This window comes from Camelus bactrianus, chromosome 16 (genome assembly GCF_048773025.1).
Source record: "Camelus bactrianus isolate YW-2024 breed Bactrian camel chromosome 16, ASM4877302v1, whole genome shotgun sequence".
NCBI lineage: Eukaryota > Metazoa > Chordata > Mammalia > Artiodactyla > Camelidae > Camelus > Camelus bactrianus.
Window position 1 is genome coordinate 59,081,036 of NC_133554.1, and position 132,800 is coordinate 59,213,835.

A 132,800-nucleotide genomic window follows, 5' to 3' on the forward strand; every position below is an offset into this window, starting at 1 on the left:
CACTTGGCTGGCCAAGCAGCCCCCAAGCCGGCCTCCTCCCTGCCAGGGGTTTGTGAGCACCCTGGCTTCTCCTTGTGATGTTGATTTATTTTTGGCTGCCTCCACCAGCCAGAGTCTGCCTGTTTCCGCTGTGGCCCTCACCGGCGTGGTGCTGCTGACAGGCAGCCCAGGAGGCAGCGTTCGTGGCTGCAAGTAACAGAAAAATGGCCGCAAACTGGCTTACGCTATAAGGACGCTGACGATCTCCCAGGAGTGGAATTCGCAGGCGGGGGTGGTGGGGAACCAGGCAGGACACCACCGCCGGCTCAGCAGCATCACCAGGGTCCTTGGCTCTTTCCTCCTCGAGGAACCACTCTCCTGGGACAGCTCTGACCTCAGGCTGCTGCCTTCGGGCACAAGATGGCTGCTGCTGCTCCAGGCTTCACATCCAGAGTGGACAAAGCCCAAAGGAAAGAGAGGCACTGACTCTTCTGTGTCTTCATAGGAGTAAGGAAAGCCTTCCGTAAATGCCCTCGCTCTCCTTCTCGCTCGCACACCCACACTCAACCAGTCCTGCTGGGACGGCAGGGTCCGCACCCTCTGCTGCCACTAACCAGGACTCCATGAGCCTCTCCAGCCTCAAGGTCGCAGCCCCAGGAGCAGATGGTGTGTTAGACGGAACCCCTGGGCCACAACCGTCTGTAGGGGGTGTGTTTGGGGCGATGCTGGGGACACCAACAGAGTTGGCCTCGGAGATAGGGTGGAGGTGTGCAGCCACAGCCTAGGCCCCCCCAGGCCCTACAGGGGCGCTCCCTCACCCTCGGGGTCTGCTTCAGCGTCGCCTCCTCCATGAGGCCATCCCTGGTCCAAGCCCACAGCATCCACAGGCGTCAGACACACCCTTTCTGTTGTCCACTGCTCCCAGTGGACCAGCGCTGGGAGGGCCCGGATCGCTGTCTGTCTTGTTACGGCGGATGGCAGGCCCAGGGCAACAGATGCTTACTTTGTCCAGTGTGGCTGATGGGATGGTGGGGTTGGCGGTGGGAAGGCTGGGCCACCTTCTTGGGCTCTGAGTGGTGATCCATGTAAGAGCGGAGACAGACCCCAGCCTGGGGGGTGTGGGGTGGGAGGGAGCAGCCTTTGGCGACTGGTGAAGAGTGACAGGTCCTGCCCTCTCCAGTCTGGCCCTGCCTGCTTTCCACCCTCCCTTCCCCAGGGCAGGGCAGGAGAGGCCGAGCCCCGACCCTCAGGCCCTGATGGGGTTCTGTCCCACTCCCTGCTGGAGCCCAGCCTCGGGGGTGCTCTGTGATCTGCCATGTCGCTTGGGGTGGCTGATTGCCGTAGAAGAGGGACACAGAGTATGGGAAGGTGCTGGGGAGGCTCCGCTGCCTGCCTGGGGCCCCTCCCTGGTCGTGGATGCCCTCCTTGGCCCCGTCCCAGGGGTCCCAGGCAGAGCTCCAAGTGGCCTTGCCTTCCCTCAGCACTCCTGGGAGACCACGCACATGAGTCGGGGGCTGGGGAGGGGACAGGGGCCACACTGGGAAAGGACAGGGACTCCGCTGTGTGCATCCAGTGGCTTAGGGGGTAGTTATAAATAGAGACTGGTGTAAGTTCTGGGTCGAGAGTGCAGAAACAAGCAGATTACCTAGTGATTAGCAGAGACCAAGGATTTGCCGGCACGGAAGGTCCGGCTTCTGGGGCCGTGGTAGGCGCTGGACACATGCCTTTAGGGCACCGTGTGTTGGGGTCCACAATGTGACCCCATGGCCCTGTGGCAGAGCTCCTGGAGTCCCTGAGAAGTGTCTTCCAAGTGTCTTCTCAAGTCCAGAGGGTTCCAGATAAGACACCGCTGACTTCACAGTGGCCCCAAGGGCATGCCTCCCCATCCCTCTGCTCCCCACCCGACTCAGGGTGAGGTGCGACGGCTTCCCATCTCCTCCCTCCAGGGGTCAATGTCTCAGCCAACCAAGACGAAGAACTGGATCATGAGACCTTCCTGATGCAAATCGACCAGGAGACGAAGAAGTGCAGCTTCTACGCCAGAACTGGCGGCTACTGGACCCTGGTCACCCACGGGGGGATCCAGGCCACAGCCACACAAGTGTGAGTGCAGCACCCCACCTCTCCCACCACCTGCACCTCCACCACCACCTCCTCCAGAATCGCCCCCACGCCCACCACCTGCACCACATCACCATCACCACCTCCATCCCCACTACCACCTGCATCACCATCCACCACCATGGGGCCCACTGTAGCAGCCCAGCCAGGGCCAAACGCCCACTGAGGGGGGGGTACTGGACTGGAGGAGGATGGGGAGGCCCACCTGAGCTCCCACGTCCTGCTCCTCTGAGGGGACCCTGCCTGCCCCTTCCAGCTCAGCCAACACCATGTTTGAGACGGAGTGGCGGGGTCGGCGAGTGGCCCTCAAGGCCAGTAATGGGCGCTACGTGTGCATGAAGAAGAATGGGCAGCTGGCCGCCATCAGCGACTTTGTGGGTGAGCACTCCTCAGCTGCCCTGGGGGGCCGGGGCTGGGCCCTCTGCCCAGGGACAGTGGCAGCTCAGAGACCTTGTGTCCATCCAGGATCCGCCCTGCCCCGAGCTGCGGCCACCCTGGCCGTTCCTGATAGTTGCTCCTCGTGTAGGGAGCAGTTAGAGCCCAGAGCCCCTCACCTCTGCTGCACCTTTGGGGAACTGGGGGCTCCACGGCTGCAGGGCCCCCGCCAAGGTCACGTAAGGCAGTGGCAGATGCAGGCACACAGACGGGGCGGCGAGTCCGGGCCGGAGCTCTTGGGCGGGGTGAGCCCCGTTTGCGGCCCGCCCCCCCCCCCCGGGCCGGCCCCTCAGCCCCGGTCTTATCACCAGGTGAGGACGAGGAGTTCACCCTCAAGCTCATCAACCGGCCCATCCTCGTGCTGCGCGGCCTGGATGGCTTCGTCTGCCACCGGCGCGGCTCCAACCAGCTGGACACCAACCGCTCGGTCTACGACGTCTTCCACCTGAGCTTCAGCGACGGAGCCTACCAGATCCGAGGTGCGGGCGGCCGGGCGGGCTGGGGGCGCGCGGGGCGGGACGCGGGACGCGGGGCGGGGGGCCGCGCGGTGGGGAGCGCGCGCCCCGCCGACCCCGCGCGCATCCCCGCCCGCAGGCCGCGGCGGCGGGTTCTGGCACACGGGCAGCCACGGCAGCGTGTGCAGCGACGGCGAGCGCGCCGAGGACTTCCTGTTCGAGTTCCGCGAGCGCGGCCGCCTGGCCATCCGCGCCCGGAGCGGCAAGTACCTGCGCGGCGGCGCCTCGGGGCTGCTGCGCGCGGACGCGGACGCGCCGGCCGGGGTCGCGCTCTGGGAGTACTGAGCCCCGCCCGCCCCCATTAAAGCGAGTCTGCGACGCGGCGGCTCGCGCGTCGGTGTCCGTGGCGCCGCTCCGGTGGGGAGGGGGGCGCGCCGAGGGCCTGCACCACCCGCCGCAGGCTCGGCTCGGGTGCTGCGGCGCGGCCCTCCCTCGTCCCTCCGCCCTGGGGCTCATGCGATGCTCGCTCGGCCCCGCCACCCCTGGTGCCTAGAAAATCCAAGGGCCGCTTGCCTCGGAGGAGAGTCCAGCGGACTGAGCGTCCCGCAGTCCCATCCTGGACAGCCAGTCCTGGTGTCTTCTTGCCCCACCCCGCCCGCGGGCTGTCGCTCCTTGGCACACAGCTCCTCCCCAAGCCCAGGGAAAAGGACTCCCCCACCAACGCAGCAGGACGGGGTGCGCCGTGGGGCGCCTGGCCCCCGCCCCCTACCCAAACCCCGCAAGTCAGGCGGGTTGGAGGGTACATCACTGCTCCCCTCCCCAGGGGCAGGGTCTTAGGGGATCCTGGAAGCACCTGATGGAGAAGTGACACCCACCCTTCCCAAACAGGGCTGTGTGCGGCCAGCCACGAGGAGAGGGCCCTTCTCAGCCTCTGCACGGGCCTGCTGCCACCCGGCCCCACCCCAGCTTAGGAAGGGTGGATGACCGGGTCAAGGTCCATGGTCCATCCACGTGTCTCCCCAAACCAGCCGGCACCCAAAACCCCCAGCCTGCGAGGACCCCTACCCAGGCCAACACCTCCTGGATGGCCTGGGTGACCTGAGTAGAGGTGGGGTGGGAGGTGTGTCCCCTGGGACTGGCCTGGACCTAGAAGACCAGGGTGATGCAGGAGCCGGGAGTAGGGCAAGACTGAGGATAGATGACCTCACCAGACCTTCCCCTGGGCCCCACAGCCCCTCCCACACCCTGGGCAGCCTTCTCCCTTGCCTGGGGCCTGAAGCCCCCTCCAGTGAGTCTGGCCAGTGCGGGCACTTTGCAAAAGGAGGGCAGTAGGGAGGCAGGTGCAGAGCAGGCTCCAGGAGACGGGACACACACGGCCAGGGAGGACAGGAAGGGATCATGAGGTGTCCTGGGAAGGGAGGACCAGCTAGGACCCATCCTCAGTCTCCCCAGGGTCCTCCTGGCTGACTCCCAGCCTCGCCAACCTTAGGGACAGAGGAGGGCCAGGACCCACATCGGCCAGCCAGTTCAAGGTATGGTTCCACTGACCTGGAGTGCACAACATGGGAGCCCAGGGGCCAGGTGGGAATGGGCAGCTGGCCTGAGCTGTGGCCTGTGCTGCCCCCTGGTGGCACCTGGGGCAGGAGGGTTGGGGGCCCACCTGGGGCGGCACTCTTGGCCTGAAAGTTGCGGGCACAACCAGAAGTGCAGCGCTCAGGTGCTCTCAGGGCTCCCCGACTCCACGGGGCACTGAAGAGGGGTTTCTGTTTGCTGAGCTTCGCCAGTGCACTTGGCCTCAGACACTCAGCAGAGCCCCCAGAGCCCGGGGCAGCAGCTGGAGAGAGAGGCAGGGAAGAGTACTCGGGGGGCTCCAGGAGTGGGGTTGGTGTGGCAGTAGGCTGCCCTGGCCCCTGGGATGGAGAGCAGGGCCTCCGTGCAGAGGATGGGCGGTGCAGAGGCCACCAGACTTGGCAGGGGTGCAGAGCTAGGGGCGGGGGGCACCAGCAATCCAGGTGGAAACTGCCATCTGACCGAGGTGGGGAGGGTAAAAAGCAGCCAAGGCCACGGCATTGCAACAGAAAGGGTCACTTTTTGAGGCAGGGTGCCTCGCAGGCCCTGCACACACAGGAGAGCACCGTGTCAAGTCCAGGGAGTCACCCTCCCCAAAAGCACCGGGGCCAAGGGGGGTGGCTGCCCGCCCTGAGGGACCCTTGGAAACAGTGCACAGTGCTGGATGCTGGGTGTGGCCCCAGCTGGAGGCACCAGTTGTTGAGTGTTTTGGTCTTAGGGTACCTGCAGGGAACACCCCCACCCCATCTTTGTGCTTTGGTCACAGGGAGCACCTCCCACCCGGTGACCCCAGCAGCCGCAGAGAAGCAGGGCCGAGGCGCCCAGTCAGGCGGTAGGCAGGTGCTGGACAAGAGGTCTGTGGGTGGGCTGTGGTGCCACCAAGAGGGGCAGCCCTGGGCTCTGGGCGTGGCGGTGGGAATGTGACACCACTGACCCAGATGCGCCCGAGTCTCAAACCAGAAGCCCCTCTCCCTGGCCGCACAAGCCGCACGGGCAAGAGTGCTCCTGCTCAGGGGTCTGGACCCGGAGTCAGAATGCAGGGACATCGCTGATCCAGCCCCAGTGTTCTGGGTAGGGGGTGCCCGGCAGTGTTGAGGCTGAGTGCGGAGGCCGTGGTGGCTGCGGGAGGAGAGAGGAGTGATGCAGGGGGGATGAGCAGGCCCAGCGGGGTCACAGACCGCCTTGCTGCCCAAACACAATCGCTGTGCCACCACCACCTCTGAGCGCACCCACCCACCCAGGGGGCGCCAGGTGGCCGTCTGCGGGGCAGGCTGAACTCGGCTGCGCAGTGGCCAACCTTCCCTGGCTGCAACCAGGCCCACAGAGCCTTCTGGGTCAGGACCCAGAAGTAGTCGGGTTTTCTCCGTAAAACCACGAAGGCACTGAGCTGCCAGAGGGCGGGGTGGGGGCCCACCTGGTGTCACAGCAGGAGGAGGCTGGGGCTGCGGAGCTGTCGGTACACCTGCAGGAGACGCTGGGCAGTGGCACAGGAGCTGGCCTCGTCCTCCGTGCACAGCCGGTCACGCAGGGTCTGCACCTCCCGCAGCAGCGTCTACAGGTGGGGGGGCGGCAGCGGCTAGGCCCCCACCTTCTCAGTGGGCATGTCAGCGGGTCCCTCTGGGGGACACCGCCAGGCACAGGTCCCACTCGGGACATGGTAGCTGACCCAGGAAAGACACTTGCCTGTGACCCTAATGTGGGGGACATACCTCCTGCCCCCAGGAGTGTCCTTGCCAAGGGGGGGCAGGTTGGAGGGGTGGGGCCATGCCCGCTGTCCCTGTCCCCGCCCCCACTCCCTCCCTGGCAAGAAGAGCCTAGACCAACTCTTGGCTGTCAGGACTGGGAGGCTCCACCAGGCTGGGTGGCACCCAAGTGCCTGTGTGTGTCCCCCGAGGGCCGGGGACAGTCCTCGCTCCCCAGGCTGGTGGAAGGTGCAGGGAATGGCAGCCCTGAAGGGCCTCACCTCATGGTTGGCGTGGATCTGATGGAGATACTGCAGGCGGAGGTCAGGTGGGCTGGAGCCCCGGGCAGCCTGCTCCACAACCATCCTCTGGGGGAAGCAAGGGGCAGGCAGCTGGAGACAGTGCTCCTGTGGGCTCCGGGCACCTGTCTCCCAGCCCTCAGGGCCAGGTGGCGCGTCCCAGTCCCCAAGCCGTCCATCTTGGCCTCCCCACCTCGCCCCCAGTTCACCTCTGCAGCATCTCCACCCCGGGCGGCAGGGCACACGGGCCCCAGCCTCACGGCTGTCTACTTAGAAGTAACTTTCTCGCAGGCCCTTTCCCCTCCACTGCCTGCCTCCCCACTGGCCTTGGCCTCAGGCCCCAGCACCACGCTGCTGCTCGCGTGGTTCCGCATGGCCCACAACAGGGCTGCTCAGTGTCCTGCTTTGGGAGACAGCCTGGTGGGCCCCGGGGCTCAGGTCCAAGCTCCCAGACTTATCCAGGCAGCAAGGCTACCACTGGCCTCTGGGGCGAAGCACTGAGAAGAGATCCCGACACTGAGGGGCAGCAGGAGGTGCTGGCCACTGGCAGCAGCCACACATCTGACCCCGAGCGGCCAGGTGAATGGATGGCACGAGGACACTCCCGTCCCACGAGCACAGTGTCGGCAGCACCCTGTCACGGGGTGAATCATGCCCCCCTCGTTCTCATGTGGAAGTCCCAGCCCCCAGCACCTCAGAGGCGACTATTTGGAGAGGGCCTTCACAGATGACCAAGGTAAAATGAGGTCACGTGCATGGGCCCTAATCCCACAGGACTGGTGTCCTTCTCAGAAGAGATCAGGGCACAGACATGCGGAGGACGACCCGGTGAGGCCCGCACACGCTCCGGGAGAGGCCTCCAGAGGACCCGCCCTGCTGACACCCGGGTCCCATCTGCTCACTTTGTCCCAGCAGCAGCAGGACACTAACTCCTCCTCTTGCTGGGAGTCTGGTCAACACGCTCTTCCCCTGGGCTTCTCACTCACTGTCTACCTTTTGGCCGCCACGCTTGGCAGGTCTGGAGACGGCCCTGTGTGCTTCAGCACGGCAAGAGCGACAGTGGGGTGCTCTCCCAGGGTGGGAGGAGATGCGGGGAGGGGTGGGAGCTCTGCTCTGGGGACAGAGCCCGGGCATGAAGCCACAGATGTGCCACAGCACTGAGCTAAGGGTCCTCTGGTCATGGCTTGGCCCCCAGGCTGGCCTGGGTGCACTGGTGAGTCTAGAACGCGGATTGCAGGTTCCCTGACTTGGAGTCTGGGGTGGAGACTGGGGATGTGCACCGAGAAGTTGCCAGTGAGGCTCACGCAGAGTCCATGCTCGGGGAAACTGTGGAAACTGGCTGACAGCTGCCACTGCAGACTTGTTGCACAGCGAAGGCCGCACACTCAGAACAGGCGGGAGGCGCTGGGCCGCTGACCCTGGGCCCCGTCTGCCAAGGGCACCAGCTGACAGACTTCCACCTGGAGCACGAAGCCCTTCCCGCAGGTCCCAGAGTTGTGGCCCCAGTGCCCCGCATGGCACTGCAGGAGCAGCAGCGAGGTCCCCAGGGCCGTGCGTGCGCGCGCCTGTGCGTGTGTGAAGGGCTGGCTGCCAGCTCCCACTATCTTAGCAAAGATGTGGAGGCTCAAACAAGCAGACACCTTGTTCTGGGACCGAGCCCAGCGTGTCTGATCCGGGGGCACGGCCTCTCCACGCAGCCTCCGATCGCCCGGGCAAGTGCAGACCTCACGGTGACTGGGACAGGGAACAAGCGGGGCTCCCTTTAGCTTTCAGGCCACGCGCACACAGCCACTGGGAACTACTGCCCAGACCAAGAGGGTGAGCAGCAAGTCCCCCACCCACCTCCCAAATGCCCACAGCTCGCCTGCAACTGCCAGCCAGGTAGCCCTGCATCCCCACCACATGGAAACTTCACAACGGCCAACAGACCTGTAGACGCCCAATGATAGCGTGGTGTGTTCTGCACATGTTGGCCAGAGAGGAGCTTTCCACCTGGATCTCCACAGCCTGGATGGGCCCTGCTGGGCACAGGTCGGTCACGGCCACCTGCAACACACAGGGGACCTCGCTGGAGTGGGGCAGCTCAGCCCTCGGGGTGCCCCGAGCTGGCAGGGGTGTGTGAGGCCCGGGGGACCTGACTCCCTGGCCTGGGCTGCCCTGTCCTAGCGTGGGCCAAGCTCAGTGGGCTCCTGGGCCTGTCTCTCCACATCCAACATGAGTTCCCACTCGAAGAACTAGCTAGCCAAGCAACAGCAAATCTGCTCATTTGGAAACATGTGTCCAGGAAGCACCGCGCTCCCTGAGGATGCAGATCTGTGGCGCCCACTCTGGAAAGGACTGCTGTGGGTGTACCACCACAGACAGCCCGTGGCTGGACCCCACACTCACGGGCCACACTGGGCATCTTGGGTCCCCTGACAGCAGGGTCAGGGTTCCAGGTGTGAAAACAGGGTGTGGGCTGGACAGCCGAGGTCAGCCTGGCGCTCTCCAGCCAAACGTGAAAGCTGGGAAAGATGGGTGAGTGTCAGACACTAGGCAAGATCCTGGAGGCCTCGGGAAGGCCTGGTGGCTCTTCCTTCTGGAATCGCAGGATGTGCTGGGGCACCCACCCCTGTCCACCACCTGCAGAGCCACCACCAGGCCCCAGGACACTCCAACCTTGACAGTGCCTAGTCCCGGCCTGACCCGAAAGGCCCATCTCGTGGGCAGCCTCCACCCACCACCCTTGGCGACATGAGTCCTGGCTGCCTAGGCTGTTCTGCCAGAGCCTCCATGCTGCAGCACGAAGGACAGTTGGACAAGACCCCTGGCCGCCGAGGGTGTCGGGAAGGCAGGTGTGCGTAGGGGCAGGGCTGGAGGACCAAGCCCCATCTTGGTGTCTCATCAGCCCCCGTGTAAGCAGCTTCAGCGACAGGGCCCGGCTCCCTGGTGCTCTAGGGGTCTAGCGGTGCTCACACTGCTCCCGGGGCACAAACGACGAGCCACCTTGGGCTGGGACCACACGTGGAGAGCACTGGACTGGGCTGGTCCTCACGGGACTCAGTTGGGAGGGTGACACTGCCTCCAGCCCCACAAGGCCACACCATCACAGCCTGCCTCAGATTTGGCCGCATCGGGTCCTCTGGGGGGGGGGGGGCACAGGTCTGACTCCTCTCAGGCGCCCGGGGACCCGCTCAGAACCACTGCCGTTGAGGCCAGTCTCCCCAAGGGCAGGGGGGCTGGCCCCTGCTTGCCTCGTGGACGATGAGGTGGACTTCAGTGCCATCTGGGGCCACTCCCTGGACAGAGGACAGTGCTTGGGCCCTCACGATGTCCCCGACAGCATTCTCAGCGAGGAGCCACTGCAGGGTGGCACAGCCCAGGGACATGCCTGGAGGGGAGAGGTGCGGCTGTGAGGCTGGGCAGATCTGTGAGTGGGAGGGCTGGCTCTGAGGCCAGAGCGAAGCCAGTCAGTGCCACCAACCTGCATGCCCATCCCCAAAGGCAGCCCTGAGCAGCTCTGCCGACACTTTGATGGTGGCCACGGATGGGGGCAGGTACTTGGCCCGCAGGGACGAAGGTCCTGCCAGCTGCCCACCTGGCCCACGGCAAGTTCCCAGGAAGGTGTGGATGGGGTCCCCAGCGGGGCTGAGCGGGCCCAGGGCCTGCATGGGGGGCACAGACAGGCTGGGGAAGCGCAGGCCCTGCAGCATGTCCACCGTGCACTCGCTCAGGGGCAGGCAGACGCCATCCTGCTCAGGCAGGACGTCGGGGGGGCACTCATCCGGCCAGGCGTCCTGGGCAGGGTCTGTGGGGGCAAGGGCCCCGCCCACGACCTCCCTGAGGTGGTAGAAGAGCGCGCAGGACACGGTCACAGGCAGGTCGAGTGCGCCGTCCTCGCCGGGGCCCAGGGGCAGCGTCACCTCCCGCCGGCCGCCGGGGCCGAGCTGGTCCACGGGGATGGTGTAGGTGACGGCCGAGCCGGCTGAGCCCAGGTCTAAGGCCCTGGAGCTGCTGAGCACCTGGACGCACAGGGCCCAGCCCCGGTCCAGGCTGAAGCTGCTGCTGTTCTCCAGCAGGCAGGTGGCCGTCAGCACGTCTTGCAGCTGCAGGCAGCTCCAGGCAGTGGTGATGGCGCAGGAGATGGGCCTGGGGCCCTCCCGGCTGGACAGCAGGGCACAGCTCACGTTCATGGCCTCATTGAGGCACATCAGGGCCTTGTTCCGCTGGTCTACTGCCTTCTTCAGAGAGGACACTCTGGAGGGAGATGTGGCCACTGGTGGGGGACGAGGAGCCCTCGTTCTGGGTGCCACCTCTCCACTCCCAACGCCGGAAGGGACCAGGCCTTGCTACTCCTGGACACCAGCAAGGAGCCCCACCTCAGGGACCTCTCGCCCTGCCCTGCAACCGTCTGACCCCACCCTCCTCTCCAGCAACCGAGAAACGAGGGCAGAGGATGTACCTGGGGCAGCCTGCACTTGGCAGCCTGGCCCAGACCACCAGGCTGACAAAGCTACATCCCATCAGGGCCGCACGGGCCAGGTGGTGTCTGTGGTGGGGCTGGCTGCCCCCGCCGTGCCCCGGACATTTCCAAGTCAGTCCCTTTGCGGTGCCACTGTGACAGCCCAGGGGGCGGCAGGCAGCCTGAAACTGGCTCTAAACCCCAAGGGTTCGGCACCTACAACTGGCCTTCAGTGCCGCCTTTGACCCGGCAGCATGGCACTTGGGGCCACCGCTGGGGCCAGAGGCAAAGGAGCAGGCCCTGCCCGGCCCAGCACCACCACTCAGGACGCCTCCTCCAGTGGATGCCATGCCAGCTTCTGTCCGAGCCATGGCCAGCTGCTCACCTCTCAGACACGGTGCCAATGCCAGACAACAACTCCTTAATTTTCTGGCCAGTGTTTGCCGAGGTCACGCTGGTGGGGCAAGGCGTCTCAGGGTGCAGGTCCAGACTGCAGGTCATCAGCCGGCCTTTGGCCGACAGGGCTAGGAGCTCAGTGCCACCTGCAGGTGGACACATGCGGGGCTGGGTCAACAGGCAGGGAGGGCCCGCTGCTGGGAAGGTGCAGCAGTTCCCGGGACTCCTGATGAGCGCTGGCAGAACAACAGTGCCAGGTGAGGAGAGCCCGGGCCATGCCCTGGGCCGGGCAGAGCCGTATTCACTGCCGTGTTCATCCAGTGCACACGTTGGGAAGGGCTGTCCCCGGGAGACGGTGTCAGCAAGGCAGAGGCTGCACCTTGTACGTGGACGGGACTAAACGGTGCCACCACATCAGCCGGGGGCGCCCCCCTCCAATAGGCCCTCCAGAGCACAGCTGCTCCGAGATTTCCTAAGAGAGGCAGGCGCCACGCAGGCCCTGGCCTCCTCCAGGGCCCGGCTGGCTCTCCCTGGGGCTTTTCTGGAAGCTACCAGCTCTGCCCCCTTTTCTGCTCCTGGGCTACCAGGAAGCTCCCCGGGAAACCGGCTCCACCTCCTGCCACCTGCTGGTTCCCATGTCCCTGAGCCAGGCCAGAGGTGGGGCCCTCTCCCTGCAGTAGAGACAACAGCCTTTCCCCTTCAAGTCTGGTCCACGGCAAGACCTACGATGCGCTCGTGGGCCGTCTTAATGGGAATATCCACTGGTGGGGGGCATCTATCTACCCCCCGCCCCTGGCATTGGGCAAACATGGCTGAAACTCTCTCCGGCCTTGTCCAGGGAAAACACACACACAAGAGTTTGGGGATGGCGTCTTCAGTGCAGGATGGGCTTACTGGAGGCCACATGGTAAGTTTTATCCCTTTCAAAAGAGAGGTAAAGGCCTAACCTGAACCGACTTGAATTTCCCCTGGACTACCTGCCATGGGAGATCCATCACGGAGACACACTTGCCCTGGGCCGCCCAGGTGCAGACCCCACCCAGGCAGGCGGCGCCCTAACCCCCACAACCCACGCGGGACATGCAGGACACGCAGGATCCCATGACAAGGAGCTATGTCAACTGAGGGTAGGCCTGCCGGGCAGGGTTATGGAGAACACGGGTGAGGCAGAGAAAGGACACCAGAATGGAGGATCCACCCACCCTGGGGCTGTGGTTTTCAGGTTAAAGCTGAGGCTCGTACCTTCAGGTGTCCTGGATGACACAGAGAGGGTGACGACGCTGCAGACGCTCAAGCTGGTGGGACACAACAGAGAGGGCAGGCCTCCTAGGGCCCCATCGGGCTGTGCAGGGTCCCAGGGGGAGCCTCCCCGGGCCAGGTCCACCACACAGAGGTCTGAGGGGCTGCTGAGGTACAGACGGCTGTGCCCACCACAGGCTGCGCAGAGCACAGGCCCCGGGAGGCGGTACTCCCGCAGCTCTGGCGCCAGATGCCCCGCCTCATTCCAGCTGGCCTTGATGGCTAGCGTCCGGCCGTGGTGACCGAGCACCACCAGGCAGTCGGAATGCTCGTCCTCCACGTCCTCAGCCAGCGGCTCCGTTCTCAAGGCCCCGATGAAGACAACAGGCTCCTCCAGGTGGTGGAGGATCTTGACAAGGGCCTTGGGGTCGCCAGGGGCCGACCTGGAGGTGACCAGGGTCTGCAGGACCACACAGCAGAGCTGGCCATCAGGGAGACCGCAGAGGATCGCGGGCGACTCTAGGAGGGTGGCACCAGCCCCAAAGAGCAGCCCAAAGAGGGCGCCCTCGAGGGCAAAGCCCCGGGAGCTGCGCGGGGCCCTGGAACTTGGCGGTGATGCGCAGCACAGCACGGGGAGGAAGTGGGGGGCTGCGGGCTCTCCTGGGCTCCCAGCAGTGGGGGTGCAGCTGGACAAGTGCACCTCGCCAATCTGGCCCCCGGGCCTGGGGTCCTCCCCAGGTGAGGGCCGCTCGAACAGCTGCACCTTCCACTGGGTGGGGCCCTGTGCCAGGGTGACGAGGACGTCATCGAGGATGGTGAAGGCGCACAGCGTGGCGTCAGGCAGGACACAGGCACCTGGGTCCACGGGGATGACGGGGGAGGGAGGTGCCCCGTCCTGCTCGTCCTCAGTGCCCTGGCTATCCCCGCCGTCCCCACCATCCTGGCTCACGGACCTTCAAGAATACAGGGAGCCACGGTCACAGCACTAACCCTCACCAGCTCTCTTCGCAACAACCTGCCGCTGAGCATGACAGGTCTGGGGTCTTCACAGGGAGTGGCCTCAGTGACCCTCAGCGGTGTGGGAGAGGCTCATCAGGGAGCAGCTGGCATGCCACAGTGCCCCCCACCTGCTGCGGGGACAGCTCTGCCGCACTTGGTCACCCAGGGACACGCATGTCACAGGGCTTCCAGAAACAGGGCTCAGAAAATCCTCATCAGTGCAGGACTGCTGGACCCTGAGGCCTCAGCTGGGAACCGCACCTGCTAACTTCTTATCCTCTAAACCAGCAATGAGCAGATGTCATGTCTAGGCTCTGCACTGGTGCTGGGGGCCAGGTCCTCTGAGCACTGACTCACGGTTCACAGACCCCCACCAAGGCTCAAGGGCTGCAGACTCAGCTGCCTGGACCCCGTTTACTGAAGATTCTCTGTAAGCAGCAGCCTGCTAGAGAACAATGGGGCTGGGGGCACAAGCACTCCAGACTCCAGAGCTGGCCCTGAGCCCACCGTCCCCACCTGCAAGGGCCAGTGAGTGCTCACTCTGAATGCAATCCAGGGGTAACATAGGTCACAGGGGCGGGGAGTGAAGAGGCAGAGCAGGGAAGCACCTGTCAGATGCAGTGAGAAGCCCATATGAGGCCAGGTCAGCCTCAACCACGGGGAGGGCAGTGTGGACCCTCCCAAAGCAGGCCGCCCAGCGACCACTCCTCACCTGCCCGCCTGGTCCAAGGACAAGCAATAGATGCCGCTCTGGGCGCACAAAACGTAGAGCGCCTTGCGAAGGGCCAGGAGCTCCAGGTGCCACACCTGACCGGGAAACTTGTACACAGCCTGGACGTCCAGGGAGAAGGCAGCGTCAGGCCGGAGGCGGGGGGCCCGGGGAGGCGGAGGACAAACTCCCCGAACGCTCGGACCCCTCTGTGCAAACCCAGGCCCATCCCTCTGGAGACCCCCGCCCCGCGCTCACGGTCAGCAGCCGCCCCTCCTGGTCGTAGACGTAGACCAGCTCGCTCCCGGTGGACAGGAAGACCTCCGCCCCGTGGCACAGCACGCGGGGCTTGCCCGCCGCCAGGCCCCCGAGCGGGCAGCGGAAGCCCGCCAAGTATTCGACCCGCGGCGCGCGGCTGGCCATGGCGCGGGGCGCGGGGCGCGCGGCAGGCGGGCAGCCCGGCCGCGGGAACGGGGTCGGCCTCGCGGCGCCGGCGCCGGGGGCGGGGCGCTTTACGGCGGCCCAGGTCGCCTCGCGGCCTCCGCCGTAAAGCGGCGCGGCAGGGGCGGGGCCGGGCCGGCGCGCGGGCCGCCTCGCTGAGAGCCGCGCGCGGCGGGGAAGCTGGTGGGCTCGGCGGCTTGGCAAAGGGCCAGCGTGTTTCAAGCCAAAGGCCGGAAGCCCGAGGTCCTGGCCTCGCCGCTCGCCCGAGGCGCCTTCCTGGGGGCTCCCGCAGCCCCCCACCGCCGTGCGGGGGCCCTCGGGCTCCATCGGACCCCCTCGCGCGCCCTAGGGTCGGGCCGGTGCTGGGACCCGAGCCAGTGCCCGGGCTCCCCCCGAGCGGGGGCCCGTCAGAGCGCATCTCCTCCTAGCGCGCGGCCCGCTCCTGAAGCGACTTGCTAGGGCTTGGGGGAGGGGCTGGACCCGCGAAGTCCGGGAGCGGGGCGGGCAGTGTCTGGTCTGGCCATTTCCACGGCCGAGGGGCTCTCGGCCCAGAGGCGGGTCTCCTTCCTCTGAGCTACCCCACGCCTACACCGTCCCCAGGACATGCCGTGTTTGAGCCTAACGCGGACAGATGTGTCCCTCCCTTTATGCCTGAACACCAGCTGTCCGTGAGTGTGTTGGTTTGACTGGACAATGGGGACAGAGTCAGCCAGAGGAATTCTGGGTTGAGGGCAGAGGACCACAAAGAAAATGACTGGCTGGGCCTCAGGAAGGGGGCCAGCTCACCAGCAGTTAGCCTGGGGGTCAGGGTGAAGCCAGGCCAGGATACCTCTGCTCCCTCATCTTGGCTGCTTCCATCCCTGCCCTCCAAGGCTCTGGAGACTGGTGCTGACCAGAGGGAGGCCAAGAGCTCTCCGGACGACAGACTCCGAGACCCCTGAAAGGGGCCTGCAGGCTGGTCTGTTACGTCCCTCTCCTGTAAGACACCAATGAGAAAATCGCCAAGGCCAGACACCTGTGAACAGAAGTGGCCTCTGGAGGTCGTGGCTGGACAGACAAGTTGAAGGGGCCCCGCTGCCAAGTGTTTTCTGGGCTTGGGTGTTAAGCTCACCTCACCAAGGCTGGTGTATCTTCCAAAACACAACCACTAGCACAGTGGTTGAAGCTGAGGTGGGCACTCAACCCCAGGGCAAGGGACAGCCACTGTCCCAGCGTTTCTGGGTTGGACTGGAACGAGTGTGGCATTTGCACTCTGTCCTTTGCCCTGAGACCAGCTTCCACTTGGCCTTTGGAATCAGTCGGGAGTGAGAACACTCTCCTGTCTAGACACCCCTCCAAAGTCCCCGAGGGCACGGGTGTTCTCGGCTGGCCTTCTGACCACCGGTCCTCGTGGGACACACACCCATACTGATTCCCATCAGGTCCTGCCAGACTGTTCTCCGACACCAACAGAACTACACCAGAAATGTCGTGGAGGAAATGGCCACGTGGGGAAGGGAGCTGGGAGGAGGTGGGCTGAACTGGGCAGGCCTCACCTCCCAGGTTCAGCCCTGACTGGCCAGGCACTGTTACATTGGTCACTCCTCTGTCCACTCCCTTCTGCTCAGACGGACTCACAGGATCCTGGCCCCAAGCCCAGGCAAGTCCCACACTCAGTGATACAGGAAATTATGACCATCAACAGTCCATCTAAACAGTGAGGAGGCCCTGGAGATTACAGACATGAGCAAAGGGCTTAGACGGTTCAGGGGTGAAATGGAATGAGGGGACCCCTTGTGTTGGTGGAGGCCTGCGAGACAGCAGAGTATGGTGCTGATAATCTGTGGTCTCCACGCCACACGTGGAGGCTGTCATCTTCCCAAGGACAAATTACCACCAGAGTGCATGGGGCGGGTGTGGGGGGACCAGGACACAGTTCATGTAGGGAAGCCACAGACTGTCATGTGCTTTGCAGGTATCAAGGCCCACCAACATGTTCAGCGTGCCAGGAAAGGGGGTGGCAGAACCCCGAGTTGTTTCCAAGCAGTATATTCCATTTGTTTGATTTGGTGGGGGCTGTTCCAGAACCTCATCACTTCACAGAACCAACAAGTCAGCAGCCTGAGCCGCAGAGGGCAGGGCACTGCTGGTAAAGGCAGGCCAGCTCAGGGACAGGACTGGAGCTGGCCACTGAGGGCCTGCCCACCCCCATCCAGAAGCTAGGCCAGGCCTGCCTCACCCCGGGGCCCTGTGGACATCAGCAGGCGCTGCTATGTAGTTGATCAAAGAGCGAGTCAGGGGCCAGAGCACAGAGTGGGCTGAGAGGTGGGTGTGAAAGCTGACTCCTTGACACCAGAGGGACGCGGCCTGGCTGTCACATGACCAGTACTTACGGCCCCACTGCTCCCACCCCGCCTCCGCACCTGTGCAATCCAAGGGCTTCCGGGCCTCATCCTTTAGCCGCCGCCTGGCCGAGCAGACCTGACCCACCTAGCAGAGGCCGGGAGCAGCAACGCGGCTGACAGGCGAGAAAGGGGCAGAAGGGGCCCAGAGGAGCCGGGCTCTGCTCTCCACGTGGACGTCCCCCTGGGGCCCAGGGCCGAGGAGCCTGGGCAGGGGCGTGGGGTCTCTACCCTCCAACAGTCCAAGCATGTCAGCAGAGGACAGCGCCACGTGGAAGGCGTCGTCAAGTCACCTGGCAAAGTAGGTGCAAGGCTCCGGGCAGGGAGCGGCCTCGGGCGCAGGAAGGACAAACAGGGAGCTGGCCGCGCTTCAGGTGCTTTTATTGGTTCCACCTGAGGGCTGGAGTCCAGGCGATGCTGCTGCAGCCCCCACAGCCACACCTGGAAGCCCCAGGCGGGAGCACCAGAAGCCTGGCGGGCACAGGCCGGGATCCTAGTCACCCTCACTGGGTTACAGTCCCCTCAGGGGCTGGCAGGATGCAGGTGGGGCTGGGGGCCTCCCCCCTGTGCCTGAGGCAGTTGGCAAGTCCCCCCACTTCTGCTGAGCTCCGACTCTCTTTGGACAATAAAATAAAGTGCAATACTGAACAAAGAGTGACTCAAAACCAGAAGCAGAGAAATCACAACACTTTTTCTTTAGCTAAAAGACAAAAGGAAACAAACTATGCAGATGCCAGAACTCCAGAGTGAGCAGAATACGATTGGAGAAAAGGAAACTAGCTCGGTGGATGAAGACAAGAGCGAGGACAGAATCGGGGGGCCACGGAGTCCGAGGTCGGCTCCCCAGGATCCCCCGCAGCCTCACATCTGAACACAGGCGCAGACGACGCGGGGCCAGAGCTCCAGCCAGCGCAGCTGCCAGGAACACGACCAGATCGTCTTCCCAGCTCCTCGGCAGGTGAGCTGGGGAGCCAGTGCTTCAGACTGGCTGCTCCACACCCTCCTGCCCCCAGAACAGACAGCTCCGCCGTAGCCAGATGCAACCCCGTCGGCCACTTGGTGTCCCACGCCAGGTGGACCTGGAGGTGCCAGGCTGGCCCTGGCCACAGATGAACGCCACCCCCAGGTGTTCTCTGCTCGCAGGTAAAGAACGGTCACACAGGCTTGCTTCCTGCCCCTAGGACAGAGACATACAGGCCCCAAGCAGTCTGTGTCTGGGCTGGCCTCTCCCGCAGGTGGGTGCAATGCAGCTCAGAGATACAGCTCTTGTTAAGGCAAAGAGGCATCAGATGTCCACAAAATCCCTGGGGAAGGGCCAGACTGTAGCCGGCCAGAGGGAAACGCCAGCACCCCAGGGCACGTGCAAGGTCTGACCACAGCCTCTGTCCAGAGTTGGCCTGGGCCCACACCTCAGCCCGGTGTCAACCTTTACAGGTCCCCACAGCAGCCCCACTCGGCCCTCAGAACAGGCCAAGTGCCTGCTCCCTCACCTGGCCTGTCTCGTGGCCATGTCACTGAGCCAGAGGCCAGGGCCTGGGCCGGGCAACAGGAAGGAATGGGCCAGAGGGGACTGGAGCGTCTGGTCCTGCCCGGGCTACCCGGTTCACCCCATGCAGGCCTGGTCAGAGGCTTCGGCTGCCCGGAGGGGCTGCCTCCTTGGCGGGAGCCACCACGAGGCTCCTGCTCGGACCACCTGTGTCCGCAGCTGTCCCAGCTGTGCGGCTTGGTGGAAAAGTCTCAGGCACTGAGGTTTACTTCCAAGGAGACCAACTATGGGTCCCCCGTCCACACTCACCCACCCTGCACACACCTGCAGGGCCTCACTGGAGGGAAGGAAGTGAAAACTAGTCTCTCTCACGCCCTTTTGATGCAGTTTTTATCTGAAAAAAATAAATAAAAGTCTTCTGGGCAGGAATTGCCGCTAACTGTTACTATAACCAATGCAGACTTTAAAATCCCCCCGGACGCTGGGTGAGAGCAGAGAAGGGTGGGCAGCAGGTTCGCCTGCAGACCAAGCGGACGGGAGGCCAGCGAGCCCGTGGCCACGCATTTCTGGCAGACGATGGCTACTGGGAGGGGACAGGTCTGCCCCAGAGCAACAGGGTACAGAGGCCACCAAGAGCTCCCAACCGAAAACATGGGAGGGGCAGGAACAAAAAGCATCCAAAAAGGAGAGAAAGCTGGATGGCGGCAAAAGCCCTCCCGCCCCCGGATTCCAGGTGGTGACTGAGAGGCACCTGGTCCTTTGACCGCAGCGGGGAGCTGCTGCACTGCGTCCACGCGGGGCAGGGCCGTGCCCCCACCAGGAGACCGACTGCAGCCTGCACAGCACCAGTCTGGCTCCCTGCCTCCAGGGAAGTCTGGTGCCGAGAAGCTTCGTGGGCCAGAGACCCCAGGGCAGCTGCCCCCGCCCCACCTACATGGCTGCCGGCGTAGGGCACGGTTACAATCCTGGCTTCAGAGAGGGCTGGGGTGGGCCCAGTCCCGCCAGCAGGGGGCGGAGCCCTAGGTCCGGGGGAGGCTGCACATCTCGCAGTGGCCGGTGCCCGGCTGGTTCATGAAGGTGCAGTGCTGGCAGGCCCACACGGCGGCCGAGGCGGCGTGCACGGAGCCCCCAACGGCGCCGTACTCCTGGAGGCCGGGAAGCTGCACGCCGACGGTGCCTGTGGGCCGGGAAGAGAGCAGTGGTGTCATTTCTGCACAGCGAAGCCGCCCGCCCCGGGTAGAAGCGGCAGGTTCAGCGCCAGACCCCCGCCACTGGCCCCCCGCTCACACACACAACCCCGACAGACACGTCTGCAGAGCTGGGCGCCGTCGCCTGCGGCCATCAGTCCGCCTGCTGAGCCCGCGCCCGCCTGTCAGGGTCCCCCTCTGTGCTGGTGGGCGGCAGTGCTCCTGTGAGCTGCACCGTGGCCCCCCTCCCCCTCCAGTTCTAAGCGACTCTCAACACAGGTGCCATGAATATTCTTGCACAAATTGCTGTGTGGATCCATGTTTCCACGTCTCTTGGGTAAAACGTAGGTGCACGCTTGCTGGGTTCTAGGGTAAGTGAACGGCTGAGAAACGGCCAGATGGCCTCCCTTCTCACCAGCGTGTGTGAGGTTCCAGTCGCTCTGTGAGGTTGGGGTTTTCATTTCATTTCACACTCACAATGTTATGGTATCTCCTTTAATTTCCATTTTTCTGACGACTGGTGGTGACCGTCCTGTATCTCTCTGTGGGGAATGTCTAAGCCATTTGCCCAGTTTTCACTCGTGCCCTTGGTTCTGATCATCAACGTGCTGGGATCGCTGTGTCTATCAGATGTGGGTCCCACGTCACAGAAGGGGTGGCAAGTGCCTTCTCGTGTGCTGACAGCATCCCTGGGTGGGCACAAGTGTTTCATTCTGATCAAGTCCAGCTGACCAGTCTTTTCCGGTCAGTGTTCTTCTGTCCTACCCCAAGGTCTTGAATAGATTTAACTTTGTTTTTTCACATGAGTCTTACTTTACAGTTGCAGCCTTTACCGCGAGGTCTCTGACCCGTCCGGAGTTGCTTTTGACGTGGGTGTGTATTATAGAAGTCGAGGTTCATTCTACCCACGCAGATCCCCAGCGGTTTCCTTGCACTTTTCTGAAAAGGGCGCCTCCTCCTGTCACTGCTCGGCCCCCACCCAGCCCGGCGGTCTAACGTCCTCCTGCCGACAGCGCCGCCTGCTCACGGCAGCTTACACATCAAGCACACGCACCACCGCATCCTCTGGCTTGTTCTCTCCTCACGCTGCCTTCTGGGCCCTCTGTGTTCCTGGGCAAATTTTACAGCTTTTTTTACCCTCCCTCCCCCTGCACAAAAAAAAAAAAGCCTATGGGGCTTTTGATTGTACCGATCAATTTGGGGGAAGCTGACATCTTAGAACTGTACTGTCTTCCGAGCGAGGACGATGCTATTTCTCTCCTGTTTGCTAGCTCTTCCTTTGCAGTGTTGGCCTCCCACAAAGAGCTTTCTGGTGACTTCCGTTTCCTATACCCGTGAGGTCACTCATGCTCCGCGACGCTCTGCGTGTGGCACTACCGCTGACTTGTGTCACCAACCGCAGCGCATCTGATGATCGCGCAGCCCCTCTCAGCAGTGTCAGGGACCACCGGGGCCTCTCCCATAGGGGCTGCAGGCAGTGGGCCCAGACCGTGTCGCCCTGCTGCCGTGGGACTGATGCCTGCCATGGCCTGGGCTCCTTCTCACTCCGTCTGTGCATGAGCTCCTGCAGGTCACTGGCTCTTCCCTCATGTCTAGTGGGGATGGCAGAAGTGAGCCAAATGCTCAGACTGAAACTTCCTCTGATCTGGTTTTCCTGTCCCCTGACGGGCCCATGTCTGTCCAGGACGACCTCCCAGCCTTCCCGTGCACACTCTCTGGGCTCAGACAGGGCTCCAAACTGCTGCCAGCAGCGTTTCCGTGGGAAGCACCTGAGCCGGAGGGCTGCTGTGCTGGGGGTGTGAGAGCTGCACCAGGTGCTGACTGCTGGCAGCACCGCACCACTGTCCACGCAAGGACACGAGGCCATGGGCTTCACTGTAAGGCTTTTGGAGGGAAAAGAGTGTCCTCTGTTTCAGAACGTGGAGCAGGAAGACCACGCGGCACGTCCAGCCACGCTCCCAGCGTGGCCGTCAGAACTGTGCAAAGGAAAACTGAAGAGGGGGGAGCAGCAGGATGCCCGCCCAGCACCCAACCACTCAGCTCCCAGGCACTTCGTGTCAAGAGAGAGCCTACTGGGCTCCCTCGTGGCCTGGATTCCATCAGGTTTTTCCTGATTTTGGCTCAAGTATCTTCCCCCTTGATTGAGAAAATGGCCGGAATACTTCTCTGTGTGTATTTTCAGGGTTGCCTTAGGGGGTGTGCCAGTATTTCTCAAGGCCACAGGGAAGGGCCGCCACGGCCGCCTGCCCTCTTGAGCCGGGGGTGGGGGGTCAGCAGCCCCGGTGCAGGCAGCGAGGGACACCCCCAGGCTGACGGGCGAGCTCTCGCTGGGCGGCACGGAGGCTCAGGGCCTGGAGACACAAGAGCCCACACTCCCTAACTCTGCTCCTCCTCATCCATCCAGAAAGCCGAGGACGGAGAGGGAGAGGGGGCAGAACAGCCTGCACTCGACACGCGTGTGGACCTCAAGCTCCCGTTTCTCTAAAACGCTGACTTCCAGACTGCCCCCAAGATGCCTGAAGAACGGCACAGCTGCTGTGCACGCGGAGCGGGCCCCGCACGACCCGGGCCCCGGCGGAGGACACTCACTGCAGAGCTGCTCGATGGTGGCCCACTGCTCAGACTTCTTCCACGTCTGGGCCAGCTCCTCGTTCCGGGTCCTCACGGCCTCCAGCAGCAGGCTGATGCTGTCCTACAAGAAGCCAAAAAAGGAAGTTCAACTCGCTTCACTGACAGTAAACAGACTTGCTCACAGTTTCTCCCCACCCAACATCAAGACCCAATTCAGAGAAAATTTCAAAAACCCCAGACTATCACTGTGAGACATCACCCCCACACTTAGGTCTGTAAGGAGCACTGTCACCCGGGGCGTCTGGGCCCACGGCCCCCTCCCGAGGGCCTGGGTGGCTGACGGGGCCCTGGCCGTGCAGTCCACCTTCATCCCTCAGGCTCCCCTCAGGCTCCCTGTCTTCTCTGCATCCTAGGCCTCCCAGGTCCACGTGCAGAGAACTAAGCAGTTCACACGATGGAGATGAAGAAAGCCTTCCAGGGACACTCAGACGACACCCACAGAAAAGGCCTCCGAACAAGTGAAACAGCACACACTTAGCAGTGAGGAGGCCCTACGCTTCCACCACTGGCCCACCAGCCGGCACTCGAACCCAGGCGGAGGTGCAACTCTCTGGGCCTAACAGGGAAGGCAAAGCCAGCGGCAAGACTCAGGGTGCCTGGTGTCAAATGTCACAAGTGGGCAGTTTTGGGACAAACCACAGACACAAGACAAGCCCAGCAGGACACAAGAGCAGCTACAGAACCACTTGATACGGGGAAGCAGTGGTGGGGGCTCTCCTTTCCACGCTGTGACCTCAGGAAACATCCACGGGACATCCACGACACAGCCCATGCACGGGGCCTCCTGGCTGGATCCACTGCCCCTGTGCTGCTCAGGGGGCAGCTGCCATCCGAGACCAGTCCTCCCCCCCAACAACAGTGAGTCTTAAAAACGCTAGCTGTGCAGCTGTGCACCGGGGCCTGGATGCTGGCCAACATTCTGGGCCAAGGCAATAAACCGGAGTTGATTTGGGAGGAGGGGAGATATCAGGATGAAGCAGAGGCTGTAATTCTGAAACTGCTCAGACAGGAATTTTTTAAATTGTTGGATCCCTAATGTTCCACACTAGAAGGAAACAGAGCTAAGCGGCCTCTGCATTCCACACGATTCTAACAGAGGAACCGGCCTCATCCTGCACCTTCCAAGAAGCTGTCTCAGTGCAAATGCTAAGTGTGAAAAATTCACCTTTCTGTCAAGGCCCCTGTGCAAAGCTGCTGCCCAGGGGACAGGTTAATAAGGGGGACCTCGACCCGGCTTCCCAGCCATGCTCCCACCCTGGCCCGCACCTGCAGAGGCATGACTTCGTTGGTGACCAGAAACAGCAGGAGGTGGAAATCCGAGATGGTATCCAGGAACACAGATGAGGTGTTCTGGGACAGGTAGGTAGCCAGACTGTGGAAGTCCTGGAGAGGTGGGCGAGGGAGGAGAAAGACATAAACACTCCATGACAGTCCCCAGGGCCAGACCCGAGGGAGAGCCATGTCCTATGAAGACGAGACCGACCACGTTCAGTGCTGACGGCCGCCTTGCCCTCTCCTTCTAGAACCACTGGCCGGGACCCTGAGACAGAGGAGCCCAGAGCTGCAGAATCTGCCCTCATCTCCCAGGAAAACGCTCTCCGCACACCTGACTTATGGAAGACACGCATGTTCATAAAGCTGGCTCAGCTGTGAGACACGCCCCGACTTCCCTCCAGGTGGGGGAGACCGCGGGGGGGCGCCTGGGGGCGGGGACAGACCCGGCTGTCCAGACGCTGCTGCTGACTAGCTGTGCTGCACTGAGGGGCGGGCTGGGGTGTGTGACACTAGCGCTTTCTGCAGGACCGAAACAAGCGACTCGAGACCCTCCCCCAGGAAGAGCCTCCGCACCCCCACGAGCACCTGGCGGAGGGGCAGCGAGGAAACCAGAGAGCTTCCGTAGACCAACTGCCGCTTCAGAAGGAAACCTCACCGCGCGTCCTCCCACCAGGCCCCTCTCTGCGATGCCCGTTAACAGCTCAGGCTGTGGCACCACAAGGCAGTCCCAGCAGCCCTGACCTGGCCTGGCGTGCAGGTGGGAGCAGGTCGGCGCCGCGTGCCCCCGCGCCCAGGTGGCCAGGCCGCCTGAGGCCCCACAGCTCGATGGTGGGAGAAACATGGCGGGGTGACGAGGCGGGGCAGAGCATGCGGCCTCAGAGACGGGGCCATCCGTTACCACTGAGCAGCGACACAGCTGTCAGAGGACACGAGCTGCGCAGGGAAGCAGCCCCTGAGAACGGTCCTCCCGGCCCCAGGCCTGACTTAAGGGGATTCACCTCCCGCGGCCTGCACCACCTCGCCCCAGAGGGGCTCGTGTGATCAACAGCGTCTCAGACAAAGGCCCAGCCAGGCTCTGTCACAAGGACACGTCAGGAGAGTCAGAAACCTTGGGACTTTCTAGAAAACAATAGTGTCACTAGACAAACAAGCAGCAGTTACTTTAAGTTATGTTTCTAAAGATAAAGAGCTTACCTGTGTCTCACCCAACACATCCCGGTTTTCAATAGGAAATGGATTTTGTGAAATAGAAAAAGTATAAACAGGATCCTTGGGGAAAGTTGTTGTGATCTAATGGACAGAAACACAAACCCATGGTAAATCACTTGTGCTGTAAAGGGTGTGGGCTGAGCACACCCCTCCCAGAGCCCCGAGCTACTCGTGACGCCGGCTCCCGCTGAGGGACCGCGTGTCCACCAGCACAGCCCCGAGATAAAAACTCTGAAACCCTGACTCCGGGACAAACTAAAGGATCATCCTTAATATCGGTCGAGATCTCAGTGCCGGTGGGCAGTGTCCTAAATCCAGCCCCCGGACAGCCGCGCACACAGCTGCCCTCCCTATGCCCAAGGTGAGCTGGAGAGGGGCCACGGGAGCGGAGCGGGGGCACCAGCGCCATCTCAGGGCCTGGCTGGGGGCATGTGCAGCCCAGCCCTCCAGTGGGCTGAGGCCCCTCTGGGCTCCCAGGCACCATGCACGCACAGAGCAGGCACATCTGGGCAGGAGGGGAAGCCGGGGGCTGCAGAAGCGACTGAATCAAGAGCTCAATCAAGTCCGAAGGGGAGCCTCAGCCCTTCCCCCGGCTCAGACGTGCTTCAGTAGCGACAGGGCATTTTGAACCCAACGACAGCCAATGGGAGCTGCCGGACAGCGGCAGGTGTGCAAGAACCAGTACGAACACCATTTCCCTTCTCCCTGGCAGGTGCCCCTCCTCACAAAAGCACCCAAATGTGAGCTACCAACCACCTTTCAGCTGACGCAGTGTCTCCTCTGCAATGTGACACTAGCGGCAGCAATTCACCTCACCCAGATTTAGGGCAGCTATTCTGGTCCCTTTGGGACTATTTCTAAGGAATGGAAATGTCGCTCTGGTCTGTTTTCTGCATCAGGGAAGGCAGGAGCTGTGCCAGCTGGCTGGCCCAGAACCCGCTGTGACTGGGCCAGGGCTGCGAATGGCACGCTGGGCCCCGCCGGGCTGTTACTGGGGAGACCATGCAGTCTCGGGCCACAGGACGTGGACTGGAGCGTGGGGCCACGTCCTACTGTGCAGCCTCCACGGCTTCGGCCCAAGGCCTCGCTCTGCTCATCTGACAGGTGGGATGACAGAGCACCTGCGCCTCCTGAGGCTGCCGCGAGGGCAGCCTTGCGTTCACACGCGTCGGGCCCTCGGAACGGGCGGCACACGTGGGACGCAGGCCCAGCGGCTGTCGGGATTCTCAGGGTGGCAGAGGGGCCATCTGCGCTGCAGAGGCAGAGCTCCGCGGACTCCCAGCAACAGGATACCCACTAGCAAGTAAACACGGACTTAAGGGAAGCACCCGCAGACCTGCGACCGCCCCTTGGAGAGCGACAAGACTAAAGTTCAGAGGGCAGTCTGTGAACACCCCAGACGCTCGGGGGACAGGACGCAGGGCGTTGGACGCCCTGTCTTGTGCTCAAACCCTCTCCCAGCCCAGTCCGTCTGGTCAACAGCTGACGCCTGGCCACCTGCAGAGCCCTCCACAAAAGCTGCAACAAGCAGCCAGTCAAAGGTGTGACACCATCAGACTTGCTGGTCAGGCAGGGTCCAGGGCCAGATGAGGAGCTGAGCACACCCGTGTGGTCACCGGCTCCAACCTCCTTCTGCAGGAAGACAGCACATGGGTACCAAAGGGCAGGGTGCGCCCTCATCAACCAAACGCTACCGAGGCAAGCCCGCAGGCGAGATGGGAGCTCCTGCGCGGAGGGAACGGCAGGGAGGCCACTGGGAGAGAAGACCTAGGAAGCTGGCTTTCAGTCACGCAGACCCTCGTAAGTGCACGTGCCATCAATCTGTTCTCATCTTAATGACACCCTAGGTGGTCTAAAAACAGATGCCTTTAAGGCCAAGGTAACAGACACGTTCTTGGGAGCTGTCAGCCGGAATGCAGCATCGACGGGCTTGGCTCACGGGGACCCACTGCTCCGAGTGCAATCACATTTTACAGCCTGAACCACATGCCCATCCCGAGTCCAGGTGCAGCCCGAATTCATCCTGGCAGGCAGCAGTTAGGAAACGAGCCCCCCCGTGCCCTCCGGACAGAGCCCTGACTGCTGCACACACATGCCGCTCTCGGCCCTTGGCCCTCCCTGCCCCTGCGCTGCGGCCACACCTCCGGGAGCAGAGCCCACTCCTGGGAGGAGCTGAGACTTGGGGAAGGTGTGTCTGTCAGTCCCAGGTTCCTTCCTGGCTCCTGGAGAGCTACCCTAAGCCCTCTCTCAAGAACAGAGTCACAGCCCCATCCCTGGGGAGTGACTCAGAGTGGCCCCAGGAGCCCAGCTGCGGCAGCTCCCGCACCTGGAGCCAGGGAGAGACTCGCTGACCCCCAGAGGCTGCCTGGCCCAGGCGGTGAGCCTCTGCTGTGCTTCCAGTTGTTTTTAAGGAAATAAAAAACCAAAGAAAGAGCCCTTAAAATTCTGAGCTTTTCAGGGATGCCAGGAGCCTGGTGATTTAAACACCTCCGGGTGCCGGAGGCCCCAGCATCCTGAGCTCAGCGGCCCAGGATGCACACTTACGTCGATGATCAGGTACTCCACGGGCAGGGGCCGGGCCAGCTGGGTGATCTCATTGCCAAACTTGTCGACGTCCTGAAACAGGAGACAGTGGTCCAGGGCGTGAGTTCAGGGCAGCTGAGCAGTGACAGGTCTCCTTTCACATGCTCACGTCACCCCCGAACTACAACTCCTGCTGAGGCGCATGAAAGGCAGAGAGAAGAGTGACTCTACCCTCCGGCACCCCTGGCAGGCCTCCCCCTCTGCCCCGCCCTCTGCCCCGCCCGGCGCCGAAGCTGTGGGAGACAGACCCAGGGCCCCTGCGCCCTGGCACCCACCTGTGCCCCATCCTCCTCTACACGCTCTCTCGGCCTCATATCTGAATCTTGACTCGGAAGAGCCTCACTCACACGTCTGAAAACTCAACTTTCTGGAAACTTAATCCTTGTCCATTAGTAAAATAAACACACAAACAAATGAGTACGTACGTACGTGTACACACACACACACACACACACACACACACACACACACAGAAACCCCTACCGCCAACCTGTCGAGGTCGGAACTTGCTTTGCTTTGTCAGATGCATGGAACATAAAGTTTAATTACAGGGAAAACGGCCAACATATGTTCATTAATCATAAAATGACAATTAGATCTGATTTATGTCAAGCATGCTGAGTTCAAACAGAGCTCTAGAAATAAATTAAGAACCAACGCTTTTCTTTAAAGATTCTACAAAAGGGGGTCATATTTTCTATCTAAATCATCACTTAACGTTATATAAACCATTCACTGAGTCGTAGTCGTATATAAATTATACATCCATAATTTCCAATTATGAGGCCTTACATAAAAGTTCAGGTTTATTAAAGCTCTCAGACCCTAATGGAGGCCAAGCAGATTCCCCCAAGGCACGCAGGGTGATGCAAGGCCACCCCCGCACAGGGCACCCTCCGGAGACGACAGAGGCCGCGCCGTCTTTCGGGAAACCTTCACAGGCTGAGCCAAGACCGTGATCCTAACGGGACACCCAGGGCCCCACGTGGCCCTGCTCCTTTAGTTCGGAAAGTAAACTCTCTGGTCTGCAGCGCATCTCAGATAATTCACACCTTCCCTACCTTTTCTCTGTTCACAACCCAGAGGGCCACTAGCAAGAACCCACCCCTCTACCGCTCAGAAAATGGTCCACACACGTGAAGCCGCCACACATGGAGCACAAGCCCATCCCTGGAAACAACGCTCCGCTCTGAAGTGGGTCCCTCGTCCCTCACCTGCTCGTCCCCACCGCAGGTGAGCTGGGCCCGGCTCTCTGTGGCCCCACCAGCTTGACAGCAGCAGCCCAAGACGTGAGGCCCGCTCAGTGGGTCCTGGGGCCACAGAGGAGATTCGGTGAGAGGTGGGAATCAAATCTAATCAAACTAAATCACCATTTCCAAAAATACACGCTTGCCTTACAAGAAACACCCTGCAACAACTCACACGGAATGAGCCCGTCTGGAATTCATCTTCAGCTCTAATTAGGCTCTAACACGCAGAGACATTTCCCAGCACCTGTTCGCTTTAATCTTCGCCTCTAGGGAGGTTTCTGGTTAAATGCCCCCCTCTCTCTTTTGTGTGTGTCGTGCCATTCTCTTTCAAATTTAACTACCCCACTGTACTCTTCTGCTCCCCAAGATAATAAAGGTGTTGGGTCCCGGCTCTCCCCTGGGGAGCAAGCAGGTGAATTCTCTCTCTCCCCAGGCCTTCACTCAAATGCTCCTGCCAGCCAGCCCCTACCCCGTACACCACTTAAAGGCACTGACTTTTTACGGGCTGAGCAAATGTCAGGCAGAACCCACGAGGAGAAGGCGCCGTAGTCCTACGTTTGGCAGCCCCCAAGCGTCAGCAGTTTTCTCTCCACCTGGAGTAAGACATTGGGAGTCAGGACTCAAGGTCCCCAAGGCCTCTCAACCCGCTATCAGCCACGTCTGGAAACGTCCATCCATCTCACCGGCAAGTGGGCTCTGTGCCATGACAGCAGCAAACTGCACTGACCGGTTGGCGCCACTTGCTTTGGAAAAGGCAAACGAGACCCTCCTGTACCGCTGTTCTCCTTAAAGAGAGGGCAAGAAGGCGACAAGGGAAACCAGCAGCCTGATGGGAGACGGCTCGGCACAAAAGAGTCCCCGTGTGGGAAACAGCGGGGTCGGCGGTTGCCCACGGGCACCCGCAGCTGACACATCTCAGGCCCGTGCAGAGCCTGGGCCAGGCCAGACTCCTTGCGAACACAAGACCACGGGGTCCCCATCACAAGAGGAGAACACAGAGGGCTACGAGGGGTCACCCTGCCCGAGATCCAACAGCCCAACGCCGGTCCGTGCACATCGACTCAGGATCTCGGCATCAGAACTCGCGCCTCTGCTCCTGCAGGGCAGCCGCGCCTGCGGGCGGGCAGATCCAGCCCCATCCTGCCCTGCAGGTCCTGACAGCAGGCCCGCTGCCCCTCCTGGCTCAGCCACTGGCCTCTGACACTCAGGTTGCTGCCAAAGCCTCCTGCCTCAGACCGCCCTTCACCCCACATCCAGCAGGAGCACTCCAGAACCACCTTCTGTCCTTTGTTCCGTGGCTCCCCACCGCCCACCACCCCCATCACAGGCGCACTCGAGCTAGCCGGGGCCTGGGCCCCCTGGACATGCCCTCCAGACGTGTGGCCCCTCGGACGGCTCCCTCCCCACCCAGATGACTCACCCTCTTCGGGTGATACCTAGACAGACTGCCTGGGAGGACAGGACGGGCGCAGCACCCCATCCAGGTCTGGACCGAGTGCAGGGGCTGCAGACCCAGTGGCATCCGTGTGCAGGGGGGCAGGTGCTGCCAGGGCAGGTGAAGGTGGGTGTGGGGTTCCCTTTTTCATATTAACCTAGAATTCCTGACTTGCCAAAATAAACAGATATTTCGTGTCGCAACAGTAAGTCTACACATTAATGTTTGGAAAACTAGGCTCCTGACGCACACGGGATTTTGAGTGGTGACCACACACCATGAGGCCCGGCTCCCAGCCCCAGGCGTCCCCTCACCCAGACCTTCGCCTCAAAAACCTCCAGCACCTCTGCTTCTTGCCTAACCCTCAGCCAAAAACTTGGCTTCCTGAGAGCAGACTGAGCCTCCAAGCTCCCACCTGCAGGGCCCACGTGGCTCCCTGGTCAGGGCGGCGGCAGGGGCGCAGGTACCAGGCCCCGAGTCGCACCGACACACCACCAGCAGAAGCCAAACTCAGCACATCGTGATCCAGCCACGTAGTCAGTGAGTGGACCCATTCAGGCCGCATCTGTACATGACAGAAGAGGAAACGTGAAGGAACCATGCCAGCCGCCAGCAGTGGTTACTGGGTTATCAGTTACCGTTGCACAGGTCTTCCTCACGTCTTGCCTTCGGCTACCGTGAGCACCAGGAGCTCCTGCCTCACATCACAGAAGGACCACACTGGAGGTGGGGCCGGCGCAGAGCAGGCGGGAAGAAGTAAAGGCAGAAGACCTCCCTCCCACCACCTGGAGGCCCAGGTGCCCCACGAGGCACCGAAGCCCTGAGGGAAAGCACTGGCTTCCAGAAACAACCCACAGCAAGCACGTCTAGAGGCTTCCAGGCACCTCAGCGTCAGGGTGCCGGCACGTGCCCCTCGCCCCACCTTCACAGCGGGTGCTCCCCCAGGACAGACAGAGCGGCAGACAAGAGTGGACCTTTGCGTGTCCCAGGCCTGCCCTCCATGCACACACATGTGTGCACGTGCCCCTTTAAGAGCAAGGAGAGGCGGGAGTGTGCTGCGTGCACAGGCACATTTTAAAATTTTACAGTGAGTCTTATCTCATGTCTTCAAACAATTTCCACACCACAACTTCAGCGATCACAGAACGCCCCCCGCACAGATGCGTTGCAGCCTCACGCCCCTGTCCCTGGACTGCTGGGTCGCTCTGCGTTTCTGTTCCCAAGGATCACACCACGATGAACAGCCTTAGACAACACGGGTGCATGTCCTGTTTACAAGGCACATTTTAAACCCGACCCCAAAGCCCACAGGAGGACTACAAGGACTACTTAAATGTTTAGTTTCAAAGGTCTCTTTGCTCAAACTGGTATTTTCCTGAAACACATGAGAGATGAGTGTCTCAAGTCCTACAGGGCTACAAACAATCCTCAGAAGCCCTGCTGGCCGGCTCTCACTCACGGGCAGGGAAGCAAACTGAGGAAGCAGGAGCAAGAGCAAGTACGTGACACGCGCTCTGTGACAGAAGTCAGCTCTCCTTCAGTGCAAGAAACTTACAAAACATGGAAATAACACACAAACTTCTCACCTGATAAAAGGTATTGCACAACACAAAAGCCCCACAACAAGCACAGTCAATGATGAAATCCCCACAGCGCACCCTCTGCGATGAACCACCAGACCCTGTTCCAGAAGCCCCGCTGGCACAAGGAGCCAACGGGGGGGTAGGGCCAGAGCCCCTGCTCCTGCTCCTGGACAGCAGGCAGTCTGTGCAGAGACCCAGGAGCCCACAGTCAGGGGAGCGAACAGTAAAGCCAAGCGTTCACCAGTTTCCAGCAGCAACAGTTTGAAAATGTCATTTAAAAAAGATGCTTCTCATGATATGCAGAAACCATAAGGTACCTCAGAACAAGCTAGCAAATGGCAGAAAAACCTTCAAGGAGAAGACCCCTAACCTTCTGAGCAATGTCAAAGACCAGAAAATACGGGCAGCCCACACCCGCCCTCAGGCTGGAGCGGGCGGGGCTCCTGAGGAAAGCAGGCGGGGCCCTGATGGGCGGGGGCGGGACAGTAACAGGGACAGTAACAGGGACGCCGCCGCTCTGGCGCTGGTGCGGCTGCGGAGCCCGGGCAGCAGCCAGAAGAGAGGACAGACACACAGCCGTGACCACGGCCACGAGTGACGACAAAGGAGTGCCACGGGTCAGCAGGCCAAGGAGGGCTAGCTGCAGTAAGTGGTGCTCAGCCGATCATCCACACGGCTGAAAACTCGAGAAAAACCAGGCCCCTACTTCACACCACACACGTAGGACAATTCCAGGCGGACCAGGAACCCCAACATGCGAGACAAAGCCATGAACCTCATGGAAGATAAGACAACAGACTTTCTTCATGACTCAAGACACCAAACCACAAAGACGAGTCAAGAAGCTGACCCAGGGAAACGGACCCTCCTAGGAAGAGGCAACCGCCGGAGCCGCATGCAGAGCTGTCACCAATGTCCGGGTCAGGAGGCAGAAAAGGGAGGAACGGGAACGGACGTGAGCCGGCCTTCACAGGAGGCAGGGAGGGCCCATAACAAAGACAGAGCGCTCTGACCGCACTCAGGGTCAGGTTGGTGCAGGTCTGGCACAGCGAGACTCCGCCCGCGGCCGGCCGGGGAGGTGCGTCTGGGGCCGCTCAAGGTAAGTGCACGTGGTAAGTCTCCGAGGGCAGAAAGAGCACGGTTTCCAGCCCACCACGTAAACCCACGACACCTGCTTCAGGGAAACCAACCCAGGAAGGAGGATGAGGGAGAAGAGCCCACGGGGGGGGGGGGGGCACACAAGCCCTCATGAGGCTCAGGCCGGTGGCAGCAGAAGCCAGAGGCATGTTCCCGCGGGTTCGGGGAGAAGATGCCAGGCCAGGGATGGCCTGGGGGCCTGGAACCTCACGCTTCTAACGAGATCAAAGCCCAGCTGACACCACTGCAGCAGCCCGGAGAGGCCCAAGCAGAGAGCGTGGCTGAGCTCTGCCCAGACTCCTGACCACGGAGCTGTGAGGCAATAAAGGGCTGCCATCCTGCGGCCACTGCGCCTGCGCCATTTGTCAGGGCAGCAACAGGAACACACACAACAGCCAAACACAACCCGCCAGCCCCCAGACCAAGGAGCCCGGCAAGCCCCAAACCCGGGGCACCAGGCAGGTCAAGAACCAGGTGCTGAGGCCAGCGGTAGAGAGGCGCTGTCATGACGGACAGAGGAACTTGCAGGGTGACAGCTGACTGCCCGCCGGCCACTGGGAGGCAGGCAAGAGGGGAGCAGGCCGGTCACCCTGCAACCCTGCGCAGTGAACACATCCTTCAGAAAAGAAGACAAGGTACTTTTTGGACGAACAAGAGGAGCTCCACACTGCAAGAAACACTGAATGAGTCCTCCGGGCGGAGCAGCGCCGGATGGGAACCGAGTGGGCCAGGATGGGCCCGAGCTGAGCACGAAAGCCGCACTGGGCCACGGGGAAGCACCCGACTCCCAAGTGCTCACACCATGCCAGTCTCCAGCACAAGTCATCTTACAGCTTCCACAGGACACGGACGACTGTCTAAGCAGTCAGCCTAAACTGGGTCCCCTCCAGGGAGCCCAGCGTGCCCACCTGCAGCCGCGGCCCCGCGGACACCATTTCTCCTCGTCAGAGGCGGGCGCTGTCTGTGCTGCCAGGTTTGGACTGTGCTACGTACCGTCTCTTGGTTACGGGCCCTAACAGCACGACGCCTGAGCAGCTAACGAGCAGCCCTGGAAACTCATGGTTTCCTTTACCCACAAGCTGGGCTCTGGACGAGCACGGCTGACAGACAGCCTGCGTGGCCAGAGAGCACCAAAGTCAGCGGCATCCAGGACAGGTCGTGTCCACACCGCACCCCGTCCAGCTCGCGCTTTCGGAGCCCTCCCATTGTTACCTTGTAGAACACGTCAGGCACGTACTGCTCGCTGCTGGACTCCTTGGCGTAGCCGAGCTCGGGGGCGTCCTTGCAGGGCAGCAGGCACTCATCCCGGACCAGCGCCATGCACTGATTGGACACCTGGTACCCCTCAAAGTGGACCTGGTTGTCGGGGCCACCTGCAAGAGAGAGACCTTCAACGAGCATCCACCAAATGACGTTCTTCCCTTTGGGCCAGCAAGACAGACAAACTCCAGAGCATGTCCTATGTAAGAAAACCTTCCGGTGGCAGTTTTACGGGGCCCTGAGCACAAGGCCTTGAACGCAGGGCACAGAGATGCCACTGCGGCGCCTCAAACAGCTCCCACCACCCACACGTTCTCTCAGAATCTGAAGCAAGGCCGTTAACCTCCAGGTGCCACTCAGTCCTCGGGCTCCAGGTGCTAAGTGAGCCTGCACTCCAACAAATTCTGTTCTCGAGTGCAGGACACAGGATGAGTTCGTCTGTGGAGGCCAAGAGACGTGCCGCCGTGGATGGGAGAAGACAGAATCCATTTTTGGCAAAAACAACACTAGTAGCCGCACAGTGTGGACGGCAGCCCCGACCTCAGCTGCCTACACAGCCGCCACATTCGGGAGGCGGGGCCCCCAGCACCACGCACCACTCCCCACCGCACACAAAAAGCTGCAAGGGACTCACAGCCGGGACAAGGGCAGAGGCGGTGGACGAGAGAAGAAGGGCTGCAGAACCTGGCAAGCACTCAGACCCCTCTGAACACCCTCACTTTCCAGAGCTTTTGAGATTTTAAAGAGCCCTCAATATCTGTCTTAGTTTCTTTGACAGAATCAGAGTAAGTTACTGATCAGAAAGCTTAAGTCTGCTCCATCTAGCCTTCAAACGTTTACCAAAAAGCAGGTCAGGCATCTGAAAATGTGAAGGGCGGGGCAGGGCCAGCCTCTGAGGGACAGGCCAGGCCTGCCATCTGTGTGACTCCGCACACCAGAGGCCAACAGCAGCTGGCTTCCAACGCTGAGCCACGCTGGGCTCCGAAGGCCCGTCCACAACCAGCCCTCACACCTTCTCTCAGGCCCTCAATTCACATGCTGGGCAGTGGCCACCAAATAACGTCAAGGCAGCCAACACAGGACCGTCAACCGCCAGTGTGTTCCGGGAACGAATGTCACACCACAGTGAGCGTGTGGTGTCAAAGGAGCAGAGGCGAAGGCGAGGCAGGGCCGTGGAGGAGCTGCCCGTGTGCGCCCTGGGAACCTGCACTGGTTTTTAGACTGATCGTGCAATGAAAATTTGGCCTGTGAGAATCAGAGAAAAATCAAAACGTTGTTTGTAAAACAGAAGGCTCTTAAGACAAAGTCACTCAGACGAACCGCAAGCTTCCCTTTTCCACGTGGAAAAGCGAGAATCCAGGTCCTGAGGGGTTCAGTTAACCGTGCTGGAAACCTAATACCAGCCCAGCGGCGAAGGTAACTTAGCCACTGCTCCCTTCCCAGACCAGCCCATCAGGAAACCCACTGTGCAGCGGGAAGGGGCCGGGATAAAGAACTCAGCTGCTACTGAGGCTGACAGGCTGCCCCAGAAAGTAACATTTCCAGCCGAGAAGCGGGCGTGGCCGTGCCAGGTGACCGAGACACAGATGCCAGCGTGGCGCAGGGAGCTCAGATGGGGGCTGTGGCGAGCCTCCTCCCACAAGCTCCTTCACGTTCACCTGAGCAAACAGCACACGTGACCGCCGCCCTCCCCCCGGGGGCCCCAGGCCAGGGCGGGAGGGAGCGCAGACAGGAGGGAAGCACGGAGCCTGCAGCTGCAGCCGCAGCCCTGGGCGCGGCTGGCAGCAGGTGGCGCGGAGCACAGGAGGCCTGGAACACAGCTGCCATCTCCGGGGAGATGGCCACACACACATAGGCCTGCTCCTTCCTGTCCCATCAGGGCCTCAGGGATGGGACTCCAACCAGGGCACCTCAAACAGCTCCACAGGGGAACGACGGGTCCCCATTTGGGAGCCCTGCTGCAGAAGAGCACACTTCATGTGGAGCTGGAATGTCCACAACACTTCAGATCGCCGCCCTGCCATCGCCGGCCCCAGAGAAGGAGGGATTATGAGTCTGAGGATTCACATCACCAAGAGGAACAACTCAGCACCAACGTGAAGACTCTAACTGCAGATTTTACCATAAGTTAGTTACTGCCTTATAGTTCTAAAACCTTTCAGTAAAGTGCCGATTTCAGAGGCAAAAATTCCGCAGACGATCTCTAATTTCCAAACTCCCAAGAAGAGGCACCTTCGTTAACTGAAGGTGCAGGCAGCCCCTAAGTTACAAACGATAATTCTAAAAACGCTGCTGGGGCCAGTTCTTGTGGCCCACTGAATTACTACCCGTGGAAACAGTAACTAAAAGGGCTAGGTTACCCCGGGAGCCCATGGAAGACTGAGAAGTTCTCACGAGGGGCAGTTCTGGAAATCTCCAGGGGTGACATTCGGTTGTCCCAGTGAAGGTGGACGGGGTGGGGCGGGCAGCTGCCAGTCTCAGCTGGAGTCGAAGATGCCAGATGTCCTGCTGTGCTCAGGGGACACACATCCCATGGGGCCAAGAATGTCCCCTGCACATGCGTGTAGGCAAAACCCCCATTTGTGACGACCTGGGATTAGAATCAACTGTATTTTATACACAACCCCAGAAACAGCCATGCAGTTTTAACACACGGTGGACTCCCTAGGAGCGTGACACGGCCTGAACTGAGGCTCCAAGCTGCGTGGAGAGAACCAGGCCCGGAGGGCGTCCCACACAGTGCAGCCCCGCGCCGGCCCTCGGCAGGGGTGGGTCCCACGCACCAGCCTGCTGCAACATCCCGTCTTAGTACACACGCTTCTCCACCGTTCTCTCAGTCAGGCCACTACCCAACCTTCTTCTTCACAGCCAGCTGTGTGGGCAAGTGTATTATCTATGAGCTGTATTTTCTGGGCAGGAAAGGGGTATCACAAATGTTCTAAACAGGGCATCCAGTCTGACGGGTCTGGGAACCACCAGTCGAAATGCATGTACCCACAATGGGGGGCAGAGGCTTGCTGATAACCGGGCAAGAAAGAGAATACTTTTCTCCCCTTCCTCAGACACAAGCCGGCTTGGCAAAATCCTGAGTTACGTACAACATGGCTCTGCTCTGCTCCTCAGCGTTCAGTCTCCCATCTCGGCAGCCCCGCCCGGTCTCCCCTTGCAGAAGGGCCTCTATGCTACGGAACTCTGCCTCTGTTAGTCCCACTCAAAACTCCTATCCACTTCCTTAAACAGCTGACCCGACACCGACCCGGGAAGATCAACCTGACTCCACTGGTTCATGGACAATGCTGCCGCTGCCTCTCACGCCCCAAAAGTACCTGCATTTCAAAAAGAAGCTGCCTGTCACTCTAAGTGGCTCTCAAATCAAATGGATCTTAACAACTGAGAGAGCACGAACGGTGTCCTCCTTCAGGGCCCCCACGACAGTGTGGACAGGCCAACTGGGACCAGCGAGGCTCCAGGTGCTGACATGTTTGGGCTGACTGTGTACTGGAGTTTTCTCAACTTGAGGAAGCATGTTACCATGAACAAACCAGATTATCATCTCTGGGACGGTAGAAACCAGGTCTTCACAGGCTCCAGGTTAGTGTTTACTTTGAAAAACTGACCAGAGACTGTTTTTATGACTTGGTTCCCAAAGTTTCAATTTCTTACTCTTTTTCAGTCATATGGTCCTCTCCCTGGCTTTTTTCCAGGACAGCATCTCAAATATGTTATAAAAAGTTTGGTGGCACTTTTTTACGGGCCACAAGCCTTTACTACTACCTATGACATACATACACATACATGCGTATTTATGACACACAATGACCTGCATAACATGTAACATGACATACAGCATCTCTCACACACAAGCATCACTCCAAGAAAGCCATATGGAAATGGTTTCTTAAAATGACACGCCCACTCATAAACAAACAAGTAACAGGAACAGTGGCTCTCCTCCTGCAAAGCCAGACAGTCACCTTTGGTTACTGGAGAGGGGCAACGGCGACCTGAACTCCGGTCCAGAACCAAGAGAACTCGGTATGAGGACAAGAGGGTGGACTAGAGCGGGGCGATGCTGACACTCCCATGCTACAACTCTGCGTGATGCTGAGAAATTCAGGACTTTTGCCACAAACGAAAAAGAAGAATCTTATGTCTCACAGGTCCTTTAGTAAAACCTACTGTAACTTAAGTTAGGAAAGCAAAGCTACTGAAAGAGGAACAAAACATGTTAACGAGGTCGTAATATTTACAATATAGCCCTGCCCCCATGTATACCTGTAGCCACCGCAGTAACAAACTTGGATCCAAAATGTCCATCTGGGGAGAGCCGACATATGTTGGGGTGCTTATTTTGGAAGTCTCCTGCAGTGATACACTCCTCTGAGCTCAGGAAATAGGTGTCCTAAGACAAGAGAACCAGCATGTCAGGTTTACAGCGCCACGTCAAAATATGCTCCTCCTTCGACAGGAAACAGTAAGAACGAAACCGTAACGTGCCGGAAACTGCGGAGAGAGAAGTGCCTGCACCCCCTGCCTGCTGCAGACCCCTCAGACAGGCACGCGGGACTAGTCAGGCCAGAAGCACTAGGCAATCCACCCCCACAGGCCAACCTCCAAAAAGCACTGGTTTACCAAGGCAAGGTAGGTTTTCATCTACGAGGCAGAACGAACAGACCCAGCCTTCATTTATCAAGAACGTGGTGTTGAAAACAGCGCGGCCTAAAAGCCAGGCGAGCTGTGCAGGGAGCGTGAGCCACAGCAGCGTGGTACCGGGCGGGCACCCCCGCCCCATCTCACCTTATTTCGACTGTATCGAACTGTACCCTTTCGGGTGTCCTCCGAGACCAGATCTGTGAATATCCAGCCCACCTGCATTCAAGAGAAAAATGCCTTGAGTCTCTCCCTGAAACACACGATGACTGTCTTCCAGCTTCCGCCCCTGAGCTAAGACCCCGGTCCTCAGCAGGGCCCCTGGGAGCCGGTCCCTTCCTCCCAAGTGAGTCAGCTCCTCAACCCAGCATCAGCCACACCAGGGCTCTCACACCCTCCTCCGTGGACAATGGCCACCACCCCCAGTCCTGCCGGATGGGGACAAGTGCAAACGGGAAGAGCCTGTTTACTCCTCAGGAACCCTCCTCGGCACCACCTCCATGCCAGCACAGGGCCCACGTGAACCAGAGGAGCAGCACATCAGAGAAAAGGGAATTTACACCAAGAGGAAGGCAGACAACCAGCAAGCAGAGAAAGACAACGCAGCTCCGGACGCGAGGGCTCTCCCTGTGACACAGGAAAGCAGACTCCCTAGAGAAGGCATTTACTTAAAATAAAGAAGAGTGACAGAACAGAGCCCTCGCCCAGCCGCTCTGAGCTCAGGCGCAGACTGACGGAAGCACATGAGGGTACTGGGATTGGAAACGTCCGGCCCAGAGCTCAAGGCGGCTCGGCCTCCCGGGCACGGGGTAACCAGTCGGCCTTCCAGAACCAGAAGCCGGCCGGGAGGTGTAAGGGCGGGCTGGGGTCCAGGCACACACCGCCTGCTGCGCTGCCGCCGCCCCCCAGCACAGCCTCGGCCCCGCTCTTCAGCTCCCTCTCCTGCAGAGACGACCAAACAAAGGTGGAGACTTTCATCTTCTCTAAAAATGCCCAAATGAATAAAACCCCCAAGGAGGGTGGCGATGGAGAGAATGAGACTTGAAGGATAAATGTAATTAAGCAGCAAACGAGGCAGAACCAAAATCAAGGTGAGAAAAGTAAGGGCTAAGGAACCAGCGTTTGCAGAAAAGCATTTAAGTAACTTGAAGATCCTCTATTGTGACTACACCTGTCGCGACCCAAACATTTACAGCAAACACAGGTTTAAAAAAATTACATCACTTTCTCTTTCAAACAAGAGAAACTTCCAGAATTTAAACCAAAATATGACCCTAAATCAAGATGCCTACTCCTTGTTAGGAACAATAAAACATTGTTTTTTCTTAAAATTGTTTTCTTAAAACGACACAATGACTTTGCTCCACAGCATTCCTGGGGTATAAATACAAAGTACGTCTCCAGTGTTCCCCCATTTATCTGTAGGGAGTCATTTTTCATTGTCTAAATTGATTGGGAAATGAAAGATGAAACTTATGCAGCTATTAATAGTGAACTTCTAAGATGCGTTCAAATCCCCAGATCAACGCTACCTGTAAGAATTCAATTGCAAGGTTCCTGGTAACTTCTTCAAGGGTGTCAGATAAACTAGATCGACAGGTTCAAAATGAAAATTCTCCCCGGACTTCTAACTGCCCGGTAAAACTAGGAAGGCTTACGTATTCCGAAGCCTCAACCATCAACAGGAGATTGAGTGAGGACTGAAGAGGGACCACAAGCAGCTCCCAGTGTGGGGGACAGAGAACGGTCAGCGTGAAGAGACCCAGGAGGATCTACCCTGGTGGGGGGTGGTGGCACACACAGCCTGGCATCCAGGTCCCCACCCCGGGCAGGAGGAAGGGGTCTTGCCTCCACGGTTTCTTTCCCTCCCACTCTGAGACAGCCCTCATGAAGTATGGCTGGTGGACTGGAAAGTAACAGCCCCTGCACTGGGACCCTTTTCTTTGGCACCCATCAACACAAGCGAGGCTTCGGGTCTGCACCCGACCTTGTGCAGCTGGAAGTTCAGCCCCAGATGAGGCCTGGCCATGCCATCCCCCAGACGTCCCCAGTACGGAGCCCAGACCCGCCCTCAGAGGCAAGGATGCTCAGTACCTTCCTCAAGCCAAGTTTGGCAGCAATTTCATCAACCACTTCGGCCTTCGGGTCTTCAAGAAGCTCCAAGCTATTCTGTGTACCAATCTGTTGGGCATGGAAGAGACGCATTTAGAGGAGTGGGCTCAGAGAAAGAACGCTGCACTGCCCCGGGCCAGAAGGCAGCAGCAAAGGCCCCAGACAACCAAGTAACACACGCCAAGCCCTCCAGCTGCTCCCTGCCAGGACTGCACTGTGCTTTCAAGCAAGATTCCCGGAGGCCATGAAAAGGCGACATGTGGGCTAGTTCATGTCGGACAGCTCTGTGTGAAACGTGGGGTCGTTCAGGACTAAGGAAGGCTTAAGATTCCTTCCTCGGGGATACAAGTTAGTTTCAAACCTTCCCTGTATAAATAGTTTCACTCCAAATAGGCTTGGCTAGATCAGGCAACATGAGGGCTGTAAGGTAACATTCGTGCCCAGAAGACAGCCCTGGGAAATCTGGATGAGCTCCTGCGGGGACAGCGCTTAGCTTCCAGGCAAGCAGGGCTGCAGAGCAACAGACACACACTCCCTGAGCCAACTGAAGGCACCTCACGTCGGTGCCCTGCTGAGCGGCGGGCGCAGCGCTGGGCTCAGGGCAGCAGGCAGGCGTGGGCTGGCTGCACGCAACTTACACTGGCCACGGGACCCCTTCCTGCAGGGGACAAAGCCAGCTTGTGGTCACTAAGGCTGGCGCTGTACCGACCCGAAGACCCAGCGGTAGAACAGGAAAGTGACGGGGATCCCCAGTCGAGCTGTGCTAACTGGGCACATCCCTGGACATCTGTCCAGTTCTGGCAAAGCAACAGAAGAACTGCACGTTCTGGGTACTACCCGTGGGAGATCACCACCACCTCCAGAGCACAGTCCAAGTACAGACTCAGGAGAGACCTCAGGACTCTGTCCCATGACGTGTGGCAGCGTGCACGCTGAGCTCTAACGAGCTGGGGGTAATCAGAGGTCAACTCCTTTCACCTCCAGGATCCCCAGACTGGAAGCTCTGATGCTACTGTCAGTGGCCTGGACACCAGAGCTTTCTGTCCCACTTTTTTGTTCAATCACAGTCTGCATAGAACTGTTGAGACTCTTCACGAGAGGGACCCTCACAAAACCGCACTGAGCATCCTGTGCTTCCAAGAGCTGAACCATCACAAAAGGCCCTGCACTTCAACTGCAGCTCTCAATACACGATGAAGATGTCTAAGGTGGGCAGACCACACAAAACCTGCATAAACACAGCCAGGGAAGGAAAGACGAGGCATCTGTGCAGGAGCCACAAGCCTGCGCACCAGCTACGGCCACGAGGCCCACAGCCCCAGAGCCTGGCTGGTTTAGGGAGGAGACCCGTCACGGCGAGACCCCGTGCACACGGCGCCCGGGGACACAAGTGTGTGCGCTGTGGTCCCCGAACAGGCAAAGGAGGGGCTAGTATGAGTATCTGTGGGTCCGCCTACATTAAAACACCAAACTTTAGAGGTCTAAACCAAAAACTGTTTAAAGGGGGGACCCCGGGAGGGGAGAGGAAATTGGATGAAGGGGAACACACTGTTTGCACATCTGCCTTTGCAAATGTGCAGGGTTTTTCTCTTTTCCAGCTGTTTTTTAAATGAAAAATTTCAAACATACAGCAAAGTTTAAAGACTTCTACAGTGAATGTTCACAAACCCACCACCAAGGCTCAGATGTTTAACATTCACTACGTTCTGGTTGCCCCCCAGTCAGCCTCGGTCTGTCGTGGTTCTGCTGCATCCACACACACCCGCAGGCACAGGCCCCTCCCCAGCTATCTCAGCGCGGCGTGAACCAGCATTCAACACGGCTCCGGTCTCCACTTTTGTAGTAAACTTATATAATGAAATAAATATTTTACATGACATACACCATATAACCACATAAATAGCTTACGTAACTGTACACCAAGTTAAAAAGCACGCATATGTAAAACCAATCCCTAAGTACTGAAAATAAAACAGTAAACATAACTCGCTGGTGGCACACTCAGAGAAGACCTTCCATGGGACCTTAAAACATAGTAGCCAACTGCTGGTCCCCAGTGGGACACACCCTAGGGACCTCCACCTCCCACCAAAACAACCCCTTCAAGTGTGTGTGTGTGTGTGTGTGTGTGTGTGTGTCTGTGTCTCTGTGTGTGTGTGTCTGTGTCTGTGTCTACGTGTGCAGAGAGATGGAGACTGGGGAAAGGACACAGCAAGGGAAGCAATGTGCACTCTGAGAAGCGCCCCCGCCCCCCGCAGAGCCTTTGAAACACAGAAACCCAGAGGCCCGTAAACTGTAACCCTGCTCACAGCTACCTGAGGAGGTTCGTAAATGGCAGCTACTTCGGCCCTGATGCCGAGAGGAATGTCTTTGTGCTCCGTGTACCGTCCGTACAAGTACCCAAAGTGCTGGTTCCCCGTCTTCCTCCAGAAGTCGAGGAAGCGATCGGCCACCGTGTGGTTCTCAAACATGATGTTGTCCACGTGCCTGTATTTCTGCAGAGTTAACAACAATGGGCTAAATTAAAACACTCCATCAAAAATATACAATTAGTTTAGCACAAATCATTCGTAAATACCTTTTACCTAGCTCCACGTGTGTGTGTGCACACAAATACACACACACACACTTAAGAGTGTGCTCTGCCCTTAAGGCCACTTCAGATTCCAGAGGGCAGGAGGGGTTGGAGTGGGATTCCTCAACAAATTAATTCAGATTATTCTTAGTGGAATTTCTCCTAAAATACAAGTTTTCACAATCTCTAGGGTAAAAGAAATGGAAGGAAGGAAGAAGGGAGGGAGGTTGAAAACGAGGAGAGGGATGGATGGAGGGAACGGGAGGAAGAAGAGGAAGAAGTTCTCAGATGGCCAAGGGCGCAGTGGCCCTCTCTGAGGAGCTAAGCGGCGGCAGGGCGGCAGGGAGAGGGGAGCCGGGCGTTAAGAGTGGAAGCGGCCAGAGCAGCCTCACGTAAGTCTCCCTCATGCTCTCCCTCCTTCCCAAGCCCAGCCCCTTTCTTAACTGGCCCCAGACAGATGCCCTGAGCTGCTCCCAGGACAGTTCTGTTACCAACTGCCAGAGCCCCGGTTTCTTAAAAGGCAAGGTCACAACCACCGAGCATCTTAAAAAATCACCAAGAAAATTCTGCTTCCACACAAGGCAACAAAACAGAAAACCGAAGGCTCCCCTCTACGCTTGGCAGAGCTGGAGATCTTATAAATAACACCTTCTGTGTGTGAGTTCCACAGAAGGGTCAGTTGGTCAGTCTGAAAACACCCGAGACCCCGCCACCTGCAACGCACGCGGCGCCTCTCAGTTGTGAACACAAACCCACTGCTCCCGCGCTGGCAGGCCCGGTGGCGTCTCACCTGTCTGTTCAGCGTGATGGCACTTGGCTGGCACTTGGTACAGATGCCACTGGGCCACGGGAGGTGCCCCTCACACCCTGATTTGATCTTGCAACTGATGTTTTCCAGGGCAACAAACTTACCCCTGAACGAGAAAAGGCCACTTAGTTAAACATTACAGTGGTGAAAGGTTAGCAGAAGGCAGGAAATAAAACGTCAGATGTCTTGCTCCTCCTGGACGGAGTTCTCGGGCGCTAAGCACGCGGCGGCAGCAGCACGGGACACGCTCAAGCCCGTCCTCCTGGGGCTCCAGCTGCTCTCCGCAGCCCCTGGGCTGCACAGGGCTACAGAACGATTTTCCTACAAAACAGCTTTAACCCTCACCATCACCAACACCCACAGGGATCTTCCAGGGTACTGCCGAGTATCTACCGACCCAACCTGAGCCCTGAGAGAAAACGGGGCTCTTTCCACGTTTCATCAGCTTCTCAGAAACACTGACGTTAGAAGTCTAGTCCTCAGGCTTCTGTATAAAGTTCTCATTCGTAGTAAAATCCTGATTAGGACACATAACAAAGATACCTTCACTCTCCCTTCAGCTAAGATAAAAACCACTGACGGAAGATGGCCAGCGAGGAAGCCCTGGGCCCCACTCTGAACCTGAGGTGAACGTGCACAAGTGACTTCACCCTCTGCCAGCTTCCTGTTCACAGAACGGTCCAACGATTCAGTCTTGTCTTCCCAAGCCAGCAGCGTGCTGGAAGGGGGGCACCTGGGAGGCCACGCCTACCAAGCCTGCACGTCACTGACAGCGACAAGTGAGCCTCGACCTAGACCAACAAAAAGCCAGAGACCCCAGCAAGCTCATTCTCTGGGTCAGAATGTTTCGGAGCTTACCCCACAGATGGGAAAGAATGGGTTTTCTGCTGAGGTTTTTTTCCCCATCTAACTTTTTAAAAGTTATTTTAGGATGTCAGCAGGTTGCCCAAGAAAAACTACAAGCAGGCCAACACGACATTCTTTACAAAATGCTGCTGACTCAGGTTCAGCCGCCGTCCCCTCTTGTTACATGGATGGGATCATAAAATCACAGGATGAAATGTCAGGTGAACAGCAACAGAAGGGCCTGCAATGGCGAGGACGTGACATGCTTCCAAAGAAGTCAAATGCTCTCAGCTCACCCTGTCTGGCCACTGTCACAGCCTGCACCCAAGCAGCCAGGAGACAGTCGCCCCCGCTGCCCCAGCTGCCCGCCCGGCTGAGACCACAGATGGCAATGCCAAGACCTGGCAAGGCCAGGCTGGGGGAGGCCACTGACTCAACCCCGTGTGGCTGCAACATGAAGCGGATGGAGAAGCAGGCTCCAGGGCAAAGGGCTGATGGCGGCTGTGAAGCGGAGCCAGGATGACCACAGGCTAGTTCAGGCTCTCCACAAAACAGAGGGGGAGCCCAGACTCTAGACATACGACTGGCCACCACCACACTTTATCTCATCCACCTTCATAGGCAGTAAGTTGCCAGGGCACTGCACGCCCGAGGGAAGGCTGGCGAGGTGTCCCAGGGCCTCCAGAGCGGCCCCGCCAGCCTGGCCCCTGCCCAGCCTGGGCACAGTCATCAGAGTCCCCACCCATTTCTAGACTTGGGGCAAAACTCACATGTTCAAACGCTTTGTGCCCAGACTCTGATCTTTACTTCTCTCACTCACATGCCCAGGGGCTTGAGCAGCATGTGCCAGAGACAGAGAACAAACATCCGTGCCCCGACCCTTGTCAGCACCGCCCCTGCGAGCCAGCTGCTTACTTGTCGGCCCCTCCGGTCAGCTTCCGGATATAGGCGTGGAAGGACATGTGCTTCACGGGAGGCTCCAGGTGGTTCAGGTAGTCCTCGTCAAATGGCTGTCAAAACACACAGTGGACGCGGTCAAGCACCTGCTGCTGGGCACGCGAGGCCGGAGGCACTGGGCAGCTCCGCACAGGGAGATGCAGCTGCCACTGCCTCACCGGCCAGCGCCGTGGCGCACAGTCGGGGAGCAGACACTGGGTCCCCACTTATCATTCTAGGTCAGAGCCAAGTTCTCTGGGTACCAGTCACCTTTTCAAAGTCAAAGAGAATCTCTATTAAATACAAAAGGATCTAAGTCAGGTCAATGTCAGGTACATTTTGCAAAAAAAGAAAAAAGCACCAGAGGAGCTGAGCAGAAAGCCAGGCTGGCCCTGCTCGCCCACCGCATCGGCGCTATCACCGTGACTCTCAGTCTCACCAGAATGAATCGGTACAGGAGACGTGAGAGTCAGAGCCAAGTAAATCACAATAGTGCCGAGCAGGAAAACGGCAGGCCTGGCTTCGTGTGGGGCTCAAAAGATCGTCTGGGGGCCCGGGGTAAACGCCGCCCTTCATCACAGCAGCGCCGAGGCCGCAGCTTCCATTATCCACAGGAAGCCTGCTCCCATAAAGAAAGGCCTGTCCTCTCAGGGCAGCCGGCAATGGTGGGGACAGGTGGCCCAGGGCAAGGAACAAAGCAGGTCCTTTAACCCCAGACCAAGTGCAGGGGCCCAGGGAGAGCAGGGACCCAGGGAGAGCAGGGACCCAGGGAGAGCAGGGACCCAGGGAATGCAGGGACCCAGGGAGAGCAGGGACCCAGGGAGAGCAGGGACCCAGGGAATGCAGGGACCCAGGGAGAGCAGGGACCCAGGGAATGCAGGGACCCAGGGAGAGCAGGGACCCAGGGAATGCAGGGACCCAGGGAGAGCAGGGACCCAGGGAGAGCAGGGACCCAGGGAATGCAGGGACCCAGGGAGAGCAGGGACCCAGGGAATGCAGGGACCCAGGGAATGCAGGGACCCAGGGAGAGCAGGGACCCAGGGAATGCAGGGACCCAGGGAGAGCAGGGACCCAGGGAATGCAGGGACCCAGGGAGAGCAGGGACCCAGGGAATGCAGGGACCCAGGGAGAGCAGGGACCCAGGGAGAGCAGGGACCCAGGGAATGCAGGGACCCAGGGAGAGCAGGGACCCAGGGAATGCAGGGACCCAGGGAATGCAGGGACCCAGGGAGAGCAGGGACCCAGGGAATGCAGGGACCCAGGGAGAGCAGGGACCCAGGGAATGCAGGGACCCAGGGAGAGCAGGGACCCAGGGAATGCAGGGACCCAGGGAGAGCAGGGACCCAGGGAGAGCAGGGACCCAGGGAATGCAGGGACCCAGCAAAAGCGCTTAGTCAGCTCCGGAAAGCCGTGCGTCACGCCAGACGGGGACTCATGAGCGAGGACTCACCTCTAGAGGAACACAGTGCACACACTTCCCCAGGGGCCCGTGCCGGCACCTGAGGGCACAGGAGAGAAACGTTGCGTCAGCACACCTGCCCTGCTGGTGCTGCCCACTCCGGGCTGACACTTGAAATGCACGTCGTACTAAGAGAGCTTCCCTATGCACGTGAAATTCCCTGTAGTGGTGCCCAGTGAACCGTTCTCATTCAGCAGTTTAGCATTTTGGTGTGTACCAGAAAACGCTGACCAGCACAGCAAACCTGTGATCTCATGGGTATTAACTGCTTAAATGACACTGACTAAATACAAAAGTGAGTGAGTATCAAGCCAATTTAAATAGGAATGTTATGTAAAGACTAAGCTGGTACATAAACACGGCAAAAACCCTGAGCCTAATACATAAGAAACTCAAGTGTGGAAAACACCCACTTCGTGCACATTTCAGTAAAAAGGGCATAAAAGATGGTTGGCTCTGTGAGTTTCCGACATTTTGGTCAGGGAGCCTCGGCGGCTCCGCACACACAGTGTGACAATGGGGAGGTGATGCTCAGGTGGCAAGGGCGGTGGCAGGCTCCATCAGGTCACTTCCCACATGCAGTCACAACTCGTAGATGCACCGCGTTCTACATTTCCAGGTAGACAGGGCCTGTGTCTCCTGACAGGCAGGCTCCGCCGGGGGACAGGTCGGAGCACGAGCACACACACGCGCACACACGTGCACCCTCTGGAGGACACCCAGTGAAGCCTCACGGTCACTGGGTCCTGGGAGGACTGCAGATGGAGGCCGTGAGCCAGCCCACGGCCCTGACCGGGAAGTGGCCCCACGCCAACTGCAGCCTGGCACCCCTCAGGGCTCTAACCTAAGACGTACGAGCTGCTAACGCAGCACCCGTCACCCTCACAGACGGATACAGCCACCAAAGACTCCATTGCCGAGACCAACCACCCTCCCTCAGACGATTTCATGTCACTGAGTGTGAGCTCAGCCTTTCCTACCTGGTCTCCTTAAAAAGAACAGCACAGAACCTAAAAGACACACATGTCCACAAGCCTAAGTATTTCACACAACCAGGAGCAAAGCGGCTACTCAGGGAAGGAGCAGCATCTTCGGCAGAAAGGACGTGCTGCGCAGAGACGCCGCCAAACGAGGCACCACGGCCGCAGACCCGGCACCAGCAGGTGGCGAATACCCGCCCTCCTCCTGTCCCGCCGCGTGCGGGAGGCCCACTCTGCACGTGCACCCAGGCATCTCGGGGCACTCGTGGTGAGGACTCGGTGTAAGGCCCTCCCTTCTTTCAAATCTCATAGTTTCCAACATTTGAAACCTTAAAGTCCACGTGGGGCGTACACTAAGATTCAAACAATGAGAGAAAGCTCACAAAGTAACTAGCACTGAAATGCAAGCTGAAAATAGATGGTCCAACCCAAAGCTCCTGCCGCCTCCTCTGGCCACCCGCGGCCACCCGTGGCCCCCACCCCGCCCGGGCACTCACAGCTGCGGGTCTCGGCTTCTGTATATCTTGCCGTCCTGCCGGCTCAGGTACTGGTCGATCTCGTCTTCCACCACATGGGGAGCGCCACAGGCCTTCAGCCCCACGGGGGCCGATGTCTCCATCTCAGCCGAGGGGCCAGCAAGGCTCGAGGGAAACAGGAACAGCAAGTCTCCGTGCCTGTTCCAATGACAGCCCAGCCGTGAGTCGGGGCCGCCCTCCCTCCCAGCCTGAGCTGCACAGGAGAGCAGCTGACACGTGAGAATCTCTGGCACCTGCAAACACCAGCCGCTCCACAGGCCTGAGTATCGAGGCTTGTGATTTTAAGAGACCAGGATTCTCTCTCCCGTCTCCCCGCACAGAGAACCGGCGGCAGGTTCTCTGGACTGTAATAGAACTTCTCCACAAGAACCCGGCAGAGTCCACGCTACGCGTCCACACACGTCTGGTTCCGCACAGAAGACGTGCGGTCCCAGGATGGACCGTGGGGCTGCCCGGCTCCCCGACTCACCTCCCTGGGACACATCCTTCCATTTCCTTCTCTCCATTCACACACAAATGTGCACACGACATGGAGGGACATCCACAACTCACAAACTGAGATGATCAGAGACACACCTTTTGCATTTTTTTTTCTCTTTCGGTGACAAATACCCTACAAACCCCTCTGGACATGGTCTACATCTAATAGACGTCTCGCAGCAAAGCTGCTCACCCTCTAGCTACAGGACTCTTGGCCCATCAGTTCTAACAGATATGCTCCAAGATGCACTGTGGACCATAAAGAAAGGATCCCCTGAGGATCCCAGAAACCCACAGCAGCTCAACAAGAACAGTGGGAGAACACAGCCCAGAGCTGCCCTCTGGCTGGCCACTCACAGGAACCTGAGCTTGGCTTACAGCCAGTCTCTGGATCCATGGGAGACGAGGCCTTGAGCCCACCTGCCCAAGGTGGGCTGCTGAGCCCGGAACTCCACACAAAGCCAGACGTCCAAAGGATGTCTCAATAGCTGGAAGAATCCACCGGCTGAAAACAGGAACCAGGGAGGAATCCTACCTGCCTCCATCCACTCTGCAGCGGGGAAACAGTCACCTCTGAGAGTCAATAACCAAAGGCCTGCTCTGCCACGCATCCAGGTGGAATCAGGGATGCTCCTTGGTTCAGGAGACCAGAGACAGAAATTAACCCAAGGAGGGCTGGGCCCACGACGCCCCCTTGTGCCGACAGAAGCAATTGCCTCTCTGTGGACAAGCCACCAAGCCCAGGTCCTTCAGGGCCCCCAAGACCAAGTTTATCAAATGCAAGTTCTCAAAAAAAGCTCACCAAGCGAACAAGAGAAACAGCCACCAAAGTAAGAGCCAGTAGACAACAATTGCCAGGTGTGGACACCAGGGGCTCCAGCTGTGGCGTTCAGGACAAAGAACATAAACGTATGCGTGGAACGTTGACTGGAAATGGATCAGAAGAATGCAAACAAAAGGCGTCCAGAAATGTCCGGGGACTCTGGGGAGCAGGCACGGGGCCACACACTCAGTGGCTCTTCCAAATCCCCCTGATGAACAGGCTGGACAACACAGGAACCCACGGAAAGCACCGGCAACACTGCGACAGGATCCTCAGGACTCAGGAGGGCAGCACCAGGTGAGTGACGGCCCGGGCAGAAGACCTGGGGCAGGGGAACCAGCAGTCCTCACAGGCAGTCTGGTGGGCCAGTGCGTGCAGACCAGGAGCCCGGAAGGAGCCCTGAGCACCAGCGCTAACAGCCAGGGTTGGGAGGAATCAGACAGACTCAGAGAAAAAAGTGAAAATGCAACCACTGAAACATAGATCGAATGGGGGGAGAGGAAATATTTAAAGAGATAAGGGCCATGAATTTTCTAGACCTGATCTGCAGATACATCTTACATTAGGTAGCATCTCAACCAACCAACCAGGGACCCACACCTAGACAGGTTAAACAGAAACCGCAGGACCCCAAAACAAACAGAGCTTAAAAGCAACTGGGGGAACCAAAAACAGAGCCTACACGTGAACGCAGAACTAGAGCAGACCGCTGAGCTGCGGCAGTGGGAGCGAGACAGTGCAGTGAGGCCCACCTCGAGCTCCAAAGGGGCCCCCCTTAAAGACGGGCCAAGTAACTCGTGGGCAGTGACAGAAGGCGGCTCTCAAGTTGACACCCATGCTGGTCAGTAAGCATCACGACTATCACTGGAAAGACAAGCTCAAGGATAATTCAGAAAGGCGTGCCCTCCGAGCGTGAGCACACCTCAGGTCTGTCTCCCAGCTGTCTCACTGCGCAGCCCCTTTCTGGTCCGGCCACTGGAACAGCTTTAGAAACACAGCTAGAACCCTCGCGGTGTCCATCACCTGGTGCCCGTCACCGCGGGGCAACCGCGGGAAGGAGGCGCCGCGACCCCCTTGCGCACAAGGGCGGGAGGCCCCATCAGGTGACATGGCTTCCCCGGCCACACAGCCAGCGAGCAGCGGGGTGGGAGCCCAAACCTGTGTAACTCAGCGAGCAGTGACTCTTAGGACGAAGGCGCTTCACGAGCTGGAGGAAGGGTGCCCCTTGGCCCCGGGGCGGCAGCGAGCAGGCTGCAGGACAGGCAAACTGACACTTTCACCCAGTCCTTTTCCCTCGGTAAACTAAACCTGAATCTGAAAACGAACACACAAACTGACAGAACAGCCCGTCACTCTGACTGCAAAAGGCACCGGCCCACCCTCAGCTGGGGCCACAGCAGCGGGCTCCCCACCGGCTCCCCAAGGACAGAAATGACTTAAAGGGTCCTGCTCACTGATCTGTGGGCATGTGGGCCCAGGCAGCTCAGACAGGGGTCAGCAGACCTTTTCTGTAAAGAGCCTTTGCAGACCATACAGTCCCTGTCACAATCACTCAGCTCTGCCTCGTGGCGTGCAAACACATAAATGAATGGACGTGGCTGTGGGCCAACAGAAGCAAAAGAACATACAGTGGGGTGGCAGGCCCGGCATCCCAGAAACTCCTTCTGACACTACCCATCAATTCTAAGGCACTCCAGGGGCTCCTGCAAGTGAGAAATACGGCATGGGCGAAGGGCCCCTGTACTGCACCCCCTGCCCCCCCATCTGCCCAGTGGGCCCCGAGGCAGAACTCTGCACAGAGCTCTGATCAAGGCCCTTCCCTGCAGAGAAGCAGCTGAGTGTGCAGCTGCACACGCCCCAGGACGGGAATTCCTACTCCTCGGCAACACCCTTCCCGAATTCTGCAAGTCAGTCAAATCAGCTTACCAGTACCCGCAGCCTCAGTGTAGCTGCCAAACACCTGGCAAGAAGCACAGTCTCTGACACTGGGTTGGCAAACAGGACCGTGAATGCAGTGGCACGAGAAGGAGCTCAGAGAGCGCTGGGCGGCCCCAGGCAGGTAACTGGGGCCTCAGGCCTCCCGACCCCACCGCCCCCTGGACACTTACTTGATCTTCAGCAGGTTGAGAGACTTGTTGGATGATGCTGTGATCTCCCCAGTCTTGTTTCTATTGATGTAAACTGAGAAGCCATTATTTTGGAAGCCAAACTCCTTTGCGACCTAAAACAAGCCCCAAAACAACAGAGATTTAATAAAATATTTAAGTATTGCTACTCAGACCACATACACCAGATACACCAGACGTTACTCAAACACTCACTAAATTTAGAAACTCTCATTAATCAAATTTCTCTTGTCATTTTGCTCTCTCATGAGGAAACGAGTCTGGGACCAGGAGAGGGGCCAGAGCTGGAGGGTCATCAGAGTTAAAAGAGACAGGGAATCTCGGCAGAGAAACATAAACGATCAAATAGAATCAAGGGGAAATTCTACAGCTGAAAATACAATAAATGAAGTGGAAAATTCATTGGGTGGACTTATCAGCAGAAGCGAGATGACAAAACAAACCCAATTAACCTAAAGACAGTTAACATAAACAACACAATCGGAAGACAGAGATTTGAAAGAAAAATCAACCCCAGGACAGTATCAAGTGACCCTCAAGAGAAGAGAACAGGGGTAGGACTGAAAAACCTTTTAAGAAAGAATGGCCGAAACCCTGAGATTTGATGCAAAGCATAAGCGTAACAAATCCAGGAAGTTCAGCAAAGCCAAAGGATAAATAAAAAGAAAGCTACGTCAGGCAAGTTGCCCTCACACCACTATCAGCCAGAGATCAGTGGAGACCAGAGACAACGGAAAGACTGAGGCGGGAAGAAATACCTGCCAACTCAGGACTCTCACTCCAGAGAAAATTCCCTTCAAATACAAGGACAAAGTGAAAAGGCTCTCAGGTCAACAAGACCTGAGTGTGTCCGCTGCCGGCAGGCGTCCCCCACAACGTCGCTCAGGCTGAAGACCGCCAGGCAGAAGCGCACACCCAGGGGACACGCGACAGCAACAGCTCCGAGTCGCGCGGCAGGGCAGCAGCCGCTGACAGAGGGGCCTGGCAGGGACGGCACAGGTTGGCAGCAGGCCACGTCCGGCTCAGCCCTAGTGTACACCTGGTTCTACCTGCTGCTTTTCACCTACGGCTGATCTGTCCTTTAACACGGGATTACTGATAAAGCCTAGTGTTTACTTACTGTAAGGAAAACAAGAGTTGATTTGATGATTAAGTTGATGCGCTAACCTTATTTTCTACTGATTAAAAAAAATGGATTAAAAGTAATTCCAAATCACCTTGTTACTCAAATTCTGAAAATGACAGTAAAAAATAGCCTTTAAGACAAAGTTAAGATTTTGTATCATGTATTACAAATATTTGATAGCATGGGATTTTTTTTTCTCCAAGCTAAAAGTGGCATTAATAAAATTAAGTACCAGGAAATTAAGACCATGGAATCTGTATTCTCAAGTGCAGTAACAGAGGCGAGACTAGAGACTAAAAAGAATCTCTTTGACTTTTTTCTGAAACAGATACAAATGGAAATTAACAAATTGTGGCTTTTTTTAACTTTTTTAATTGAGTTATAGTCATTTTACAATGTTGTGTCAAATTCCAACTACAAATTGTGGCATTTTATCTATTCTGCAAAAACAACGTTTTTCTGTAGACAAAGCACGGCAAGCTATTGCCAAGGACGAGAACTCCTGTTCCAGGAGTGTTAGCTGTGAGTTACTGCAACACTCCTGGGAAGAAAGAAACGCAGCCTCCAGAGCAGCATGCGGTCTTGCGTGGCCGCCGCGTGAACGAAGGGGACTCCCCGGTGACCACACGACCCAGTTCTGCCCTTTCTATCAGGACTGAGATGCAGCTACCTTTTCAAATATGATAACCAGCAACAGTACTTCACATAGACTGAATCTCACTTTTGCGAGACACAGAAATGTATGTATTAGGTTCTTTGCTGTGAAACTAACCGCTCCCGTAAACTCCGTGAGGTCTTTACCTAAAGGTACAGAAACCTAAGGTGACAAGCATTTTCTAAAAACCTCAGCAGAGTCTTACAAGAGCATGACTAAAATCCTAAGAACTGTATTTCACACCTGAGGTAATCCTGATGTGTAACTAGCATAACGAAACCAGAAACATGGTATGGAGTAAAATTAATACAAATGTTTATAGTTGAAGGTAACAAAAAAGAAGGTATGGCCTGGTTCCATTTATCTTAAGTTCCAAAGCAGGCAAAACTAAATGCAGGGTTTAGGAACGTGTACTGAAGTGGTGAAACATGGGACAGGTGGGCACAACCCAACAGGGCAGGAGAGGGTGGAGGCAGGGGAGAGAGTGGGAAGGCTGACCAGTGGCTTCTGGAGGCTGGCACTGTCTCCACCTGGACCTGTGTGTTTGCTTCATCATCAATCTGTTCACATTTTCAAGCATTTCCTAGAAGGTATTTTACTTCACTGTTAAAAAAAAAAAAGTTTAAGGGGGGAGGGTATAGCTCAGTGGTAGAGCGCATGCTTAGCATGCAGGAGGTCCTCGGTTCAATCCCCAGAACTTCCTCCAAAAATAAAACTAATTACCTCTCCCCTAAAATTAAAGTAATTAAATAATACAATAATTAATAAAATTTTTTTTTTTTAACGTGTAAGTACTGTAAGGAGAAGGCACCATGTCCCCTGCTGCTGAGAGGTCAATCAAGCTAGGACTGAGCACGGCCACCAGCCTGGGCAGGTAGGGTCCAGGGTGACTCAGAGAGGGCCATTTCATGGGAGGGACGACAGCAGAAGCAGAGCCTTGGGTCTTGGAGGAGAGGGAAGGTGCCCTCGAGCGACAGACAGCCTGTCTGGGAGGGGTCTGTGGTCCGATGATGCACAGAGAAGGAATTCTTGACTAGGAAGCATTAGATGGTCTCAAAGGAATCAGTAAATCAAAATTGTATGAGACAGTTTTGACACAAGCCATCTCATCACACTTGCAGAACCAACTTCCTTAGAGGGCATAAAGCCACACATTAAAGCAGGGTAAAGGCTGTCAAGTATGGGGGTAGCAACCGAGAGACAACAATGTCACAGAGGCCAGCACACACTTTGCAGACAGGTTTGTGAGGGGACGGGGAGGCCATTTCAAAGTCCAACGATAGGGCACAAATGCACAGCCACATTATTAGTCATTATAAATCAGCATAAGTCCACTTACATGAGGTCCCTGGAGGAGCCAAATTCATGAAGACAGAAAGCAGAAATGGTGGGGGCCACGGCACGGGGAGGGGGAGTCAGTGCAATGGGGAGAGAGTTTCTGTTTGGGAAGATGAAGAAAGTCTGGAGACGGGTGGGGGTGACGGCTGCACAACACCGTGAGTATGTTTAACACGACTGAACGGTATGCAGAAACATGGTTTATGTGGCAAATTTTATGCTTTTTTAAAATCACAATTAAAAAAAGATATGGAATGACATTGCAAAAATAAAAAGGAAATAACTTACTGGAAAAAAAAAGGATGTAAACCTACACTTGTTGACATAGAACCATGTCCATAACCGATCATCAAGTGAAAAAAAGCGGGTTACGAACGATCACAGGTAAGATCTCACATCTCTGAAATGGGTTCCTCTTACAGCAACAGCATCTTAGCAGGGCTGACACACCGGTCACTGCCTGGACTCACGCAGACCTGTCACCCAAGAAGCTGAACAACTGTCACCCCTCAATATTTCTACCAAACAAGCCATTTAATGATCAGTCACGGAAGGAATGGCGATCTCGGCTGCTGAGCTCCACGGGTGAGATGCAGGGAACCCAGCAGCAGCACCTGCAGAACAGGTGTCGGCGGCTGGCACGCTGACTCTCCTGAGAGGGCAGATGAGGACCCCTTCAAGACAGGACATTGACAGCTGAGGCAAAAAATGGTTCAGGAAGGCTGGACTCTGAACGAAGTGTCACAAAGGGATCCTACCCACTTAATTCAATTTGGATTCTCCTCCTTATGTTTGTATCATACACGATTCCAAATCAGCCTTAAAAAGCACTTCATGTAAGAATAAAATAAAATGCTAAATGACCGGGGAAAGCATGAAAAATGAAGAACACTAATTTTTATCATTACAAAGATAACACCTGCTTGCAATAAATTCAAATAATCAAGAATGCATAGAGGTTGGCAGACTCTTTCTGTGAAGGGCCAGGCAGTAAATATTTTCAGCTTTGCAGGCCACGTGGTCTGTCAAGCTACTCAGCCCTGCCCTGGCGCTCAAAAGCAGCCAGACAGCACCTACAGCAGCACTCGTGGCCGCATCCCAACAGAAACAGCAGGCCAGGCCCCCGCCGCGGCGCGCTGACCTGTGCTACGAGGCATAGAGCGAAAGCCGCTCTCCTCGCTTTGGCCTTCCTTCCAGGTGTTCCCCCTTTTGAACCTCGCTTGTGCTCTTTCAAATCATATTCTGTGCTCCCACAATAGATGTGCTGCACACGGCTCTAATATTTTCTAGAAGGAACTGGAATCGCATTTTTAACTCCCCTTTGATGGACAATTCAAGTTCTCCACTCTCCGATTATTCATGCTTATAAATATTACTCCTGTGGAATCCTCTTCTACTTACCCTTGGGCTCTTGGTCCTACAAGGGCAGCAGTGGTCAGCTGTGACACATCTGACCCCACCAATCATGAGAGAAAAGCAATGCAAGAGGCTGAACTTGGGAGGGGGTGGAACCAGGAGGTGAGGACAAGAGACAAGCACAGAGCAGGAAGGCGACGACAGTGGGGCGGGAAGGTGGACAGCCCACAGGTACCTTCTTCAGAAACGCTGCAGCTGTCTCCCTCTTCGTTGCTGTGATCCTCTTCACCCCGTCTGGGGACTGGACACGAATTATCTGTCGTAAATGAAACGAGATGGTTACTGTGCAGACTAGTGAGGTCCTCCCGACCTATCTCTGAAACTAGCACCTGCAGTCCTTCAGCGTTTGGGTCAGAGACTTAACGCCAAAATTTACCCTTCCCCCTCGCAACACCCAACCCAAGGTTTCTAGAAGATGAAGCAGAGGTACAGTCACCAGCATATGGGAGGACATCCTAAGAGTACAGCCCGATTCTCAACTCCCATTGTCTCACTCAGGAAAATACAACTTCAATTTTTAACCCTTATTTATTCATTTATTAAGAGTACATCTGAAAAAGAATGTGAAAATGAATACATGTATGTTCCTATGTGCCTGAAGTATTGTGCTATGTACCAGAAACCGACACAACGTTCTAAGCTGATTATACTTCAGTATAAATAAATGAATATGTATTTTTTAAAAAGTGAGTATATCTGAAACACTAGCATCTTTCTCTTCAGATGTACCAAAAGGAAAAAAAATCAGGAAAAACCCACCATGAGTCATGAATGACCAAGTTCATTAGAAAAGATCTCACTTTGTTCTAGGATCCACACATAGGTTAGACTAATTTAAAAGAATCACAGGACATCTTCTAGTTTATTTACTGTCAACAGAAAGATTAAAAGAAAAGAAATAAAAGTGTTCAATACCATGGTCAAACTTGGCAGGATTTAAAAAAAATACTTTCACAGCAAGCCTGAAACAGGTGCCAGGCCTAAAGACACTGGACAAAGAGCGCCACTTTCTAGACCTGACTTTTAGGCTGGTCACAGCCCTGCTGAAGGTGAGCTGGTCTGCCTGGCCAGCTGCACAAGGTCCTGCTTCAGCCAGGGAGCATGGGGCAGCAAGCCCTGTCACCAACTAGACACAAGATGCTCCGCCTGCCACAGGGATGGAATGATGGACAGAAAGTGCCACAAAGTTCTCAGGCTGTAATTTCTCCTCTCAGCAGTTAGTGCGCTGTACGTTGTATTTAAAACAAAACTACACAGATGGAAACTGCACAAGCAGTTGTCTTTGAAAAGGCTTTTACTGACACACATGACAAAATGCCACAATGGCTTTTGATCTGTCCACTTTTATCACACAAATTCAGAACAGTCTAGATTTTCCTGGCTTGACTCTGTCTCATTTACTAATAACTTTCACTTGACTGGAAAGGCTTTACCCTCATAATTTTCTCAATTTTTAAGATTTTTTAAAATAATCCTCATGATATCCCAATTGTTAAAAGGATAATTTTTTTTTTTTTTTTTGCTTCTCAATATCATCTGTTAAGCTTTCTCACTCATCTGTATGCACTGCAGACACAAAGTCTTTTGACTTTTGGTTTCTGCTACACTTTACTCTGGATTCAACACCTAGAAATCAGCCTCCTGGGCATTAAGAAATTTCCATTTATTTGTTTCTGAAATCTGTCTCCAACACTGAGGCAGGTTAAGAAGTAAAGAGATCTCCTTCTCTTTGAGGGGTTCTGTGATCATTCCTTTGTTCACTCAGAACCATGAGCATGATACTCCGCTCCTTGAGGAGCTAACGGTCTGGAGAGTTCTAAAGCTTAAGAGGTAATTCTCCTCGTTTATTTACAACAGGGCATGGCAGTCCAGGTTTCCAAGACAAGATCAGTATTTAACTCCAAGAGACAAACAGAACTCATACTGAAGGAAGTTCTGGCTTGGCCTCTGACATGAGCTATAAAATAAAATACCCAAGAAGAGACTGGCCTGGCAACAAGGACACACAACTTCTTGGTAACTTAGGTTTCCCTATTTATAAGAAAATAAGCCCAGAATACTTCCTGGGGGAATCGAACAACTGGTGAGATAAAAATCAATTAGCCCACACTCTCTCCCTCCCCCACCAAAAAAGTGAAAATTAAAAAACCAGTTAGCCCACAGAAATCTTTAGAAGACCTCTTTCTTAATAAATAATAAATTTCAGAAGAAGGATGTTTTAATTCCTCACAATCTGAGAAATTCGCCAAAGCAGTCATGCTATCAATGAGAGCACAGCCTGATACACACACTGGGAAAAACACAGCCTTCTCCAAAACAACTCTGCTGTCCACGGTTACTTCAACTCAGTTAAACACATCAGTGAAGAGAAAGTCTGAAAGCAGATCTGAGTGCTAACTCTAGGATGAGTCACCAATTGATTTGTAACTCTTATTTTGATTTTTTAAATTTTATTTATTTATTTTCAATCAGTCTTTTTCTTGGTGGGGAGAGTAATTAGGTTTTTATTTAATTTGCTTATTTTAACAGAGGTACTGGGGATTGAACCCAGGACCTCGTGCATGCTAAGCACGCGCTCCACCCCTGAGCTATACCTCCCCCTAGCAAATCTTATTTTAAAAGATGATGGCACATTTTTCCAGGGCATTTACTCCTTTTGCTCATCTGCAGGATGGGAACCAAGGAGGGGGCTGCAGGGCCCTTGAATGGAGAGCTGAGTAAGGAGAAGTCGTTAGAAGAAAACTTGAAAGGCCACAGCTGGAGGTCTTGCAGCCCCAGGACATCCAGAGAGCAGTATGAACGCCATTCTGGACACCGGGCAAAACCGCAGAGGCCACTGCACAGCCAGGTTCGGAACATCACTTGCCACTGGGTACTGCTTTCCCTTCCCCCAGGAAATCCCAATTATTCCGTAATGTTGACCAAAATTCCTCTGTGCAACTGGTCTGTTGGGTTTTCTTCCTGCCACATAGACTTTTTTCCCCCCTCACGTTGACTTTTGAGAGGAAGCTTTCCATAAGTTAACGCCTGGCCGGTTTTTTCTGATTTTCATTGGCTTTTTTTTTTTTTTTTTTAACTTCAAGGTGGGTAAAAGGGAGTGTGTCAATCCCTAACGTCAGGTACCAAGTGAAGTCAACCTTCACAACATTCCTTTACAGACACATAACTGTCAAACGCTCCTTGCCGTCCCCAGGCCGCCGCTTCCCTTCTTCGCTGCTCCCTCTGCGGGGAGGGGGTCCCGCAAGGTCCCTGTTTGCAGAAAGTGCTCTCCTTCTGGTGACTCATGACAAGGCACTTACTGAGGCGACGGGAGGAGGCAGGAAAGGCCGACAGGAGATGAGGAGGGGAGACCGGAGCCCTTCAAGAACGCCCGGCGAGCCCCCCGCGACAGCCTACTCCCCCGCGAGCCGCCCGGCCTCCCCCGCCGGCCAGGGGCCGAAAGGAGCCGGGGGAGGGGAGGTCGGGAGCCCAGACGGCCGGGCCAGCTCCGACGGAGGCGGGCGGGCCGCGGCGCCTCCCTCCCCGCAGGCCGCGCCGGCAAATCTGCTGCCTCATCCCGGCGCCCTCCCGCCCGGCCGCCCCACTCACGATACTCTCGGCCATGGCGGCCGCTCCCGTCTCCGGACTCAAGCCCCGGGCCGCCGCCGCCGCCTGCCGCCCTGCGGGCCTCGCAGCCCCGGCCTCGGCCTCGGCCTCAGCCCCGGCCTCCCGCCGCCGCCGCCACCGCCGCTCCAGCTTCGCCGCCCTGCCGCCACCGCCGCGACGTGCGGTGCCTCCCCCGACGCGCTCCCCCCGGGCCGCGAGGCCGCGCAACCGGGTTCCGGCCGCGCAACTAGGTTCCGGTCTGACAACGGCCCGCGCATGCGCAGGCGACCTCGCGGCAGTGCGCGCGGACTGGCGCCCCCTCTGGCCACGCGGTGGCGAGACGCGAGAGCCCGAGCGGAGGGAGGCCGAGCGGAGCAGCCGGGGAGCGCGCGTCCCAGGCACCTCGCTGGTCGCACAGAAGTAGAGAAATAGTTTCAGGAAGGTAACATCAGAGCTTCGTGGTACATTTTTTTAAATAAGGCATTTCCCCTGAATCTAACACAAAAGGAACAAATGAATTTAGGCTGCATTTTAGATAAACGCTTCTTTGCTGCAGAGATGTAATATCCTGGAATATGCCCCCAGGGCCAGCTCCATGGGCGCCCGCCGAGTGCAACGCTCCGCCATCTCTGGCTTGACATCTTTAATGCTTTTCAACAAGGAGCTCCCCATTTTCACCTTGCACATTTTGGACCTGACCTTGCCCGGGACTGTGGGGGAAACGTTACGAAAACCTCCATGAGGCTAACCTATGTTTTTTTAAGCCCTTGGTTCAATTTCGGATTGTGTTTATCTCCTGTGCTGAAAACAGGTGGGAAGTCGTTACTCTCACTTCCTCCCTTTCCCGCTATCTTAATTTCACTGATTTTGTTATTACTGTTCCAACGTCAGTTTCTAAACCATTCTGTTCTCTAACCCCTGTTTCAGCAATTATTTGAACTTGGCTTATTCATTATTACATCAGTACATATTTATTAAGGGTCTACTTTGTGTGTGGTATGGGGACAGAGCAAGAATGAGAGACCCCCTACCCTGGGGGAAGCTGCCAGCAGGAGGCAGATTACAGAGATAAACATGTAAATATGTAACATGGGAGGGGGTGACAAGTGCCAAAGCAGGGGAGAGGAACAGAGAGTGGTAGACGCAGTTTTGAGTAGGATGGTCAAGAAAGATCTCTGAGGAGGTGAGGTCTGAGCAGGTCCCAGATGAGGTGAGCTATGCAGATACCTGAGACAGGGGTGGAATAGGATGAGGGGAAAGCAAGTGCAAAGGTCCAGGGGACTGAGAGGTGCTGAGGGGGCCAGTCTGCAAAGAGAGTGCAAAGAGAGAAGGTGGGGAGGGCTGGGTCATGAAGAACCCTGCCACAAAGGGAAAGGCCTTTGGATTCTAGTCTAAGTGTGTTAGGAGGCCTTTGGAAAGGTGAGGTGGAGGAGGCAGGCTCTCTGTTACATTTTAGGCTTCTTCTGGAGGCTGAACAGAGAACTGACAGTGGGGAAAGGGCCAGGGGAGAAGCAGGAAGACCCCTGGGGAGGCTGATGCAATAGTCCAGAGGGCAGCCAAGGCCGAGAGGTGGCTGGATCCTGGACAAACGGAGGAAGAGCTGTGAGGTTTGCTCCCAGGACTGGTGTACGGCTTTCATTCTGCTGACACATCCTGCTCTCACCTTGTCACATTCTTCCCGTACAGAACGGACTCTTTCTGCTTCTCCTATCAGCACGTGTATCCCTTCATGGAAGCGCAGGGCTGCATCTTCTGGCCACGTCTGTCTCCCAGTGGAGTTATGTGTGAGCGTTGCTTGACAACAGGCGTGCGGTCCTGCCGAACCCCACTTTCCTCTTCATCTCCGTCACGTGACTGTGAAGGTATGATGTTGATTCTGTGAAGCTATATGAGTAGTTGCGTTTGTCTTCTGGGGCTGCTGTAGCAACACACCACAGGCCAGGTGGCTTAAATCCATTTTCTCACAGTTCTGGAGCCTGGAAGTGCGACCAAGTTCAGGTGACAGAGTTTAGCTTCTTCTGAGGCTTGCAGTCGGACAGCTGCCTTCTTCCTGTGTCTGTTCTCTCTGCAGGTGCATCCCTAGTGTCTCTCTGCATCCCGGTTTCCTCTTTTTACAAGGACACTGCAGAGGGCCCACCCTAAAGGCCTGGTTTTATTTTATTTTTTTAACATTTTTTTATTGAGTTATAGTCATTTTACAATGTTGTGTCAAACTCCAGTGTAGAGCACGATTTTTCAGGTATACGTGAACATACATATATTCATTGTCACATTTTTTTCGCTGGATCTTGTATATATTTCCCTGTGCTACACGGTACAATCTTGTTTATCTGTTCTACATTTTGAAATCCCAGTCTGTCCCTTCCCACCCCCCGCCCCCCTGGCAACCACAAGTTTGTATTCTATGTCTGTGAGTCTGTTTATGTTTTGTATTTATGTTTTGTTTTTTTTTAGATTCTACATATGTGCGATCTCACATATTTTTCTTTCTCTTTCTGGCTTACTTCACTTAGAATGACATTCTCCAGGAGCATCCATGTTGCTGCAAATGGCATTGTGTTGTCAGTTTTTATGGCTGAGTGGTATTCCATTGTATAAATATACCACCTCTTCTTTATCCAGTCATCTGTTGATGGACATTTAGGCTGTCTCCACGTCTTGGCTATTGTAAATAGTGCTGCTATGAACATTGGGGTGCAGGTGTCATTTTGAAATGGGGTTCCTTCTGGATATATGCCCAGGAGCGGGATTCCTGGTTCATATGGTAAGTCTATTCCTAGTCTTTTGAGGAATCTCCATACTGTTTTCCACAGTGGCTGCACCAAACTGCATTCCCACAGGCAGTGTAGAAGGGTTCCCTTTTCTCCACAGCCTCTCCAGCATTTGTCATTTGTGGACTTTTGAATGATGGCCATCCTGGCTGGTGTGACATGATACCTCATTATAGTTTTGATTTGCATTTCTCTGATAGTCAGTGATTTTGAGCATTTTTTTGTGTATAAAGGCCTGATTTTAAGTTAATTATTCTTTAAAGGTCCTACCTCCGAGGTGCTGGGGCTGGGACTTCAAATATAAATTTGCAGGGGACACAGTTCAGCCCCTAACAGTGCTGGTAAAGGCTACCCAGTATCAGAATAGGGCTGCGATGGAGCCAGAGAGGTGACCACTGTCTCCCTGAGAGCCACCTTGGGAGCCCAATGCAGTAACTGACAGGGCTGGGTGTGTCCTCTCAGACAAAGAGGTGAGCCACCATGTGGCTGCACAAGGCCTGGCCCTGACCTTCTGCCCACAGCCCAGCAGTCTGTGTGGTCCTTTATTTATTTATTCATCTATTTATTTACAGATGGGAGGGTAATGAGATTTATTTATTTGTTTGTTTGTTTGATGGAGGTACTGGGGATTGAACCCAGGACCTAGTACCTGCTAAGCTTGTGCTCTACCACTGAGGTATACCTTCCCCCATTGTAATTTTTTTTTTTAATTGAAGCACAGTCGGTTACAGTGTGTCAGTTTCTGGTGCACAGCATAATGTCCCAGTCATGCATACATATACACATACTTGTTTTCATATTCTTTTTCACTGAAAGTTATTACAAGATGTTGAATATGGTTCCTTGTGCTGTACAGAAGAGATTTGTTTTTCATCTATTTTTATATATAGTGGTTAGTAGCCAGTGGTTTGTGAAAAAGAAAGGCACTTCAAATATACATATATGCATAGGATTTCCTTCTTGCCGTGGACAAGTCGGGATAAACACATTTAGCTGTGGGCAGGTCTCCCAGGATGGTTATGGGAACCAGAGCCAGTTCGCAGGGGTCTGATCCTCTGGACCTGCCAGGCTGAGGCCCACACTGGCCACAAGGCCAGCCCCCCACCAGCCTCACCCACGTCGAGCCTGCACAGAGCCGGGCCGAATCCGGGCTCCCGAAGGAGGATCCTGCATCTCGCCAGCAGAGGCTTGTCCTCTTAAGCCCTAAAATACAACTCCTCACATGATCGGGTCATGACTGTGGCGTCCCGGTGGGGCTCACAGCTCCCAGAGCACGGGCAGCACCAGCCCCTGTGTCCCAGCCACAGAGGCCAGCGGGGCACCCACACACCTGTCCTGGCACCTGTGCACCTGTCCTGGCAGAGGATGGACGAGGGGGAGAGGAGGCCCCTGCTGTCCCAGGTAAGCAGTGCCAGGGCCCTGGAGGGCTCTCTAGGCAGCTCAGAAGGCTGTGGGAGGAGGCCTGGGGCAGGGTGGAGGGGCTGGAGGCAGATCTGATGTTGAGACTGTCCCTCAAGGGGGCAAGTGGAAAGGGCTTAAAGCTTCTCCAAACCTCACGATCAGTGAGCCACTCTTCTGTCGGGAGCCTAGAGGGAGGGTGGGCCCCCCAACATTCAGCACCCTTACTCTTCTCCTTGGTAAGGCCAGGGACCCCGAGCCTGGGCTAAGTCCCTTGGAAGGCCCTGCACCCCAGACCCAGGTCTGGCTGCTCCTCCCCTATCCCAGGACCCCCTCACTGCCTGGCCCAGCACAGATCTACACTCACTTAGTAGGGCTGACCTGCTCCTGGGACATTGGGCTGGATCACAGGAGGAGGCAGAAAGGGCAGGCCCCTGGGCTGGCCCCTCTTCCTGGTGGGCCCCCCCTCCTGGCCCGCATGCAGAAGCCCCTCTCGTGACGATGTGTGCAGACCGACCCACACAGATGCAGTTCCAAACTCCCAAACTCAGGGGCAGCGGCCCCACCTGCCTTATGACTGTCCTGCAGGATAGTCGGGGGCCCTGACCCGCACCCTCCATCACACAGCAGGAGGGAGAGGTGTGCCTTTGTGGTAGTCCTTTTTCCTACCACAGACTTGCAGGCAGCTGTTGACCCCTGTTGTAAGGGAGCTAGGGCCCTCACCATCCCCTCTGCTGCCTGGCCTATAGGCTGCCATGACCCTGGCTGTCCAGAGTCTCTGAGCGCCCCCTCCGCCTCCACCGTCCATTCCAGCTTCCTCCCCAACAGACTCTGACATCCCTCCATGAGGTCTCCTCCCTGATGACTGTCACATGGTCTGAGTGAATAGGGTTCACTGGTGAGACCTCTCTGCTCCTCCTTTTTCTGCAGGATGCCAGGGATCAGGAGCCAGCCCTCACCAGGAGCAGCCCGCTCACTCCAGTTCCCCCGGGGCCAGCGCCATGGGAGGACCAGGCCCGGGGGGAAGGCCTGGGGGGAGTCCTGGCCCACTCCCTCCCCTGCCTCAAGGGCCTGATCTTTCTGTCCAATTTCCTCTTCTCTCTGCTCAGCCTGCTGGCCCTGGCTGTCGGGCTCTGGGGCCTGGCCGTTAAGGGATCTCTGGGGACTAGTTGGGGGGGCCCCCTGCCTGCAGACCTGATGCTGGGGCTGGTGCTGGGCGGGCTGGCGGTCAGCGTGGTGAGCTTGGCGGGCTGCCTGGGTGCCCTCTGCGAGAACGCCTTTCTGCTGCACTGCTTCTCTGGGGGCGTCCTCGCCTTTCTGGTGCTGGAGGCCATGGCCGGGGCCCTGCTGGTGGCCCTCTGGGGCCGGCTGCAGGATGGCCTGGAGCACGTCCTGCGTGCGGCCATCACCCACTACCAGGACGACCCCGACCTGTGCTTCCTCATCGACCAAGTCCAGCTGGGGCTGCAGTGCTGCGGGGCGGCCTCCTACCAGGACTGGCAGCGCAACCTGTGAGTCCTGGGGCCCAGGGTGAGGCGGCCAGCCCCGCGGTGGCCGGCAGGCTCTCTGGGGCTGGAGGGGAGGCAGGCCACACACACCTCCGCACGCGCACACTCACTGGTACACACACTCACCTGTGTGCACACACTCAGGGGCACACACTTGCACATGTACACACCTGGTGGTCAGGCAGCGGTCTTAACAGAGCAGCTCAGCCAGCAGACGTAGAAAGTCGCTCTGGGTGGGGTTGGTTCGGTAAGGACATTGTACAAGACGCCTCAGTGTCAAGTGAAAATGACGTATAGATTAATTCAGACACCGTCCTGAACTATGACGTCACCGTTCTCCCGCCACTGTGTACGTGTGTGCATGTGTGTACCCGTGCATGTGTGTGTACGTATACGTGTGTGCAGTGTGTGTGTGTGTACGTGTTGTACGTTTCTGTACGTGTGTGTTTAGAGTCACAGGGAGACTCTTGAAAACCAGCCATTTGTCCCCAGTGGTCCAAGAGACGTGCTGGCCCTTCCTTCCATGCCCCAAGCACTGTAGGAGCTTGTTCTCATTTGGTGGCCGCGGGGGACTTGGGCCGGTGGCAGCCCCTCTGGGGCCGTGATGCCGCCCAGCCTGCTGGCCTCTGAGCCCCTGCTGTAGGGAGGCCCACCCTTCCAGGAGATGAGGCTGCGCGAGGGCAAGGCGAGGGGAAAGCCTGCAGGTCGCAGGGCCCTGGGTGCCAAAGGCCAGGCGCGCCTGGGGGCTCCCTGAGGTGGGTGACAAGAGCAGCACCCCCTCGAGGTCCTGGGAGCCCTTCCCAAGCCTCCCGCCTCCCGTCGCTGCCCAGCGCTGCCCCTCATGCCCCGGCGCGACCCGCTGACCCTACCAAAGCCTCTGCCACTTTCTCCCACTCCAGCCCTGCTGCTCAGGCCAACTCAGCAGCGTCCGTGGGGCCAGGCCTTCCTGCTTCCAGCCCCCATCAAATGCCTGCCGCCTTCCAGCGTCCCACGCAGTACACCCCTTCTAGCCCAGAGGCGTGCGTATGTGTGTGTATGTGTGTGCACAGGTGTGTGCACGTGTGCGTGGGTGCCTGCGTGCCGGTGTGGAGTCATGCGGTGTGCGTCACATGTGCGTGCACGCGTGCATGTGAGCGTGTGCACAGACAGCATGTGTGCCCTGGGAGGTCTGAAGGCGGGTGGGAGACGTTCGGCACGGCACTGGGGTCCCAGGCCCGCAGCCCTGCCCTCTGGACTGACGCCCCCTGGGCCCTGGTAGGCACTTTAACTGCAGCTCCCCTGGAGTCCAGGCCTGCAGCCTTCCTGCCTCCTGCTGCATCGACCCCTGGAAAGATGGAGCCTCTGTCAACGACCAGTGTGGCTTCAGGGCGCTGGGCCTGGACGAGGACGCGGCCCAGAGAGTGGTGCACCTGCAGGGCTGTGGCCCCCCACTCCGCCAGTGGCTGCGCAGCCACGTCTGGACCGCGGGCAAATATGCCATCGTGGTCGTGGTGGTCCAGGGGGCAGAGCTCCTGCTGGCCATCCAGCTGGTGCGGGCCCTGGCTGTCCACAAGGGGGCAGCTGGGAGGGCGGGCCTGCCCTCTAGACCCCCAGGCCCGGTACCCCACCCTCTGCCAAATGGGCCCCCAGTTGACTGGTGGATGGGACGAAAGACCAGGACACTGGAACGGAGTCTGGGGCTGCAGGCCTCCTTGCCCCTCTCGGGGAAGGTGTCAGAGTAACCTGCCTGGGCACTTGGGGATGCCCACCTTGGACCCCCAGGCCTCCTCCACCTGCCGGCCCCAGCTCCCCAGGGTCCCCTTTCCCCTGCACTGCCTGCTCACTTGCAAGCACTGCTGGGGTCTGTTGTCCGAGTGTAAGCCCCCACCTGACGACTTCCTGGTCAGTGTTTGCCTTCCACACAGGGTGCCCGGCAAAGCCACCTGGCCAGCAAGGAGAGCTCGGGGCGAGGGGGACTGGGTGAGATGCTGCCACCTGACCCCCACCGCAATCCTCGCTTCCCACCCTCACCCCTGATCACTTCTAGCCACCTCGGAGTCCCACTCACAAGCCCAGCCTCTGAGGCCCCACGTCCTCACCACAGCCTGGCACCTGCCTTCGCCCGGGGCAGCTCCCCTCTCCTGTCCACGGTGGTGGTCCGGGGCGAGGCCCAGGCTTCTTCTTCTAGTGTTTGTGTGTGTGTGTTGGGGGGAGTGAGGTTTACTGAGACGTGTTACTCATACAATAAATTGCACCAACCCGGAGCAGCAGCACGAGGCGTTCTCACCTATCTGCACGCCTGCGGACCCGCCACCAGGTCTAGATCCGGCCCCAGCAGGTCCTTTGACCCCTCCCTCGGCCACTGCTGCTCGGCCTTCATTGCCTTTGGCTACTACGGCTTTTTCTGGCCTTCACATAAACAAGATCCCAGAGGCCCCGTCCCAAGAATCACTCTGGTCACTGCTGTGTGAACAGACCCCTACGTCCAGGTGGACGTGCTCTTGGGAAGCTCCCAGAAGATGACTGCTGCTGGGGACAGTTTCACACAGGTGTGTGTGCAGTGCTGCCCGCCTTGCCTGGGTCCAGCCGTCACCGGCCCAGGCTCAGCGCCCCATGGTTTCCTCCCCTCTCAGCCGGCCAGGCCCCGCAGCCCCTGCCAATCCGCGCCTTCACCTGGCCACTCCTGCTGAAGAGACCCCACCCTCGGGCCCTGCCCCGCCAGACAACAGGCCCCAGACGAGTCCGTGGGGAAGTAGGACACTAATTTTATTTGAAACAAGGACAGCAAGCACGGGCTGAGCTGGAAAGGTCAAGCTTCCTGCTGGTGCGATGCGTCTGGAGAGGCCTCGCTCTCCCATTGATGCCCACAGGACTCCTGCCACCCACCTCCCGCCAAGCTGGCCCAAGGGCCTCAGCCGACAGGGTCAGTGGGGGCAGCTTGTCCTCACCCCCAGACAGGCAGGACAGGGGCCAGGGTGTGGGAGACACTCCTGGGAGGCCCTGTCCTCACTTTCCCTTTCCATGGGGGGAGAGGGTCCGCGGAGCTAAGCAGGGCCTGGCCACCCCAAGAGGGCGTCCTGTGTGGAGGGGGTGGGCTCCTGGGGCCTAAAGCCACCGCCCTGCAAGGGTCTCCAGACACAGGGTCATCTGGACACTGGGGGGCAGGCCTCTTTGCAGGAAGCAGGGGTCGGTCACAGCGGGCGGCGGCGGAGGGTAGGGGCCCAGGTTAGGATCCAGGGCTAGATGATCCCGTACTGGGCCAGCTCGTGCAGCTCCAGGTGATTGAAGGCTTCCCACGGGCAGATGACCGTGATGTCTGCAGGGTGAGGGGGCCAGTGGGTCCCGGGGTGTCCCCTGGTCTACCATCCCCTCGGGGCCTGCCGACCCAGCGGTGAGAGTACAAGTCCCAGTGCAGAGCCCCTCCACCAGGACACACCAGCTGGGGGGGTGTTGGGGGGTGCCCTGCCCAGGAAGAGAGTGGGTGCAGCAGGCCGGGCGCGGGGGAAGGAAGGGGGCTCCTGCTGCTGGGGTGGGGGCACAGCAAGAGCTTTGCTCCTTCCCAGCCCCCAAGCACGTGGTGGACCCGCTGCGTAGGAACCACCCGCTTCTGTGGTGTCTGAGCTTGACGGGGGAGAAAAGGAAAGAGAGGCTGAGGGCAGGACCCTATATGAGCCTCTGCTGGAGAGAGCAGGGCAGCGGGTGGAGGGGGGGGGGACCTAGGCGGACCCCCGTGGCCATCATACCTGTTCCCAGGCCTTCCATTCCAGGGATGTCGTCCCCAAACCTGCAAGGACAGAGCAGTCAGGGACAGTGGCTGGGAAGGGAGCCGAGCGGGGCCTTGCGGGCACTTGAGTGCAGGCTCCCGACAATGTGGAGTGTCTGAGTGTGCCCTGGGTGTGTCCACGGGGGCCTGTGCCTGTGAGTGCGGGACGCAAGGCGGTCAGCGGGGCCGCGGCTGAGTCTCCGGGTGGCAGTGGGTAGGTGTGCTTTCTAGACCTGTTGGCAGGAACAGCAAAGGGCCTCCTCTCCCACGACCCCCGCCCGGAGACAGGCCCGGCTCAGGCCCCTAGGAACCGACCCCCACTCAGGAGGAGGAGACCACTTTCAGCCAGGAGAGGATGGCTGAGCCCAGCCCGGTCCCTACCGGTCCCTACCCGCAGCCAGCCGCGCTCCCTGCGGTGCACCCCCAGGCGCCCCGCCCACAGCCCTGCTTACCCTTGGACGCCTTTCTTGGGGGGCTTGCTCTTGAACTGCCTGGTTTGCCGCTGCTTAAATTTGGGAGGCCCTTTCCTGGGAGTGACGGGCCCCCCAATCACCCTGGTGGCCGACCGGATCTCGGCCTTGGGTGGCTCCAGGTTCATGGCCAGGTTGGCAGAGACGCCGCAGTGACCTTTGGCTTCTGGACTCCCTCACGCTGTGGGCTGCGTGCAGACCAGGCCGGGGTCCCAGTCAGCCCTCCTGCTTCCGACCCACCAGAGCAGAGGAAGCCCTGAAACATGAGACCCCCCTGAACCCCCGTAAGACCCCAGCCCTGGGGAGCCCCTGCCTTCTCCACGTGGGGCTCCACTTGGAGCCAGGCACAGGAGAGAATGCTGGGTGGCCCTCAGGTGCACCCCTCCCCACAGTCTCCCCTTCTGCATCCCCCACCCCATCCCTGGGGTGGGACACTAGGTCTCACCCAGTGGTAACAGTAAGAGTGACTTGAGAGACAGGAGGGTGGGGAGCCTGGGCAGGGGAGGGGCCTGTGTCAGGATGAGGCTCACAGCCGAGGCTGCAGGAGCAGTGTCTTCCCTCTGCTGGTAGATTCCCACCCCCTGCCGCTCACTGTGCTCAGAGCTAGCTCTGGGTGCCAGAGTCACCTGCTACTGTCCTTGCACCTGCCACACAGGGTGACCCCCGCCCCGCTCCCCTAGCGCCTCTGCCCGGATGCCCTAAGCCCCAGTGACCCTTGCAGGGACAGCTCAGACTCCTCTAAGCCTATTAGCAGCAGAGGGAGACTAATCCCTCAGGGGCCACTGGGAGCCCAGCAGGTTCTAGGGCTACTTACGTGACACGGACACGAGCTGCCGCCCCAGCACTGGATGCCCCAGGCTCCACCCCTTGGGTCCCCTTTCTTGCCTGTGGTTTGTGGGCTGCAATGCCTGACTCCAGCCTTGGGCCACAGCCAGCTGCCCGCTGGAGCATCAGGGCTGAGACCAACCAGGAGGCCCCCACGGTCCTTCCCCCACTAAGGTTCAGCCTCTGTGCCAGGACCAACAGAAGCCGGGAAGGAACCAGGGGTGGGGAGCTGGATCTGCACAGGTGTCCAAGGGGGACGGCAGCAGGCCTGGTGGTTCTGGCGGCTCAAAACCCATGACACCCACTCCTTGTAACCCAGACAGTGCAGGCCCAGCTGGACCCCTTCCCCAGCCCCAGGCTATGGGCCTGGTATGGACAGTTCTGGGCCCTGATGAAGCTCCAACTATTAGATGCTGTCCCCATGGAAACCCATCCCCATGGAAACCGCTGCCTGACCTATCCTGGCCCAGGTCTCAGCCCACTCAAGTTGCTTGAGCGTGTGTGGCCCGAGGCTCCAAGACCATTGCTGGTCTGGGGGACAGCCTGCAGCAGCACTGTTCAACATGGGGAACAGAGGAGGTGACAGGCTGGGCATCGTCTCTGAACAGGGCAGTAGCTGGACTCCCACAGAGCCTGACCTCAGAATGACGGAAAAAAGCCCGCCAGCTTCCCACCCACTGGGCAGAGGCCCTTGGGTAAGTGGCCGTCAGGACAACCTGGGAAAGGCACTACTCACCAGGTACTGAGGCAGGTCTCGGGGGCCACAGGTGTGTGACAGGCTTCCCTCGGCAAGCTGCCGGCAGGGCATTTATCTTGCTGCTGGGTAAGCTGATTAGGGCTGTGCCCTGACACCACACTAATGAGACTGTGGGGTGGGCACCCCCACAGAGGACTCCCTGAGACAGGGGGAGGGGCTCGAGTGAGGTCAAGGGCCTGAAGGAAGGACGAGCCAGGGACACGGCCAGGGCAGGCAAGGGACATGGGATCATGGACGGATGAAAGGAAGAGCTCTCATCTCTGAGTGAAGACAAAACAGCACTGGCCGCTGTGCTGGACCTCCCCCCTTTCAGTCCTGACTGCTGAGCGACTTGCCTTTGTGGCCCCCAAAGCCCTGCATGGCCTCGTCCAATCCACTTCTCTGGCCTCACTTCTCATCCCTCCCTCTTGCTGTGCTCCAGCAAGCCCCTTCCACCCCAGGGCCTTTGCACCTGCTGCTCCCACATGCTACATTTTGTACACCTCTCCCCTTTCCCCTAGCTCCCTTCTCCTGGGACTTCAGAAATCTGCCCAGCTCTGAGATAAACCACCTCTATGTTGCAGATTCTTTCTGGGGCCCTAAGTGCACCAAGCTTGGCTGTGCTTTTGTCTGTGGGGAAAACCTTTCCCTTCCTGGGTCATTTTCAAATCTGTTGGAGGATAGCAGACGCTCTGAATTCGGGTCTAATCAACTTGTCACCAGAATCACATTTTTCAGAACCAATCAAAACTCTCCTTCTGGGTGATACCCACTAACTAGCCAAGGTGACAGCCTGTGCTGCTGGGTGTGTCTGTCCTCAGGCATTAGCACGGTGGCACATCTCGTGGCCGTGTGGTTTCGTTCCCTTGTCCACAGATCTGTCTCCGTGGGAAACGCTGGCTGTATATTGAAGGTCTCTACCTGGGAAGGCCTGTTTATCAGCTCAAATCCCTTGTGAAGTCATTTCCCTTAAATGGGAGGAAATAAAACAAGCATAAATTCCTTTAACCCCTACCTGTCCAGGCCACCAGTATCAGAGCTTGGAATTGTTGGGTGCCGGGGTGGTGGAGGCAGATGAAGTGGGAAAATTTCCATGGCTGAGGGTGAGCAGGAGATGGGGTTGGGCAGTGAGGGCCCTAAGAAAAAGTCCTACTCCAACCAATGGTCTAAGTGGCCCAGTCAGCAGTCAAGGACCAGACCAGTCTGGTGCTAGAAGGCTGGTTCCAGGGCTAACGCCTGAGGCCTCCCGGTCCCTTGGCCCCGGCCAACTGCCTTGGGAGCTGCTAAGTGGGTTGGAAGGGCCGGTGGGTGGGGAGGGACTGCCTGCAGCTGGATGAATGGGGCGCCTCCCAGGCTGTCTGCCAAGGGTTTCGCCAACGGCAACTTCACCGGGCCAGATGGTCCTCCCTCTGCTGCACCACTGAGAGTAACCAGAGCTGGCCTTTGGGCAGGACTGCTGGGATGCTGGGCCATGGAAGGGGCCCCTGGGGTAACTGTCACATGAATAGTCAAGGAAATGGGTCCAGCTTCACCCTCACAGGTGCCCGGTGGGCTGACAATGACAGTGTGCCTGCCTTCCCCAATGAGGTGACACAAGCCCTACAGAGGACGACACGGAAGCCTCCTGTCTAACCACGTCAGAGAACTTAATTACTCCCACGGAAAGTCCACAAACACTTCTTCCCATTCCCTCACAAAGGGGCCGCGGAAAAAGGAGGCCGTGCTGCGTCCCTGGGAGGAGGCTGTCCGGGTAAGGGCTCAGCCTCCACTCCTCACGCGGAGCTGGATTTCCATCCGGATGAAGGCCTTGAGGTTCTCGTCAGCCACGTGCTCCTCCAGGGCAGCCAGGGCCCGCTTCCCGCCGTCCTGGTAGTGCTGCAGCAGCGCGTCTGCGTACTCTACCCACACACAGTTGGGGCAGCCGCTCATGCAGCAGTTTGTGGGGGGCTGGAGCTCAGGCGGCGGTGGGTACCGGGGCTCAGAGGGGCCCCCGCCAGGCAGGGAGGACTTCGGCTGCCCAGTGTCTGCTGCACCTGCTTGGGAGCCCACCTCCGTACAGTCCTTCCCGAACTCTCTGGGGCCTTCATGTACTCCAATCCTGTGAAGAATGCTGCCGCCCCTAAGCAGCCTTTGGCACCAGTCCCAGCTGGAGGGTGGCCCCTAAGGATGCAGATAAGCACATGAGTCTCCAGGAAGCTGGGGAGGCCCGGCCTGTCTCCAGCTCTGGGGAAGTTTCAGCCTCCTGACACTGGCAGGGGGCTCCATGGCCTTTTCTACTCCCTCAGTTCCTGTGCGACCTTAGACTAGTTACTTCACCTCGAGACTCAGGTTCTCATCTGTAAAATGGAAGTGCCTGTTGGTACAAGGTGATGTAGGATTCATGGGGAGCTCTGGGTTCGGGGCCTGGCACTGGGGGTGCACTCCTGCAGTTGCGTGGTGGTGGAAGCCTAGGAGATCCAGCTCTCACAGCCGCCTCTCTGGCCAGCCACTATGGTCGCACCCCTGCTCGCTAACCGTCCTGACTAATCACATCACCCCTTCATCCCTGTTTCCCTCTGTAACACGAGGAGCCCAGGCCCCCAGGTCATCCTCAAGGGCCCCGTGGGCAGCCCTTCCCAGTCTACCCATGAAGGTCCCGTGGGCAGCCCTCTCACCGCTCCAGCCCCGGCCCCCTTCCCTGCACTGTCTCCAGGGAACTGAACACTAGTTGACACAGCCCACACTTATTTCTCTAACTCCTCCTGTGAGGAGCGTCAGCTCCTTGTTCACTGCGGCTCCCCCAAAGGGCTCGCGCACAGCAGGCGCTCAACAGGTACTGCCGCACGAGAGAACGAGCTCAGAACCCGCCGGTACCACCCTGGCTCTGCCCAGCGGCCGAGCGCCCCTCCTGCACCCCAGGCGCGGACACAAAGGGCAGGGGGCGGTCCCTGCAGGCGGCCGGGACTACTCGGTCCCTATGGGGCCCGGCCTCCCGAACGCAACCCCGGCCCCTGCCCTGCTCCTGCTGGTACTTGCCGGGCCCCGCGCAGCAGCGGCCGCCGCCCGGCCTCCCAGGGCCAAGCTCCGTAGCAGCATCGCCTGAGGCGCGGCCCATAGCGCGTGCGCGCCCCAGTCGGCCCCGCCCAAGCCGTCAACGGTGGCCGCCTTGGCCAATCCTGACCCTCCGGGATCTGCACCGCCCCCCTCAAAGGGCGCGAGGCGGAGCGCAGGAAGCGGAAGTGACGGGGGCCGGGCGGGACTGTGCGGGAGTGCGGAAGTGGCTTCGCCGCGGGGTGTCGGGCATGGAAATGGCGCGAGCCCGGCGCGAAGCGGCGGCGCCCGCCGGGACGGCGGGGCATGGGACCCGGGGGCGACGGCAGGGCCGGCTGCAGCAGCAGCTGGGGAAGCGACGCTCGGCGCCGCGGCCGGGGCCGCGCAGGTGGGTGCAGGTCTCAGCGCACTGAAGACTCCCCGGGGCCTTTCCCGCGGCCGGCGGCAGCCGGGTGAGCGGAGGTGCGAGGGAGTCTACGGGGTGGCGCTTGCCACCTTCCAGGTGCCGTCAGTGCCGTCCTGGACGAGGTCCGGGAGCGCCTCGCCCAGGGTCCTGCGAGGAACCAGTTCAGGGACAGCCTCCGGGCTGGTGAGGACGAGAGCAGAGGTCGTGCTCCTTTGACCCGCACGCACCACAGCGGCCAGGGTGGCCTGTGAAGTTTCTTTGTCTAGGCCCAGCTTCGGCTTCTCTGGTTCTGCTTTTGCTTGACTTGGGATGTGTCTCACCCTCGTGTTCTCCTTCCCAGCGAAGAGAAGAAGAAAGTGGATTGCAAACCCAAGAACCAGGACGAACAGGAAATCCCTTTCCGGCTCCGGGAGATTATGAGGATCCGCCAGGAGATGAAAAACCCCATCAGTAACAAGAAGAGGAAGAAAGAGGGTAATGTTCAGGCCCGTGCCGGGGGTAATAAAGCCTTATGTGTTCGAATCCATTTAATTGCCCAAGTGTTCAACGGCATTTCAGGCAGAGGAATTCGGCCAGGCCCCAGCAATCCGAGGAGCCTGCGGAGGACTGAGGGAAGGCTGGTGTCAGGGCTGGCGGCAGGTGGCAGTGTGGTTTCAGGTCAGGCTCCAAAAGGAGCCCCTGGCCTCATGGGCAGAGGTGGGAGTGTTGACTCCCCTCCCCTCTCCTTCCCAGGAGTGCTGGAGAGCCATCAGAGGGGATGGTAGATTCAGACTTAGTAGAAAAAAAAAAAAAAAATCGCTGTGTAACAAGTGAGGGAGTGAGGTTGGACACTGCAGGTCGATGAGGCTCTTGCAAGTGAGAAATGGTGGTCCCATGGACCAGAGGGCAGAAACGATGGTGGAGAGAAGTGGATGGTTTCCAGAGGTTATGGAGGGAATTGAGCAGACGCCCTGAGAAGTGCCCCCTTCCCCCAAGGCCAGGCAGGGTGCCCACCTGTCGGCCTCTGCCAGGGGTAACACCCTGGCTGCTGCGGAATGGAGTCCAGCGTGTTTGCGTTTTGTGTACATGTATAGGTGTTTGTTTTCCCAAATGTAGGGCTGATTTTGCAACAGTGGGGTTTTGTAATGTCTCTGTAAACCTTAGGCTTTCCGTTGAGGGTTAGATGGCTGCCAAAGGGATAGTGAAATGAAGAGTTGAGGACGGGGAGGGATAGAGGAGGTCGCTGGCCCAGGTGGGAGGGGGACATTCTGAATCGCACTCTACTGAATCAGCCCTTTTCCTGGTTAAGTTACTTAAAAGATAAAGGCTTACACACTTGGTAAAATTAAACAGTTCTGAGCGGTATGAGGTGAGGGGTAGCCTCCGGCCCTGTCTCTGAGTCTTGCTCCCTCCCCGTCTGTCGTCTTGTGAGCCGTCCCAGAGGAAATAGTGTGTGTATTTTCACACATTCACTGTGTAAAAGCTGCACCTTAGTTCTGTGCGTTGTTTGGTGTCCTGGGTTTTCGCTTCCAGTGGATTTTGTAGATCCCTCCACATCCCTTCCCCAGCTCTGCCCTGCTCCTTGGCAGCGGAGCGGTGACGTCTCTGGGTGAACACGGGAATTCACTCATTCAGCCACCTATTGATGAACACTTAGGTTGTTTCTTGCTTCCTTTTCCAGCCGAGCTGCGGGGGACACCTATGGCCTGTCGGGGGCCCCGGGCTGGCGGCTCGGATGCTTTTTAGCTCCCTCTTGAGCCTAGTCTGCCCTTCCTGTCGCCCCGGGAGGGGAGGTGAGCCTGGGCAGCCAGCCTGGCACCACCTGCTCCCTCCTCCCCTACGACCCGCCCTTCTGAAGTCTCCCTGTGTCCTCAGCCCAGGTGGCCTTTAGGAAGACGTTGGAGAAGGAAGCAAAGGGAGAGGAGCCGGACATCGCCGTCCCGAAGTTCACGCAGAGGAAGTGGGAGTCCGACGGCGCCTACGTGCGGCGCATGGAGCAGGAGGCCCAGCACGTGCTGTTCCTCAGCAAGAACCAGGCCAGCCGGCAGCCCGAGGCGCGGGCAGCTCCCCGGAAGGAGAAGTCAGAGCGGAAGAAGGCGTGAGTGGGGCTGGAGAGGTTGGGGGTCCAGCCGCGTGCACGACTGTCTCCTGCAGTGACAGCATCTTGTTGTGGGTGGGCACCCTTCTCCACCACGTGATTCAGGGAAAGCACAGACCTGGCAGTCAGCAGCGTTTCTCTCTGCACGGGACCTGCTTAACCTCAGCTCCAGCAAGGCTCTGAACCCACGGAACTCCAAAGGCCTGGTTTTGTCTGTGCCTTTCTCTGGAAAGCATCAGGGGTCTACGAGCTGAGAGAGGCCGAGGGCTGCTGTCCACGCAGGCCGGGTACAGGGAACCAGTAGCAGGTGGGGCTTGGTGCCCTCCCGGGAGGGCCTGCTGGCCGCTGGGGGATGTCGGTTTCCAGGGTTCACGTTTCACCTTAAAGAGCGTTGAAAGCCTATAGCTGTGTCATGTGCACACGTTCTGTGACCTCTCAGACTCGGCTGGTGGGAGAAGTGGAGACACTGGCACCTGCACCTGGGGGCTCACGGAGGTCGGAACCAGGAGGAAGCCCTCCGCGAGCTGCAGCTCCCCGGCCCACCTCTGCCCTCAACCCAGTCTCCACCTCCCTGAGCCTGCGGGTGGTGGCTGGGGTGGTGGTCTCAGCAAACAAGTGCTTTTGGAGATGCATTTTTATCTTTTCTGCAACATTTTTTCCTCTTTTTTTGTGATGGAGGTACCCGGGATTGAGCCCAGGATTGCCTGCATGTTACACGTGTGCTCTGCCACTGAGTTGTTACCCGCCCCCCACTCACTGCAACTTTTGACATGAACCAGACCAAGCTTTCACCAGAAATTTCTGTAAAACTTGTGAACATTGGATTGTTTTCAGCTTTGTGGATTCTCCCTGTGTCTGAATCATACGTGTAGTCACATTAGCCAATGAAAACTCCAGCACAGCAGACGCATCCCGGGTACCACCCAAAGCCACAGTGATCTCCAAAACTGTCATTGAACGTTGATTCCAGTCACATTAAGGGGCCATATCACATGTGCCACGTGCGGGGGCCCTTTAGACGCAGCAACACAGGTGACACTGGAGCAGGGGCCATCTTATGCACTGGGCAGCATTCCTGGCCTCCACCTGTGGGGGGCCAGGAGTCCCTCTCCAACCCCCTGCTTTGTGACACCCCAAAATGTCTCCAGACATTATCAGATGGGCCCTGGGGACATAGTTGTCCCCACTGAGGATTCCTGACTTGGAACCTTGGAGGGTCCTGCTGGGTTCAGTGCCCTCTCTGTGGGTTGTGGGGTGGTAGTGGGATGGGCTTTGGAGGCAGCCACCTGGGCTCTGCTGTGGGGCGTCCCTTGTGGGCAGGGGTGATCTCTGCCTCCTCCTGAGTCCAGTGAGATGAGAGGAGTGTGAACAGCCCTGCTCTCTTCCCAGGTTCCAGAAGCGGCGGCTGGAGAAGGCCCGGCAGAGGAGGGAGGAAAAGGCCGCAGAGAGGCTGGAGCAGGAGCTGCTCCAAGGTGCTCTTCCCGAGGCAATAGTCAGCCCTGGTTCTGGGGGCCGGGGTGGGGCGCAGGTGCCTGTGTCTCCCCGGGGTTGGTGGCTGGGCAGACAGTGGCGCCGGGTGCCAGGACTGCAGTGGTTGTCTCTGCCCCTCCAGATATGGTGAAGTTTGGTGAGGTCGTGCTGCAGCCCCCAGAGCTGACTGCCAAGCCCAGGATGAGCATGAGCAGGGGCCAGGTAAGCAGGGGCGGGGTGCTGGCCTGTTTGCCCCCTAGTGCTGCGTGGCCCAGGGCACAGGACCTGGGCCGCATTGTCCCTGGGCTCAGGGCCTTTGCTGTCTCCCCTCCCTCCTGCAGCTGTGCCTCCACCTCCCTGGCTCTGCTTCTCAGCCTGGCGGGAGAGTGCTGATGCTGGAGAAGTCCCTGAGCCCTGGCACCGCGTCCCAGCCCCAGAGCACCTCGCCAGCCCGGCAGCGGATCGTCGTGCAGGAGCGAGAGCGGGCCGTGCAGGCCTACAGGGCGCTAAAGCGGCTGCAGCGGCAGCAGCAGGGGCCTCAGCCATCGGGGTCGCCCCGGCCCGCTTCCAGGAAGACGCCAGAGGCACGCCTGCGGTGGTGAGGGGCCAGAGCTGCTGCCCCTGGGTCGGGCGAGACGGGCAGGTGCCTGTGGTCGAGTGTCCGTTCCCTGGAACACATCCTGGCCCTCAAGCTGGGGAGAGGGCTCCTGTTTTTTTCTCCGTAAAGATTCCTATTTCGTGAGTGACCATCTGTCAGGCCCATGTCTCACATCGGGTGTTGTGTGTCCCCTGAGCCCCTGTAGGTGGGGACGGTGCCGAGGCGGGATGTAGCCAGCATCGTTCCCCTGAGCCTAGCGTCGCTCACAGCTTTGTTCTGAACACACAGGTCCAGGCTGAGACAACCCAGGGCCGCTTTAGGGAGCGCTAGTCCCACAGTCCTGTCCCTTAAACGCCAGTTAGCTGTAGGCACTGCTGACGCAGGCTGACTAAATCAGCAGCTGAGGCTCTGCTGGACTTGGCAGAGCAGCTGGCCTAGGGCCGGGCCAGGCAGGCAGCGTGCACGCACGGGGCTGGGGCAGCACCTGCCCCGCCTCCACCTGCTCACAGGCGCTGCCGTCACAGCCCCTGCGGAGGCAGCTGGAGCCACACCAGCTTCTGTTCCGTGTGGAGACTGACGCCAGCCACACCGAGGTCTGGGGAGGGTGGCGGGCCCGTCCGCGAGGACGGGAACCCGGCCTGGGACTCCCTGTGGTTGGAGGGCCACGTGAGGCCCTGCCAAGGGCAAGGCCTGCTGAGGTGTGCTTCTCCCCCTGATGCCAGAGGAGGGCGCGCCTGGGCTCAGCATCCTGCCCAGATGTGGGTGCCGGCAAGAGAGCAGAGGTGAGGCTTTCAGGCAGTCCAGCATCGAGGGATGGAGTTGGGCTGTGCTTAACCCCGCTGGAGAAGAACAGCCCCCGGGCTCCCTCCCCGCTCGCAACAGCTCGGGCTCCTCCGGCTGGCAGAGGGGCGCAGACAGCTGGGTCAGGGCCAGGCCACGGCGCTGGCCGGGGCAGCCCTGCGTGATGAGTGTGGAGCTCTGTGGGCTCTTACCCTTCCCCGAGTTTGCGTTCTATGCAGTGGAGTTTATTTTCTAATTCAAAGATTTAATTGTGAAGCGGTGCCTAGAATCAGGACCGTCGCCCTCTCAGGGGTGTATTTCCTGGTGGCAGGTGGTCCTGGCCCCTGCCTGGGGTGGCCAGGCGCTGGCTACCATGCAGTGCCCAGGACTCGCCCCCGTCACGTGGCAGCTGGGGTGGGCGGCACGCCTCTTGCTTGGTGCTGGCATCCTTTTTAGGGCTCCAAGGTGGGCAGGGCAGCCAGAGCAAGGGGTGAGGGGGGTCGCTGAGAAACGCCTCTGCTTCCTGGACGCGTTGCAGGTGTGCTGTGGTTGTGGGGGTGAGGAAGCAGGTTTTGGTGAGGGAAGTTTGCCTCTGGTTACGTGAAATAGGGGAATTATGTCACCTCAGGCCCCTGCGAGAGTGTCCCTAAAACTGGCCAGCTCAGCCCAGGCTGGCTTTTCCATTGGAGACGTCACCAGGCCAGGGTCACCCTTCAGAGCTGGACCCCAGGCTGGATGTCACCGCTCAGAAATGGAGCCCAGACTAGGGTTACTCCGAGACAGAGCCCAGGTGGGATCAACCATTCACGACGCCCAGCCCAGATTAACGGTGTTGACCTTAAAAATTAAATGAGCTCTTCAGCGAAAATGAGTCTGTTTGGAATGAGAGAAATTGCAGTTTGGAACAAGCAAACTGGCAAGTTGAAGACAAAGGGAGGGTCAGCCTTTATTAGGTTTTTGGAGGAAGTTGGAGGGCTGTGGCGGTTTTCCATCAGCTACAGTCAGCGGGCAGCTTGTTGCTGGCTTGAAGGAAATCTTTTTTGCTGCTGGGTCTGTGAGCTGTGGCGAGGGGTGCCAGAGCCCTCCCTTCGAGGCTTCCCGACCCCATTCTGATTTAACTTTCCTTTGTTCATTTCCACATTGCTCCCCTTGGATCAAGATATTTCTTGGAGAGCATCCCTGATCAGTTTTAGTAGAACTGAGTTTCGTCCCTCAGCGCCAGCCAGGAAGGACCTTTCCTGGATGGCATGTCCCACGTCAGAGGGAAGCGCATGGTGATTGGAAGCCACATGAAGCCACGTTTGAGTAACAAGGAAGGCAGAAAGGGGGCTTTCAGCAACTTTCACTCTGAAAGTCCTGCCTTGTGAAGGTCCAGGCATCAGCAGCCATCTGAGGGCATCGAGCCGGCACTCTCTTCAGCGTGTCCTTTCTGCAGGGGGTTGAGAAGCAACAGGTACAAATTTTAAAATAACTGGGCAAAGCAGAATGAAAAGTAATAGGACACCCAATTTGTGTGATGGTTCCAAACCGTGGCGCTGGACCTGAAGGTAGCCAGCTGGACGAATCACGGGACCAGGGAGAGTCATCTTGTGTAACTGGGTTTCTGCTTCTCCAAAGGTGTTTGTCCGGGTGGTGTTTGCGATCTCGCAAATGCCCCCTTGTTCGGCAGGCAGGAAGTCGGGCTGCGTGGGTGTCTGAAACTGCGTCAGCCAGTGAGTCGGGTGCAGGTTGTTGGCTGCAGAGCTCCCTGACGCTAGGGGGAGATTTCTGATGTGCTCATTGGCGCTTACTCTGACCCAAGCGGGAAAGGCCAGCTGGGTTTTGATGAGAACTGGCCAAACGACATAGACTTGAAACACTTGACCGATACAGTGCGTTTCCTGACAGCTCTGAAGCTCAGGGAGTGTTCCTTTCCCGTGGGATCTTAGCCACGGAGGCGGCAGTGGCCTGTCTCTGGAAAAGCTTCAGATGGAAAAGCGTTCAGTGAGAAAACACGCCAACCATTGCCAAGACATGCTTATACCCACGGGATGGTGGGCAGCTCTGTGAAACCCACTTGCCAAACCTCAAATGGCCCACCGGGCAATTTGGAGTGCCTGGGAGGGAGCAGTGTGGACTGTTTTTCTGGATTGTATTTTGGAAACATGACACCAACCCTGGATCCAACAATGCTGCATGATGTTTATCTGATGTCATCTGCTGAGAATCCATTACTTGGGAAAGCAGCATGGACGTCTGCACACTGGTGCTGAAATTCACAGCAGCAGCGTGTCCACCTGCCCCTCATGTCCCCCGCAGTCTGGGCAGGAGGGCATGGCCTGTTCGCCCTGTGGGAAGGGCACCGAGCATCGCCGATCCAGGCTCTTTGTCCGTGGCTTGCCGAGCTTGGTTGGAGATCCAGCTGCTGGCATCGTCTCTGTGCCCCGAGGCAGGGCCGTTGTATAGTAGTGGGGCTGAGCCCTGAGAGTGGCATCAGGACCTACAGAGACGGAGAGAAATTCATCCCCAGTCTGGAGGGTTGTTTCTCAGCGCCAATGAAGAGGGGAGCTTGGAAAAGCTCCTCATTCCTTGGAGTCCCGGCCCTGGGAGGTGGGAGGACATTGGGTGACTGAAGGTGCCTGCAGCGTCCTGGGTTCTAGCAGTCTTTCTCCCAGTGTGCTGGCCTCGTACAGCAGTGACAGGCTGGGAGAACTGCTGAGGTGACTCTGGGGAAGCTGGATATTTTCTTGGAATCATCTGGAGTGCAGGCTAATTGGTGTGCCAGAATAGCTAAGTCTGGAGTGCGCCTAGTTTTCCGTTCTGTTCTGATCCTTGTTAATGAACGTGGAGTTGAAGGCTGCCCTGGTGGGTTCCACATCCACTGGGAGACCAGAATTCTGAAAAACAGTCGAGTTGGCCTGTGATATTGTGATGTATAGTAGGTATATATTTGGTTTTCATCCCCATTTCTGGCCTAGAGCTCCTAAAACCCCTGGAATTTTCTGTGATGGGAGCAACAAAGGTGTCTCTTGTTGGGTGAATGGGTTGCTTTTGGACTCCACCTAAGGATGGGGGCTGGCTGCCAGGAGGACCAACCAGGTGATTAGAGGGTCTGAACTTTCCAGTCCCAGCTTCTCCCCACCACCCAGCCTCCAGGGAGGGGAGAGGGCCTGGAGGTCGGATTAGTGGTTTACTCAATCGTAAGACCCTAAAGGACAGGGTTTGGAGAGCTCCGGGTTGGCGGACATGGAGGTCTGGGGAGAGGAGTGCACTGGAGAGGGCCTGGGGCTCTGCCCTGTTGCTGTGTGTTGCCCTGTGTATCCTTCCACCTGGCTGAGTCGTGCTCTGTAATAAACCAGGGATCTAGTAAGGAACACGCCTCCCTGAGTTCTGTGGGCTGCTCTAGCAAGTACATTTGACCTGAGGAGGGGTCGGGGGAAGCTGATTTGTGGCTGGTTTTTCAGCACAGGTAACACCTGACCCCATGGGGCACTGGGCGGAACAGGTCTCCCTGACGATGAAAGCTGTCCCCGACTTCTCATGGGTCATCAGCGACGTTACATGCTGTCAGCATTTACCCAACGCAGGGGGGCGGGGTGCCGCCAGAAACAGCCAACCCCAGGCCATGGGGGGCATCCTGTCCTGTGGGGAATCCTGGAAAGTACAAAATCTTGCCTGAGAACCAAAAAAGAAATACAAAAAATGAAATGAAAATAAAACCCTCAAGAGCCAACAAAACAAAAAATTAAATGTTCTTGAAATTTTTAAAGCCTATAACATTTGGCCTAGGAAAACTGATTTTAATGGGGGGGAGGTCAGTGGCCATAAAAGAAAAATCAGTAGAAACAATGACATACATGTTTGTGTTTCATATCCAAACATCACTCCCCTGTGGGTGCCACCTGCCACGGCCCAGGTGGAGCTGTTGGCAGACTTGTGTGCCGCCCAGGGGACTGGCTTTGTGATGCCCAGGATATTCAGCCACCAGACATGCCTGTTACCTGGGTCACAGTGTCAATGCTGTGTTTTAAGGGGCTCCTTTCACATGGTCAGCCCCTTTTTGTTGCAAAATGGAAGAACAGTTTGGGAAGCCTTAAGGAATTTGCTGTCTCAGCTTCCCCTCCTGGGTCTCACAGATGCTAATAAAAACAGGGCATTAATGAACAGGAGGATGGAGAGGCCCAGGGGAGAGTCCAGGGACTTGTCTCAACACAGTAGAAAACTTTACAGGGCTGTCGAGACATGAGACGGACAAAGCACGGAGAGGGGGCGGGAGGGCACGGGACTCGGGGCAGGGTGGGAATGTTTGGGCGGTTGTTAAGAAACGTGATGAATACAACAGACATTGACAGGGTTAAAGCAAAGCTTCTTATAGAGTGCTGCCTAGGCTGGGCAGCCAAAGGGGCCTTCTGCTGGCCCCCAACATTAAAGGGCCCCAAACAAGTCCACTCCGTTTACCCCATTTTGGAGAAATTTAAAGGCCAGAAGGCAGAGACTGCACTGAGAAACCCAACCAGCAGCCGCTTGGGGTGACAGTTAAGTCAATCAACCAAGGTGAAGCTTGTACCTGACTGGCTGGGGGACGTTCCCACACCTGGTCTTGTAAAACAGGGCGTGTAGCTCTGCCCTTCAGGACATGCTAAGTGGGGACCAGTGAGGCTGGCTCAGTAGGAGCTGGGGTGCTGGCCCTGGGCGGAGTCTGGACTGGGGCTCATGGCAAGAGCCCGTGAGCACCTGCCACGAGGGCTGCTGGGACCTTGGATGAGGGAGCTTCCACTCGGGGGGTGTCTGCTGCCTTGCTCCCTGACCCAAGTTAACGCCGCCCCGATGGCTGAAGGCTGTGAAACGATCTTCAACGCTGAGAAGGCTACAGTGTCTGGGACGGTGTCAGAGAAACGCTCTAACGGGGACAGCGGTGCTCAGAGCTGTCCCATGCACAGATGGCAGTGGACGTGGTTTACAGCAGCCCACGCCGGCCAGGGACTGCAGGCGGAGCCTCTTCGCCCGGGGCTGCCTGGATCTGCACAAGGTGATGCTGGGTTCTGCTGTCACTTGGACAGGGCCCTGTAGACAGTTCATTAAACTGTCTCAAATCACTGATATTTAAAAACTCGATTTTTTTTTTTTGCAGGGGGAAGGTAATTAGGTTTACTTATTTGATTTTGCAGTGGCAGTACTGGGGATTGAACCCAGGGCCTCAGACATTCTAGGCATGTGCTCTACCACTTGAGCTACACCCTCCCCGCTAAAACTCGATTTTTCTTTCACTCATTTTTAACAACCAAGTGAATTATCTTTAACATACTGTTACATACTTACATTTTACGTGAGTAACATATACAGATTTTATGTAAACGCTTTATATAAATAAGAGGACCCATCTACACGTCATAAGCATTTACGTTTCGTATACTTTTAAGCATCTGGGCATCTCTAAGTGAAGCCACACCCGGTGGCATCCAGGGCCTCAGGCAGGCCACAGAGAAAAGGCAGCCCACCGGCACCTGCACCCAGTTCAGTTTCCATCAGGAGACGGCAGAGCAGAGGCACAAAGCCTGACCCTCCACTTAAGAATGTGCTGGACTGCCTGTAACCAACCTCATGTCTTGGGTGAAGTGGTGGCTCGACAGTCATCTCTGCTCCCCGGAGGTCTGTCTCACCATGGGTGCTGGCGCAGCCCCCTCCTCTCGGCCTTGGCTGGCCCTCTGGACACAGGTTCTCTGCTGTGTACCTCCGGTCTGGATTCCTGCTCTGGCCACCCCTGCTATGGAAAACTGTGCTCCATGCCTGCTTGGCGTCTAGGGCCAGCAGGAGGCAGTCTTCGCTGACACCTGGGAGGCCCCTACTGCACCCCCAAACCAGTCTGGGAACTCCGTACTTGGAGATGTGAGTGCTGACCTCACGGGCCCTGTGGCACCCACGTGGAACTCGGGGTCCAGGGTGGGCTGTGTGGGCAAGTGTCCCAGGTGCTGCTCCCCTCCCACTGGAGGAAGTACCTGCCCCAGTGTCTTGGGGGGGGGTGTGCGTCGGGGATGACAGAGCCCCTGCCTCCTGGAGCCACGTCTCTGCTGCTCCTTCTTTGTTTAGATCCTGGCACTCTCTAGGCCCAGAGCCAAGACAGAAGCCCAACAACAGCAGAGCACCCCAACAGCAGGGGCAGGGACGTCCACCCTACTGGACACACCAGTCTACAAGGTGTGCCAATAAGTTGGGAGCCTGCTACTTCCTATATGAGGCTGTCTCTCAAGGTGGCCTGACCTGTGTGTCAGCCTCGGGGCCGGAGGGAAGGCAGCCCTCTCCCTGAGATGAGACACCCTTCTTTCTTGGTAGGAAACCGCTCTGACCACCGCGTCATTCTCAGGTGTCACTCTGCTGGAATCCGCTTGAAAACCCAGGGATGCTGAGGCGCAGGTGGGGGCGGTCCTGCGGGCACTCCCATCACTGGGGGGGCCCCTTGGAGCTGTCTCCCAGGCCCGCCCCTCCCCGTCCTTGGTGTCCCCCTGAGCTGTCTTGGCCGCTTCCTGGGCACCAGGCACAGCCCCCAGGAGCCTTGGTGCGGGGCGTGGGAGGTGGGGTTTGCGTGTCATCTGTGTGGCCCGTTAGTCTGAAGCAAGGCTTGGTGGGAACCAGAGCCCTGGCTGCCCCGGGGCTCGCCACCTGCTGCTGAACAGAGTGGGCATGGGGACAACCTGGTGGGCTGGCTGGGAGGGAAGTCGGTGGGAAGCAAGGCCTGCAGAAGGCTTGGCAGAAGGAAGGAGGGCTCAGGGCAGCCATGGTCCAGGAGCCAGCAGTTCCGGGCCTGCCCAGCCCCTGCGGTAACGAGCCGTTCAGGTGATCCTATGAACAAGGACACTGAGTCTGGGTGGGCCCCTCTGGTGGCCAACCTTGGGAGGTGAGGTGGAGGTCTAGTGGGACCCCAGCATTCAGAAGGTCACCTGCCACCGGGGCAGAGTGTGGGGTGTGTGCAGGTGGCAGGTCCTGCAGGGAGAGTGACCAGCCCTGCAACACGACGACAGTGAGAACTGTGGGCTCAGAGCCCAGGGAACAGACGTTCCGGCGGCTGGCACTCCCACCAGGCCAGGTATGGGGCGTCCCCGCCAGGGCTCCGATCACCACTCCGGCCTCACCGTGCAGCCCCACGCCCCGGGCTCCCGCTCAGCCAGCCGTCCTCGCCCCCAGATCGTGGGAAACCCGCTTGTTGGGTCCTTCAGGATGGCTGCGCCCAGACGGGCCCTCAGAGGACGTTTACTGCGACCGAGGGCTGCCTCTCACGGTGACTAGGGGAACGGGAGCCCAGACGGCGTGAGGTGTCCCCGTCTGTCCCCTCTGGGCCTGGACATCCCGCCTTGCAGTCAGGAGGGGGTGAGGCCACGGCACAGCCGCAGGGGTGGTCCTAGAGACCTGCGGTGCTGGGGCCCTGCGGCCGCGTGGGGTTGGTGAGAGCCACGCGCGCTTTCCGGAGGCCCCCTGAGGCCCCCCAGGGTTCGGCATTAGCTCCTCAGCAGTGCCACCTGCACCAGCCTCATTTCAGAGAATCCTGCTTTAAAACACACCCACACTGAAACAGAAGGTTAACTGGAGCCCGGCCCTGGCACTGGTCAACATGGTGGTACGGGTCAGGGGCTGGTGCTCCCAGAGCTGGTCCCGGGCTCCCGCTGGCGTTGACTGTGTCTGGGAGGCTCAGCCACAGCTGAGGGCGTTCTTGGAACACTTTAAGGTCTTGCCCAGGCTCTGCTTGGCGCCCTGGAATTGGGGATGTCTGGCAGCCAGTCACCGTGCATCCCCCGAAGTCTCCATGGATCAATCTCAGGAGGGAGACCGCTGGCACCCACAGCTGCTTGGTGGCACGCGGGACCACGGAGCAGGACGGGCGATTTGCACAGTGAGCCTGAGGCGGCGGCATGGGCCGTGGACAGCCAACAGGCAATCGGGAACCTTCCCAACCGGGAGGCCTTCCACTTCAGCTGGGGAGGAAGAGACTTGAGCCCATGTCACCCTGCAGCATGTGTAGGGCTTGCTTGGGCACCATTTACAACCTCTGCAGGAACAGAGCTCCCCCTGCAAAGGGGCCAGCTGGAAGCCATGAGGAGGATGAGGGCCAGGGCTGGGGGTCTGCACAGAGGGTGTGAGACAGCAGAGCCCTGAGTTCTTCACAGCCCACCGAGCCAGCCTGCCAGCTGAGGTGGAGAGGCTGTTGTACACAACTCACAACCACACTCAGAAGCAGAGGGTATCTTACAGGATCACAGCATGTTGAACAATGGCTTGAAAAGGTATATCCAAGTCATAACCCCCGGAAGACTCAAATGTGAGAAAAGGGTCTTTACATGTATAATTACGGATCCTGAGATGAGATCACTCTGGGCCCCAAATCCAATGACAGGCATCCTCATAAGAAGAGAGATGACCATGTGAAGACAGAGGCAAAGATTCAAGTCCTGCAAGCCACCAGCCAAAGACACCAAGCATCACCAGCAGCCACTGAAGCCAGAAGAGACAAGGAACGGATTCTCTCACGGAGCCCCCCACAGGAACCAAGCCTGCTGATACCTGCATTTCAGGCCAGCACTGTGACCCTAAGTTTATGCAGCTACAGCCACAGTTTGTGCTAATCCGTTACAGGGCCTAGGACACAAATGCATCGATAACTGGGTGTTTTGCTGCAAGTGGCCTCGGCTGAGACAAAAGGACACAGTGGAATCCTGGGGAACTGCGGCCCAAGGGCCTGGCCACGAGCTGGTCGGTACCTTCCACCACGGCTTCCCCACCATGGACTACCTGTGGGAACCCTGTGCCCTCCAGGCTCCTCTGGGTAATGAACATTTACTGTTTCCAGCTCAAAGCTTAGTTCTTGCTATAACACTTGATTCGTGTACCTCCTGTTGTCTGCAGGGATCCCACTGTCGGTGTATCTGAAACCCAACAGGCTGGAACTTGTACGGCAGTAGACAGAGCAGATCCCCTAGGGAGAGGGGGACAGACCCCAGTAGAACCGCCCCAGGATAGCAGCAGGACACAAGCCACTGGGCAGGCCTGTCCTCCTCTCTGAGTGCAGGAGCCAGAGGACAGTCAGCAGGCTCTGTGACCTGCGTGCACTCAGCACATCTCCTGGGGCTCACACTGGGCCATCCTGCCCTTATGGAAGCAAGAGACCGCAGAAGCCAGGCAGTGCCGCCTCTGCCTTCTTGCCATAGAGCAGGCCAGCCATGCTCCTCCGCCCTGCAGTCAACCGTTAGCTCTGTGGGTGTCCTGGAGCCAACGCAGCACTTCCGACAAGCCAGTGCCATTCCGGGCGCTGATTTCCACCGTGGTGATACTCTGCTTGGCACAAGCAACGAGGTCTGGGAGCCTGATCAACGACTTCATCTCCTCCGTGGTCATGTAACAGGGCAGGTCACTGGAGTGAGAGAAGTGCCCGGTCAGGGTGGGCTGCCAGGAGCCCACCCCAACCCCCCACAAGCCACCCTCCCAGCTGCCCCACGGGAGCTCCGCCCTGGGGCACCCTGCACCCCTCTTGGCTCATGGACATGCACATTTTATTGAACAGTATCAGAACTGATGCTTCTGCAAGCTCTTCTGCTGAAAGGAGACCCAGGAGCTGCACGCAGGAGGCAGACAGCTGTGTGGGGTTGGAGGCGTCCATCATGAACTGGGAAAGAGGAAGTGGAGATTAGGCTCCTGCAGCAGGCTCTCCTCTCCTGGAATCACAGGCCTGGCTGGGGACAGGCAGGAGCAGAGGGGAGCGACCCCTGCAGGAGGATGGCGTTGCTTGTTTGTTTGCACCTCCACGGAAGTCTCTCTACTCGTGGGGCCGTTACTTCTCCAAGGAAGGTTACTTCTCCTGGAATCTAGGGCACAGGTCTTGCCAGAATGGGACGAACCAGGGGAATATACAATTCAAACATAAAATGAAAAAACACAATCAGCGCAGCAAGGCAGTGAGTGGACATCACAGGTACCTACAGAGAATAAACACTGCCCTCAACAAGCCGTCCTGGAGCTTTTATGTTGGCTTGGGAGCAGGATCAGGCTGCAGCCCCAGAAGGAAGCAGCTCTAGCCTGGGCCCTGTTTCCTTGACTAGCACAGTCACCCAGGAACCCAAACTCTACCCCAAAAATAGAGAAATTGGGGATTAAATACTGGAATGGGGACATACTTCCCCAAAGGAAGTTCAAAAGAGAACGACTTACTAGAAGAGAACGACAGTTTCCATAGTAACTGGGCCAGATGGGGCCCATGCAACCCCCCAGCTCCCGGATGGTGATTTTGCTCTGGGCCACGATGTCCGTAAGGTTGGTGCCCACCTGTGGAAGAAACCAGGCTGCAGAGAGACCAACACAAGCGCTTTCCCGGGGAACTCCTGGATAGCAACGTGCCCAGCCTTTACACTGCGAGTTACCCTCATCTCGAGTTCGCAGGCCCTAGGGCAGAACCCGTGACAGAGGAGACCTAAAGATGCTCCCAGAAGTCCAGGACCCCACGACCGGGATTCGCCCTCTGCGGCCAGCAGCAAAAGCAGTCTGAACGGTGGTGAAAGGCGGGCGGCTCCGGATCCCCCGCGACTCTGTCCCGTCGGAGCCAAACTCCCTGCGGTGACATCCACCACCTCCCAAGGGCTGTGCTGAACACACCGACCGCCGGACTCCAGCTTCCACTTAAAAGAACCCAAAGCGCTTTCCTAACCGCATAGGGGGACTCACTTCTCCCAAAGCTGCAGAAGGGCGGGCACCTACCGTGGGCCGCGTCGGGGGAGGATCGCCCAGGTCGCCCTTCCCATCCCGGGAGCTCAGCTGTGCGAGGCGGTCAAGGACTCCGAGGCGGGCAGAGGAGGGAGCGCTGGCCCGACCCTGCCCCGGGCGTCCCCCGCCCCAGGTGGACCGTGGCCCCGACGCTTCCAGCCCCGGGCGGCCCCTGCCCCGCTCACCACCAGCGCCCCCGTACCCCCGGAGTCCCCCAGCCCCTATCCCGCCAGCCTGGCGCGGAAGGATAGTCTGCAGGCGTTTCACCAACAGCGTCTTGCCGACACCCGTGGCCCCGAGCAGGAGACACATCACCGCTCCCGGCTTCACCCGACACCCGTATCTAGGCGGCGCGACGACGCAAGGCCCGCCCTCAGCCCCGCTCTCATTGGATAGGTCTCACCTCCTGCCTTCTCATTGGTTCATGGCTCTTATCAACTCAGCAGGCGCGGCCCAACTGGCGCCCAGCAGCACACGGACCCGCCCGGAGACGTACGCGGGCGCGCGCCCGAGGGGGAGGCGGAAGCGGAAGTCGGGGGCGCGCCGGCTCGCAGCAGGGACCGCCGCGGCGTCGGATCGGGGTCCGGGTCGCCATGGGGCGCGGCAGCGGCACCTTCGAGCGTCTCCTAGGTAACGCGGCCCCCGCGACCCCCGTGGGAAAGCCTCCCGGCCCCCGCGCCCCGGGGCGGCCGCCGCGCGCCCCGGGCCCTGGGCGGGCGCGCCGGCGACGCAGGGCACGGCGGTCCGGGGCGCGGGCCTGGCGCCGGCCCGAGGGCGTGAGGGTCGCGCAGGAGACCGACCAGGAGCCCCGGGGGAACGACCGGCAGCGTCCGACCGAGCGGGCCTCACGTCCTGAGTCACGGAACCGGGTGACTCAGGCAAACAGTGAAACCTCAATAGGCCCTCTCGCTCTAGGAAAGCCTAGGTTGCGTGGGATCTGGGAGTTCTGACCCAGACATGGGGTCCCGAAGGGTGGAGCCAGCAGTGTCCTTTCTGGGGCCTGCCAGGCCTTTTGGGGCGCTGCTTCCCTGGGGAGCCAGACTAGCGCCGTGGGTCCCTGTTTGGCTCCAGGAAGCGTCTGGGGCTTAGGAAGGCGTTCCCTGCGTTGGGGTGGGTAGCTGATCCTTCTGAGGCTCTGAGAGGTCGCAGGTTTTAGGAAGGAAAAGGAATGTTCATGGGCAAATCCCCCACCCTCGATGAAACTGTGTGTGCTCTGTGTTTGGGACAGGCGCTGTGGGTGCTTCCCTGGTCTGCCTGAGCCCACCCTCCTTTTTCCTTGAATGTGGTTTTGGAGGAGACCTCAGTGGAACATGCAGGCTGAGGAACTCAGCTTATGGGGTGGTTCAGCCCTTTGGTGGTCCACCCAGAAGTTACTGCCAGATCAATACCGATCATTTGTAGGACTCGAGGGGAGGTGGTGCTGGCTGGGCTGGAGCAGCAGCGCCTCACAGCACATCTGTCTGACACAGAGGAGAGGGGTTGGCTGGAGAACTCTCCTTGGCAGGTCCATCCTGTCTTCACCCCACAAAACATTTGAAGCAGAGGGCTGGGGTCCACACTGCATCTCTCTCCAGCCATGCCCCAGCTGTGGGCTAGTTAGGTAGGCTAAACCTCGGAAAAACCAGGGGCTCTGAGGGATAGGGCAGCAGAGCTCTTTTTGCGAAGAGGCATCTGAGTACAGTGTTGAACCTGGACTCTGTCCGCAGCGAGCTGTGTGACTTCAGGCAGCATCTTCCCCTCTCTGTGTCATTTTGTCTGTAAGAAAGTAGAAATAGCGACTGATTCGTAAGGTTCTGTAAGGGTTAAATGAGTTCACATAAAGTGTTCGAAACAGCATTTGGTTTGTGACAAGTATGTGGTAGGCATTTTCTGTTCTTGTTTTCCAAGTTATCTGTTTCCATTTTGGGGAGGATCGCACCCTTGTGGTTATTGCCATGAGACAGGAAGATTTTTAAGTGGTTTTCCATTTGATCTAAATGTCTAACATGGGAAGGAGGCAGTCCCTCCTGCCTGTCACTGAGCTGGGGGGCCACCTAGGGAGTCACAGAGCAGGATGAGCCCCCATAACAAGTGCGTTTTTGCCTTAGACAAAGCGACCAGCCAGCTTCTTCTGGAGACTGACTGGGAGTCCATCCTCCAGATCTGCGATCTGATCCGCCAGGGGGACACACAGTGAGTGCCCGCTCACCTCCCGAGGGCTGGACGACTGTGTGGTCTGCACGCTGGGGTCTTCGAGATCTTGGGGTTATTAAAGGACTTCTGTGCAGCTTGGAAGCGTGTGGTCACCTGCACGACTGCCTGAGGTCTCAAGGACCGGATGGCGGCTGGGCTTTTTCTGAGTCTCAGAGACTGTGTTCTCTCTCCCTTTCTGTTTCTGCTTTTGCTGTGGCTCTTTCCTGTCAGAGCCAAATATGCCGTGAGTTCCATCAAGAAGAAAGTCAACGACAAGAACCCCCACGTGGCCCTGTACGCCCTGGAGGTAACCAGACTCCTTTCGTCAACCATGGGGATGTCAGGGCTGGGTGGACTGCCAGCAGTGGAGGCACCGGGGGGTGAGGGCAGCCCCGGTGGAGCGCCGGGATGAGGGCGAGGCTGCTGCACGCAGGCCCCGAGGCTGACTCCATTGTCTGTCGTTGGTTATAAAATGTGGAGTTAGAAGGGCCGCAAGTACCCTGGCTGGGCCTTCCCCGGAGGCTGCCTGTGGGCTTTCCCGTCCGGCTGGGTGGCCTGAAGGCCCTGTCGAGGCCCACCTTCTCGCTGGGTTCTGCAGGTCATGGAGTCTGTGGTGAAGAACTGTGGCCAGACGGTCCACGACGAGGTGGCCAACAAGCAGACCATGGAGGAGCTGAAGGAGCTGCTGAAGGTGAGCACCCTGCAGGGACCGGAGAGGCCTGACCTGGGGTGTGCCAACCCGCACATGGGCTTCTCGGGGGTTGCGTGGCAGGCACAGTGCCAGGCACAGTGGAAGAGGAATGTCCATGGCACCTGCCTGATGAGGTCAAGCCTTACGGGAAGCCAGCTGGGGCTCTTCCAAGGGGTGCAGAGGAGACCCCACTCCTCCTGCGAGGTTAGGAAGGTTTCTTGGAGGCAGGAGCTGAGTTTTGAAGGGCAGAGGACGCTCACTGAGCAGCAGAGAAGGTGGGGAAGTAGTCTTGGCATGTGGCCGCGGACAGGAGATGCCAGTGGAGGCCTTGGGGGCTCCAAAGGGTTTGGGAAGGCCCCTGAGCAGGAAGGCACACAAGTCCAGTGTGCTTGTGGCGGAAGAGTTGGGGGTGCAGCAGAGCAGGGACGCTGGGGCAGTGGGTTTCACACCTGCCCAGGCCAAGGAGAGAAAGTCCTCCAGGGCCCCAAGGGCTCACCCAGGGGGGTCAAGTTCGCTGCCTGCCTGCAGGGATTATGACGTGGGTGCTGACACTGGGAGGTTGTGTGATGCAGAGTTGGGCAGTGCAGCCATCCTTGGAAGTGAAGGGCTCCCCATGGACATGAGGCTGCCAGGGTGGGCAACTGTCTCTGCTGCCATCGGGTGCCCTCGGGTCTCGTGGCCAGGAGTCTGTCTGGGGCTGAGCTGACAGTGGGGCTTCTCCGAGGCCCTGACTGGTGACCTTGGTGGAGGAATTGGGACCTGCCCTCCCCATTGGGCACAGTTGTGCCCTGTTCGTGCTGCGTGTGGCTGCGGCCCTTGGAGAAGCAGAGCTGCCGCAGGAAGGGGGTCCACTGACCTGACACGGATTACAGGGAAGAGGGGCAAGCCGGGTGCGTGAGCTGCAGTCGGTGTCTCCACAAAGCAGCTTTCTCAGTCCGCCATCCTGAGCGCCGAGTGTGGACGGCGTCCCCAAGAGAGGCTTAGAAATGTGATTAGCTGCGCTTTAACCTGCTGAGGTGATGGCTTTGTATGTGGGGAACTTTTTGGAGCTGCCGCCCCCACCACGTGCCTGGGGTGGCTGTGCCTGGAGGGCAGGGCTGGCCAGCTGGGCGTTTGCTCCCTCAGCCTGGCTGGCTCTGCCTGTTCGAGGTGGCCATTAGTGGCACCAGAGTGGGTTTTAGGCTGAAGGGCTCCCGAGGTGGTTGGATGGAGTCCTGGGCGGGGTTGAGAGAGCAGGTAGTTCTAGTACAGCAGGAATTAGGTTGGAAAGCCGTCTCTTCCGGGACCCCTGGCTTCTGCCAGCAGTTAGAGACAAGTTCAGGCCCTGCGCGGACAGACAGGTACAGTGGATCTGTCCTTAGAGACAGGGTGCCCTGGAGAAGGCCTGTGTCTAGGGAGGATGGTCAGTCCATGGCCCCAGTGCTCACCTCTGCCAGCCCCGTATGTCAGAGTAGTGGGGTCTTCCAGCCGCCTCCCCGTACTGAGATGTCTCTGGTACCTGCATCCTCCAAGGCCCCCCTTCCCCCCCTTCTCTCTCCTCTCTCTGCAGAGGCAGGTAGAAGTAAATGTCCGAAACAAGATCCTGTACTTGATCCAGGCCTGGGCACACGCCTTCCGGAATGAACCCAAGTACAAGGTGGTCCAGGACACGTACCAAATCATGAAGGTGGAAGGTGAGCGGGGAGGCTGGGCAGGAGGGTCCAGTCCCAGGCTCAGGATGCACCCTGCACCAGGCGGGCCCAAGGGAGGCTGTGTCCACCCCACCCAGGCTGGGGGCTGCTCCTCTCCGTGGGAGCAGCGGTGGCCTCAGTGCAGCTCTGGGCACCTGAGCCCCTGCTTTCTGGGCCTCATGCCCCATCAGGGCAGGGGTCGGGCAGTGCAGTGGTGAGTTGACGGAGGAGCTGGGTTCCGAGAGGGGGACCTGGCTCCCCAGAGGAGGATGGGGGTGGCTAGGACGCATGGTCGGGGGAGGTCTGGAGAGCAGGTGGCAAGAGTACCAGACCTGAGTGTGAGGACGAACCAGCAGGAGGAGGCCGCGGCCTGCGTCCCACTGGGGCCTCAGGTTCGGCCAGTGTGGAGCTGACTGGCTGTTGAGGGCACAGCAGGCGCCAGCCCGGAGGGGAGGCGTTGGGGAGGCAGATACCGAGAGCCAGGACACAGCTCCTGAAAGCCTCAGGGCAGGTGGGCGAGGACCGGAGAGGCTGAGAGCCTCGCGTGCAGGGTGGCCCTTGGCCATGACAGTGGCCTCCTCTCTCCAGGACACGTCTTCCCCGAGTTCAAGGAGAGTGACGCCATGTTTGCGGCAGAGAGAGTGAGTCCGCAGGGCACTGGGGTCCAGGGACTGGGTGGCTCTGAGGAAGCAGAAGGGGCCCTGGGACCCGGGCTTTTTGGGAGCAGGGGAGCTGCTGCTGGTCTTGAGAAGGAGAACGCTGACCTTGCCGAGTGGAACGTTCGTCTCTGCAGGCGGAGACGGGAACCCGGTTCACGGTGCCCTAGGGCTGCAGCTCGCGGGCTCACAAAGTTAAAACATAGTGACACGTCTCCAGAGCTGGGGGAAGTCTAGCTGTCGTGTCTTTAGAAAGGAAATGTCTTTGGAGGGGGCGCCTTTCTCGAGTTCTTCCTTTGTCTGCAGTGACTTGGCTCCAGTCCCCTGCCCACACCAGGGTCTTCTCCCACCTGTGGGAAGTGGGAATCTTGGCAGGGAGGGCCGGGGCTGGGTGACCCTGACTCTGCCCGTCCCCAGGCCCCAGACTGGGTGGATGCTGAGGAATGCCACCGCTGCCGGGTACAGTTTGGGGTCGTGACCCGCAAGGTGAGTGCGCCTGCCCCGGGGGAGGGTCCCCAGGCCACCCATTGCTGTCATGAGGCCACTGCACCCACGCATGGTCCTTCTCCTCTTGGGGACCTGGTAGGGGGGAGCACATTGAGCCCCCAGCTGTGTGGTGAGCATAGTCACCTTGGGGTCCTGTGTCTGATGGTCGGTGCCCTTGGGTAAAGTTTGGGCCAGGCTACACGCCCCCGGAAACACTCTGGGTCTGCGTTCCCTCAACCAACAGCCCGTTAGCCGAGTCTTCTCGGCTGACTCAGCCTGTCCGGCTTGGACGCTCGGGCCACCGTCTCTTCCCACCCAAGTCCAGGCTGGCCGTGGCGAGGGCTGGGCCCGGGCGTCTGAGCAGACTCACCACACCCACCGCCCACCAAAACTCTTGTTTGTCAGGGCAGTTCACGTTTTTTGTAAACTTTCTTCTTTTCAATATATACTTACTTCCCCCAAATGGAGGCTGTAGTCGGGGGCTTGGAAGTGTGCCCTACTCCCCCAGGGCCTCTGGCCTCCCAGGCCCTTCTGCCCACCCCGGCCTGGGAGGCCCAGCCTACGGTGTCTGCAGTGGGTGGTGCTGGGCAGAGTGGGCACGAAGGGGGACGGACCGGCCGCCCTGACCTGCCCTGTGTTGCAGCACCACTGCCGGGCGTGTGGCCAGATCTTCTGTGGCAAGTGCTCCTCCAAGTACTCAACCATCCCCAAGTTTGGCATCGAGAAGGAAGTGCGGGTGTGCGAGCCCTGCTATGAGCAGCTCAACAAGTGAGTCCCCCATGGGCTCTGGAGCCGGGCCGGCCTTCTGTCTCCACTGTCTGGGGGGCCCACCCGGGCCCTGCTCCCACGGCCCTGCCAGACTCGGGGCAGAGCCAGACGGGCGCCCGGGGTCTGAAACCAGCCGGCCAGGTGCTTGAGTTTGTCTTTCTAAGTTTCTGGTTTGGAAATAAAACTTAAAGAAGAGGTGGCGGGAGTGGTTAGAAGACCCCACGTGGACGCCCCCTCCCCCCAGTCCCCTGGTGGCCCCGTTGACTTATGTACCTGCCCCGCTTGCTTGTGTCCCTGTGCACGCGCCTTGTGTCCTGAACCGGTTGAGGGTGGGCAGCAGGCCCCGGACCCCCACCCCTCGACCTCCCACGTGGCCTCCCAAGGGGCATGTTCTCCTCACAGTCGTGGAGTTGGGGCGTCTGGCGTCAGTAGGTGCCGACACCTACTGTTCGGGCTTCCCGAGTCCCAGGAGTGTTCCCTGGCAGTTCTGTTCTGTCAGGACTGGTCACCTCAGCTGCCTAACCCGGCTGTGCCTCAGCCCCCTCATCTTCCATGACAGGACATTGCCCGGGTTCAGGCTGTCGTAGTGTCTCTGGGTGTGGGTCCGAGGTTTCCTCGTGATTAGGGTCGGGCTCTGTGCGGTTGGTCTGGAGGCCCCGCTGTCTGCCTGTCCCAGCGCCCGGTGTGGGTCCTGACCCCCAGAGAGGTGGTGTCCGCGGGCCGTTCTACGGGGAGGCCTTTCCGTGGGCCGTGGCCTGGCCAGGTGGGTGTCAGAGCCTCGCTTCCAGGAGAGAGGCTGCAGCACAGGCTGGTGACCCGCCCGGAGCCCTACAGCCTGGAGGTGGACAGCTGCTTTGAGGGTCCAGCTACTCTCCGGAGTGGCCGGTGGAACCTCTGTCATCCTTCTGTGGGGACATGGGAGGGAAGCCGAGGCAGTGTCCTCGAGAACTTGGGGGCCCGGCGTCTGGTGCCTGGTTACCCACGGTGTCCTGTCTCCTCCAGGAAAGCGGAGGGAAAGGCTGCCTCATCAACGGAGCTGCCCCCGGAGTACCTGACCAGTCCCCTGTCCCAGCAGTCCCAGGTACCTCCCGGGCCCCAGGCTGCGCCTCGCTCCTGGGCCCCGGGCACCCCGCCCACCTGCCCTGCCTTCCCAGCTGCCCCCCAAGAGGGATGAGACGGCCCTGCAGGAGGAGGAGGAGCTGCAGCTGGCACTGGCCCTATCGCAGTCAGAGGCCGAGGAGAAGGAGAGGATGGTGAGCTGGGGATGGGGGCAGAGGCAGGTGGAGGGCAGTGGGGGTGGCCGAGAGGAGCACCTGGCGACACCCTCTTCCTGGTTCTCCTGCAGAGACAGAAGTCGGCCTACACTGCGTACCCTAAGGCGGAGCCCGCGCCCGTGGCCTCGTCAGCGCCCCCTGCCAGCAGCCTGTACTCTTCACCCGTGGTGAGCCGCCCCAGCCTCGCCTTAGACGCCTTCCCGTGGTGGGTGGGAGGGTGTGGGGGGCAGGCGCTGGGGCAAGGACACAGCGTCTCGCCGGCAGTGGTCATGGTGCAGCTTGGCTCTCACAGGCCTCTGCTCCCTGGCTGGGGCCCCTGTCGGGCAGAGGACGATGCAAAGGTAGGAGAAGGTGGGGAGCCTGGGGTCACAAGGGCCCTGCCTTTTTCTAGCCTCCCTTGCAGCCCTCACAGGCCTGCTTTCTGGGGGTTGGCCCAACCTCTCTCTGGCCCCAGTCCCGTCTGTAGAAAGTGGGTGGGTAGCAGGTGGGACAGAAGGTTCAGAAAGTTATTTGCAAGTTGTGCAGGGCTCCAGGGGTGGGGCCGAGAGTGGCCCTGCCCCTGCCCCTTGGGTGTTGGAGGGTTCTTGGGAGGGCTGGCGCGGCACCACCCTGCACCTTGTGTACAGCCCCTTGGGGACTGGACTGGCTCTGGCCAGCCTCTGGGGTCCACTGTCAGCACTGCGCCATCCAGGCTTCCTGAGCGACGGCCAGGGTTGCTGCTTCTCTGGCCCACGGCCCCTCACACCCCCCACGTCTCCCCAGAACTCGTCGGCGCCTCTGGCTGAGGACATCGACCCCGAGGTGAGGACGCCCTGCAGGTGGCAATTTCCCCTCACTGCCTCCTGGCCCTCGAGAGTGACCCCCTTTTGCCCGTGCAGCTCGCCCGGTACCTCAACCGCAACTACTGGGAGAAGAAGCAGGAGGAGGCTCGGAGGAGCCCCACGCCATCCGCGCCAGTGCCCCTGACAGAGCCCACTGTCCAGCCCACCGAGGGCCTCTCAGGCCCTGCGAGCGTGGAGGTGAGGGGCTGCTCTCGGGCTGCTGCCCGCAGTCCTTGGGACGGCGGCACAGGGACAGGCCGAAGGTGGAACCCCACTCACCCTCCGGTCTCTTCCAGACTCCCCTCCCGGAGATGGACCCTCAGCCTGTAACTCCCGCCGGTGGCTCCTTCAGTGAGGTAAGCTGCGGCTCCCTCCTTGGGTTAGGGGAAATCTGGGTGTCTGGGAGCACAGAGTGTCAGGAGGGCCGAGTGGTGCCTGCAGTGGCCTCCTGGAGCTGGGCTTCTCCGGCTCAGAACCCTCCATCAGCTCTGTCTGGGCTGGCTGTGGGCCAGAGCTCGGACACTCGTAGCCTACCCTGAACGATCAGAATACTCTAGGGCAGCCCAGAACCACCGGGACAAGTCTGGGGCCTTCCTGGGGCTGTGCATTTTGTTGCCCATTGGAATAAGAGACCAGGGCCGGGCAGCTTCGTCTCAGCCACGCTGTGCTATGGTCCTGTTTCCTCACTTGTGAGCCGTGTGCTGAGGGTGCCTCTCAGAGCTGCCAGGAGCACCCGGTCAGGTGGGCAGCAGGCTCGGAGCTCAGTGCCTGGTAGATCCGGACGGAGGGTCCCTGCTCGGGCCTGGGGACGCGGGAGGTGCTCACCAGACCGCACTGTGCCCCCGCAGTACCAGAACGGGGAGTCGGAGGAGAGCCACGCACAGTTCCTGAAGGCCCTGCAGAACGCTGTTACCACCTTTGTCAACCGCATGAAGAGCAACCACGTGCGAGGCCGCAGCATCACCAACGATTCGGCCGTGCTGTCGCTCTTCCAGTCCATCAATGGCATGCACCCCCAGCTGCTCGAGCTGCTCAACCAGCTGGACGAGCGCAGGCGTAGGTGCCACGGGGCTCCGGTCAGGGACCACTGCACCCACTCAGGGCTGGGGGTGCCTTCTGGGCCAGGCGTTGTCAGGCCGGGAGAGGCGTGGGCCTCGGGCTCCATAGCAGGCCACCCCCGTGGCAGGAAATACCCCCTAAGCGCAGGCCAGCCAGCCCAGGGGAGAGAGTGTGCGCGCGTGCGCGTGTACGCCCTTCCTGGAGCCCAGCTGCCCGCTGCCCTGCTGACAAGCACTCGGCGGGGCCGAGGGAGGCCCAGGCAGTTCCCGGAGCAGGTGCCCACCGCTGAGCAGCCCGTGCTTCCGGCCAATGCCAGGGCCCCCCCGCTCTGCCCTCCCCCGCAGTGTACTACGAGGGGCTGCAGGACAAGCTGGCGCAGATCCGGGATGCCCGGGGGGCCCTCAGCGCTCTGCGGGAGGAGCACCGGGAGAAGCTGCGCCGTGCGGCCGAGGAGGCGGAGCGCCAGCGCCAGATCCAGCTGGCCCAGAAGCTGGAAATCATGCGGCAGAAGAAGCAGGAGTACCTGGAGGTGCAGCGGCAGCTGGCCATCCAGCGCCTGCAGGAGCAGGAGAAGGAGCGGCAGATGCGCCTGGAGCAGCAGAAGCAGACCATCCAGATGCGGGCCCAGATGCCCGCCTTCTCCCTGCCCTATGCCCAGGCACGTGCCCAGCCTTGCCCCGCGCCCTCGGGGGACGCCGGGGACCGAGAACTGCTCTGACAGCCTGTCTCTGTCCTCAGCTCCAGGCCATGCCCGCGGCAGGGGGCGTGCTGTACCAGCCCTCAGGCCCCGCAAGCTTCGCAGGGACCTTCAGCCCCGCGGGCTCAGTTGAGGGCTCCCCCATGCACGCCATGTACATGAGCCAGGCGGCTCCGGCCGCCGGCAGCCCCTACGCCAGCATGCCCGGGGCCACAGCAGGTAACGGGCTGGCGGGCGGTGGGGGAGCCGTGGAGCAGTCAAGACGAGCCCAGATCACTACCCTGTTCTGTTTTCCCTCGGTGTGATGTCAGACTTAATAGAAGAGCGGTTCAGAGAGGTGCTCAGGTTCCCCGGGTGTGCCCATGCCCCACCCTGCCTCTTCCCATGCGCACTCGCTTCTGGCCCAGGTTAGGGTGAGTGGCAAGCGGGGCGTCCTCTATTGTTAGAGGCTTTAGTGTGTTTCCTCAACCAGGATGCTCCCGTGTAGCCTGGGCACAGACGCCAGGCCAGGGGCTTCTCAGGCCATGGTGTGACTGTGTCCACCCCAGCTCGGCTCTCATGCATGGCCCCAGACACCCTTTGTGCCAACAGGAAACCTGTCATGTGTTGTGTTCAGCTGTTCTGCCTCATTCATCTCCTTTAATCTAGAACATTCCTCAGTCTGCCCTAGGGTTCTGTGACAGACTTCCCAAAGAGCACCGGCCCCACCATCTTGCAGACCACCCGTCAGTTTGGGTGTCGGGTCTCCTGACGGCACACGTTGCAGGGGTCTCTCCCGTCCTCCTCGGTTTCATTTATCACCCTCTTGTGAGAACGTGAAACATGAACTTGGTTCCAAAGTCACAATGAAAAGGACAACTTAGAGGAAGGCCCCCCCGCACCCCCCACCCTCAGGGTGGGGGCTCATGCCTCCTTTCCCCTGCAGATCCCAGCATGGTGAGCGCCTACATGTACCCAGCGGGGGCCGCTGGCACCCAGGCAGCCCCCCAGGGCCCCCCAGGGCCCACCGCCAGCCCAGCCTACTCGTCCTACCAGCCCACCCCTACGCAGGGGTACCAGGTAGGCGGGTGGGCCACGTCTCTCCCCACAAAGCCGCACTGTGAGGCACTTGGGCCCAGCTCTCTCCCGTTCCCCCTTCCCTCCACAGAACGTGGCCTCCCAGGCCCCGCAGAGCCTCCCGGCCATCTCCCAGCCCCCACAGTCAGGCACCATGGGTTACATGGGGAGCCAGTCCGTGTCCATGGGCTACCAGCCTTACAGCATGCAGGTGAGAGGCCGTGGCTGTGGGGTCGGCGGCCAGGGGCAGGCTGGGGACCCTTGGCAAGAGGCTGGGGGTGCACTGTCGGGCTCCGCCCTTCTCCCCACCATGTCCCCTCCACTGGGCTCTCTTTGCTGGTTGGCATTTGATTTTCCAAGTCAGAAGTGCTGTTTATCTGGTTTCAGAGCTCCCTTTTCAGGTTCATTTTATTCTCCACAGAACCTCATGACCACCCTCCCCAGCCAGGATGCATCTCTGCCACCCCCGCAGCAGCCCTACATCTCGGGGCAGCAGCCCATGTACCAGCAGGTGAGCCTCTCCCAGGGCCGCCATCACAGCTCATGACCCCAGGGAGGGCCGTGCTGGAAGCCAGCTCAGGGGGGCACAGGCTTCGCTCTGAGCCCCCAACGGCCGCGGGGCTGCCCTGGGAAGGCGGCCAGTGCTGGCGAGGACTGCTGCTTTGCAGGCAGAACCCGGACTTAAACACAGTCACACCTGGGGATGTCGAAACTGTGCGTTTACTTAAGAGCCCCAGGCCACATCAGTTCAACTCCATAGACGTTAATCAGAATTTCCTGGGGTCTGTGCTCTGCTGGGGACAGGAGGACCGGGAGCCCGTGACAAGTGGAAAGAGGGAGTCAAGAGACCACCGCTGGTGCAGCCCAGGCTGGGCCTAGTTGGGGGCCTGCAGACCTGGGGCAAGGTTGGGACACAAGTGTTCTAGAAGAGCCATTAGAGGCTGGGGAGGCGGGGGCCTAGGGAGGGAAGAGGGAGGGAGGACAGACCAACAGCCCCCATGTGTCCCCCCAGATGGCGCCCTCCAGCGGCCCTCCCCAGCAGCAGCCCCCAGTGGCCCAGCAGCCACCTGCACAGGGGCCACCGGTGCAGGGCAGCGAAGCCCAGCTCATCTCGTTTGACTGACCCTAGCCGGGGAGCTCGCCATCCAGAGTAACACTACGGTTCAAACCGCTGCCTCCGTCTCTTAACTAGCATCGTCCGCCCGCCTTGCTCTCTCCTCTCTTGCGTGTAGTGTCCCTGCTTCATGTGAGCTGGGGTGGCCCTTCATCCCAGGCCTCCTCCTTTGTTCTCGCCTGCTGGCTCCTCCTCCCCCCAGGCCTCATCCCTGTCCCTGTCTCCCTGAGTCCGTCTGACTTCTTTCCCTAGGGCTGGGCCTTGGGTAGGAGGGTGGAAGGGAAGGACCTTCTCTGAGAGGAAGCCCCCAGCCCCCTGTGTCAGGTCCTGCGATGGCTGGCGGGAGTGGGGTCTCTCTGCCTCACAGCTCTCGCCTTCCCACCCCCACCCATGAGACCGTGGGGCCTGTGACTCGTGTGAGTGCTCCCCAGAGCCCTCCAGTGTGGCCCCCCACGCTGTCAGCAGGGGTGCTCCTGGCCCTCACAGGAAGGCTGGGGGCCTGTCTCCAGCTTCTCTTCTTCTGAGCTGTCATCTCATCCAGTGCCCTGCTCAGTAGACGGAATGGAACAGTGATAATAAAACATCTTTCAACAAGTATTCAAGTGTCTGCTCAGAAGGCAGGTGGCGGGCAGCCAGTCCAACTCTAGATGGGGTGCCCCCAAAGGCCAGCCTGTCCCTTGCCCCAGGCCCAGTTCCACAGTCTCCACTAGTGGATGTTGCTCTGGCCTCAGCTGCAGATCTGCTCTTCCTCCCTGAGACCGAGCACCAAGGAGCTGTCCCTACAGGAGCTGAGCAACCATCCTGCCCACCCAGCCCTGCACTGCCCTGACTCCTGGGAGAGACTGGCAGGGCCCAGGGCTTCAGTCCGATTCTACAATGCTGGTTAGTTGTAGCCTAGGAAAAGTGTTTAAGACAATCCTGACATTTTGCACACCTTAAGTGCCCAAACCTCTTAGGTGACCTCCACATCAGCCCTTCTAAATAGGCACAGATAAGCTACTTGAGCTCAGGTCACAGGCAGGGCCAGGATCATCGGAACGCTGGGCAGAGGGCAGCCCTGCCTTCTCCACTCGACCTAAAGTGGGGGTCTGTTCCCCCTGGGCTCTTAAATCTGGGACAGCAGCGAGGGGGGCTGCCGCTTGCATTCAAGAGCAAAAGCAGAGGACTCAAGGGGCTGGGGACACCCACGTCCAGACGTTTGGGAGCTGGACGGACAGGGGGGCAGGACTGCAAAGGATTCAGAGCTGGAGGCAGAGCCCAAGCTTACAAATCCTCTTTTCCCAGGTGAAAGGCTGGCCCTTCCGCCAAGGACCCCATCCAGGCTCAGCTCAGTCACAACCCTTAGCCGATTCCCGAGCCCGCTGCGGGCTGGTCCCCCGGAGGGCGGCGGCCTCGCTCCCAGGGCGGCCCCGACAGGACAAAACGTGCCCCCGTGCTGCCTGGAAAAGCAGTCGCTTTAGGTACAAGAGGAAATCGAAGAGAAGGCGGCGCAGAGGGCAGGGCGCTCCTCCCGCTAGGTGACCACAAGCCGGGTCCCTGGAACAGACCTGCCGAGGAAGGGCACTGGGGACCCTCCGGCCCGCCCTGAGGCAGCGCAAACGTCACGAGCCCGGGCTCGGGGGGCAGGCGTCGCTGCGCTGTCCAACAAGGCCAGGTCCCGGCCCGTCGGAACCCGGCGCCAAGCCTCAGCCTTCTCCGGCCTTCGTTCGCCCAGCGCGCCACGGGCTGGAGCCGGCCGAGGCCGCCAACGCGGCTCTGCGCCTGCGCGGCCCGCTGCCTTGTGGGTAATCTCGAGGAGCGAGAGAAGGCAAGTCCAGGCGCGGCTAGAGCGTCCGCGCCCAGCTCTTAGGCCCCGCGACTCGGGCGGCTAGAGAGTCCTCCCCAGCTCATATGCTCGGCGGCTCTGGCGGCTAGAGTGTCGTCCGCAGCTCGCATGCCCCGTGGCTCGGGCGGCTAGAGCGTCCCTCCTCCTGGGATCCGCGTGTGACCTTCCCGCCCGCGGAGCGATGCTGCGGGCGGCCGCAAGCCCCCTGTGGGGGCCGTGTCTCGGGCTTCGGGCCGCCGCGCTCCTCCTCGCCAGGTACTGCGGGCCGCTGAGGGCCGGGCAGGCGGGCAGGGTTGGGGCCTTCGGCCGGGCACCGACGGTGCAGGTCGAGGCGGCGTCCGCGGGCGGCTGGCGGGAGGCCACTCCGGACTCGGCGGGTCCCGGCGGGGGTGCGCGGCATGGGGCCGCCGCCTGCCTACCGTCCAGTCGCGCGGGCCGCCGAGAGTGCGGGGGTGGCCCCGATGACCTTGGGCGGGTCCCTGCCCCTTTCCGGGCATCAGTTTCTCCCGGAACACAGTGACGTGCGAGGACTCCCTTGAGTGGATCCGGCGTTCGGTCGCCGGCGACCCCAGGTTCTGAAAGGCTTTGTGCTGCAAAATGCATTCAAGTAGCTGTCCTGCCAGCACGGGCTGACACGGCTCATTCAAACCGGAAACTTAACGTTGTGGGTGGCGTGTCTGCAAACAGCCATTTGGGTTAAAGTAGCTGGGAGATCCCTTTGTCCGCATGGACCCTGGAGTCTGAGGACCCTGGGTCGGCGCCAAGGAGCTAGACCTGAACTCATGGCACCTATCTGCCCGGCCTGTGTCATCCGCCCGTGCCAGGCTGACGGGTCTGTTTGAATGGGGGCTAGGCAACAGGTACCACGTGTCTGCGCCCTGAGGCTGATGAGATGCAGCAGCCGTCGAAGGGGGGAGGCCCTAGCTGGTGCGCCCCTGGATAACGCCCCCAAGGAGTACCCCCCCAAGATCCAGCAGCTAGTCCAGGACATTGCCAGCCTCACGCTGCTGGAGATCTCAGACCTCAACGAGCTCCTGAAGGTACAGCATCCCTGGCCTGGGTGGAGAAATCTGGGGTCCCTTCCTGGGGAACTTGAGAGTTTGGTAAATTGTCGAAAGTGGACTCCCCGAGTGTGAGGACTGTGCCAGGAGTGTCCCTGAGCGCGTCTGGGAGTGGCGGCCAGCTCCTGAAACTGCTCTCCTCTGTCCTTGCAGAAAACATTGAAGATTCAGGATGTCGGGTTCATGCCGATGGGTGGCGTGGCGCCGGGTGCTGCCCCTGCCGCGGCAGCCTCCGAGGTGAGCCCAGGCTGGGGTCCTGTGCACAGAAGAGTGTTTCTCTGGTGTCTGGCCCCATCTTGCCTCACCTCACGTAGCCAGGTTTCTCTTCTGTCCCTTTCCTGGGTTCTGCATCAGTCAACACGCCTTACAGATCTGTGTGCACTTTTTGGCTGTGGGCTCCCCTCCCTCCCTGTGACCTCCTCCCTGCCAAGGATGTGCAGGTCCCTGCCCATGTGGAGACCATGTTTGTTGTGAAGGGGAATAGTCCTTGAGTCACAGGAGAGGGGAAAGAAAAAAAGAAATTGTGCCAAACAGTAGGACAGTTATAAATGCTACAGGGAAGGAAGAAGCTTAAGGGAGGGGAGGGGAACAGTTTCAAGGAGGTGACACTCTGAGGGAGGACATGAGGATTTGAGGACAAGAACAAGGCATTCTCCACAGAGGGGTGGTGGACATGTGACCATGAAGTCTGTCGGGATGGAGCAGAGAGTGGGCACAGGGAGGGGGCATGTCCATCCTCTGGGTGCCTGGGACACGTTTGGGGCTCTTTGTGGAAACTAGAAGACTTGAATCCACAAACTAATTTGGGAGTTTTGGAGGAGGTTTTTGGGGGGGTTTTGCTTTTTTTTTGTTTACTTTTTCAATTTTTGTTATGGAAAATCTCATACTTATCCACGAATAGAAATAATAGCATGGTTGTTTTTATGCTCATCACCCAAGCTTGATAGTTATAAAGTTTTTGTCACATTTGCCCACCTGTCTGTTGAAGCTTATGACAGATTTCGGATTTGTCCCTCCTGTATCCCCGAGCATCCACATCTCATGGCACAGGTGTTTCCTCGTGTTGTCGTGTGCTGTTTGCACGTGGATGCAGCCAGCAGGGTTCCCACCCTAGCCTATTCGAGTGCCACCAATAGTTCCAGACTTTCCATACCCAAATCCAAACAAGGTCTGTGCTGCATTTGGTTGTTGGGTCTCTTGAACCTCTTAAATCCCGCTCTCAGCTCCCCTTCTGCCAGTCTTCACCCTACTGAGGAAACCAGCTCAGGGGTCCTGGAGAGCCGCCCCCATCCCAGGTGTGTCTGGTGGTTCCACCAGCATTATCTGTGCTGTGAGCTGGAAGGTGGCTTTACAGACTGAACATTTGGGGCAAGGGAAGAGAAAATTACCACGTGACTTATTTAAACTGGAGCGCGTCTAAGAACACTAATAATTGGACAGCAGCCCCACACCAGGGCTGTGTGGGCCCATGGGCCCTGCTCCAGCGGGTGCTGCAGTCCCCACGAGTGGCAGCAGGAGCTCTGCCATGCCTGTCGTCCCGTAGTTGGTTATTTGGTGAAGATGGAGCTGAACTTGGTCGTATGCCTGTCATCGGCGTGGCCTTGGGCTTGGCTGAAGACCACGGCAGGACCGTTTCTGCAAGGAAGCACTTTCGGTGTCACTCTTCCTGTCTTGTAACTTACAATTTTAAGGGACAGGGACCTAGAGTGCCGGTGGTGGGGGCAGAGGGCAGTTTCAGAGCAGCCTTTGGGAAATGGGAGGGCAGATGAGGGAGGGAGAGCACTGAGGGGTCCAGGGACTGGCCCGGCAGTAGCGTGGGCCTCTCTGGCCTGCCGTGGCCTCCCGCTGCAATTGTAGGCTTCACTGGGCTGCCCGCCTAGGCCTCACCTTTGGAGTTACAGGCCAGGATGGCCAGGGAGCGAATCCGCCTGCTTCACCCTGTCCTTTCTCACCCTGCCGCCACTTTGCCCTCCCTCCCCCAGGCAGCAGAAGACATCCCCAAACAAAAAGAACGGACACATTTCACTGTCCGCCTGACAGAGGCAAAGCCCATGGACAAAGTGAAGCTGATCAAGGAAATCAAGAACTACGTCCAGGGCATCAACCTCGTGCAGGTGCGTCTCCAGGCACCGCTCGGTTCCCCGGCCCCCTTCCCGGCCTAGGGTGGCTCTGACTTTGCTCTCTGGCAGGCAAAGAAGCTGGTGGAATCCCTGCCCCAGGAAATCAAAGCCAATGTGGCCAAGGCCGAGGCCGAGAAGATCAAGGCGGCCCTGGAGGCAGTGGGCGGCACCGTGGTTCTGGAGTAGGCCGTCCAGACGACTGTGGACCGGGTCCCAGGCGCTGGGCAGGGCTCCACCTGCTCCTCGCCCCGCACCCAGGCTCAGCGGACCCACTTGCGCTGGAGCAGAACCGGGTACCCGCACCATGTGGCCAGTTCCCTTCTGGGACAGACGATGGACCTACTGAGATGGGGAGGGAGTGGCAGTCACTGCCGGTGCAAGCCCCAGGGAGGAGGACTCGAGAACCTACTGCGAGTTCACGCGCCCCCTGGTGGCTGTTGAGAAAAATGCATTGTTCAGGCTCCGTGTGTGCTGAGTCCTGTGTTGGGGTGGGCTGTGGGTGCAGGGGTCTGTCCTCCCAGACCCATGTCAGGCTGGTGCCGACAGCAGTGTGGTGGGACTGGGCAGTGCGCATCCTGCTTGCAGGGGCAGCAGCTGCTGCACGGCTGGTACCAGATCTTCCCCCAGGGGCTGGTGTAGGGCACCTGTGGAACTCCCTGTCTTTAAACATTGGTGGTCCTTAACAGGAAATGCAGCCCCAGCCCTGGGCAGTGGGAATAAGGCCTATACCCTGGGTGGGCACAGCAGCCCCGCAAGAGACAGCCTGACAGGCTGGAGGATGTGCTCTGCAGCCCTTGAGGGTGTCATTTGCTCCCACAGGTGCTTAGAGGAGCCTTGGGGGCTGGGCCTCGGGGAGCTGGGTCTTGGAGCCAGAAGGGAAGTGAAGGAGGTGGCCTGTTGCCAGAGTGTGGCATTTACAGATGGCAGTGGCTGCCCAAGCCTATGTGCCCTGCTCAGTGCCTGCCTGCCCCAAGGACCTATGGCTTCCTTCTCTTGAGTCAGGCCCCACCTCAGCCCTGCCTGGAAGGGGCAGTGGATTCCTTCCTCGCAGGCCCAGGTGGGAGACCCCTGGGGCTTGGGTGGAGGGGGCTGCAAGACGTTCTGAGTGGCCACTCTGGAGAGGCATTGTTCCTGTGACCCTTGGAGGCCCACACCCTCTGGCCTGAGTCTCCAGGCTGCCTACTCCCTGGCCCCCTCCCTTGGCCCTGTTGGAAGAATGAGCTGCAAGGTCAGCTGGGGGACCAGAAAGGGACACTGTGTCTGGGAGTGCCATGTCTGGGTGGGAGCTGCCAGGCTCCCTGGTGTGCATGCACAGCCGCCCCCACCCCCCACCAGCTCAGTGTCCTCTCTGAGGTCTTACTCCCTGCTGGGCCTCGTAGGAAGGGTCCAAGGAGCAGATGAGGCCACTCCCTGACCAGAGCCCCACTGGCCAAGCCTGTGGCCCCTGGCACCATCCCCAGGGGGTTAATGATTCACCATCAGCAGATCACTGGGCGTGCCTTCACTCAGCAGAGGGGACTGTGGCTACCTGGGGCTGGGTGTGGCCTGCTGGGCCTGCTGCCCTCTCCCAGGGCTCAGGGACACTCCCCAGCCCAGATCTGCATGGTCACAGGCCCCTCTGCCAGTAACCTGGGGAGGCTGCTTGTGCTCTAGGCCCCCTCCCCATTTTCCCAAGGCATCTGGGGTGAAGACGGGCTCCCGCAAGGATGGGGCTTTCTGTTCTCTGCTGGTCTTGCTAGGGGTGGCTGATCAAAGGTGAGGGTGGCCCTGCACCTTGAGGGCCACCAGGCCAACGTATCCTGACTCGCTTATGGCAGACTAGGGCGGTGCTTCTGCCTGAGCTCAAAAGTCATACCTGAAGACCCTGGGCCTTGTCTTCCTAGGCAGCATCCTGGCTCAGCCTCCTGATGGGGGTCCTGGCCCCTCCAGCTACCCCTGACTTGCCCCAGACTGCAGGCTGCTCTTAAGTGTCTCAGACCTGGAGATAGGTGCGGTGTGCCTCTGGGGATTGCCCCGGGTCCTTGAAGCCCACTTGGCCTTGGCCCTCACGCTTGGCAGTGGGAGGCAGGCTTGCTGCGTGTCACGAGTTGCTCTCTTGGCACCCACACAAGTCCTTATAGATCCTGATAGGAGCTGGCGTTGCGCCTTTGTCCAGGCTCGCGGTCACAGGACACAGCGGAGGCAAATCCAGAGCCCCCGCAGGTGCCTCACCTCCACAGACCTCCCCCCTATTCCAGGGACCCCAGATGTCTGCCAGGCCACCCATGAAGCACGGTCCTCCCTGCCCAGGCACCAAGAGGAGATGTGTAAGGGCCACAGAGCACACACCAGCCCCCACCCAGAGGCCTGCCCGGGCAGCCCTGTTCTCAGGACTGCGCCCGCCCTCCCCTTCGCCCTCTCGGGCTTCTGCGTGAGTCTCCACAGTCCATTTGAGAATTTGGCTGGGATCTTTTTTAGTTCCTTGGCCTATAGTTTGCAAAATCCACCCCTTTCTTAAGAGGGTGTTCCAGCCTTGAGGCATTTCCCGTGTTCCAGGGTTCCTCCCACGTCTGACTGCCTTTTCACACCATCTCAGGTCACGGGAATTCAGGCATCTCGGCACCCTGCCGCCCTTGATATTTTTACGTTTTACGATGTCTCTTCAGTTCCCAATCCTAAGTCTCTGGGCCCTGCCCTTCCCAATTTGGGGACGGTCTGTGTTCTGTGAGGAGCAAACCCTGGGGTCTCCCTGCCAGCACCAGGTTCAGGGCCCTGTTCTGCCAATGACCCCAGTAAGGGGACAGCTCCCCCCGCCAGGGCCTGGGTCCCCGCTTCTGGGCTGTCATGGAGACCTAGGGACTCCAGAGGCTTCTGTCATCTCTGCTTCACTGCTGTGTTTGCGATGTAGTCAGGAGCCCTGACAGTGCCCTGGGGCTGATGGCAGATTCGGGCATCTTGGCTGAGTCCAAATGAGATCCAGGTGCCAGGGCAGCAGGGTCTGTGCCGGGAGTGGGCTTGGAGGACCATGGACGAAGAAGCGGCTTGCTCCTGCACACTAACAGTCAGGTCTGTTAGCTCCGGCTTTCTGAACAAACTGCTGTCTCTGGGAGTCTTGTGTGTAGCTGCTCAGCGACACGTTTTTGCCTTTCCTTGTGGATCTTCGGTATGTGTCTCCCACCCTCTCTGATCTCCAGAAGCCCCTGGGCCATTTTTCTTAATCCTACTCTCCCTTTCAAATAACGCAGGCTCCCAGCATGGGTAATACTACCCCCCACCCCACCCTGGGCTCCTCCACATTTCTCCGCCTCCTCTGAGATCCATGTGGCCCTGTCCCAGAGCGGCCCTGGGGACTCAGATTTCACTGCTCGGCAGGTGCGCCTTTGGGCTAGCAGCACACCTGCACTTCCGGTCAGCAGGGAGGTGGGCGTCTCCCGCTGGGGCCAGGCTGGGGCAGGCAGTTTGTTGACTGCCGCCTCCCAGGAGCCTGAGCCGCACGCCCAGAAACTCCCTCTTGGGCCGCCCCAGGGTGGCTGCCTGGGGCTGTGTGGTCAGAGCAGGCCTGAGGCTGGACTCGGCTAGGAGTTTCTGGGAGGGGTGGGTAGGCGGGGCGGCTAGTCTCCGAATTGCCTTTGCCCCTAGTTTTCTTGTAACCCGCAGGTTGGCCCCTCCTGCAGCGGGACGTATCCCAGGACGAACCCCCGGGTCCTGCGCGGCTGGGGTGGGACATTGGGTACAAGTTCAGGCCGCGCAGGGGCGGGGCGTTTGCGGGAGGCCGGCCTCCAGGAGGGGTCGGGGGCAGAGCGCCCAGGCCACTCGGGCCGTGACCTTCGCAGACGTGCCCTAGGCGCCGGAGTGGCCGGCGGCCGGGCCAGCGTAGGAAGGGGGCAGACGCAGGTTCCGAGGGGGAGTGGGGAGGGCTCACCCGGCAGGTTCCCCGCGGTCCGCGCGGCCTGGGCCCCGGGGGTCCCCGAGGGGGCTCGGTGGCGCCCGCCCGGCTGCGGCCGCTTTAAGGAGCGGGGCCCGCCCCCGGTCTCGGGGCGGGGTCTAGCTGGCCCCGCCCACCAGGCCCCGCCCCCGGGCCGCGCGGGCGCATTGGCTGTGCCGGGCGCGAGCGGCCAGCGGCACTTTGAGCTGGCGGCGCGCGGCGGCGTGGATCGGGCCGGGTTTGGCCGGGTCGGGCCGGATCGAGTCTGGCTGGGGACGGGGAGGTGTCCGGGCTTCGGGGGCCGGGGTCGGGCCGGGTACCTGCGCTCCTCGGCGTCGGCGGCCGCGTCTGGGCTATGGCGGCCGAGGCGCGCGTGTCGCGCTGGTACTTCGGCGGGCTGGCGTCGTGCGGGGCCGCCTGCTGCACGCACCCGCTGGACCTGCTCAAGGTGAGCGCGGCGCGCGGAGGGCCTCGGGCCGGGCCCTCGCTCCCGCCCCCGTCGGGAGCCCTGCGGGCAGGAGGCGGTGGAGGTGCCCCTCGGGCCCCCATCCCACTCTGCTGCTACCTGTGTGACCTTGGGCTCGCCCCTTGGCCTCTCTGAGCCTGTTTCCCGACCCGCCCTTCGCACTTTTGCGGACACACGTTCTGCTGGGTGACACGTTGAGGGCTTGGTTCTCTGGGAGCATAGCTGTTGGCACTTGAAAACGCGTCCGGACTTCAGCACACACCGGCACGGACCACGCGCCCCCTCTGCCGAGCGGGTGCCCGGCACACACTGAGGGAGACAGAGGAGGGATATGGTCAGTCGCCCCTCTTTGGGGCTGCTTCCTCCTGAAAGGTGGGGGGACACCTGGAAGCCTTGAGCTCTGCCTGCATGCAGGTCCTGTCCAGTGAGGGTGATTGTTTCCCAGAGCGAGAAGTAATCACACTTTTTGGGTTTTTTTTCTTTTTTAAGAATGCTTATGGGGCAGAATAAGACAGAGCTTCCCTTGTCTCAGGGCAGGCCAGCCGAGGGAGGTTGGTTTTCTGGTGCTCTCACCACAAACAACAAAGGGTCAGAGGTACAAAGCATGTTCTGGCCGTCGGCCCTGCGCCAGGGAACCTGGGCTGTGGTCCTGTGGGTCCTGTGGGCAAGGGCAGCCACCTGGCCACCCAGAGCAGCCTGGGTCCCACGCTGGACCCCTGGGAGGGATTGGCACCTGTGTCCCTGGCTGACCCAGCCATCCCTCAAGCCTCAGAGTGGTCACCAGTAAAGGCAGGATTAGCAAAAGTTGGGGGTGGGGCTGAAGCCGGGAGCGTTTCTGAGACCTAGCTCATCCTGGGAGAGGCCAGCACAGGCCCTGGTAACCCCCAGGGCCAGGTAGGAAGGTGCGTTTTCCCTTCTCGTGCCTGTTCTGTTTTACTTTCTGGATGCCCCCGCAGGTCCCTGTGCTCCCCCATCCCCCACCCCCGACCACGCACCCTGGAGGATCAGGCTCACTGTCCCTGCCCAGCTGTGGGCACAGCCTCCAGGAGCTTTTGGAGCCCTCCATGGCACCAGGCCAGCCTAGAGTCATGGTCTGTGGGCCAAGGCTCCTTTGGGCGTCACTGCCCCTTGCCCCACCCCCCAGGTGCTGTTTTGCTGCAGAGCACTGGGGGCGGGGGCAGGGAGGCCTGCGGCCACAGGAGCCTAGTCTCTCTCTGGCCCAGGAAGCACGTGGCCATCTGCTGGGGTGCAGCGGGAGGTGCCAGCAGCTGTGGAGACCTCGGAGGGAGGCCCTGGCCAGGATTTTTATCTCTCTGTCCAGTCTTTGGAAGAAGTATTCTAAAGTAACTTGGTCTCTCCCTTTGCCTTATGTCTTGGCTCAACTCTGTCAGTGGCTTCTCACCTGGACGAGGGCTGCTGCCGGTGTGGCCACCCTGCCCCCAGGCCCAGGCCCTCTGTTCCCGGCTCACTGCACACTGAGAGAAACTGAGGCAGCAGAGTCAATAGCCTTCCCCAGCGGGTCCCCCCAGGATGTGGCTGGGCTGGACAGAGTGGGGTCCACAGGATGGACTCCAAGGCACCCTTTCCCTGTGTACCCCCAGATTCCCACCCCTGTCTTCCGAGTCTCCCATGTTTCTTCAGGTCATTTGAGTCCCCGTAACTCTGTCCCTCTCGGAAGTCAGGTGTGGCTACAAGGTGGGGCTCTGGACTTGCCCAGTGTCTTCACCTAAAGTGTGGGGTTGATGACTGCCCCACGGCAGGTGGGATGTTTCTCATGGGCCTGGTAGGCTCACGTTTCGGCTGGTGGTATCCAGTGGAGGTTGGCTCCGGGTGTGGACACGGAGTCCTAGCCCCACTCCTCGGCTGGTGCCCTGCAAAAGGGGGTGCTGGTAGCACTTGGCCCACAAGGTTAGTGTGAGGCTGTAAAGGTGGAAGGTTGTGGAAAAGGGCTCAGGGCAGAGCTGGCCTGGATGGGCCCCAGGTAGAGTACTGCTGTGAGCTGGTGTGGCCGCTTCCCCGCAGGTGCACCTGCAGACGCAGCAGGAGGTGAAGCTGCGCATGACCGGCATGGCGCTGCAGGTGATGCGCTCCGACGGCGTGTTGGCACTCTACAATGGGCTGAGTGCCTCCCTGTGCAGACAGGTGCATCTGGGGGCTCCCCACCCCCGGGTGGCGGGTCGCTGAGGTCCTGGTCCCAGAGCCCGCACTCAGTCCCAGCAGGCAGGAGGGTCGCAGCCCCCTGGCCCCCAGGCTAGTTGTGGCTGCTTACACGGGAGGAACCTCAGGCAGGGGAGCCAGCAGCGCCCAGGGTGGCGGGTGGGAGGTGCTTCTGCCTTGCACAGGGTCAGCCACTGTCACAGCGGCCCGAGACCTCCACCTCCAGGTGGGAAACTGAGCCCAGGGAGGAGAGAGAAGGGTGTGAGGCCTGGACTCAGCCCCAGGTTTGTGAGTTGGCTCAGCTGCTTGCTGGCCGTGTGGCCTCGGGCGTGTCCCTTGGTGCCCCGTGGTCCACATGGAGACCATTGCACTGGAGGACCAGGTCTGTGAAGTGTGCCCAGCGCCATCCGCCCGCAGCCTCTGAGTGGGGCCCCTTCTCCCCAGATGACCTATTCCCTGACTCGGTTCGCCATCTACGAGACCGTGCGGGACCAGGTGACCAAAGGCAGCCAGGGCCCCCTGCCCTTCCACCAGAAGGTCTTGCTGGGCTCCCTCAGCGGTGAGTGGCCGAGGGCGAGCAGGGCGGGCGAGGGTGGTGGGCAGTGCCAGGGGTCACGGGGTGGCTTGTTGTACCAGGTTGCATCGGTGGCTTCGTGGGGACCCCCGCGGACATGGTCAACGTCAGGTCAGTGTGGCCCCCGAGGCCAGGGTCTCGCTGTCCCCTGAGGGCCAACCTCATTCACTGGGGTTGTGGGTGTTCAGCCTGGAACAGGCCACTCGGACCTTGGGGTCCTGGACACTGGGGGTGGCGCTGAGCCTGTGGCAGGGCAGCCCCCGGTGGGCCGGCCGCTCACTGTCGCCCTCTGGCGTGTGTGGGGGTGGTGTCTGGCCCTGCCGCCCTGCTGAGCCCCTGCTTGTTTCAGGATGCAGAATGACATGAAGCTGCCCCAGAGCCAGCGCCGAAAGTGAGTAGCGCGCTCTGCCTGCAGGGTGGGGCCGGAGGGTCGGGGCGGAGGAGCCCCCAGAGTGGCTCTGCCAGGACGCAGTCGGGACTCGCCTGTGGGATCCCATGGAGCCGGCTGACGGCTTCTGGAAACAGGCATAGTGCACACCTCTGGCTGGGCCCGGGGCTGGTCACCGCTTCTCCCGCGTGTACCTGCGCGCACCCACGGGGAGGGTGGTTTGGAAGTGGGAGTGAGTGTGGACTTCGAAAGGCTTTGGGTGCAGGGGTTAGTTTTTCTTCCTGTGATGAAAGCACCATGTTGCGTGAAACGTAGGGTGCTAGGGAGTCTAAGGTTCTGGCTGGGGACCCACGTCGAGCTAGGCTCTAGGCGTCGGCCCAGTCAGCTCAGGGGGCGTGTGGCTCTGGCTGGAGCGTCAGCCCCAGGGAAGGTGGACGAGTGAACCAGGGGAGAGGGGGCCCCGCAGGGCGTCCCATCCTCCTGCCCTCTGTAATGGCCTGCAGACAGGACCTGCCTTGGAGCTGGCAGCCCCCAGAGGGCATTTCCCTCCCTCTTCAAGCCCTGAACTCCTGTGAGCAGGGAGACAGGAAGCCATTGTCCTCTGGCCCTTTTGACACTCAGCACCTCCTGGCCTGGGATGGGGCCGTGGCTCCCATGGGGGGTACCCTCCCCCCATGGGAGCCAGTGGTCAGGGAGAAGCTCATGTGGGCCCACTCTGTCCCCGACAGCTATGCCCACGCCCTGGATGGCCTGTGCCGTGTGGCCCGAGAAGGTGAGAGGTGGGAGGGCTGGGCTGGGACCCAGGAGTGGGGCCTGGGTGGGGAGGGGTTTGGGCTGGGCACCCGACCTCTCCCCTCCCCCGGCAGAGGGTCTGAAGAAGCTGTTCTCAGGCGCAACCATGGCGTCCAGTCGTGGGATGTTGGTCACCGTGGGTCAGGTAGGGTTTCTGCTTGGGGTGGGGCTCTGGGGCCCTGTGAGAAATCCCAGAGGAAGGCAGTGGGCATGGAACACGGGTGGGGCTGGGGCGCGTCTGTGATGGGTGTGGTGACCGTAGATGACCCAACAGAGTGGGTACCTGGTCAGTCCAGCTGGTGTCATTGTGGGCCCCTTTTGGCTTCTCCCGAGGTGGGCTCTGTCCTTTGGGCCCTGACTGTCCCTGCCACCCTACAGCTGTCCTGCTATGACCAAGCCAAGCAGCTGGTCCTCAGCACCGGGTACTTGTCTGACAGCATCTTCACTCACTTTATCGCCAGCTTCATCGCGGTGAGTGGCGGGGTGGGGCTTCCCTGGGGGCCCTGGGATGAGGGAGGGGCTCAGTGGCAGGAGGCTTTGACGAGTTAGACTGAATAGGTGGGTGCTAGGGTCCTGGGGAGGAGCCCACGGGCCAGGGCTGTTCCTGGTGTCCCCATGGCCCTAGGGACACCTGGGGGTCCAGGACAGGTCTGTGGGGTAGGATGAGGGTGCCCACCTGCCCTGCCTGGCAGGCCCGTTGGTGATGACCCTGCACCCCAGGGCGGATGCGCCACTGTCCTGTGCCAGCCCCTGGACGTGCTGAAGACCCGCCTGATGAACGCCAAGGGCGAATATCGGGTGAGTGGGGCCCCGCCCTGCAGGTCTGCTTCCTTGTCGCGGGTGTGGACACGGCTGTCCCCCTCCACCCATGACTGCGTCCCTCCCAGGGCCCCGTGTGTGTTTAACAGAGCAAGCCTGTCACTGCAGTCAGTGAAACTTCACATGGTGCCTTTATGAAGGGGGCAGGTCCCACCCCCCAGCCCCACCAGCACACACTGCGTCTTCTGTGGGTTTCGGCACCACAGCACCCTGGGGTGTGCTCCTGGGGTCTAGTTTTGAGCAGGCAGCCCTTGACCTTTGTGACCCCCAGCCCCACCTCCTGCTTTTACTGTTGAACCTCCAGGCTGCTCTGCGAGGCTCACACCCACCCTCAGTGTGACCAGAGTGAGGGGGGGTTCACGCCTCTCCAGAAGCAGCCGCTGTATTCCGGTTCTGCGTTTTCTGCAGGGTGTCCTGCACTGCGCCATGGAGACAGCAAAGCTCGGGCCGCTGGCCTTCTACAAGGTCCGTGGGGGCGGCGTGGGGCGGGGGCCCCTGGGCCGGGCGGGGGCCCCTGGGCCTGTCGGGGCCCTTCACACCCTTCCTTCCTCCCTCAGGGCCTCGTGCCTGCGGGCATCCGCCTCGTGCCCCACACCGTGCTCACCTTTGTGTTTCTGGAACAGCTTCGCAAACACTTTGGCATCAAAGTGCCATCGTGATGTGGCCGTGGCAACAGCTGGGTCAGGCCTGGGCCCCTTCTCCCCGCAACAGTTTCTTCCAGAGTGTGGGAGGGTCAGCAGCTGAGCACTGCCCTGAGCCCAGCACCTGCCCGCAGTGCTCCGGCCCCTCCTCCCTGGCCCAGGACCCCCGCCCCAGCCCACCTGGTCAGCCCTTCGACCCCTCGCGAGCTACCAGCTTCACCTTCACCCCCACCCCGGGCTCTCCCTGCCTGGGCTTCCAGCGGCCTGCTCTGCCCACCCCTCAGAGGGGGTGTCCAGGCCCCAGGTTTGGTTTTCTCTCCTCTCCCCGAGTAGGCAGTTAACGCTGGAGTTGGGAGGGCGTGCTGTCCCGGCTCTCTGGGCTCGGGTCTCTAGCCCCTGAAGGCTCCTTCCACCGCGCCCCGGGCCCGCAGCACCGTCTCCCACCGCGCCCGCTGAGGGACCTGGGTGGCAGAGCGGGGGAGGCCTCAGCACCACTCCCCAGATGACACGTGTACCTGCGCGTTCATCCTCAGAGAGGGACCATGCTTTTATGACGTTCCCAAGGCAGCTGTGCCCCCACAGCTCCCAGGCCGGTGCAGAGGGGCCCCCGGGGAGAGGGTCTGGGTGCCACCCGCACCCCCCCGCCCCCGCCGTTGCTTTAACTGCTAGTTTTGCCAGAACTCTCAGTGCCAGCAGGCTCTCTGCTGTCTTCAGGGGGTGTGCAGTGTCCCCTCCTGGCTCCCTGGGCAGGGCTGGGGTGGCTTGGGGGTCTCCTGTCTGGGGATGGTGGTCACCTGCAAGGCCCCCAGCAGCTGATCAGCCTGATGCCACAACCTAGGTTCCTCTGCCAAAGCAGCCTGCAGGGGGACTGGGAGCTGCGTCCGCCTCCCCTGTCCCCCAGGCACTGTGCTCTCCCCACCCCCCAGCAAGTGGCCAGCGGGCCAGCGTCGCCCTGCGCGACATTAATAAAGGTGGTGAAGAGTCTGGTTTCTGCATCCAGGGCACTAACTGGTCTGCAGGTTGTCGTGCTTTTGGGCACTCAAGACCCCCTCTGCACCCTCCAGGGAGGGCTTCTGGGTTCGTGGACAGGCAGGGGAGAAGCTGCACCCCTGGCCAGATGCACTGGGTCGCTGGGGGCTGAGGACTGGAGGTGTGGAGGCCCTGCATCAGGTCACCGTGGACCCCCCCAGGGCTGCCCCTTCCCAGCAGGTGCCTGTGTTTTCAGAGTTCCCAGAGGGGCTGGACGTGCCCTGGGCTTTCAAATGCTGGTCAGTTGTCCAGCCAGCCGAGAAGGGGCTGGGAGCCCCTGGTTCTGTGGACTGCAGGCCCTGGGACAGAGGGGCAGGGTCGGTGTGAGCACCACCATGCAGCCTTTTGATGTCCCGGGACAGACAGGTGCCCTGGGCGGCTCATCCAGTCGTCAGGACCTCTGACCCCCAGAGTGCCGCGCAACCTTGGGAGCGTATGGAAAATGGGGCTTCAGGTTATGGTGGTCACGCAGCTCTGAATGTCCTGGGGACAGCTGTGTTTCAACAAAGCTGTTAACTTCAGAAAACAGGGAACTGCACCCACATGCCTGCCCAGCCCCAGTGGCGAGCTCTCACCAGGCCGTCTGCCTTCTCACCCCCGCGGACCCTTCCCCACCGTGACTGGGTTATTTAGAAGCCGACCCCAGAGGTCCTGTCATTTATAGATAAATGCGAGCACATGTCCCTAAAAATGGTCTTTGAAAAAACTCTAACTGCAGCAGTAACTCACTCTACATAAGAAACGTGACGGTCCACCTGGTTGACTTACTGTCATCAGAACGCCCGGGGCCCACGTGCCTGTCATGAGGTTGGTTCTGTCTGAACGAGCCCAGCTGAGGGCTCCTGTTCAGTCTCCGCTGCCAGCGACCCTTCACCACCCTTTCAGAGTAAGTCAAGTCCTTGATCCGGTCGCCTCTCCTGTCAGACTTGGCCCCTTCCTCCACCTATGAATTTTCTAAAACCAGCAGGTAGATCTGGATTAGGGTCCTGTTTCTGGGTGACAGTACTGGGTGTGCTGCAGCACCCGGGGTGCGGGGTCTGGCCGGTTGGGAGGTCAGGGCGAAGCAGCCATTGCCTTGGAAATGCGCAGAGGATGGAGCCCAGACTTCTGGGCCCCAGGGTGGGCAGGGGGCATCTCGCTGGGGGTCTGACACCCCAGGGACGAGCAAATGCAGGCCCGAATCTGCCCCAGCACCCAGGTGGGAAGCCACAGCCCACATGGTCCAGCGGGAGGGGAGGGTGCGATGACACCTGTGGGACAAGCTGCCGCTTCTCTCCCGGGGGCCCCAGTTAAAAAGGCAGGAAATTCCAGAAACGTTGGCCACTCAGGGCACCTCCTCTGTCCTTAAAGCTGCTTTGATTTGGAGCTCCAGAGTCCTGTTACCCTGCCTGCAAAAGTGCCCCTGACAACCTGGGAAGCTGGCATCTCACCAGCCTCCTCCCAGCCTGTCCAGTCTACGCGGTGCCTCCCTGGACCCATATCAGGGAGAAAGGGCCCCCGTCTGGCTCGGCAGGGGTGGGGAGGGACTGCAGGACTGGGTGCAGAGGGTGGACCAGGGGCCTACCCACCTGCCCTGCAGGAGCTGTGGCTCCCTGGATGGGGCCCAGAGGGAAGGAGGAGGCGGGTCCAGGGCAGCAGGAAGATGCGGGTGGGTCGGAGGGCGAGGCCCTCCCCGGGGGTTCTCCGCCAGTGTGAGCACAGGACCGGCCCCACCTCAGGCCCCCGACCCGCCGCGAATGCAGCCCACGGATTAGGCATGTGGGCGGGAGGGGAAGCTCTATTTCCTGACCCAGACTTCGCCTTCCTTCCCGAAAGATGAGAGTTTATATAAAAAGTTACGCAATGAGTATTGGTTGTCGAGAAGCTTCAGCCAGGGTGGCGAGGCCTGTCAGCGGGGAGAGGACGGTCTTTTGGATAAATGGTGCGGGACGTGTGGACGTCCGTGTGCGGGAGAGTGAGCTGGGACCCTCCCCACGCAGGCGCAGGACTCTTCCTTGGAAGGGATCACAGAGCCGAAGCTAACGCTGGTAGTAGAACTTGGGGGGCAGGTGCTTAGTGTGCATGAGGTCCTGGGTTCAATCCCCGGTACCTCCATCAGAACAAATGTAAAACTTGTAGAAATGGACAAAGACCACGCGTGAGAGGGCAAGCAGGGGCCGCGCGCCCAGAGCCCCGGCGGGCGGGCAGCACCGCCCCCAAGGCAGGCAGAGGAGGGAACAGCTTCAGCGGGAAAAGGGGGCCCAAGTGCGCACGCGCGGGGGCTGTGGGCCTGGGGAAGCCGCGGGCTGCCCAGCAGAGGTGCCGCAGCCCTATGGTCGTCTGGGAGCCTGCTTGGCTTTCTCTGCCGGGTCCTGCGCTGGAAGCGGAGGCAGAAGTTAGGGAAGCTGGCAGTTACTGGCCAACTTTGGGCTGATTGCTATAGGGGCTTCGAAACACATCCACACACAAACTCACACGAATCTTCAGCAAGTGTCACTCACAACAACGCAAAGGTGGAAACCACCAAACGCCCACCACCTGCCGAGGACATGGGTAAGGTGTCGCGGACGTGCGCAGCGCGGGGCCATCTGGCCGGAAAGAGCGAGGTGCTGACCTCCACTACAGCCCCAGATGAGCCCTGAAGAAGTGTCCCCTGGGAGGAAGAAGCCGGTCGCAGAATCCCGTGTCATTACGTGACTCCGTCTGCATGAAGCGTGCAGAACAGGCAGATCCGGAGACACAGGGCTGCTCAGTGGGGTGGGGGCTGGGGCGGGGCAGGGGAGTGGCTGCTGAAGGCAAGTCAGGGCCGAGTTCCAGAACACATGCTCGCTTGTGATGGCCGCACAGCTAGCTCCCTGAACTACAAACACCCGCCCACTCGTGCGCTCTCCATGGAGGGACTGCCCAGTGTCCCTCCCCGACCAGACTCTAGCCAGGCTCCTCTGAGCCCGAGTCTCCAGCAGCCCTAGAAAGACTCGGTTTCTGACAGCTCAGGCCCATCCCCAGGGTGACCCCAGTCCCCCCCGAAACTCCAGCAGCCACCAAGGGGCGGGCGTCTCGGGCCCCTGTGGGAACACAAGGCTTGCCTTGGACGAGTGCTGGTGATAAACCAGACAGGGTTGCATGGTGGCCCAGCCCCTGCCTGCTGTGAAAGTGCCCACCTCCTGACTCCCCGGAGTCTCAGCCCTCCCCGTCCCCCCGCTCGCGGTAAAACGCCGGTCACTGCTGCCCAGACCACACCTGAGCTCAGTTCACACTGGAACTGTCCCCACTGAGAGTATGTTGCAGACTAGAACCTGTCCTTCATAGAAAACAATCTATGCTTACCTAAGGGGAGGGGGCGGGGGAGGGTTAAATTGGGGATTTAGGATTTGCAGATACTGTTATATATAAAATAGATAAGTAACAAGGTCCCACTGTACAGCACGGGGAACTGTGTTCAATACCTTGTAATAACCTATAATGAAAAAGAATGCGTGTATATATAAATGTATAACTGAATCACCGCTGGACACCAGAGACTAACGCGACATTGTAAATCAACTCTACTTCAATTAAAAAAATAAAAACAGCTCCTTCGTACTTTGTTTCTTTGTTTTTTTTATAGGGGGAGGTGATCAAGCTTACTGGTTTATTTGCTGGAGGCACTGGGGATTGACCCCAGGACCTCGTGCCTGCTAAGCATGTGCTCTGCCTCTGAGCTGGACCCTCTCGCCTTGTCCTTTGCACTTTGGCATCCGGCCGTGTTTGTCTGACAGTGAACCATGTCTCAGTGACGCTGTCTGGAGCTCCCCCGGACAGCGCGTATACTAAACTTAGAACGACACAGAGACTGGCGCGACCCCGTGCAGGAGTGACGTGCAAATTCACGAAACGCTCCACATTTTTTCAGTTAAAACAGAACTCCCCAAGCGGTGCAGAGCAGTGCAGAGGAACGGACAGCCCTGCCAGGGTCGGCGTGAGCGGCACAGCAGGAAAGCCGTCTGCTGAGACAGGACCGCGCCCTGCGTGGCTGCTGACTGGGCCACACACACGGCAAACGCGGTCTCACTACAGACTTTGTCCAGAAGGGAGACGAGCACATTTAACCTTGAAAAGAGAATTCGATCGATGCAAGGAGCCCATTAAACGAGGGATGCGGGTGCCTCCAGTGCCGACAATAAGAGCCTCGCCGGTGTGACGGTGGCTGGGGACTCGGGATGGGGGTGTGAGGACCTCTCTGTGCTGCACACTCTTTCCAAGTGCCTGTCCTGCTCTGCCCTTCGAACCAGCACTTCATGGAATTTTGGGCCCTGGAATGAGGCTGCCAGCATTTGGGGCAGCTGGGGACAAAGGTCAAATCTTGAAATCGGCCCAAAGGAGCACAGAGGGCCAGAAGGGAAGGGCGGGTGGCCTGAGAAGGGAGCTGGCCTCCCCGAGGCGAGCCCGGGACACAGCTGGGCCATCCTCGTCTTCCCTGCCTCTCTCCTGCATTCCTGGACCTGGTCAGTCCCTCTGTTTACAAACAGTTGTTCTAAGTCACCCATGCACCTCGATGCAAGTTCTCACACACAGCAAGGGTTTCTGGGGACAGTGCACCTCCTTCCAGCTGGACCCGGTCCCTGACCCCTTCTTGGAAACACAATTGCAGCCACCAGGACTTGGGTATTTTTCCCACATTAGTCAAACAGAAAAAAAGAAAAACAGAAGTGAGGCGGAGGAAACTCTGGTCATCGGAAAGTAATTTTCCATAAGGGATGTTAGTTCTCAAAAGACGTTGGAAACAGCAGGGAAGTGGAGTCACGCAGTTTTGTCCCCTCCCCCGACGCCACCCCACCCTCGCCCCCACCTAACTGCTGCCAAGCCGGGGAGACTGGAAGGCGGTGGGAGGGGACCCAGACAGTACCCAGGGGACCAGTGCCGCCTCTGGAAGGCTGCTCTGGGCTCAGCGCCCATGCCGCCCCCTCCAGAGTCTAGACAGCCGGCTTCCCAGACCACCCAACTGCCCGGCGACTGGGAAGGGGCGAGGGCAGCTTGTCCTCGTGACCCAGTCACCATCTTGCTGGTGCTACAAGCCGGGGTCTGCCCCTGGCACAGAGGTTTTGCCTCCATCCTGTAGCAGCTAAGCTCTGGCGTTAATTCTGCCACCCAGACACCCAAGTCTCCCCAGCACCTCCCCGGGGGCCTGGCGGGGCGTCCAGGGTCCGAGACAGAGGGCCCGTCCTGACTCCTAGGAGGAGGGGGGTGGAGGCCCTTCCTCCAGCCTTTTGAGGACAGTGACACTGACCCTCTGCACATCTGCTCGCCCGCCTGCCTGGGTTTCATTTGTGGGTAGTTTTCTCCAGAAAGGCTGGGTGGGGTTGGAGGTCTGTGGTCTGCCGATGCCTTTGGGCCTGGATCACTGCTTGGCTTCCGAAGCTTCCCGATTCTGCACCACCGTCATCACCAACCCGATTCCCCACCGGCTCAGGGCAAAGGCTCTTGCTGAATCGAGACGGAAATGACTCTTTGGCCCTGAATTTCAGGAAAGCCGGGGCCTGTCTGTCTCGAGGCAGCCTGGTAGACCTCTCCCCGGACCCAGGCTGAACGTCAGCTTCCCCACGTCCCGCCGTGGCTTCCGCTGTGTCTTCAAGAACATTTTCTGCCTCCGTTAAAGGGGCATTTCTGTCCTTTTCTCTGCCCCCGCACCACGGCCCGGCCTTCCCCGGTGCGTCCAGTGTGCCCCGCGGTCACACCCCAGCCCTCCAGCCCCTTCGGCCGGAGGGCGCTCCCCGCCCGCGGCAGCACCCCCTCCTCTCTGAGAGCGGCGGCTGAAGGCAGAGACCCCTCTCTTCTCTCTGAGCCCCTCTGCTTCTTGCTCTGGTTAACTGTCCGCGGGTTGGGTGTCTGGTGTGTCCCGTGCTGGCTATGGACTTTTTCTTTCATTTTTTCCCCTTTTTCCCGCCACCTCCCTTCTTTCCTTCCTGTTCCTGGCCCGCCCCGTTGGCAGGGTCCCTCTGCCCCTTTTCTGGGTCCTGCCTGGTCTCTGGGACTCCTCTGCTCGGAAGTAGTTCAGTTCCCTGGCTCCTCCCCAGCTGTCCTCCCTCGACACCCGCAGGCCTAGAGCCAGAGTGGCCAGCCAGTGGACCTGCCTGGAGAGGGTGGCGCCCGGTGGGGGGGGGGGGCGCTAACTGGGGGCCAGTCCCAGGGCAGGTGCTCCCGGATGGGGAGCTGCTGGGTGTGCAGCAGGGCAGTGGCTCACGGCCAGACACCGGCTGCCAGTGGCAGAGGCCTCCCGCAGCGGCACACTGGTCCCAGCCGGCCGAGGTGCTCCAGCTGCTGGCCCCGGCATGCAGTGACAGAGCGGGGCCCGTGGCTCCCGTAGAAGGGGCGGAAGGGAGGCTGGCAGCTGACCAGAGGGCCTACGAGTGGCCTCCCGGTGGCTGGTCCTGCGGGCCCCAGGGGGACCTCCCCAAGAGCAAGTGCACGGGAAGAGCCCCCGAGTGGTTTTAACAGTTTCAGTGACGTGTCAGCACCATAACACACGATGGACTGCACACAGCAGCAGTGCACGGTTTTAGAAGTTTGTGCAGACCTCAGTCTGGGAGCATCAGCCCAGTCAAGGTGCCGAACACCCCCGTCGCCCCAGGGATCTCCTCCTGCCCCTCTCGGTCCTCCCCATCCTGGGACGGCCACCGAGTGGCCGCAGGTCTCTCCAGGTTCTTTACTGTGGATTTTTATACTCTGTGCTTTTTTATGATGGAAACACGCAACGCGCTTCCTCCTTGTCTGAGATCCACCCCCGTCGTTCACGACATTTCACACTGGGCACTGACCTTCCCGCGTGGGGCTGGAGAAGCCTCAGGGTGCCTGTCTGCTCGCCCACGGACGGCCTGAGGGCTGCCTCCAGCTTGGGGATATTACAGACAAAGCAGCTGTGAAGATCTGCACACGCCCGTTTCTCCTGGTAAATACCACCAGGAGACTGACAAGCTGCCCCCACAGCGTCTGCGCTGTTTTCATCCACTTGGTAGCAGAGGAGGTTTCGAGTCCCACCAGCACTGGCTTCAACCAGTCTCTTTTTTTGCCCACTCCACGACCGCTCTTGCCTCTGCAGTCAGGATGCCGACACGACTCCACCTTCTCGGAAGCTCAGCCTGGGAGAGTTAGCTCCTACGGCACATCTTTTCCTTTCCTTCTTGCACGGAGGGACAGGGGACTGAACCCAGGACCTTGTGCATGCTACGCATACGCCCTACCACGGAGCTACACCCTCCCCCTTCAGTCTTTTTAACGTTAGCGGTTTGCATCGTGTGTTGGGGGACTCACTGCAGTTCTAACTGTGTTTTCCTGGTGGCTACGCGTGTTTGTCGTCCATGTATCTTCCTTGGTGAGGTCTGTTCAGATGCTTTGACCACTGTTTACAATTAAACTGTTTTCTTATCACTGAGCTGTACAAAGCATAACCCCACCAAGCTATTTCCGTTTTCCTGGTGGGAAGGCTTTTGACTAAGTTCGGCTTCTTTAACAGATACAGGGCTATTCAGGTCATCTGCTTCTTTGGCGAGTTGGCTAGTTTGTGTTTCTTCAAGGAACGTGTCTCAGGTATGGTACAGAGCTGTTCACCGTATTCCCTACTGTTCCTTCCACCGCGCAACTGGTTGCTACTCATTCGTGCTTTTTAAGTTATGCATTTAAGGCTATCAAGGTTTCCCTCTGAGGCGAGCTGGCTCTATTCCACAATAGAGCAAGAGTGTTCTCTCATTATTTACCATCTGAAATTTTTAATTTACTCTTTTCACTCAAGAGTTATCTGAAGAGGAGGGAGGGCATAGCTCAGGGGTGGAGCGCATGCTTAGTGTGTATGAGGCCCTGGGTTCAATCTCCAGCACCTGCACTAAATAAAAAGATGGTAATAAATAAATAAATAAACCTAATCACCTCCCCAAAACAAACACAAAACAAAATAAAGGAGTTACCTGAAGAGGTATTTTTTAAAAATAAGATAAACCTGTAATTACAGCTGAAGACTTCCCACCCCTCTCTCAGTGGTTGATAGAAAACTAGACGAGAAAGCAGCCAGGAGAGAAGAGACCGGCAGGAGCCCCCGCCGCCGCTGCACGCGCCACCCACACCCGCAGGACACGCTCTCCACGGCGCGGAGGGCCAGCTACCAGGAGCCACCCGCACACCCCCAGGGAACACACTCCATGCCGGCCACGTCCTGAGCCGGAAAACAAGCCTCAACAGATTTAAATGATGTAAGATCATCCACATGGCGTCTCTGACCACAGTGGAACCAGGCTAGAAGTCGCCAACAGAAAGACAAGGAGAAAATCCAAACCCCTGGAGACTGAACAGCACACCCCGACGTCATTCGTAGGTCAAACGAGACCACCGCGAGGGGACCCGCGGACTGGAGTGGACAAGAACGAGAGCGCAGCGTGCAACGACAAGCACAGGGCTCAGAGGGAAGCTTGCAGCGTTAAATCCTTGTGCTAGGAAAGAAGTTCTCAAGTGAAAAGACTGTAAGATTCCTCCTTAAGAACTGGAAAAAGAGCAAAAATAAACCAAAGCAGGCAGAGGGAAAGGAAACCGTGAAGGCAGCAGAAATCAAGTACGCTTTAAACAGCAAATAATGGAGAAAAATCAATGAAACAAAAAGCACTTCTTTCAAAAGATTCATCAAATTGCCAAACTTCAAACTGACAAGACTGACCGGCGGGGACATCACTACAGACCTTGCAGGCACCGGAAGGGCCAGGCAGGGACGCTACGGACGACTGCGAAAGGCACCTTGACAGCTCAGACGAAACGGAGCAAGTCCTGGAAGAGCGCAGACTACCACAACCCGCCCCGTTTGAACGGGTCCCGGGAGCAGCCCCACAGCCGCCACGACGCTGAGCTCCCGGCTCTAGAACTGCCGGGGAGGGAGCCCTCCAGCCCAGGCGGTTCCACGGAGCGCTGTTCAAAGACACGGTTCGCACAACCTCTCCCAGGAAACAGACGACGAGTGGACCCTCCCAGGTCCATGTTCTGAAGCTCGTGTTGCCCAGGTGCCATAACCAAAGATAACACAAAACAAGACAGCTGCCGACAAACATCTCATGCTGCAGGCGCAGTAAACCCACAGCCGCACACTTCCTAAGGAAAGTCTGAGCGTCCTCCCCGTAAGGTCGGAAGGAGGCGAGGCTGTCCACGCTCACTCTCCTCGCCAGCGAAGCACCGCGAGCGCCGGCCACGGCGAGGGGGCAGGGAAACAAAAGGGGAGTGTGGGGAGGGAGAAATCAAACTGCCCCTGTCTGCAGGGCACGGGACTGTCTATGCAGACAGGCCCCAGGGTGCCGCATCAGGAAAAAGTGCGCCGAGAACCAACATTTCCTTTTTAGTATAAAAAGAGGGGTTTTTTTTTTAAAGCATGCCATATTCTTAGAGACTAAAAGCACATTCCTAAGTAACCACTGCTAAGGAAATAATCACAACGGGAACCGTAAAACATGTAGAGCTGACCAACAACGGAAGTAAAACATTCCGGGTGCAGCAGGGAGGGCCCAGCTCGGCGGTAGAGCGCGTGCTTAGCATGCACAAGGTCCTGGGTTCAGTCCCCAGTACCTCCTCCAAGAATAAATAAATAAACTTAATCACCCCCCCCCCAACAAAAACCTATTGGCAAATCCTACAAACGCCTTGGTACGAGTACATTTGAAAGGTAAGGAGTGGGTAACATTCCAGGAGAACACAGAGGCTGCATGTACACTCAGACAACGGCTACCAGCCCGCCCAGCACGCCCTCTGCAGCGGCCGACCCCAAACGGCCAGGACTTGGCCAATAACTGCCAGCTTCCCTAATTTCTGCCTCTGCTTCCAGCTCAGGACCAACCAGAGAAAGCCAAGTAGGCTGCCAGCCAGCCATAGGGTTGCAGCAGCTCCAGCCCTCAGGCCCACAGCCCGCACTGGGGGTGCAGCTGGGCCCCCGTTTCCTGATAAGGCTGTCCCCCCCCCCCCGCCTGCCTTGGTGACCGAGCTGCCCCCCTGCTGGGGCACTGGGCCCCACTTGTCCTCCGTGCCTGGCCTTCTTTAGAGCCTCGACGTGTATCGCTGGCATCACCGGAACACACAGGCACAGACACGCCTGACCTCGCCAGTGTCGCAGGGGAACTGTCACTAAACATTCGTGGAACAGAGACATCCCTGCCTTAAACATTTCGCAGAAGGCTCGCATGATCTCAATCTCAAAATTAAGAAACAAAACCAATCTAATTCCTGACCAGAGAGCAGGAAGCCTCAAGAAACTGTTACTAAATTGAAGTCAGCTGTCAGCTGTACACCACACACGGTCGGCTCAGCGCGGATTTCAGGGTCGGGAACCTGATTCTCGTATTCCCCATTATAGGTTAAAGGAGGGAAAAAAATCCAGTATTTCAATAGCTGCAAAGGAGCACATGATATAACTTAATACTCATTAAATTTTTTTAACCATTTTTTAAATTAGCACCTAGTTAATTTATAACGTTGTGTTAGTTTCAGGTGTACCCGAGTGATTCAGTTTTACATACACACACATCCTTTTTCAGACTCTTTTCCATTATGGGTTAGTAAAAGACATGAATATAGTTCCCTGTGCTGTACAGTAGGAACTTGTGGTTTATCTATTTTATATACGGTACTGTGTATATGTTATCCCAGACTCCTAATTTACTCCTTCTCCCCCCACTATTAATAATCATTTTTGATTAAAACAAAATCTAGCAAACTAGGAGTAGAACGATTTCTTGATCTGATACAGGGCATCTCCTTAAAAAGACACAGTAAAATTAAAACCCATACATTGTAGGAGAGACACACATCATATCGCAGTTTTGGGAATTACTTCTGGCAAAAGTTCTATAAACACACGCACAACAGACCAGAGTAAACGGCTGCAAAGTATATGGTTAAGAAATGGCCGACACACCAACTGCTCTTACAAATCACTGCACCAAGAAAAACCCTGAGAAGAAAACAGGCTGAGAGTGCAGGGCTCTCCTGGGCCACATTAGCAGGAGTCTTTTGATTACTCGGTGCAGAAGCCCAGTTCAGACTGACTGGTGCGTGAGGGGACGTATCGGCTCGTCTGGGCTCCAGGCACAGCTCCATCCAGATGCTTCATCCCTGTCTCTTTTCCTCAGTCCCACTTTCCCCGTGGCTTCACCCCCAGGCAGCCTCTCCTCAAATCCCAGCCACACTCCGCCAGCTTGGGTTCCCCGTGGAGCAGGGGAGAACAAAGCCCTGGGTGGTCTCTCACTGCCCTCACCCGAGCCATCTGCCTTTCTGAATCAGTCTCGCTGCCAAGGACAGGCTGGCCGGCCACGCCTGGGTTCCCAGCCTCCTAGACTGAGTGGGCAGAGAATCCCCAACGGAAAACCAAGGTAGTGTTACCAGCAAAGGGAGAGACTGGAGAGTGCTCTGCAGCCAAGGCCAGGCTCAGGCCACTGCAACCCCACACGGAAATTAACACAGCTCTGGGTCCTCTCCTGCTCAGAGAGCTTCTTCTGCCACCGAAGGAGTGGAGCCTCTATTATGTGCTTTGAAACAGAGGCCTTGCCCTCCTGAAGCCTCCAGGTCTGAACTCCTAATTCGCTGCACGCGCACCACAGGGCCAGCGCAGAAAGGAGGTCCCGGAGCCCGCCTGGCTCTGAGACCAAAGGAAGGCCGGAGAGCCCCGGCAGAGAAGCCGGCCAAGCCCCGCGGCGGGCGGGAGCTGGGCTGGGCCCCGGGGTGGGGCGGAAGCCGTGGGCGGCAGGCAGGAGCCGTTAGGGCCCTTGACCGGGCGTGCCGGGGGCAGGGGCGGGCGATAAAGGATCCCTGGCCTGGCAGTTCACCGAACGACGACACATGGCGGCACCATGCGCCCTGGGATTCCTCCCCTCGGCTTCAGCCCGACAGGAATGCAAACAGGTCCGCAGGGAAGGCGGCACGGTGCTGGCGGCAGCCGCGCCCAGGCTGGGCAAGCGAGCCGCCCTCGGCCTCCAAGAGGAAGGAGGCCCTCGCACCTGCTGCAGGCCTGACGCACCTGGAAGGCATTAAGCTCAGGGACAAGAACCAGACCCCCAAGGACAGAGTGAGTGATCCCACCACCCCAGGCTCCTGGGACAGGCGAACTCAGAGACGGAGGAATGCACCCTCCTCAGCGCTCTCGCGGGGGCTGGGGGCTGGGGGCTGGGGGCAGGGGTTCCCTTTGAAGTGATGAAATAAATGTTTTAAAACAACTGTGGTGAAGGTCGCCTGACTGAATATACTAAAACCCACTGAACTGTGCACATTAAACGAGTGAATTATGTGGTATGTGAATTATGTCTCAACAAAGCTGTTAAAAAAGCAAAACAAAACAAAACAGGACACTCCTGGCAACTGAGTGAAGAACACAGGAGCTGGGTGGAGTGGGGACTCCCGGGAGGGCTGCAGTCTCCTGGTCACTCAAGTCACGTACCCTCCCCCTGGGGAGGCCGCCACCCCCACAGAGGTAAGGTCTTCTAGCCCCAAATGTGGCCCCGGTCAGGGTGGCCGGCAGAACCCGTGAGGCTGAGACAGGTCCCACCCCACCCCTCCTGCCACCTGCCCGCTGGTTTTAAATTATGTTCACCTTAAAAGTTGGCCCCACGGGGAGGAGGGCTGAGCTTTTCTCTGGCTGCGTCCCTCAAGCCGTGGGGCCAGCCCTGGCCGAGAGCAGCGGAGCAGAGCTCACTGTAGTTTGCCGAGGGAAGGAAGGGAGGAAGGGAGGAAGGAAGGAAGGGAGGGGCAGGTGAGGGAGGAAACAGGTGGGCCACCGAGCAGGCTGGTTGCCAAGGGGAAAGCTGGAAACTCCCAGAGTGGCCGCTGGGTGGCAGCCTCATGTCACCGACGGCCAGCAGCGCTTGGAGCCAGCTGTGCAGACAGGCTGGGTGGTGGCAAAGGGTGTGGCCAGAGATGGGGGTGCCACCAGCAGGGACCCTCTATGCCAGGCTGCCTTCCAGGGTGAAAGGGAAAGTTGGCTGGAAAGTTTTCCAGGAACAATAATGGTCCAGAAAGTACAAAACTCCGAAATGCCAGGGCGCAGATCCCATGCAAGCTGCCCGCCTGGCGGAGGGGAGCCCAGGAGTCAGAGACAGGGTGCTGCGCCCGGGGCTGGCGGGGGAGAACTCTGGCTTTAGGGCGGCATTTCCTCCGCACCTGCCACCTTCCCGGAACTCAGCGAGACTTGGGGACAGGGGTGCGACCCAGGTCCACAGCCAGACGGTCCACCAGCATCACCAGCACCCAGAGCGCGCCACTGGGCAGACAGGAGAGAGGATGCAGACACCAGGGCCTGGCCCACGAGCGGCTGCCAGCCAGGCACGGGGGCGGGCAGGGGCGCCCTGAGGGGGCTCACACGGGTGACAGGTGGTCAGGCCTGGAAGGGCCAGCAGGGTGACTGCGCGGAGAGCACAGAGCCATTTCATGTG

At 59.1% G+C, this 132,800-nt stretch overlaps 11 protein-coding genes across 22 annotated transcripts in view; 6 read left to right on the plus strand and 5 right to left on the minus strand.

Annotated features, from left to right (window-relative positions):
• The window catches only part of FSCN2 (fascin actin-bundling protein 2, retinal), a 13,442-nt gene extending 10,069 nt beyond the window's left edge, over positions 1 to 3,373 (plus strand). Inside the window, exons 2-5 of the mRNA XM_074343964.1 lie at positions 1,926 to 2,082; positions 2,357 to 2,478; positions 2,847 to 3,014; positions 3,130 to 3,373. Coding sequence (XP_074200065.1) covers positions 1,926 to 2,082; positions 2,357 to 2,478; positions 2,847 to 3,014; positions 3,130 to 3,335 — 653 coding nt within the window. The 3' untranslated portion in view covers positions 3,336 to 3,373. The remainder of the gene's footprint in view (positions 1 to 1,925; positions 2,083 to 2,356; positions 2,479 to 2,846; positions 3,015 to 3,129) is intronic.
• A 1,686-nt stretch (positions 3,374 to 5,059) lies between these two features.
• Positions 5,060 to 14,841, minus strand: FAAP100 (FA core complex associated protein 100). Of its 3 annotated transcripts, XM_074343959.1 has the most exons (10): positions 14,583 to 14,840; positions 14,328 to 14,446; positions 12,620 to 13,569; positions 11,367 to 11,523; positions 10,004 to 10,776; positions 9,774 to 9,910; positions 8,470 to 8,586; positions 6,523 to 6,609; positions 5,974 to 6,111; positions 5,060 to 5,678 (listed from the first exon to the last, which is right to left on the minus strand). In XM_074343959.1, exons 1-9 carry the CDS (start codon positions 14,745 to 14,747, stop codon positions 5,980 to 5,982), a joined length of 2,637 nt encoding a protein of 878 aa, XP_074200060.1. In that variant the 5' UTR covers positions 14,748 to 14,840; the 3' UTR covers positions 5,060 to 5,678; positions 5,974 to 5,979. The 3 variants fall into 3 exon arrangements, with proteins under 3 accessions (XP_074200060.1, XP_074200061.1, XP_074200062.1); XM_074343960.1 differs by lacking the exons at positions 5,060 to 5,678; positions 5,974 to 6,111; positions 6,523 to 6,609 and adding an exon at positions 6,622 to 8,274 and having other exon boundaries at positions 14,583 to 14,841; XM_074343961.1 differs by lacking the exons at positions 5,060 to 5,678; positions 5,974 to 6,111; positions 6,523 to 6,609 and adding an exon at positions 8,929 to 9,044 and having other exon boundaries at positions 14,583 to 14,841.
• Positions 14,842 to 17,817: 2,976 nt separating this feature from the next.
• Positions 17,818 to 60,840, minus strand: NPLOC4 (NPL4 homolog, ubiquitin recognition factor). 2 transcript variants are annotated; one of them, XM_074343963.1, is made up of 18 exons: positions 60,637 to 60,840; positions 57,224 to 57,304; positions 52,496 to 52,608; positions 49,046 to 49,222; positions 47,560 to 47,608; positions 46,089 to 46,183; positions 44,310 to 44,433; positions 43,260 to 43,439; positions 40,927 to 41,013; positions 38,980 to 39,051; positions 38,458 to 38,584; positions 34,135 to 34,295; positions 27,479 to 27,550; positions 26,432 to 26,566; positions 24,920 to 25,015; positions 23,717 to 23,833; positions 22,409 to 22,511; positions 17,818 to 19,809 (listed from the first exon to the last, which is right to left on the minus strand). In XM_074343963.1, exons 1-18 carry the CDS (start codon positions 60,649 to 60,651, stop codon positions 19,652 to 19,654), a joined length of 1,962 nt encoding a protein of 653 aa, XP_074200064.1. In that variant the 5' UTR covers positions 60,652 to 60,840; the 3' UTR covers positions 17,818 to 19,651. The 2 variants fall into 2 exon arrangements, with proteins under 2 accessions (XP_074200064.1, XP_074200063.1); XM_074343962.1 differs by lacking the exon at positions 26,432 to 26,566 and having other exon boundaries at positions 60,637 to 60,793.
• A 109-nt stretch (positions 60,841 to 60,949) lies between these two features.
• Positions 60,950 to 68,559, plus strand: TSPAN10 (tetraspanin 10). Its single transcript, XM_010950949.3, has 4 exons — positions 60,950 to 61,075; positions 62,348 to 64,805; positions 65,733 to 66,313; positions 67,569 to 68,559. Exons 2-4 carry the CDS (start codon positions 64,638 to 64,640, stop codon positions 68,029 to 68,031), a joined length of 1,212 nt encoding a protein of 403 aa, XP_010949251.1. The 5' UTR covers positions 60,950 to 61,075; positions 62,348 to 64,637; the 3' UTR covers positions 68,032 to 68,559.
• Positions 68,560 to 69,034: 475 nt separating this feature from the next.
• Positions 69,035 to 73,239, minus strand: PDE6G (phosphodiesterase 6G). 3 transcript variants are annotated; one of them, XM_045513481.2, is made up of 4 exons: positions 73,099 to 73,239; positions 70,505 to 70,710; positions 70,033 to 70,073; positions 69,035 to 69,605 (listed from the first exon to the last, which is right to left on the minus strand). In XM_045513481.2, exons 2-4 carry the CDS (start codon positions 70,648 to 70,650, stop codon positions 69,529 to 69,531), a joined length of 264 nt encoding a protein of 87 aa, XP_045369437.1. In that variant the 5' UTR covers positions 70,651 to 70,710; positions 73,099 to 73,239; the 3' UTR covers positions 69,035 to 69,528. The 3 variants fall into 3 exon arrangements, with proteins under 3 accessions (XP_045369437.1, XP_045369436.1, XP_010948967.1); XM_045513480.2 differs by lacking the exon at positions 73,099 to 73,239 and adding an exon at positions 72,084 to 72,224; XM_010950665.3 differs by lacking the exon at positions 73,099 to 73,239 and having other exon boundaries at positions 70,505 to 72,090.
• On the minus strand, positions 69,035 to 75,256 carry OXLD1 (oxidoreductase like domain containing 1). 2 transcript variants are annotated; one of them, XM_074343998.1, is made up of 4 exons: positions 75,099 to 75,256; positions 73,099 to 74,243; positions 70,033 to 70,073; positions 69,035 to 69,605 (listed from the first exon to the last, which is right to left on the minus strand). In XM_074343998.1, the coding sequence occupies exons 1-2, from the start codon at positions 75,156 to 75,158 to the stop codon at positions 73,842 to 73,844; spliced, it is 462 nt and encodes a 153-aa protein (XP_074200099.1). In that variant the 5' UTR covers positions 75,159 to 75,256; the 3' UTR covers positions 69,035 to 69,605; positions 70,033 to 70,073; positions 73,099 to 73,841. The 2 variants fall into 2 exon arrangements, with proteins under 2 accessions (XP_074200099.1, XP_074200100.1); XM_074343999.1 differs by having other exon boundaries at positions 72,084 to 74,243.
• Positions 75,257 to 75,301: 45 nt separating this feature from the next.
• On the plus strand, positions 75,302 to 83,797 carry CCDC137 (coiled-coil domain containing 137). Of its 2 annotated transcripts, XM_074343984.1 has the most exons (7): positions 75,302 to 75,501; positions 75,860 to 75,993; positions 77,374 to 77,596; positions 78,986 to 79,068; positions 79,209 to 79,288; positions 79,408 to 79,664; positions 81,604 to 83,797. In XM_074343984.1, coding segments are annotated over exons 1-7 (915 nt in total). In that variant the 5' UTR covers positions 75,302 to 75,364; the 3' UTR covers positions 81,605 to 83,797. The 2 variants fall into 2 exon arrangements, with proteins under 2 accessions (XP_074200085.1, XP_074200084.1); XM_074343983.1 differs by having other exon boundaries at positions 75,303 to 75,501; positions 79,408 to 83,797.
• A 4,857-nt stretch (positions 83,798 to 88,654) lies between these two features.
• Positions 88,655 to 91,490, minus strand: ARL16 (ARF like GTPase 16). 2 transcript variants are annotated; one of them, XM_074343994.1, is made up of 5 exons: positions 91,158 to 91,490; positions 90,615 to 90,728; positions 90,207 to 90,284; positions 89,957 to 90,072; positions 88,655 to 89,820 (listed from the first exon to the last, which is right to left on the minus strand). In XM_074343994.1, exons 1-5 carry the CDS (start codon positions 91,473 to 91,475, stop codon positions 89,649 to 89,651), a joined length of 798 nt encoding a protein of 265 aa, XP_074200095.1. In that variant the 5' UTR covers positions 91,476 to 91,490; the 3' UTR covers positions 88,655 to 89,648. The 2 variants fall into 2 exon arrangements, with proteins under 2 accessions (XP_074200095.1, XP_074200096.1); XM_074343995.1 differs by lacking the exon at positions 90,207 to 90,284.
• A 150-nt stretch (positions 91,491 to 91,640) lies between these two features.
• On the plus strand, positions 91,641 to 104,224 carry HGS (hepatocyte growth factor-regulated tyrosine kinase substrate). 2 transcript variants are annotated; one of them, XM_074343969.1, is made up of 21 exons: positions 91,641 to 91,793; positions 93,251 to 93,335; positions 93,567 to 93,642; positions 93,934 to 94,026; positions 95,576 to 95,699; positions 96,285 to 96,337; positions 96,770 to 96,838; positions 97,482 to 97,606; positions 98,609 to 98,687; positions 98,761 to 98,859; positions 98,952 to 99,047; positions 99,643 to 99,681; positions 99,759 to 99,899; positions 99,998 to 100,057; positions 100,550 to 100,757; positions 101,105 to 101,418; positions 101,499 to 101,676; positions 102,383 to 102,516; positions 102,605 to 102,724; positions 102,935 to 103,024; positions 103,526 to 104,224. In XM_074343969.1, the coding sequence occupies exons 1-21, from the start codon at positions 91,757 to 91,759 to the stop codon at positions 103,634 to 103,636; spliced, it is 2,331 nt and encodes a 776-aa protein (XP_074200070.1). In that variant the 5' UTR covers positions 91,641 to 91,756; the 3' UTR covers positions 103,637 to 104,224. The 2 variants fall into 2 exon arrangements, with proteins under 2 accessions (XP_074200070.1, XP_074200071.1); XM_074343970.1 differs by lacking the exon at positions 103,526 to 104,224 and adding an exon at positions 103,318 to 103,515.
• A 1,220-nt stretch (positions 104,225 to 105,444) lies between these two features.
• On the plus strand, positions 105,445 to 108,971 carry MRPL12 (mitochondrial ribosomal protein L12). Its single transcript, XM_074343997.1, has 5 exons — positions 105,445 to 105,707; positions 106,306 to 106,492; positions 106,667 to 106,750; positions 108,496 to 108,627; positions 108,703 to 108,971. Exons 1-5 carry the CDS (start codon positions 105,634 to 105,636, stop codon positions 108,817 to 108,819), a joined length of 594 nt encoding a protein of 197 aa, XP_074200098.1. The 5' UTR covers positions 105,445 to 105,633; the 3' UTR covers positions 108,820 to 108,971.
• A 3,760-nt stretch (positions 108,972 to 112,731) lies between these two features.
• On the plus strand, positions 112,732 to 118,529 carry SLC25A10 (solute carrier family 25 member 10). Of its 3 annotated transcripts, none has more exons than XM_074343991.1 (11): positions 112,732 to 112,985; positions 115,026 to 115,145; positions 115,605 to 115,719; positions 115,797 to 115,845; positions 116,084 to 116,125; positions 116,851 to 116,894; positions 116,989 to 117,059; positions 117,293 to 117,385; positions 117,635 to 117,712; positions 118,142 to 118,198; positions 118,291 to 118,529. In XM_074343991.1, exons 1-11 carry the CDS (start codon positions 112,893 to 112,895, stop codon positions 118,390 to 118,392), a joined length of 864 nt encoding a protein of 287 aa, XP_074200092.1. In that variant the 5' UTR covers positions 112,732 to 112,892; the 3' UTR covers positions 118,393 to 118,529. The 3 variants fall into 3 exon arrangements, with proteins under 3 accessions (XP_074200092.1, XP_074200094.1, XP_074200093.1); XM_074343992.1 differs by lacking the exon at positions 112,732 to 112,985 and adding an exon at positions 112,994 to 113,337; XM_074343993.1 differs by lacking the exon at positions 115,026 to 115,145.
• The last annotated feature ends 14,271 nt before the right edge of the window (positions 118,530 to 132,800 follow it).

Excerpts from the sequence above, each read along its gene's own strand:
- FAAP100 (XM_074343959.1), bottom strand. The coding sequence starts at position 14,747 with ATGGCCAGCCGCGCGCCGCGGGTCGAATACTTGGCGGGCTTCCGCTGC. Across the intron at positions 14,447-14,582 it reads AGGAGGGGCGGCTGCTGACC|GCTGTGTACAAGTTTCCCGG; the intron begins GTGAGCGCGGGG and ends CTGGACGTCCAG. Across the intron at positions 10,777-11,366 it reads ATTGGCACCGTGTCTGAGAG|AGTGTCCTCTCTGAAGAAGG; the intron begins GTGAGCAGCTGG and ends ATCTCCCTCCAG.
- NPLOC4 (XM_074343963.1), bottom strand. Across the intron at positions 52,609-57,223 it reads CTGCAGCGTTTCTGAAGAAG|GTCGCAAAGGAGTTTGGCTT; the intron begins GTACCTGTGGGC and ends GGCTTGTTTTAG. Across the intron at positions 38,585-38,979 it reads TTCGATACAGTCGAAATAAG|GACACCTATTTCCTGAGCTC; the intron begins GTGAGATGGGGC and ends CTCTTGTCTTAG.
- TSPAN10 (XM_010950949.3), top strand. The coding sequence starts at position 64,638 with ATGACTGTGGCGTCCCGGTGGGGCTCACAGCTCCCAGAGCACGGGCAG. Across the intron at positions 64,806-65,732 it reads GGAGGCCCCTGCTGTCCCAG|GATGCCAGGGATCAGGAGCC; the intron begins GTAAGCAGTGCC and ends CTTTTTCTGCAG. Across the intron at positions 66,314-67,568 it reads CAGGACTGGCAGCGCAACCT|GCACTTTAACTGCAGCTCCC; the intron begins GTGAGTCCTGGG and ends GGGCCCTGGTAG.
- PDE6G (XM_045513481.2), bottom strand. The coding sequence starts at position 70,650 with ATGAACCTGGAGCCACCCAAGGCCGAGATCCGGTCGGCCACCAGGGTG. Across the intron at positions 70,074-70,504 it reads CCCAAGAAAGGCGTCCAAGG|GTTTGGGGACGACATCCCTG; the intron begins GTAAGCAGGGCT and ends CTGTCCTTGCAG. Across the intron at positions 69,606-70,032 it reads AATGGAAGGCCTGGGAACAG|ACATCACGGTCATCTGCCCG; the intron begins GTATGATGGCCA and ends CTCACCCTGCAG.
- OXLD1 (XM_074343998.1), bottom strand. The coding sequence starts at position 75,158 with ATGCTGCTACGGAGCTTGGCCCTGGGAGGCCGGGCGGCGGCCGCTGCT. Across the intron at positions 74,244-75,098 it reads CCGCTGCTGCGCGGGGCCCG|GGGCCACCCTCCAGCTGGGA; the intron begins GCAAGTACCAGC and ends CTGCATCCTTAG.
- CCDC137 (XM_074343983.1), top strand. The coding sequence starts at position 75,365 with ATGGAAATGGCGCGAGCCCGGCGCGAAGCGGCGGCGCCCGCCGGGACG. Across the intron at positions 75,994-77,373 it reads CAAGAAGAGGAAGAAAGAGG|CCCAGGTGGCCTTTAGGAAG; the intron begins GTAATGTTCAGG and ends CTGTGTCCTCAG. Across the intron at positions 79,069-79,208 it reads GGAGCAGGAGCTGCTCCAAG|ATATGGTGAAGTTTGGTGAG; the intron begins GTGCTCTTCCCG and ends CTGCCCCTCCAG.
- ARL16 (XM_074343994.1), bottom strand. The coding sequence starts at position 91,475 with ATGTGTCTCCTGCTCGGGGCCACGGGTGTCGGCAAGACGCTGTTGGTG. Across the intron at positions 90,285-90,614 it reads GAAACTGTCGTTCTCTTCTA|ACCTGTGCCCTAGATTCCAG; the intron begins GTAAGTCGTTCT and ends CATTCTGGCAAG. Across the intron at positions 89,821-89,956 it reads CTGATACTGTTCAATAAAAT|TGACCTGCCCTGTTACATGA; the intron begins GTGCATGTCCAT and ends CTCTCACTCCAG.
- HGS (XM_074343969.1), top strand. The coding sequence starts at position 91,757 with ATGGGGCGCGGCAGCGGCACCTTCGAGCGTCTCCTAG. Across the intron at positions 93,336-93,566 it reads ATCCGCCAGGGGGACACACA|AGCCAAATATGCCGTGAGTT; the intron begins GTGAGTGCCCGC and ends CTTTCCTGTCAG. Across the intron at positions 99,900-99,997 it reads CAGGCCCTGCGAGCGTGGAG|ACTCCCCTCCCGGAGATGGA; the intron begins GTGAGGGGCTGC and ends GGTCTCTTCCAG.
- MRPL12 (XM_074343997.1), top strand. The coding sequence starts at position 105,634 with ATGCTGCGGGCGGCCGCAAGCCCCCTGTGGGGGCCGTGTCTCGGGCTT. Across the intron at positions 105,708-106,305 it reads GCCGCGCTCCTCCTCGCCAG|GCAACAGGTACCACGTGTCT; the intron begins GTACTGCGGGCC and ends AATGGGGGCTAG. Across the intron at positions 106,493-106,666 it reads ACCTCAACGAGCTCCTGAAG|AAAACATTGAAGATTCAGGA; the intron begins GTACAGCATCCC and ends CTGTCCTTGCAG.
- SLC25A10 (XM_074343991.1), top strand. The coding sequence starts at position 112,893 with ATGGCGGCCGAGGCGCGCGTGTCGCGCTGGTACTTCGGCGGGCTGGCG. Across the intron at positions 117,386-117,634 it reads TTATCGCCAGCTTCATCGCG|GGCGGATGCGCCACTGTCCT; the intron begins GTGAGTGGCGGG and ends CCTGCACCCCAG. Across the intron at positions 118,199-118,290 it reads GGCCGCTGGCCTTCTACAAG|GGCCTCGTGCCTGCGGGCAT; the intron begins GTCCGTGGGGGC and ends TTCCTCCCTCAG.